The sequence below is a fragment of the Bufo gargarizans genome, chromosome 2, assembly GCF_014858855.1.
Source record: "Bufo gargarizans isolate SCDJY-AF-19 chromosome 2, ASM1485885v1, whole genome shotgun sequence".
In the NCBI taxonomy this organism is placed as follows: domain Eukaryota; kingdom Metazoa; phylum Chordata; class Amphibia; order Anura; family Bufonidae; genus Bufo; species Bufo gargarizans.
Genome location: NC_058081.1, coordinates 642,453,508 through 642,587,996, shown reverse-complemented (window position 1 = coordinate 642,587,996; position 134,489 = coordinate 642,453,508). Strand labels below are relative to the sequence as shown.

Sequence of the window (134,489 nt, the reverse complement as noted above, 5' to 3'; positions counted from 1 at the left end):
ATTATTGTAACGGATTTGTTTTTGCAGATCCATGACGGATCCGCAAAAAACGCTAGTGTGAAAGTAGCCTTACATGTATTTTATTGGGATTTTATGTGATAGACCACTTCAAGTATGTGTAAAGTGAAAAGAAAGTGATACATGGTTTTCAAAAATTTTAATAAAAGAAAAGCTGGAAAGTGTGTTGTGCATTTGTATTCGGCCCCCTGTACTCTGATACCTCTACATAAAACCCAGTGTGACAAACTGCCTTCAGAAGTCACCTGATTAGTAAATAGCGTTCACCTGTGTGGAATGTATTCTCAGTATAACTACAGCTGTTCTGTGAAGGCCTCAGAGGTTTGTTTAGAGAACATGATCAAACATCATCATGAAAATCAAGGAAAACACTGGACAGGTCAGGGATAAAGTTGTGGAGAAGTGTAAAGCAGGGTTAGGTTATAAAAAAAAAAATATCCCAAGCTCTGAACATCTCACGGAGCACTGTTCAATCCATCATCCGAAAATGGAAGGCACAACTGCACACCTACCAAGACATGGCAGTCCATCTAAACTGACAGCCCAGCCAAGAAGAGCACAAATTAGAGAAGCAGCCCAGAGGCCCATGGTCACTCTGGAGGAGCTGCATTTACAGCTCAGGTGGGGGAATGCTCCGATACGCTTCCTTGCCCTGCGCTAAATCACGCATGCCATACCCCCTACACAAACACACATAGGTCACAACCTGCAGCAGCACAGTATTATTTGTGCAGTGATTTGTCTACTTACCGCAACGTTATGAGCAGTCTTTCCACTGGTGCTATGCTGTCCCTCATGAATGTCTCCTGCCGTTGCAAATGGATGGACATCAATCCCAGGAGCTCATCAAAGCTGTTGTAAAAAAAAATTGTGAGGTTTAACTATACTGACAAAAAAAACTGCCATTATGGACACCACTACAATAAGTTTTGTATATGTAGTAACCTGTTTATGGACATCCGTGTGTAGGAAAAACATTTCTCCTCATTTGCACGAAGGCTTTCGTACATCGCCTAGAACTGTCCTCTTTGGTGTCGGTTCGCAATCACTGGATGGACCCAGAACCGTTGCCTGTTCAGTCTCCTTCTCCTCAAACGCATAATAAGCACTGCTGATCAGGGGTCAAGTCCTGGGAAAAAAAGTGTGGGAACTCACCCAAGATCCACTGCAACCCCCCCCCCCCCCCTCCCCTCCAAAAAAAAAAAAAAAGCACAGAAAATCTAGCACGCTGTAATTTGTGTAGCTGCGGACTGAGCCAAATGTACACATTGTGATCAAAACACAATATCATAGTGCCATCCTCTCCCCCTGTCCCCTAATGTGCCAGTATCAAGTTCCTCTCTCCTACCCCCTTCATGTGCCAGTATCATGGCGCCAATAGCCCGCCTCCCCCGTGGCAGTAAAGTAACAGTCCGGTATTTAAAAAAAAAAAAAAAAAACACTTTTAGAAAAGTTTGTCATGGGATTCGAACTCATGACCCCTACACATCAGAGGCAAGGCATATGCCCTCACAGCTATGAAAGCTGTCTAGCTAATAACTTAAAAAAAATATATATAAGACTTCTACTGTAGGTAACTTTGCCCACTGTGTATGGATGTAGCAGAGCTGGGTGTGTTGGGGCAGCTGTCATGTGTATGGTTGTACACTAGGTATCAGTACACTAGGTATCAGTAGGAGTCTTAAAAAAAAAAAACACTTTTAGAAAAGTTTGTTCTGGGATTCAAACTCATGACCTCTACACATCAGAGGCAAGGCATTTACCCCCACAGCCATAAAAGCTGTCTAGGTAGTTGCTTTAAAAAATAAATAAATAAGACTTCTACTTATACCTAGTGTACTGATACCTAGTGTACAACCATACACATGACAGCTGCCCCAACACACCCAGCTCTGCTACATCCATACACAGTGGGGAGCTGTCATGTGTATGGTTGTACACTAGGTATCAGTACACTAGGTATAAGTAGAAGTTTTTTTTAAGCAACTACCTAGACAGCATTCATGGCTGTGAGGGTAAATGCGTTGCCTCTGATGTGTAGAGGTCGTGAGTTCGAATCCCAGGGACAAACTTTTCTTAAAGACATTCTAAATGATCTCCTATGTGTCAGCTGCGAAGTGACTGAACATACTCGCAGCGTATTAGGCCGACAGAAGAAGTGAAGGAGATGATGTCAGTAGGGGGCGGGGCGCCATGAGAGGAGTCACAGACAGCAGCTGCACCGCACAGACAGCTGTGAAGCCGCTTAGCCTGCCCTGCACAGTGCGCTTCACCCCCTGATTTCAGCTGCGTTCTCCTGGCTTGAGGCTTGAAAGGGAACGGCGTTCCTGCCATGAAAAAAGTGCAGGAACGCCGTTCCCACGCGTTCCCCCTCCACTCGACCCCTGCTGCTGATACTATTGCTGCTGTTTGCCGTCTTTTGCGGAGATCCATGGTTATTACAGACTGTCTGTGAAGGTTCTCATTTATCCAGGTCATGGTATATATCTGTAAAGAATAAATCAAGGCAACTGGACGTACTGTAGATTTCTTGAAAACGTTTCACTCGTTCTTCCAACGAGCTTTCTCAATTCTGAGTGATTGTACAAAAATTCTGGGAATAAATATGTAACTGAATCCACATCTGGTAATTATACCCAGCATTGGGTCAAAGGTGTTGATTCCATTATCCTAATTGGAGTCAGTAGGTGATAAAGACTTCCCAGAAAAAGGTGTCAAGACAGCATTGTATGTGGCAGACAATAGATGTCTAACCCCTCCCCCCACCTCTATTTTGGCTCAGCATAAAGAAGAGCCAAAACCTCTGGTCAAGATTCAGCCGTGTACTTACATCTAAAAGGAACAGGTCACACCTTTGAAGACAGTCAAGTACGTGTTTTGGATAAGGAGGCCGATTGGTACAAACAAGGCGTGAAGGAGGCCATCTACGTAAAAAATGGAGAAGCCAAGCTTGAATAGAGGTGGGGGGGGGGGTTAGACATCTATTGTCTGCCACATACAATGCTGTCTTGACACCTTTTTCTGGGAAGTCTTTATCACCTACTGACTCCAATTAGGATACACCTTTGACCCAATGCTGGGTATAATTACCAGATGTGGATTCAGTTACATATTTATTCCCAGAATTTTTGTACAATCACTCAGAATTGAGAAAGCTCGTTGGAAGAATGAGTGAAACGTTTTCAAGAAATCTACAGTACGTCCAGTTGCCTTGATTTATTCTTTACAGTTATTACAGACTGTTCTACACTGTACTCTATACTGAAAACACACATGAAATAGCTCCGCAGGAAGTCTATTTCATTGGACACCTCAATTGTAGACAGTTTTTTATTGGATGCCTCTGTGGTCAATCACAAAACGCGCGTACTACGCGCGTTTCCAAAATACAAGAACGCCCCAAAATACGCCTCAAAAATGCCCGATAAGAACACCTGTAAAAAGCGCACACTGAATACACTCAGGTGTGAACCAAGCCTAAGGGAAAGATCTGCACCTGTTCTGTGTTTAGGTTTTGACTCACTGATGGAAATCACTGACCAAAACACTGACGTGTGAATGAAGCATTACTAAGAGGGGTGATGAAATAGGGAGTGGTAATTTGCATACATAATTGATGAATGCACATCCTAAACATAGATTTACATACATATAATGTGGCTCATTTTAAGGGAAATACAATGGGACAGATTTATTGATGACATCCCAAAGTTAGACAGGATAAAACTGAACTGCACAGTCAGAAACCGGATCAAATTTATTATGTTGGCTACCTGTGTGATAGAACTAGCGGAACTCGTTATAGACACTTTTCCTCACGCCACCTCATTGCTGGCTTACGTCATATCAGTGTTTTGTGCCAAAAATGTTGCACGCCATTATTAATCTGATGCTTTTTATGACTCCATGTCCCTTTTTCTAGACTATTTTAAAATTGTTGTGGAAGTGTCTTAAATACATTGAATGGAATTTATCATGCCTAGCACTTCAAAATCTAGCATCCAGTGTTGGACTGGGTGTCTATGGCCCACCAGTCAAATCTGAAAATCATTTGAGGGGTTATCACAATTGGTATAAAGGAAAACTGGCTAAGTTGCCCATAGAAACCAATCAGATTCTTCCTTTCATTTTCCAATGGAGCTCTGAAAAATGAAAGGTGGAATCTGATTGGTTGCTCGGGGCAACTAAGTCAGTTTTCCTTTACACCAGTTTTGATAAATCTACCCCAATAAGTTAAGGCTGTATTATACAGTCAGATCAGGCAGGCAATTGTCAGGAGGGAAGCGTTCCTTCCTGGCAATCGTCTGCTCGCTAGCGGAGGAGACCACTGCTATTACATTCAGATCTCCTCCATAGCATGGGCATGGGACACCTAAGCCAGTTTTCCTTTACACCAGTTTTGATAAATTTCCCCCATAGGCTGGTTGAGATTGTCTAAGCTGCCTATTATATGTAGTGCAGTCAGTCTACTGTGCCATGTGCCATTTATTTAATTGGTGAAGGGCCAGAGGCCTACTGGGGGACTCACCCATTCCTCTGTGGGCCAGGCTGACTTCAAAAAGTCCCAAAATAGGGCTTGACAACTTTTTGCGATTGTGCATTTCTACACCACTCAACTCATTTCTTTTTGCAAAATTGGTTGGGAAATTGTGTGTGTCTGTCAAGCTGAATTAAGACAGAATGATCAATCAACTGCAACTTTTTTTAAATGTTGCAAAAATGTTTGCTACCTATTAAAGGAAATATTAATTATTATTATTTGGGATTATTATTAATAGATCATATTAAAGGAAACCTGTCACCATGATTTTGCGCATAGAGCTGGGGACATGGGCTGCTAGATGGCCGCTAGCACATCCGCAGTACCCAGGTCGCATAGCTCTCTGCGCTTTTATTGTGTTAAAAAACAGTTTTGATTGATATGCAAATTACCTGATATGAGTCCTGTATCCAGAGATGAGTCAAGCGGAAAGGAGCCCAGCACCGCCCCGCGTCCTCCGAATCTCCTCCTTGCTGGCTGACGTCACAGAGCTGGAGCGCAGAAATCGTGTGATGCGCGAGCTAGCACATGCGCAGTGTCGGCATCATGTTCATTCCCTGTACTGGCATCAGCACAGGGAACGAACTACGCATGCGCTAGCTCGCGCATCGCGAGATTTCGGCGCTCCAGCTCTGTGACGTCAGCCAGCAAGGAGGAGATTCGGAGGACGCGGGGCGGTGCTGGGCTACAGGACTCATATCAGGTAATTTGCATATCAATCAAAACTGTTTTTTAACACAATAAAAGCGCAGAGAGCTATGGGACTTGGGTACTGCGGATGTGCTAGCGGCCGTCTAGCAGCCCATGTCCCCAGCTCTATGCGCAAAATCCTGGTGACAGGTTTCCTTTAACAAATAAGTGTAAATCATCTTTTGTCAATTCCTCCTATTTATTCTTTATTCTGCCTGTTGCTCTGTCTCCTGAGCTGCGTGCGCTGTATTACAGCGACAACAAAAGACTATATACCGTATTTTAATAATACAATATTTATTAAAGCAATAACACTTCTACAGTCAATTATTTATGCTATATATATATATATATCAATGGTTATATAAATATATATACATAGACGCACATGGCAATACACTAACAACACAACAATAAACCTAATTAGGGCTCATGCACACTAACGTATTTTCTTTCCATGTCCGTTCTGTTGTTTTTTTTTTGCTGACTGTATGCGGAACCATTCAGTTCCATGGGTCAGCAAAAAAAAAAAAACAGAAGTTACTCCATGTGCATTCCGTTTTCGTATGTATTTCCGCAAAAAAGTAGAACATGTCCTATTATTGTCCGCATTATGGACAAGGATAGTACTGTTCTATGAAGGGCCAGCTATTCCGTTCTGGGATATGGCAAGGTAGGGGTAAATTATATATTGCAGGGATTAGGTGTAGGCACTACAGGCAAAAGTATTGGTTATACCGCCACACTATGATGAGTGTGTAGTAGTATATAGTCACACCCAAATTAAAGCAGAATTATTTTGTGAACTGGGTATATTAAAACATAGCTTTTACTATATAATTTAAAATGTAATAGGTACCACTGGGTGAGAGACAACAAAAAACATTCAACTCCACTATTTCAAAATCACAGTAAGTGAAAAAATGGGTGGATCTTACAACGTCTTGTGGGTTCCAAAGCCTGTGGAGGGAGGTCCTAGTAGTGGGTTTTAACCGGAACCAAAGTGACCAAGGTGCCTGTGTCTGGTGGCAGTATTAACACTCCTAGTATACCCTATTATGGTCTTTCCTACCTATAAGAGGGCTAGGGGCTGTCCTGATCACCTGCCTAACAGACACAGAGCACCCGCCCCGACAGGGGTGACCCCATACGGAACCTTTCCCTCAGTATGGGCCTAGTACTACACTTAACCCTAATTACAAAGCCCTACATGCCATGTTTCAGTCTTGCTTGTCAGACATCATCAGGGGACTTCACAAGAGTATTTAGGATAACTAGAAACAAAGTTACAAACATACACTAAGTATAGGTCACATATAAACTACTGAGTGCCAGATGTTAATCAGCTAAATAGAAACTCAGATTGATTACTTACTGAAAGATGAAGATCGTTTAGCCTCGTACTTTCACTATGGATAGTGGGTGAGTCTTATCCATGCCATATCATGGGAAGTGTCCCATGTCAGCTTGTGTCTCACCTCAAACAGTGGTGATTTGAGTGAGCAACTAGTGATTGTTGCCCTCCTCCTTATATTACCCCACTGCCCAGTGGGTGTACGCCCCCCTGATTACCTGATTGACATCTCCCTGTCAACGCCCCATTGTCTATAGCAAAGTGTACGGTGGTGTAGCATTATATCACCACTCATGTGAGTAGGAATCTGTGTATTTGGTCTATCTGTCTGGATTTTTCCTTCCCTGGAATCCGGGCATGCCCACCTATCGATACGAGCATATGAAGCATGATGGATGGTTCAGACACATAACAAATAATAGTAAGTATTGACATTGTTCAGCTATGAATAGCTAAGAGAAGTACTATTGCAATATCCCCTTGGCTATGCTGGTTGCCACTATGTCAGGTGTCTTTGTATGTGTTCGGAGATCCTGCCAAATAAAATCCAATATGCGATTCAGCACTTATAAAACAGCAGGCAAGTTATTATTTGCAGCACTACCGGGCCGAGCGTATGTGAGCTTGTATGTTGCCATGCAACTGGTGACGCTCAGACGCAGGTCCGTACCTCACTTCGGGTTAGCCCGCACCATGTGATCCTAGCTTCCGGTCTGGTGGAACGCATGCGAGTGGCGTGCGTTCCACAGGCATCGACAGGCGCTCTGGCCGTTGCGGACAGGTGAGGCAGGTAATCAGGGGGGCGTACACCCACTGGGCAGTGGGGTAATATAAGGAGGAGGGCAACAATCACTAGTTGCTCACTCAAATCACCACTGTTTGAGGTGAGACACAAGCTGACATGGGACACTTCCCATGATATGGCATGGATAAGACTCACCCACTATCCATAGTGAAAGTACGAGGCTAAACGATCTTCATCTTTCAGTAAGTAATCAATCTGAGTTTCTATTTAGCTGATTAACATCTGGCACTCAGTCGTTTATATGTGACCTATACTTAGTGTATGTTTGTAACTTTGTTTCTAGTTATCCTGAATACTCTTGTGAAGTCCCCTGATGATGTCTGACAAGCAAGACTGAAACATGGCATGTAGGGCTTTGTAATTAGGGTTAAGTGTAGTACTAGGCCCATACTGAGGGAAAGGTTCCGTATGGGGTCGCCCCTGTCGGGGCGGGTGCTCTGTGTCTGTTAGGCAGGTGATCAGAACAGCCCCTAGCCCTCCTATAGGTAGGAAAGACCATAATAGGGTATACTAGGAGTGTTAATACTGCCACCAGACACAGGCACCTTGGTCACTTTGGTTCCGGTTAAAACCCACTACTAGGACCTCCCTCCACAGGCTTTGGAACCCACAAGACGTGGTAAGATCCACCCATTTTTTCACTTACTGTGATTTTGAAATAGTGGAGTTGAATTTTTTTTTGTTGTCTCTCACCCAGTGGTACCTATTACATTTTAAATTATATAGTAAAAGCTATGTTTTAATATACCCAGTTCACAAAATAATTCTGTAGGCACTACAGGGGTTAATAATTAGAATGTGTCGGCAGATAAGAACCATTTGGCCCATCTAGTCTGCCCAATATATCTGAATCCTATGAATAGCCCCGGCCCTATCTTATATGAAGGATGGCCTTATGCCTATCCCATGCATGCTTAAACTCCTTCACTGTATTTGCAGCTACCACTTCTGCAGGAAGGCTATTCCATGCATCCACTACCCTCTCAGTAAAGTAATACTTCCTTATATTACTTTTAAACCTTTGCCCCTCTAATTTAAAACTGTGTCCTCTTGTGGTAGTTTTTCTTCTTTTAAATATGCTCTCCTCCTTTACCGAGTTGATTCCCTTTATGTATTTAAAAGTTTCTATCATATCCCCTCGGTCTCTTCTTTCTTCCAAACTATACATATTAAGGTCTTTTATAATTGAGGGATTAGGGATAAGATTTCAGGGAATGCAGGGGTTAATGCTCGTTGGTCAAGGGGGGTATGGAAAGGGTTACTCAGCCATCCAGGGATTAATGCTTGTCTTCAGGGGTTAATGCTCGTTCCTTGGGCTTGGGCTTGTTCTCCAGGGGATAATTCCGCTTATGCTTGTTTTCCAGGGGATGATTCTTGCTTCTCAGTTGGGCTGCTGGGCTCAAGTGGTGAGCGCTCCACCCAGGGGCGTAGCTATAGGGGGTGCAGAGGTAGCAGTCGCTACCGGGCCCAGGAGCCTGAGGGGGCCCAAAGACCCTTGTGCTGCATAAGAAGACACACAAAGCACTGCCCATGAGCCTTTAGTTACGCCCCTGGCTCCACCTCTGGACTATTTAAATCCGGCGGCGCTTGCTCCCGAGCAGCCCGCGCTGCAGTAGTGCGAGCACGCCTGCAGGCATGTGCACGTGAGCTGGCGCTGTGATATGACCTCACAGCACCAGCCCGCTCATCCCGGCACTTCCAGGTAGAGGATCGCTTTGAATCCTCCTGCCTTTGAAGTGACCACGTATCTCTGGCGCTGTAATTACAGTGCCAGAGGTGCGTGGAATAGAAGGGCATGGGAGCCTTTTGTTCCCCTGTCCTTGTTATGCCAAACATCTCCAGTAGTGTTGGTCGAGCACCAAAGTGCATGGGTGCTCTACCGAGCACCCGAGCATAATGGAAGTCAATGGGAGAACCCAAGTATTAAACCAGGCACCCCCTGCTCTGAAGAGGGGAGGGTGTCTGGTTCATAGTAAAAGGTCAGAAATTGTTTAGTTTTTTTCAGCCTAATGATAGCTTGCTTCACTGATAGTGACAGCTCTTTGGATCTCATCTTGAGAGTTGACAGCAACAGATTCCAAATACAAATAGCACACTTGAAATGAACTCTGGACCTTTTATCTGCTCATTGTAATTGGGATAATGAGGGAATAACACACACCTGGCCATGGGACGGCTGAGAAGCCAATTGTCCCATTACTTTTGGTCCCTTAACAAGTGGGAGGCACATATGCAAACTGTTGTAATTCCTACACCGTTCACCTGATTTGGATGTAAATACCCTCAAATTAAAGCTGACAGTCTGCAGTTAAAGCACAGCTTGTTCGTTTCATTTCAAATCCATTGTCCTGGTGTATAGAGCCAACATTTTTAGAATTGTGTTGATGTCCCAATATTTATGGATCTGACTGTACCCTTTTTAGTGGTGGAAGGGCTGCATGGGAATGCATTGTATTCAATACACCATAAAAGCCACATTTAGAGTGCCTTTATGTTCAGCCGCTTTCCTCTGGTGGAGTAGAGAAGTCAGGGGTAATCCAGGTTTTATATATGTATAAACGGGCACTCAGGCCATAGGGAGTTGCATCAAATTTGTAAATTTAATAAACATATCACCATAAAACCTATAACATTAAAACATATTTATATGACTTCCGGTTTCGGCGCCGCCATGTGAGGACGCAGTGCACGGAGCTCCTGCATACCGCCGAACAACGCATTCATTTTGCAGCGCAGGGAACTGATTTTCAGCCCTAGGAGACGTCCGACTGGCACCGCTTTCCTGGATCGAGGAGCTGATGGAAATATATCTCCTCCGGAGCGGGCAGAAGGTTACAGGTGCGCAGCTAGCAGCCTCACAGAGCGCGGCAAAAATGGCGGACTCTCAGCCACTAATATTTCGGGAAGAGGGCTTACAGAGTACTCAGGGTGAGGGGTCCCCCCTGGGTGGCTCGGTCCCTTTGGACTATAAGCAGCTAGCCATTGAAGTGGCAATGCGGATAATGCCGGATATCCAGAAAACCCTGGAAACGACAATACTGGCCTCTTTTAACTCCCTGAGGGAAGAAGTCAATCAGACCAGCATGCAAGTGGGGGCCCTAGAGAAAGAGCTGCGTTCCTTGCAGCAGCAAGCAGGGGACACTGGATCTGTTTTAAAATCCCAACAGCAGTCCCTGGATTACCTGCGATTTAAAGTTGATGACCTTGAAAACAGGTCCCGCCGCAACAATCTGAGGTTGGTGGGTCTGCCTGAGTCCATAACACAACCGGACCTTTTGGATATATGTGAAAAGGACTTGCCGGAGGCCCTGGGCTTAAACTTTTTCTGTCGGGTGGAGCGGGCCCACAGGATTGGCCCGGATTGGGGCGCTACTAAGCTCTCTAATACGGAATCTCCCCGTGTTGGGGATGGACGGCCTCGCCAAGTTATTTTTAAATTGCTGGACTTTAATGATAAGGTGGCCCTACTTCGCAGTTTTCGTAGGAGAAGGCACCAGATAACCATCAGAGGTCACAAAATCTTATTAATTGAGGATTTCTCGGCTGAGGTGGCGAAAAAACGCAAGGCTTTCAGCCCAGTCTGCACTGCACTTTACCAAAGGGACATCAGGTTTCAACTTCTTTTTCGGCGATTCTAAAGATCCACAGAGCGCGTTGGCGGAACTATTACCTTTAGATCCCCTTCTGAGGCAGAGGAGGCCTTGGATGAAATTGTGCATTCAGAGCCGCTGGATGTTCCCTTATCCCCTCAGCGGCCCACTCTGAAGGACTCATTGGAACCTGCTGTTTGCCGAGGGAATGACTGTTCGCGCAATGGCCTAGATAGGCCCTCCAGGAGAGGACGTTGATACTCCTCAATTCAAATTTTGATCGGGACTCATTCCTGAGGGGTAGTATCTGTTAGTGCTGCTCATTTTTTCCAATTCAGGGATATGTGTTTTCTGCTCCATGCGCCATGTTAGGGCCTTCTATTGTTCAGTCGTACAGATTGCTATTGTTTAGGCTAGGTATGCAAGAGCTCTGCCATGGTGGAAAAAAGGAAACTCCATAACTAGATTCAGTGACGACTGATACCATCTAGTCGTATCCTGCCTAGCAGGTTATTATTTGCTGCCACACACCTAGGCAGTGTTATTTGGTTGTATTTATATTGGTTTTGTCTTTTGCTTTGTTGTTCTCTTTCCCTCCCTCATCTTTCGTTCCCTCCTCCCTTCTCCCTTGGCTTTCTCTGTCCGGGGATCCGTGCACACCAGAGCTGAAATGAAAATCATCTCATGGAATGTCAAGGGTTTACGCTCCCCACAGAAGCGGTCCAAAATTTTGCGCCACCTGAAGAGTCTTCAGCCTGACGTGGTTCTCCTGCAAGAGACGCACCTGGAAGATAAAGATTTCTTTCGTCTGAAAAAATTCTGGGTAGGTTCTGTGTACGGATCCTCGGCCAGAGAACGCAAAGCTGGAGTACTCACATTACTGCATAGAAATTTCTCAGGGAAAATGCTATCAGATCCTCATGACAGTGAGGGCAGGTGGCACAGGCTTTTAGTAGAGATTGGAGGGATATCTTATAGTATCCATAATGTGTATGCCCCAAATGACAATAACGCCCCCTTTTACGCTCTTCTGGAGAACAGACTGCATACAGATGAAGCTCACAATAGGATTGTGGGTGGTGATTTTAACTCAGTCGCATCTGTTTTGGAAGACTGGAAAAGGGATGAGGGGACGGGCAGAGCACAAAGACTCTCTGACAAGGTTATACCTCCCCTTCTAGCCTCTACAGGATTATATGATACCTGGCGCTCTCTACATCCTGATGACAGGGAATACACACATTTTTCACATGCACACAATGTATGGTCTCGTATTGACTACCTTTTCCTTCCCTTGCATATGTCATCTAGGGTGGTCTCCGCTGAAATTCATGATTGCTTATCTCTGACCACTCACCTATCTCCATTTCCCTGCAGGATACTTACCCTAGAGGAACTGATTTTCTGTGGCGCTTTCCTTCTTTCCTGGCCAAAGATGACAACTTTAAAGATACGCTACAAGGTTAGTGGTGGGAGTTTCAGGGTGACAATCCCCGGGGTGCATCATATGTTTCGAACCATTGGGAGACTGCTAAAGCGGTCCTGAGGGGTCGAATTCTCAGTTACGTCAGTAATTTGCACAAGGTGGTTGCAAAACAATATCAGGAGGCTAGCTCGGCCCTCAGGCAGGCATACACTCAATTCCTCAGGGTGGCTACCGCTCAGCACAAGGAGGCTTGGATTGCAGCTAGGAACACCTTTGAAGTATGGGTAGATAAAAGGGAGGAAATGTATAGCTCGGAATTCCAGACGGATCTGTTCAGATTTGGCAATAAGTCAGGCAAAATGTTGGCTAACCTAGCACGGGGTAGGAGAGCTCCTACAGTCATAACAGCTCTGAAAGGGGAGGGGGGAGTGGTCCAAGCTAATCCTAAATTGATGAATGATCTGCTGGGGACATGCTATGAGGGTCTCTACAGGGATACTCCAGAGGACCCTGAGAAGGGCGTGCGTTTTTTATCTGGTGTCAAACTGCCGTCCCTGACTGAGGAACAACTGCGATCTTTAAATGCGGAAATAACTGCTGAGGAAGTACTCCATATAATACGCTCCTTGCATAATGGAAAGGCGCCAGGCCCTGATGGATTCTCAGGGGAATTTTAAAAAGTGCTACAAGACAATCTTGCCCCCACGTTAACGGAATATTTCAATCACTTACTACACACAGGTAGCTTTCCTGCCCATGTGAATGTTGCCCACATTAAATTGATACTTAAACCTAATAAGGACCCACTAGATCCAGGCTCGTACCGCCTGATCTCACTCATTAACCAGGATCTAAAGATCTTGACTAAAATTTTGGCCGACAGACTGAGCCTACTAATGCCCGCCCTGGTAGGTCCCTCCCAAGTTGGTTTCATTAAAGGGAGGTCGGGGGTGGCCAATATCAGGAAGGTATTGGCGACTTTGGATTGGGTGCGGCGCCGCCCTCAGCCAGCCTCGACCCCTATTTTGCTGGCTTTGGATGCGGAAAAAGCTTTTGATTCATTGCGGTGGGACTGGCTGGGGGTGGTGCTCGATAAATTCAGGATTTTTGGAGATATTCGTACTTTTCTGAAGGGTCTCTATTCCAGCCCAGCGGCGCGCATTCATACGGGTGGTTTCTTGTCTCAGGTCTTTCCTCTTCAGAGAGGGACTAGACAGGGTTGTCCGCTTTCCCCCCTCCTCTTTGACCTAGCTATCAAGCCTCTAGCTAGATTTTTAGAGGACTCTGACTTAGGGCTCATGCACACGACAGTATTTTGCGTTCAGTATACTGGACGTTTTTTTAGCTCAGTATGCGGAACATATACTGAACCATTCATTTCAATGGTTCAGCAAAAAATACTGAAGTGTCTCAGTGTGCATTCCGTTGCAGTATTTCAGTATTTCCGTGCTGTGAAAAGATAGAACATGTCCTATTCTTGTCCGCAAATCACGGTGCTTGGCTCCATTCAAGTCAATGGGTCCGCAAAAAAAACGGAACACATACGGAAATGCATCCGTATGTCCTCCGTATCTATTCCGTTTTTGCTGAACCATCTATTGAAAATGTTATGCTCAGCCCAAATTTTTCTATGTAATTACTGTATACTGTATATGGCATACGGAAAAACGGAATGGAAAAACGGAACGGAAACGGAAACACAACGGAAACAAAAAACGGAACAACGGATCCGTAAAAAACGGACCGCAAAACACTGAAAAAGCAATACTGTCGTGTGCATGAGGCCTTATACTCAGGTATCACTATTGGTAAGAAAGAGGTCAAACTAGCCCTATATGCTGATGATCTTCTGATTTTCATGGGAACCCCTCAGCGACACTTAGGCCCCTTAATGGAGTTCCAGAGTTTTTTGGGGTCTTTCTCGGGTTATAAAATAAACTCGTCCAAAAGTGAGATTCTGGAGTTACATGCCACTAACCCACCGCAGTTTTGGCTGGACGTAGGTTTTTCTCTGTCTGTGGTTAAGAAATATGTCACTTACTTAGGGATTAAAATAGGGAAGCTCCCGGGGTCGCTGTACTCGCTAAATTACCCTCCCCTCATTGCGAAAATAATATCAGAACTACAGAAATGGCATTCCCTCCCCTTATCTCTATTAGGAAGGTGCCAGCTCATTAAAATGATGAGTTTTTCTAAGTTGCTCTACCCCCTCCAAACGCTTCCGATCCTACTGAAACATACTGATGTCACTGCCCTAACTAAAGCGTTTACCACGTTTCTGTGGTCGGGCAGGCGCCCTCATATCTCTCTTTCAAAGCTTATGTTGTGGAAACCAGAAGGAGGGGTGAAATTCCCAAATGTGCGGGGTTACAATTTAGCATGTCTTATGCGCCACATATCCGATTGGGTACACAATACCGATCTTTTCTCTAATAGGGAACTAGAACAAAACCTGGTAGCTCCTTGGAACTTGGTTTCGTGTCTTCACTCTAACCTGGCCGTGTTACCTGGGGATATTAAATCCTCGCTTTTATTGAGAGATACGATGGCAGCCTGGAAGGCGATTAGGAAGGCAATGGATTTGCCTGATGCAATCTCGAAATGGATGCGGCTATGGGGCCATCCGGAATCTCCGTCAGGAACTAGTTTGAGACCCCCGGAGCTGTGGGTATCTAGAGGCTTGACCAGGGCGGAGCATCTGATGCACCCGGGGGAAAAACGCTGGCTGACTCCAAAAGAATTGAAGGAGAGATTCACCCTACCGGATTCCCATTTCCTGCAAATAATGCAGATTTTGGGTTTCTGCTCATGTAGACTGCGTGATCTGTCAAGGGAGGCGACCTCCCTCCCTTCAATTCCTTTGATGAGATCCTTAGTTTCTCCCCCCAAACAGTTTCTCTCTCTAGGTTGTATAGGGCTCTTTCAAGCTACTTCACGAAAGCCAAAGTGTCCACTCTTTTTAGGAAGTGGGAGCATGTCACCTTGGATGATGAGATTGGTTTGAAGATCCTGGAAGGTTGGAGTAAGGTACGCCAGTGCGTGATAGGGGAGACTTGGCGTGAAACGTTTTTTAGAATGATGCATCGGGCAATCTATGGTTTTAACTTTCCAGTCTCGCCTCAGTTTCCGGACCGTATCACACATTGTCCAAATTGCAAATTGGCAGCTACGGATTTATGGCATGGCATATGGACCTGTACTGAGGTAGTAAAATTTTGGGCCGCGGTGATTGAGTATATCAAGACTACCTGGTTGGTGGAATTACCTGCGGAATCCCAGACCCTGATTTTCCATTATATACGTCAGATACCGATCATATTACACTCTGTTTTATTGGTAGCCAAAAGAGTCTTACTCCAAAGATGGCTCACAGATGCCATGCCAGACATTCCAGCGGTGATCTCTGAATTGAAAGTTCTATTGGGATTCGAGAGGATTGAAGCGTCTAGGCACAAAGAAGGTTCGGCTTCCAAATTCTTCAATAAATGGCGCACTTTTATTGCGGCGCACCTTAGCCCAACAGAGATTGGGGAATTGGTCAAACCCTTTCAGTATACCTCGTGGTATCTTAAAGCATCTCTGGGTAATACTTTGGGACCCCTGGCAGTATAGTTCTGCCTTCCCCCCCCCCCCCCCCCCATGTCTCTCTCCCTCCCATTTCTTTCCCTTTTTCTTCTTTTCTTTTCTACTTTTGTTTTCACTTACTTTCAGTTAAAATAGAAAATGCAGTCAGATTTGTAAGTACTGTACTCATGTTCCCTGTGATGCTGTATTTGACTCCCTGGCTTTCTTTGAAGGTCACGTGGGGAAAAGTATGTACAATGTATGATGTCTGGGTACATGACCTTTGTTTTGTTTTGTTTTAATGTTATATAGGTTTTATGGTGATATGTTTATTAAATTGACAAATTTGATGCAACTCCCTATGGCTTGAGTGCCCGTTTATACATATATATATCTTGCACTTGCTTATAGGGGTAAACATATACGTAAGCACCTGACTCCATTAGGATTGGAGGTGAGCCGCCTGTTCATTTTTTATACTCATTTTTTACACTCATTTTTTACGCAATCCAGGCTTTGTTCATTTTTATAAGAGTCAACCTGTCAGCATTTTCAGTTGACAGGCGGATGAGCTTATAAGTTATTATGCCCCCAACAGCTATAAATACCCGCTCTGACAAAACGCTGGCGGCAGGGCAGTCCAGCACCTCCAAGGCGTAGAGCGCCAGTTCGTGCCATGTCCACAGCTTGGACACCCAATAGTTGTAAGGCACACAGGGATCACTGAGGACGCTGACAAGGTCTGCTTTGTACTCCTTCGCCAAATTTTTCCCTCATTGTGACACTAGGCCGCACATCAGGTTGAGGGTGCTGACGGAGTGTCATAAAACAGGCCTTGGAGAGTGTTGCCCTGCCTCTGTTGGTACTGCTGTGTGTTCCTCTCGTCTCTCCTCCTCGGTTGGCCAAGGAACTACGTACTCTGCAGCCAGCGTTGTCAGCTGGAAATTTTTGGAGCAATTTTCCCATAAGGACCTTCTGGTATTGCACCATTTTGCTTGTCCTCTCCATCACAGCAATGAGAGATGAAAAGTTCTCTTTGTAGCGGGGGTCGAGAAGGGTGAACAACCAGTAATAGGTGTTGGCCAAAATTAATACAACGCAAGCGTCACGGGAAAGGCAGCCTAACATAAATTTAGCCATGTGTGCCAGAGTCCCAACAGACAAGACTTCGCTGTGCTCATCAGGAGGATGACTTTCAATCTCCTCATCCTCTTCCTCCTCTTCTACCCATCCACGCTGAACAGATGGAATACAACTTCCATGGGTACTACCCTCTGTAGTGGAGGCAACCGTCTCCTGCTCCTCCTCCTCTTCATTATCCAATTTGTGCTGAGAAGACGAACTGAGGGTGGTCTGGCTATCACCCTGTGTACATTTCCACCTCTTCCACATGCAAAGCGTCCACCTTAATTGTTTGGGAATCAGGGCACAAGATCTCCTCATGTCCCTATTCAAGCGGGCTTGGCGAGAGGCCCAAATTAAGGAATGGCAATGAAAACAGCTCCTCGGAATATCCGAGTGTGGGATCACTTGTTTGCCAAGACTCTCCATGGTGGGTGGAAAGGGTATCAGGGTGAGGATTCTGTTGACCAGACTCTTGGCTACTGAGACTGGACTTTGTGGAAGACAGGGTGGTGCTTAACTGACTGGAATTATCTGCTGCAATCCAACCAACCACCTGGTCACACTGGTCTGACTTTGAGAGTGGTGTCCTGTGCCGCCCTGCAAAGTAGGACATGAAGCTAGCTATCGTGGATGAGTGTGTTTCTTGTGCTCTGGCAGCAGGCACAATTTCACTGCACCCAGGGCCACGGCCTCTGCATGCACCATCAGCAGCACGGCCACTTTCCCGTCCCTTACTGTTCGCCTTGCACATACTAAATGGTGTATATGCTTGCAAGTATGTCTCACGTACAGTAGCACAGGCTTTGTAAGTTTTTGCGCAAATAAAGTACACAGAATGTCACAGATATTTTTAGGATGCGCACACGTTAAAAAGTAGGTATAACGCAAGTAATGTCGCTGTCACCACCGCCTAATAAAAAATTACACTGAATTAATGTCACTGATATTTAGGATGGGCAAGCGTTATACAGGAGATGTAGCGCAGGTAATGTCGCTGCCACCAGCAGCAAAAAAATTTGACTGAATGTCACTGATATTTCGGATACGCAAACGTTATACAGGAGATGTAGCGCAGGTAATGTAACTGTCTGCAGCGGACACCGTCTACAGAAAAAGTACAATGGATGTCACAGATATTTTTAGGCTGCGCACACGTTACACAGGAGATGTAGCGCAGATAATGTCGCTGTCTGCAGCGGCCAAACAATTGCAAGCTATTTAGCGCAGGTTGCGCTAAAAATATATATTACTGCCACACACAATAGTCCTTAAAAGGACTTTTGGGTCTATAACAAGTATAAAAACTAAAATATTGCTATTTCAATCCCTACACTATCTCTCCCTTCTGCTCTCCAGCTCTCCCTGACTAATACTGAGCCGAACGAGTGTCATCGGGTGCTATATAGCACCCGATTACGCGTTCCGGCCAGCCAATCACTGTAATGCCAGCAGCCAACTTGGCTACGGCATTACAGTGAATGGCAGTACTTACCTGCACGTTTATTTGCTGTGTAGCAGCCAACAAACGTGTGGGTAGGAGACTCGAGCATCACACTTGAGCACACGGGGTATTCGGCTGAACACTGCGATGTGCCGAGCATCGCGATGCTCAAGCCAAACTAGTGTTCGGCCGAGCATGCTTGCCCAACACTAAACTCCAGACATCTCTTTGATCCTCTGTCTTTTGATATGCCCGTAACTGGACACATTTGTTCATTTATCTGGGCGCCACATCTCTGCGCCTGCAGGAGGATTCAGCATCTGGATGGGAAGAATTCAGCACCCGTGACTAGGGGTTATTACGGGCGGCATATATATATACATATATATATATAAAAATATATACACAATATTACCGGGTCATATATGTATATGTATATGTATATATATATATATATATATATATATATATATATATATATATAGGACATAGTAGTATATATAGACATGTATATAATATAACATGCATGTATACATACTGTATCTATATATATATATACACCCAAGAACCTGGGTGCACATTATTATATACCCCCACTGGCTATTCAGAGGCATATACACATATACACTTTAAAGTACTAACAAATACATACAAGGCCGCCCATAACCTGTCCCCTCTCTACATCTCTGAGTTACTTTCCCGATACACCCCCACACGCACTCTCGGATCCTCACAAGACCTCCTTCTCTCCTCTCCGCTTATTGCCTCTTCCCACAATCGACTCCAAGATTTCTCCCGTGCATCCCCCATACTCTGGAACTCGCTACCCCAACATATCAGACTCTCACCTACAGTGGAATCCTTCAAAAGAAACCTAAAAACCCACCTCTTCAGACAAGCCTATAACCAATGACCCTGCTGCCTCTATACCGCCACGACCAACTTCACCCTCACCTACTGTGTCCTTCTCCCATACCATGTAGATTGTAAGCCCTCACGGGCAGGGCCCTCTCTCCTTCTGTACCAGTTTGCAACCCGTCTTGTTTATGATTAGTGCAATTGTCTGTATGTATACCTCTTCTCATATGTACAGCGCTATGGAATGAATGGCGCTTTAATAATAAATAATAATATAAATATATACACACACACATATATATATTGTGGGGATTCGCTCTGGTAGGCAGGGTAAGCGAACGCAGTACAGAGGCAAAAAACTGTTTGTAAAGCAAAACTTCAGTGTTTATTTACACATAAGGCAAAAACAAAACGACACTGCAGTCTTGGTGTTAGTTCACACAATGGAAAGTCCACAGAACAAAAAATCACCTTGTTGGCAGTTCTATCTCCAGCGGTCCACAGCAGGCTTTAGGGGGCCTGTTTCCCCAGCGTGCGGCTCTCAGCCCTCCAGCACGGCACAAAGCCTCAGATCCCAAAAACAGAGACTCAGCTGCTGAGCCCAGCTGCCTATTAAAGGACAGCCAGGTGCTGCCAAAACCCGGACTGGCACTTAAACTCCGGTCCGGTATTTGACCTTACCTGGCTGAAAACCAGCTCAGCTGCACATGTTGGGAGGAAAATACCTGCCTTCCCAGACAAAACCCCTCGCTGTGTCACATATCCCCCCACCTTTGTTCAACCCTAAGGGGGTGAACACACGCCAAACAGTGTACCCGGGACAGAGCATCCGCGTTTCCTTGTAACCAGCCTGCCCTGTGTTCACATTTCTGTCCTTGGCCTGGCTCATCCATTTGAGAGGGGAGTGGTCAGTCACCAGGCAGAACTTTCTCCCCAACAAATAATAGCGGCGAGACTCGAGTGCCCACTTGATGGCCAGGCACTCTCTCTCCACTATACTATGCCTGGTCTTGGCTGGGGTGAGCTTACTGCTGAGGAAGACAACAAGATGCTCCTCCCCGTTGACTTTCTGAGAAAGTACAGCACCGAGGCCTACTTCAGAGGCATCGGTTGATATTACGAACTCCTTATTGAAGTCGGGCGTCACCAAAACCGGTGACCCACACAGGACCAACTTCAACACAGAAAAAGCCTCTTCCGCCCGATCATCCCAGCAAACCATCCCTGATTTGTGTCCCTTCAAGAGTCCTGTCAATAGCGCGGCCACCGTAGCAACAGTGGGGAACAAACCTCATGTAATAGCCCACTATTCCCAGGAATGACTTTACTTGCCTAGTGGTGACAGGTCGGGGCCAATTCCGTATTGCCTCTATTATGTTTACTTGAGGTTTGATGACTCCACGCCCAATGACATACCCCAGGTACTTAGCCTCTTCTAACCCTATTGCACATTTTTTCGTGTTAGCAGTTAGTCCCGCCTTCCAAAGGGAGTCCACTACAGCCTGCACTTTGGGTAGGTGACTTTCCCAGTCGGAACTGTGGATGACAATATCATCCAGATAAGCCGAAGCGTACCAACGATGTGGACTAAGCACAATGTCCATAAGTCGCTGAAAAGTGGCAGGGGCGCCATGCAGACCAAAGGGTAACACCTTATAGTGATACAGCCCCTCAAGTGTGATGAAGACAGTTTTCTCTTTGGCAGCCTCCGTTAAGGGCACGTGCCAGTACCCTTTCTTGAGCTCCAAAACAGAAAAGTACCGCGCTTGTCCTAACTTCTCGACAAGCTCATCCACCCGTGGCATGGGATACGCGTCGAACTTATAAATATTGTTACGTTCACAAAAGTCGTTACAAAACCGCAACGTCCCGTCCGGCTTGGGTATCAATACCCAATACTTTTTGACTCCTCAGTGACGTCTAGCTGCAACATTAGCTGCACCTCCTCTGAGATGGCTTGTCGCCGAACTTCGGGTACTCGGTATGGTTTTAACCGGACTTTTGCATAAAGGCTCAGCGACAATGTCATGCTGGATTATGGAAGTGTGTCCAGGGAGGTCTGAGAACACATCTGTGTTCCAACTAGCGAACTCCCTGGCCTTCTGAGTCTGGTTAGAGATTAGGCTGTCAGCAATTTTTACTGTGGCAGCCGCCTCTCTTGCATCAGACAGAGGGGTCGGTACCTCTTCTCCTAGAAAACCCGGCCATGGGCTGTCTTCTGTACAGGTTTCCCTATCTTTCCATGGTTTGAGTAAATTCACATGGTAAACCTGCTCTGGCTTTCGCCTCTCTGGCTGGTGTACCTTGTAGTTTACTTTACATCTCCAATTTTCTCGAGTACCCCCTACTGTTATAATGCACACACAGTGCCCCCAGTATTTATATTGCCCCCTACTGCTATAATGCTCGCCTTGCGGTTATATCCCTCCATTTACTGTCCTCAGAAATTATAATTCCTCAGCCCCTCCACCATACAGTCCCATGTAAGTAACATTATTTCCCTTCTCCGCCATAGATTGCCATGTAAATACCATCACACCATCTCTCCAGCCCCCTCTAATATACAATCCCATGTAAATAACATCCCTCTCTATCTACAGCCCCCTCCAAAATACAGTCCCACGTAGATAACATCACCCCCTCCCCAGCCACTTTCAACATACAGTCCCATGTAAATAACATCACCCCTAAATATTCAGTCCCATGTAAATAACATCACTCCACCCCACTGTCCCACATAAATAACTTCAGCCCTAACATACAGTCCCAGTTAAATAACTACAACTCCCAACATTGCTCTGCCTCTCACACTAAGTAATCTACCCCTTCACTTACCTCTCCTAATGTAGCAGACCTCACCACAGCTTCTTCCCAGGACTTCTCTTCACTGCTGAGCTGTCCTGTCCTGCACTGTGTGATGGTGGGGAGTGGGGAAAACCCCCCACCGTACAATGCCAGAGATATAAGGTAGCAACTAAGCCTGTAACCTGGGATAAGGGAGCAGGTCACCTCCTAAAACATCCCTAAATCTGGCCCTAGTCTCCTATCTGTATGAGCCGACCCAGATGGTAGGAGGGCCCATACGCCGGAACCTTAGAACCCTGAAATACCTGCTTAACCCTGAGGTAAGGAGAAAGGGACAAGAGACCAACTGGTTCATCCACGACACGCATGAACCAGAGTCTCCCACAGGCCTAACAACAAAGGACAACACCAAGGAAATGACAGGTAAGTAACCAGTGGCCAGAGACAACTGAACCAACAACAACAGTAATTCTGGTCACTTACCTGCAACAGCTGCTGGAAGACACCAATGAAGAACACAGCTGAAGTAACCTGGAACCCAAAGCGCTGCCATCCAAACACCTTTCGGATGCAGTCCGAACTGACAAACTGGAGCCAGTATTCCAGCAACTGCACATCCTAGGAAAATGGTTCACCCCTCCAGGAAACCAACCCCCTTCCGGAGGGACAACACACACAGGGAAACGTCTTGCACTCATGCAGGGACAAACACCAACAACATCCCAGACATGTAACAACAAACAAGACGTACAACAAACTCTGAACATAAACCCACACCAAACATACAAGTGAAGTTGGGTAACATAGAAACTTAGAAACAAAGAATGTGTCGGCAGATAAGTACCATTTGGCCCATCTAGTCTGCCCAATATATTAAGTACTATGGATAGCCCCTGGCCCTATCTTATATGAAGGATGGCCTTATGCCTATCCCATGCATGCTTAAACTCCTCCACTGTATTTGCAGCTACCACTTCTGCAGGAAGGCTATTCCATGCATCCACTACTCTCTCAGTAAAGTAATACTTCCTGATATTACTTTTAAACCTTTGCCCCTCTAATTTAAAACTATGTCCTCTTACAGCAGTTTTTCTTCTTTTAAATATTCTCTCCTCTTTTACCTTGTCGATTCCCTTTATGTATTTAAAAGTTTCTATCATATCCCTCTGTCTTGTCTTTCTTCCAAGCTATACATGTTAAGGTCCTTTAATCTTTCCTGGTAACATAGAGGATACAAGGGAGACAAAGGAATGACATTGCTAAGAGACCTCGATGTCCAACAAGGTGGCCCTCAATGACTGGGCAGATGGAATAGCCACAGAATGGAGCATAGCTTCCAGCCCACAGCAAGGCTAGAGCACAACTCACCTCCAAGCTACAAGCAAAGGCTAAATAGCTAGAAGAGTCCACACCCTAATCTAGCAAAGTCAGGAAATGAACCCCACGCACACCACAGGGAGACACAACTTAACGGGGAAGTGCACGTGCAAACCACAAACTACACGTTGCCACAAGCAACGAGTCTGCACGGCAACCGCGTCACGGTCAAACACCAATATGACAGTGACACACTGGTCACATAATGGTGACATCATCGCAGGTTCTTTTCAGCTACTGCATTTAGAACTGATCACATGGACTGTGATGACATCACAGGACCTTCAGCTCTTGCAAGGCATTAGATTCAATTGTACTGCCGTCCTGAGGATGGCAATACAGTTGGATCTATCTGGCAGGCAGTAAATTCGGGGCCTAAGACAAAACATCAGGGGCCCAGGCCCCGAATGTTTTAACCTAGCAACGCCCCTGGTCGGCACCAGAAACAAAACCTGATCACCCAGGTTAAAGATCCGGACCCGAGCCTGACGATTATAGACCCGACTCTGGGCTCGCTGAGCTGACTCCATATGCCATGGTGTCTGCCATATAGCAGTTCGAAGGGAGAGAACCCAGTAGAGGCCCGGGGTACCTCTCGCACTGTGAACATGATGTAGGGCAGAAGGAGATCCCAGTCCTTCCTATCTTTAGACACTGCCTTTTTCAACATATTTTTTGATGTTTACCAGAGCGTTCTACCAGACCATCTGTTTGCGGATGGTAAACGGACGTCCGTAGTTGTTTTATGTGCAGCAACTTACAGAGTTCCCTCATCACCTTGAACATAAAAGGGGTCCCTTGGTCGGTCAGAACCTCTTTAGATAGTCCTACAAGCCCCCTGGATGAAGCAATTGGGCGAAATGCTCGTCGGAGAGTCATTGGAGGCTGCACCATCTTGCGGTCGGTACTATATACTTTGATGTTTTATCCACCTTGCACTTTGCACTTTTGCAGTCTTATTACTGCATTGGACATTGTTTAATGGACCTTAGTTCTATTGATGTACTTTTGGTTGGTTGTGCGGAGCTACAATTATAGTAAACATAGAAACATAGAATGTGTCGGCAGATAAGAACCATTTGGCCCATCTAGTCTGCCCAATATATCTGAATCCTATGAATAGTCCCTGGCCCTATCTTATATGAAGGATAGCCTTATGCCTATCCCATGCATGCTTAAACTCCTTCACTGTATTTGCAGCTACCACTTCTGCAGGAAGGCTATTTCATGCATCCACTACTCTCTCAGTAAAGTAATACTTCCTTATATTACTTTTAAACCTTTGCCCCTCTAATTTAAAACTGTGTCCTCTTGTGGTAGTTTTCCTTCTTTTAAATATGCTGTTTTGGTGCATGACCTTCCATGTGCTGCTGCTTAGGATCCACTTTTAACCGCATTGATGTTATTATATTATGTGATGTTTGCAATAAATAAAGAGTGTATATTTTCTACTATTTACTAATGCATGGTTACTCTTATGGTGTATTGTAGTCCTACTCGGGCAAGATTTACAAAACTCTTCCACCTCTCTGAATATGCTGGGCCATTAAAACCGCTGTAGAATCCGATCCTGAGTTTTCTGCAGCCCTAGGTGACCCCTGAGAACATGTTGGTGGGCTAGATCTAACACAATCTTGCGATAAGTCTTGGGGACCACCAACTGTTCAATAGGCTCACCCCGTAGTTGGTTTAGCCGATACAAGATATCCTGATGAACCACAAAACGGGGAAACACTGACTCTGCCCCAGGTTGTTGTCGTTTACCATCTACTAGTAACACATTTTCCCAGGCGCGGGATAGGGTTGGGTCCCGGCGTTGGGCGGTACCAAAATTATCTCCCGAGACATTTAGGTCTGCCAATTCAGTCCTCCATGTCTCCCACCTTCACACTTAGCGGGGTTGTCTCCCCCTCTTCCACCGAAGTGGTGGTCACCCCTACCGCTGATCCTTCAGTCTCAGGTTACCAGGGTTCTGCTCTCCCCCCTGAGCCAGGCCACTCATGGGTATCAGTCACTCTCATAGCAGTCCACAGTGCAGGGAAGCCCGGGAAGACTCTCCCTATTATAAGTTCGTAGTGTAGATTGGTGGCGACGGCCATCTAGTGGGTCTACCTGCCGGCAACCGCGGATAGAGACACCATAGCGGTGGGGTAGTCTTTTAAGTCTCCATGAATACACATTACCCCGACTTTTCGGCCAGTATACTCAGTATACCGTACCAGTGTAGCCCTTACCAGGGACACCAGATTCCCTGAGTCCAGCAACGCCATCGCCAGTGTTTCCTACTTCCACCTGGCACAAGTGGTTGTTGTCTTTAGTCTCTGGGGTACCTGGGGTTCCTGGCATATAATGAGTGGCGGTAGCCATAGTTAGTTTCCATGGGCTCACCCCGACGGGGACAGTCAGCCCTTACGTAGCCAGCAGACTTTCGGAGCCGTGTCCGTAGGGGCTACATCCCGGGCGGGTTTTGTTGGCGCAAGTTGCCGAGTCTGGGATGGAGATTTCCGGGGTTTGACTTCCCCCTCCCAAAAGAACCCCCCTGTAGATTCCTGGTAGCCTGATAGCGTTCCACCAGGTCCACCATCTCAAGGGCATTACCAGGAGACACCTGCCCGATCCAGTGCTGGAGAGGGTATGGCAAAGTCCTCCAAAATACATAAGCCGACAGACGGTCCAGCATAGCAGTGGAACTCAGCACGTCAGGCTACAGCCATTTTTGCAACAGGTGTAATAGTTCATAATACTGAGGTCTCACAGGTTTAGCCGGGTTAAACTCCCACTGATGCACCCGCTGGGCCCGGACCAACACATTCACCCCCAGTCTTGCCAGAATCTCACCCTTTACTGTTGGGTAATTGGCCACTTGATCGTCTGGTAAGTCGAAATACTCCTGCTGGGATGCCAGGAACGGAGCGACGACCTCAGCCCATTGAACTCGGGGTAGCTTCTCCCTAACGGCCACCTTTTCGAACACCGCCAGATAGGTTTCATCTTGGAGATCGCTGCACGAACCGCTTTCCAGGCATCGTGGTCGCTCTGGGATGCTCCTGCCGCCTGTAAAGCCAACACATGTTGTAACAGAAGCTGGTTTGTTTCTTGCTGCTGCCTATCAGCCTCCCACTGCTGCAGGTTAGCCTGCATGAGGGCTTTCACGACCGCTTCCATTTTGTCAAGGGATACGGGTTGTAACCTTGCTGGTTTGATGTAAGACATACAACCGTGCTCGGAAAAAACTAAAATATTTCAGGCTTCACGCCAGCCTCACTGTGCTACCCACATCCTCCACCAATTGTGGGGATTCGCTCTAGTAGGCAGGGTAAGCGGACGCAGTACAGAGGTAAAAAACTGTTTGTAAATCAAAGCATCAGTGTTTATTCACACATAAGGCAAAAACAAAACGACACTTTGCAGTATTGGTGTTAGCTCACACAATGGAAAGGGTAAGGACATATTTTGATAGATCCATTCCTGTAAAGGGCACCCTAAAAGCTTATTGCATGTTGTGGGATTCCCAGATGATTATCACTAGGGAATCCAGTTATTGTCACAGGTTAAGGGGAAGGGAAAACACCAAATACACACCACAACGAATAGACAACAATCTAGGCCTCAAATGCTAAGGAAGAGGGATAGTGACCTCCTAGTAATCCCTAGGCCTTTCCCTAACAACAGAAAGCGACGTACTAAGACAGTTGTCAAGGCAGAAATCGTACTTGCCAATCGATAGTAGGGTTATGTTTGGTTAACCATGTTAAACCTAACACAAGAGAAGCAGGCAAACCCTCCAGCACAAAACATGAAATGGATTCAATATGAGAATCTCCCACCTTAAGGCGAATGTCCTGCACCATTTGAGACAGACACTTTTGAGAGAGAGGGGCGGAATCAATCACAAACACAGAAATATTTTTGTCTAATGCGCTTGTTGTCAAACCATGCATACGGACAAACTGGCCATCCACTAAGTTAACCCCTGCCCCACTGTCAATAAATACGTCCATTTTCACATTTTTGGAATCTAGCGCCACCATGGCAGGCAGGAGAAATTGGGTACTACCGGTAAAAGACAAAAGTACATTCTCAACTTCCCCATCCACACTACCCACATTAGGACATTTTTTCCCTTTTTACCTTGATGTTTAACATAAGGACATACGTTAACAAAATGTCCTACTTGACCACAGAAAAAGCAAAGTCTTTTCTTAACCCTAAAGTTTTTATCACCTGGTCCAGATGTGACCTGACCCAATTGCATTGGCTTATCACCAGACACGAGCTCGAGTGTCTCTTTACCCAGAGTGTCAGAAGAGACTGCTTACCTGTATGATAATGTATGATAATATGTCCCGAGCGAGAGGAACTTTAGATCTCTCCCTCAGGCATCTATCAATACGCACCGCCAGAGACATGGCTGCCTCAAATGACTCTGGATTTGCGTGAAATACCAAGGCGTCCTTCAGGTTCTCAGACAGTCCTTGACAAAATTGACTATGGAGAGCTGGGTTTTTCCACTCCGTATCAGTTGCCCACCTCCTAAATTCAGAGCAATAGGACTCAGCTGAACGCTCTCCCAGCCGCAAGCATCGCAACTTAGATTCGGCCAGGTAAATCCGATCGGGATCATCGTAGATAAGTCCCAGAGCTCTGAAAAATGTATCTACCGACCAGAGGGATTGTGAACCAGTCGGCAAAGAGAAAGCCCAACACTGAGCGTCACCTTTCAGCAACAAAATAATAATCCCCACTCTCTGACTCTTGTCCCCAGAAGAGATAGGACCTATCCGGGAGAGCAACCTTCGGTTTAGGGCAGACGCGGGCTGGGGTGGTGAACAAGCGCCGCCGGATTTAATTGGTCCGGAGGCGGAGCGCTCATTAAATGAACCCAGGAGCCCCACTGAGAAGCAAGAATCATCCCCTGGAAAACGAGCATAAGCAGAATTATCCCCTGAAAAACAAGCCCAAGCGATAATCATCACCTAGGAACAAGTATTAACCCCTGGAGACAAGCATTATCCCCTATAGATGAGCATTAACCCCTGGATGGCTGAGTAACCCTTTCCCTACCCCCCTAGACCAACGAGCAATAACCCCTGCATTCCCTGAAATATTTTCCCTAATCCCTGAAATATTAACCCCTGCAGTGACTACCCCTAATCCCTGCAATATATAATTTACCCCTACCTTGCCATTTCCCTGTATTACCCTATCCCACCAACGCAGTATCCCTTTTCTTATATCCCATTACCCGATCCCTGCATTTACCCCTGCCGTGCCTTTACATCTCACCCCTACATTGCCTCCATACCCCTGTATCGCCCTGTTCTACCCTGTAGGGACAGCTTAGAGTTAGGTTTGGGAGGGTGCTGCTGGTACGTGTGTGTGTGTGTGTGTGTGTAAGTGTATATTTAGATAGATTTTGAGGTGGAATTATAGTTGGGATTGTATAGTGTTAGTGTAATTAGGTTTATTATTGTGCTGTTAGTGTATTGCCGAGTGCGTCTCTCTATATATATATATATATATATAAAACAATTGATATAAATATATATAGATATAGCAGAAATAATTGACTGTAGACGTGTTATTGTTTTAATAAAAATTGTATTTTTAAAATACGGTATATAGTCTTTTATAGTTGCTGTAATACAGCGCACGCAGCTCGGGAAAAGGTAGAGCAACAGGCAGAATAAAGAATAAAAAAGTGGAGTCAACCATAGCTGTTTCCGACTATTTATTAATATTTATTATTAATATTAATCCCAAATATTAATGATTAATATTTCCTTTTACACTACCACTCCATACGCATGCACTCTGGTCTCAGCCAAGCATGCATGTGTCCTGAATGGGGACAAAGCCACTGCCTGAGGTGTATTTCCCAAAGAAGTCAATCAAAGAATAGCATTTTTAAGAAATTCCTAACAGAAAATAACTCATGGACTTCTATTTTCTGAAGATTTTGCTATGTTTTATGAAATTACATGATGTATGACTCCCTTCATCTGTACAGAATTAGTTTACGCACTGGCCTGTATAGAGGGGAATTCCATACGGGTACCACATTCTCCATTTAAAGCCTGTTTGTGATCATCTGGCAGTGTAATACACTCATTCATTGGGAAATCCAGATTTTTAACCATGCCGGGGGCAGATTGTGCTGGGTAATCACGATCTGCTGCTGGCAAACAACTGGACAGCATGGGGACGCGAGCGATGGCATGATGATCGCTACTCCCCATGATGTGCAGGAGATCGCTGCATATAGTAACACCAGTCTCCTCCGCTAGCAAACAGGCCATTGCTGGGAAGGAACGCTACGCCTGCCTGATCTGGCTGTCTGATACAGCCTTAACTTTTGGGGGTAGATTTATCAAAGCTAGTGTAAAGGAAAACTGGCTTAGTTGCCCATAGCAACCAATCAGATTCCACCTTTCATTTATCACAGCTCCTTTGGAAAATGAAAGTTGGAATCTGATTGGTTGCTATGGGCAACTAAGCCACTTCTACTTGACACCAGTTTTGATAAATCTTTCCCTAAAGTAGGCTGAGCTCCATATAGTTCAGAGGTCTCCAACTGGTGTCTTTCCAGCAAGTGTTACAGAAAACGAAACCTTTCGACTGGGTTCACACATGACTAGCGATGAACGAACTTGTGTTTTCAAATTCGGCCTACAGGTTCGAGTTATCTAAGAATTAGATACGTTATGGATTCATAACAGAATTCTATAACGGCATGTACCACGGAAACCTATAGGAGGCATTCCGTATTGCATTCTGTCATAATAGGAGTCTATGGCCAGCATAGACCTCTATTATGACGAAATGCCTCTTATAGGCTTCCGTGGTACATGCCGTCATAAAATTCCATTATGGTCCATGGTAACGGAATCCATAATGGGATTCTCCGATAACTCGAACCTGTACGCTGAACTTGAAAACACAAGTTCGCTCATCACTACACTTGATGGAAAATCCAGCCGAAATATTTGTTTTTTACTGCATTTCCGCAGCAATAACCGCACGTTGAGAAGGGAGAAATCCGCTGACTTGCTGCGGTTTTTATTACACGGCACAAAAAGTAGACCAAATTTCGATATGCACAAGGCATATTATGCTGCCCCGTTGTATTTTACATCATTTATTTCTCTTTTATGTTACACTGTATGAGGTGACATTTTTGGGTTTTCCAGTAAAGCCCAACATTCAGTATCAGCCTTAATTAAAGGGGCAGTCTGATGATATCACATTACAGCTGGTTCATAGGTATTCCTTTTATTGCTCAATGCATCTTCATGAAGGAAGTTCAACTGTGTCTCAACTGGTTACTACCATAAAGTCAAATTAACCCCTGAAGAGCCATGAAAGATACGCAAAATTCCCTACAGACAGCCACTGAGGTTGGGTTGGCTCAGAGTAAATGAGATAGGCTTTAGGACCTGGGAAGAGAAGGTCCTTCCCAGTTCCTGAAAGTGGGGGCGGGAGGGTGTGTGCAGCTCATTGTACCTTCCTAGTCTATCCTGCGCTCACAGGAGCTCCAGACTGGACTTATTTTCATGGGATCCTTGAAAGTTTAGGATTAGCCTACAAGAAGAGGAGCCCCTCAGGATACAGTGATCTAGATGTGACCTGGAGGAGGTGAGTGCAAGGCTGATCTCTCAGGAGACCGTCCACACCTGGCCACAGGTGATCAGCAGAACATTGACTCTTCAGACATATCCTTGTAGTCCATGACTTCTACCTTGCATCATGGAGTCAGCAGGAGAGGGACACAGCAAGGAGTTTTATTGTATCAAAAAGTCAATAACTTTTAAAAGAGTTCTCCTTAAAGTGTCTTAAAGGGCCATACACAGAATGTTTGCAGACTCTGCCTACTTCTAATAGTGTGGTCAGATTGATTTGTCATGCCTGTGATCCAATGTGTTTCATTGACTTGCCCGGTGTATAGTAATAGGAATCACGTGTATAGTTCTTGAATTTGTGAACCTGGCGCTGGTCACGTATGGATATACTGCCGATCTTATGTCTGTGAGCTGGCATTCAATCACCTAAGGCCTTCTGTAAACCTGGGCTGGGCGGGTTTTATTTACTGATATTAGTTCTGATAGCGTCTCTATACGCGCACGTTTTTGTCTGGCGTTTTACTGGTAAAATAAAAAATGCCAGAACGGTATGCATTTATTGTTGCGTCTTTTGTGGGAGGATTTTCTGCCTACTTTGCACCCATGCTCATGCACGCGACTGTATGTATATTGCGGGCCACAAAACACAGATCCACAAAAAATACGGATGACGTTTATGTGCATTCTGTATTTTGCGGAATAGAACAGCTGGCCCCTAATAGACCAGTCCTATCCTTGCCTGTAATGCGGACAATATTAGGACATTGTTCTATAGAATTGCAGAACGCACGTACGGAATGCACAAGGGTTAATTTCCGCTTTTTTTGCGGCCCCGTTGATATGAATGGTTCCGCATTTGGGCTGCAAAAAAAACATAAACGGAACGGACGTGGAAACAAAATACGTTCGTGTGCATAAGCCCTGTCTGCACCAAAAATCTGTCTAAAAAGTGGCGCAAGTTGGCACATCTAGGGGTTTTTTTTTACACTTTTTCCCAACATACCTGATGAGGGGGCGGGGCCTATGATTATGCTGTTTTGTGCCACAATTCTGGCCTAAAATTCTGTCTGAAAGTAAGCCAATCGATAGCTGGTATAGAGTCAGATGTCTGATCCAGCCTGAGCCCCTGTGTTAAATCTGCTGCAGGTCTATGCTTACACCATCTTAGTGTATTTTTGCGGTCCACAAATCGCACATACTGGCTGTGTTCGTTCCGCATTGTGCAAAACGGAACGTCCTGGCATCTATACAACAGTCCTAGCCATGTCCTTTTTAAAATGGACGAGTATAGAACTTGTTCTGTTTTTCCGTGGGTCCCGCTGAACGGACATACGGATGGGGACAGCACATGGTGTACTGTCCGTCTCTTTTGCGGCCCCATTGAATTGAATGGATCCACCTCCGACCCGCAAAAAATGCAGATCGGATATGAATATATACGGTTGTGTTCATGAGTAGTGATGAGCGAACTTCTGTTTTAAGTTCGGCGTCTAAAGTTCGGCTTCCGGTTAGCGGAGAATACCGATCTGGATCCGGATATGGATTCCGACTTACGTTGTGGTCCGTGGTAGCGGAATCAATAATCGGCCATTATTGATTCCGCTACCACGGACCACAACGGAAGTCGGAATCCATATCCGGATCCAGATCGGGATTCTCCGCTAACCGGAAGCCGAACTTTAGACGCCGAACTTAAAACAGAAGTTCGCTCATCACTATTCATGAGCCCTTTAGGATTAGTACATCTGGGCCAGTGTGTCTTACCACAAGGTGATGTAAAAATGCCTGAAAAAATGTCAAGAGCTCCAGCATGATGTTTTTTTTAAACGGAACAAGCAAGGCTACTTTCACACTGGTGTTTTGGCTTTCCGTTTGTAAGATCTGTTCAGGGCTCTCACAACGGTCCAAAACGGATCAGTTTTGCCCTAATGCATTGTGAATGGATAAGGATCCGCTCAGAATGCATCAGTTTGCCTCCGTTCAGTCCCCATTCCACTCTGGAGGCAGACACCAAAACGCTGACTATGCGGAGTACACAGTACACACAATGCAAGTCAATGGGGACGGATCCGTTTTCACTGACACAATAGAAAACGGATCCGTCCACCATTGACTTTCAATGGTGTTCAAGACGGATCAGTTCTGGTAATGTTAAAGATAATACAAACGGATCCATGCAGCTGAATGGATGCATGCGGTTGTATTATCTGTGCAGATCCATGACGGAACCGCACCAAACGCGAGTGTGAAAGTAGCCGAAACAAAAAAGCCACCAAATAAAAAAAAAAGTGTTTTCTGTGTTTTATATTTCCCATAGACCTTCAGCTAACATCTGCAGGTAGAGTTTTTACTGAAACCACAAAAGTGCAAAAATCTAAGGCCTCTTTTACACGGGCGAGTTTTCAGCGCGGGTGCAATGTGTGAGGTGAACGCATTGCACCCGCACTGATTCCGGACCTATTCATTTCTATGGGGCTGTGCACATGAACCGTGATTTTCACGCAACGCACAAATCGCAGCATGCTCTATATTGTGCATTTTTCACGCAACGCAGGCCCCATAGAAGTGAATGGGGCTGCGTGAAAATCGCAAGCAAGGGCGGATGCGGTGCGATTTTTTTTTTTTTTTTTTTTACGCATGGTTGCTAGCAGATGATCGGGATGGGGACCCGATCATTATTATTTTCCCTTATATATGCCGTTATTCTTAATACAGAATGCTTAGTAAAATAGGGCTGGAGGGGTTAAGAAATAAATAAACTCGCCTCATTCACTTGTTCGCGCTGGCCGGCTTCTCTTCTTTCTTTCTTCTTTGATGACCTGGGAGGAAAAGGACCTTTGGTGATGTCACTGCGCTCATCACATGGTCCATCACCAAAGGTCCTTTTCCTCCCAGGTCATCAAGGAAGAAGAGGTGAGTTTTTATTTATATATTTTAACCCCTATATCCCTAATTTACTATGCATTCTGTATTAAGAATGCTATTATTTTCCCATAAAACGCGCATTTTCCTGCGACGTATCCGCATCCTACCCGGCCCTCACACGCCACGCCCGTGTGAAAAAGGGCCCAAGAGTGAACCCTCCCTTGGATCTCATGCGAACAGCCGTAAGTGTTTTGCGGTCCTCAAATTGGGGATCTGCATAAGGATCCATTCATTTCAATGGGTCTGCAAAAAAAAAATGAAATTGCTCCTTGTGCATTCTGTTTCCGTATTTCCGTTCTGCAAAAAAATAGAGCTTGTCCTTTTATGGTCCACATTGCGGACAAGGATAGAACTATTCGATTAGGGGCCAGCTGTTCCGTTCCACAAAATACGGAATGCACACAGACATCATCCGTATTTTTTGCGGATCTGTTTTTCGCGGACAGCAAAATAATGTGGTCATGTGCCCTAACGCAGATCCCAGCTGTAAACATGTCCGCAAAACGGACAAGAATAGGGCATTCTTTTGCTGCGGTGGATGTGGACAGCACACGGGTCAATGAGGCCTTATGAGCTGTTTTGGCAGTGACTGAGAACCTTCCGTTTTGTTTGCCTCCATAGATTTAATGTCATATTTATTCAAATGACAATGTATAATTTTCCATCTGCAAAAAAAAATGGATCCGTTAAAAACTGATAGCACACGGATGGCTTTCCTGTGCATTCTGTTTTTTTTTGTTTTTTTTTTCCTCACTCCCATCAATAAAATGAATCTTATGGTTGCAAAACTGGAACTGGGATCACTATACAATTCTGTACTGATCCGAATTCAGTTCAGTAGAACAGTGCGGCATCCATTTGTAGAATCTCGTACATTTTGCCAAGTTCACAAGGGGTTAACTATTTTCAGCTAGTCTATTGTAAGTGTGGCACTGGTAGATCCTGCACCAGTTTGAGGCTTATACATGTGCAGCATAATTACTGCAGCCTCAAATATCTGTGCAGGAAGTTCCCAGAACTGGAGATAAGGGAGATACAAGGTATTCATAGGGGGCAGGGATTCTTCGGAACGTGTAGGTCCTACACTACAGTCAGCCAAGTGAAGTAAAAATATTCGAGTACATAAACCTGCTCAGCAAATGGCAAGAACCTTTTGGGTTTAGCGCCCCTTTAAGAGGGCTTGCACACCCTGGTATACTCATAGTATTCAGCTCTGGAGAATGTGGGTTTATTAACTGCCCGATGTCACGTCAGCGTAATGAATGCCAGGCTTTGTAGGGGGTATCGTGCAGGCCTGTTTGACTTTTCTTTTTTTGTTGTAAACTTTATGAAACAGTTTTGGGGCCAAACCCAGCATTTTGAGGGGAGGGGGTCGTGTTGCAACACTAACCACTTCCCACAAAATCCTCCAGGGTTTTGAATGTGAAGTATGCCGGAGCAAAGTGAACAGAAGTCCAAAGACATATGTTCAGGAAATGTTACAGGAAGACATGAGGCCTACAGTAATGTAGGTCTTCATGGCCCTTGTGTTCTCTAGAGATCCATGCACACCATATACTTGCCTCCCAGCCATCTCAGATTCAGCAGAACAGTCCCAAATTTCCCAGGATAGCTGCCGTATGTCCCCACTTCAACTTTATCTGTATCTTCAGGACACAGATACAGTTGTAAGCCGTGTACTGGGGTGGGCTCCCCAGGATACAGTGAAGTCACGAACGAGGAAAGCAACCCCAACACCAGCTTTTGCCCAAAAATAATTTTACTTAAAGGGAACCTGTCACCGGGATTTTGTGTATAGAGCTGGGGACATGGGTTGCTAGATGGCCGCTAGCACATCCGCAATACCCAGTCCCCATAGCTCTGTGTGCTTTTATTGTGTAAAAAAAAAAAAAAGATTTGATACATATGCAAAAGTCTTTATTTTAAGAGAACGGCGGCAGGCAGGGAGTTGGGCTACTTTCACACTTGCGGCAGGACGGATCCGACAGGCTGTTCACCATGTCTGATCCGTCCTGCGGCTATTTCGCTGTGCCCGCGGACCGCCGCTCGGTCCCCATTGACTATAATGGGGACGGGGCGGAGCTCCGGTGCAGCACGGCGGTGCACGGAGAAAGCCCGCCGGACTAAAATTACTGCATGTCAGGCTTTTTAGTCCGGCGGCATTCTCCGTGCACCGCCGTGCTGTGCCGGAGCTCCGCCCCCATCCCTATTATAGTCAATGGGGACGGAGCGGCGGTCCGCGGGCACAGCGAAATAGCCGCAGGACGGATCCGACATGGTGAACAGCCTGTCTGATCCGTCCTGCCGCAAGTGTGAAAGTAGCCTTATAAAGCACACTGTTATGTACTGCTGACATCAGCACATCACTAATGTCAGTCAGCTACAGAATGTTATTTCTCATGACAGAAACCAGAATGTTCAGACAATGAGAGCTGTTTCCCCATTTCACACAGTGATGAAGCAAGGAACAGTTAGGACTCATTAAAGGGGTTGTCCCTTGACTAATGTAAAAAATGAAGATGACATCATACAGTACATGACAAGCTGGAATCAGCCCTGTGCCTCACATGGATCCAGAGATCTCCCCATTCTTTGCTCTGCTAGATTTATCATCTCCTCATCTGCAGTACTACACATGTATTACTCTAGATCAGTGATGGCGAACCTTTTACAGACCGAGTGCCCAAACTGTAACCCAAAACCCACTTATTTATCGCAAAGTGCCAACACAGCAATTTAATCTTAGCACTACAGTGCAATATAGTATATCTTCCATGTACTGTACCTTTTTTATTTTAAGTAATTGTAGGGCTTGTCTAAGATTTTTAATTATTTCACACAACCGCTTTAAAGACCAGTAGGCACTTTGTGAGGTCATGTATTGTCCCATAGAAGCATCCTCCATCATGGCATGTGTGACGGCTGGACAGCGGTCCCTTTTAGGATGTTTGTCGTGATGCCAGTTGCAATGAAGCAACAAGGGCACAAGGCCCTTTTAGTGATATAGTAGATGGTACCCATATGTAGGAATGCCAGAGTGGTGTAGGGTAGCCTAAAAGTCCCTTAATGTTGGTGCACATGTCACGGTGCTCCTACCTGGATAGACTGGAACCCCAGGCGTTGTCGTCCAAAGCAGAGCAAAGGGGGTAGTTGATAAAGGGGATGAGAAATAAATTGAGTCCAGACCTTGTATATAGGTGAACAGCAGCTTTACTTTGCATAAACTTTTCTCCAAAACAATTTATAGGCTTTGTCTTGGTTCCAGCAAGCTCCTCAATGCTTGTCAGGCAAACTCCTCAATGCTACATCAGTCGCTCTCTGACTCTGCTCTGCTGACAGGGTAATTGTAGAATTTAGCTATAGGCTGTACTTTGCTCTGTAATCTGGTCTGTCTCTAGATTTTTCCAGGGAACACTTTACTCCTGGCATCAGAGGCTCTTTGCTGTGGCCTCCAGATCCAGCTGGTCCAGACAGGGCTAGTCCAGCAGGGACAGGCTCCTGCTTCCTCCCCTAGCAGGGGGTAAACTCAACTCACTTCTAACTAGAACTGGTCCCCACCCTTCCTGCGGCAAGTGGCACACACTCACTACACCACAGAGGGGGGAGCTAGAATGGAATGAAGGTTCCACTCTAGGTACCTGTAGCTCTGCTATTTATGCTGCCACCTGTTGGTGAACCAGGCACATTACACTTGAACAGTTAGTTACAAAATAGAAAATAGGAATACACATTTTGCAAGACCTGTAAATTAATACATAGGATGACACATCGCTACTGCCATTGTTTATCCTCATACAGAGTGATAGTTTCTGGGCAGCAGGGTGCTGCTTAGACAGCACAATTTGCTGCCCACAAATGATCATTTAGGTGTCTGCATAAACAAGTGTTTCACAGCATCATAATGATTTATGATGTGTGTGCTGCAAGCCCAGGAGGAGCAGTGCAGAGGATGGGAGTGGTAGTGGCTCTGGCTGCAATAGCAATTCACATAAATCACAGTGGCAATCCTCACTGATGCTCCCTAGGGCCAGGGCAAAGGCCAGGGTGGCACACTTTCTTCCCTTGGCGCACGACCTGATATTGGGGCTTCTACCTGATGGTAGTTGGCGTGCCCTTGGTGTTATGAATTTGGTACGGGTGCAAGGCGGGAGATGTAGGTGATGTGGCCGGCGAATGCTGGAGTCAGTGACCGGACCAGATATAGAAAATAGAAAAGTCTCTCTTTACTAAAGTGCAGAATGGAAGTTGTAGTGCAAATCTCCCATAGCAATGTATGTATATGAGCAATGATGGGGGTATAGTACTCCTCTATTTTTCCAAAGTCTATCCATGCAGAATATAAGGTTCTTGTGAAACTTGTCTGTAATTCCCAGCTGAGGGGTACAGGTTTAAGATGGAGTGGGCCAGGACCAAAGGGATAGTGTGGACGGGTGTATTGGCAGTGTCCCTCTCACTGCAGTAAAGTCTTGGTCAGCCTTATCTACATGTACCTAAAAACTTGTTCCTCTGGTGGGCCCAAAGCATGCAGGTTCAACACTGGTCTACAGTCCATCTTTTCCATCAGAAGAACAGAAAAAAAAAAAAAAAACATATCCTGTATTTTTAAGGGTTAGGGTTTTCCAAGATTTTAATGCTGATGACAGGATGGTCATGAGTATCTAATCGATGGAGGTCCAACACCCGAACCCCCTGCTGATCAGCTGTTTAGAAGGCATCAGTGCCTAGTGGAAGCAGGATTTTCAGAAGAGGACTGTCACGTGACTGGGTTCCTGGATGGCCGATCCATACACGTTTGAGATGGGAAGTATATTCTGAACTTTCTTCCAAGGGAGAGTTATGTTATTCCGGTGGGTTTGTGGGACCTGTTGGCGCACCAAAGTTCACCTTGCTGCTTCTGTAAAATGCTGCAGATTTGAATCACACAGATCCACAGCTGTAAATCCATAGCATATGGGCATCATGGTGGTTCGGTGGTTAGCGCTGAGGTCCTGGGTTTGAATCTGACCAAGTAAAACATCTGCATGGAGTTTGTATGTTCTCCCCATGTTTGTGTGGGTTTCCTCAGGTTACTCCCACGCTCCAAAGACATACTGATAGGGAACCTAGATTATGAGCCCCACTGCGGACAGTGTGATGCTAATGTCTGTAAAGTGCTGCGGAATAGAACACTATATAGGGGGATAAATTAAATATACACCTACGTACCCTTACTGACCTGGCTGCACATTTTGCCCATTGAAATGCAAAGGGTACAGTCTGTGGTCTCTTCTAAAGCAACGATTTCCTCTAAATGTGAACTTCAATGCCATTACGTTGGAGTTCCACTTTACAGAGCTTCTAGCCCTCCCCAACTTGACATCTGGCGTTCATATTTTGTACCGATGGGGTGAAGCGCAATGAACTTGCACAGAGTCCAGTTCACACAGATGGATTTCGCCAATTAACTATGTCAGCTATTCAGTTACTGGGAGCACATAATACAAACAGCCCGTCCATTCATTCTGCTCCAGCAATCTAGACAAATAAGTGCAGATGAGGCCTCCGAAAGTTTCCACTCGGTGTTAACAATATTGCCTTATTTGTGATTAAACAGAGAGACATCTGTTACTAAATACTGTACCAATGTATGTGCCATAGTGATGGCTGGTCTTGCTTTGGGGGGTATGTGTGGGGCTTGTTTCATCTGCTACATGGGGTCATTTATAACAAAAGCAACTACAGTAAATTGTCTGGAACAGCTGTGGTGAAGTGGATCTTAGGCCCTGTTCACACAACATTTGCCAAAAGTACAACCCATCGACTTCCACTGTGTGAAAAAAAAAAACAATGCAATGCTGTGTGCGTAAGTAATATGTATGGACATGCACACCATATTCCTTTGGACCTCCGATCAGACCTTCAGCAGACCCCCAAGCTCGATCAGCCTCAGATTGGACCCCAATAAACTTGCCTTGCTTGCTCCAGACGGTGTGCCACTTGCTGCTCCCTGGTCTTCTCCCGGCCCGCACGGTGACCTGTCTTATAGTTCGTTATGCACTGTATTACGGCAACTACTCGGTGCCGATCGGAGGACAGAACAAGCTCCCACTGTATAACAGCACAGCTATTGACCATGGTTAATGAGGGGTTAAGCTGCCAGGACTGTTACTTTTGATCCTGGCAATGAGAGCAGTTTGCCAGCTGTATCAAGTGATGGCATGGGCCCCGCTCTTAAGTCTGTAATGTACTATTATAGAACTAAGCGGTAAGCAGGAAGGGGTTAAGTAAACTGTGATTACATTTATACAGAATTATCCTATATAAAATTTACTTATTCGAGGGTAGTTGAAATTCCAACCATCACCCGTCTTGAGGTTTTTTTCTACCATCTCCAGATAATTATGTGTATATTCTAGTGTAGATAATAGAGCAGCTTCCATAGCAACCAATTAGTTTCATCTTTCCAATACAGCTTAGGCAATGAGGACAAATTGGGTTGCCATGGGCAACGTTTTCAAAATTTTATTTGTCTAAACCAGGGGTAGGCAACCTCCGGCACTCTGTTGTGAAACTACAATTCCCAGCATGCTCCATTCATTTCTATGTGAGTTCTTAGAAGAGCAGAGTAAGTATGCATGCTGGAAGTTGTAGTTTCACAACAGCTGGAGTGCCGGAGGTTGCCTACCCCTGGTCTAAACAATAGTTTTATAAATGCAGCCCAAGGGTCTTTCCTTAAAGGGTTGTGCCGTGAGGACAACTTTATCCCCTACCCACAGGATGGGGTAATAGCATCTGATTGGCAGGGGTCTGACTGCTGTGGCCTGTGCGACCACGAATACAAGGACCTGTTCTCCTTCATTTGAATGGAGAGGCAGTCATACTAGCGCGCTATCTCCGGCATTCCTGTAGAGTGTCAGACACATATTTATGTCTGCCGCTCTTTTCAAACGGGGAGCATGGACCCTCCTGATCAACAGGGGCTCCAGTGTATGGATCCCACTAATGTGACGCTTACCTGCAATCCTCTAAGGATAAACTGTCTTCATGGGACAATCCTGATAAAGGGGTTGTACAGTATTAGAAAGACATGACTAGTTGCTGCCAAAAACAGTGTTTTTCTAATCGTGGACTACATTAAAGGGAATGAGGGGTTACCAAGTCTCCTCTCTGTAGTGTACACGTAAGTCCACCACTCTGTTCCCTTCTGTAGGGCTGATGCCATGGAGTGGTGGAGAACATGTGCACTACCACTCCCTTCAGAGAGGCTACCCTTGTTCTCGGATAACGCAGGCCCACTACTGGAATTCTTTATTTTTCAACCATACTGTGAATTTTTCTGGGATGACCCTTTTTTTAAGTTGCCTTTTGAGGTTTTATTTGACTTGAGACTGCCCTAGACATGCTCTTATGGTGGTTTTAAGACTGGGAGAAAAAAAAAAAACCTGCATAAAATCTAAGAGGAAGTAACTGAGAACAAGTTGAAGTGTTGAAGGAAGAGCTTGTGACATTGTGATGCACTAAACAGACTGTGGCTTCTGTTACTGGAGTGATGTAGGAGACTTAAAATTGTTATGGAGATCTATCATTTCAGGAAGTCTCCATTTTAAAGAGAAGGTCGCAGCTTGTCAGGCTCATAAAGGAGGGTCATGAGTCGGGGATCTCGCCATGATGGCCATGTGTCCTAAGAGAGTATATGGATAGGGTTTGTCATGATGGGATGTTTTCAGCTTCATTTTTAACATTGTGAAGGTCATTGGCTTCTGTCTACATTATTTCCCAGTTGTCTATACAGGCATATATAGACTATATGGAGTAAAGTATTGGGACACCCCTCTTAATTATTGAACGGGTGTTTATTCCATCCCATTGCCACAGGTGTATAAACTCCAGACCCGAGCCATGCATTCTACCTTTACAGACATTTGTGAAAGATTAGTTTATTTTAAAGAACTCGCGGAATTCCAGCGTAGTCCTGTAATAGCATTTCACCATTGTAACAAGTCACTTTGGGAAATATGTTAGGCCCTGTTCACACAACATTTGCCAAATGTACAACCCATCGACTTCCACTGTGTATGGACATACACACCATATTTCTTTGGACCAGTCATACTAGCGCGCTATCTCCGGCATTCCTGTAGAGTTCCCTCCTAGATATTCCACCATCAGCTGTGAGTTGTTGTTTTTATCGGAACCACAGCAACTTAGCCATGCAGTGGAGACCACTTAGGCTGGGTTCACACCTGAGCGTTTTACAGCGCGTTCCTACGCGCTGTAAAACGCTCAACAAGGAGAAACCAATGATTCCCTATGGGAATGGTTCACACCTGGGCGTTTTACAGCGCGTACGATTGCGCTGTAAAACGCCCGACCCCCAAGAAGTACATGAGCTTCTTTGGGGCGTCTTATCGCGCGTTCCCGCACATAGATTTTCGGGAACGCGCGACAATGGGCGTTCGCTTGTCTCTGTATGTACGGGAGTTTGCAATCGCGCATACAGAGCGCTCCTTTCAGAACGCTCAGGTGTGAACCCAGGGTTAAAGTTACAGATCACCAAGTACTGAGGTGCATAGTACATAAGTCACCACCCTCTGCTGACCTAGTAACTGCAGAATTCAAACCTCATCTGACATTATCATCAGCACAAAAACTGCTCTATGCCCAGGGCTTCATAGTAACATAGTACATAAGGCCGAAAAAAGACATCTGTCCATCCAGTTCGGCCTGTTATCCTGCAAGTTGATCCAGAGGCAGACAAAAAAAAAAAAAAAAACATGTGAGGTAGAAGCCAATTTTCCCCACTTAAGAGGAAAAAAATTCCTTCCCGACTCCAATCAGGCAATCAGAATAACTCCCTGGATCAACGACCCCTCTCTAGTAGCTATAGCCTGTAATATTACACTCCAGAAATACATCCAGGCCCCTCTTGAATTCCTTTATTGTACTCACCATCACCACCTCCTCAGGCAGAGAGTTCCATAGTCTCACTGCTCTTACCATAAAGAATCCTCTTTCCTCCAGACGCAGAGGATGTCCCCTCGTCACAGTCCTGGAGATAAATAGATGATGGGAGAAATCTCTGTACTGACCCCTGATATATTTATACATAGTAATTAGATCTCCCCTCAGTCGTCTTTTTTTCTAAAGTGAATAACCCTAATTTTGATAATCTTTCAGGGTACTGTAGTCCCCCCTCCATTCCAGTTATTACTTTAGTTGCCCTCCTCTGGACCCTCTCCAGCTCTGCTATGTCTGCCTTGTTCACAGGAGCCCAGAACTGTACACAGTACTCCATGTGTGGTCTGACAAGTGATTTGTAAAGTGGTAGGACTATGTTCTCATCATGGGCATCTATGCCCCTTTTGATGCAACCCATTATCTTATTGGCCTTGGCAGCAGCCGTCTGACACTGGTTTCTACAGCTTAGTTTGCTGTTCACAAAAATTTGTAGGTCCTTTTCCATGTCAGTGTTACCCAGTGTATTACCATTTAGTATGTACGGATGACTTGCGTTATTCCTTCCCATGTGCATAGCCTTACATTTGTCAGTGTTAAACCTCATCTTCCTCCAATCTATCCAGATACCTCTGTAGCAGTATACTGTCCTCTGTAGTGTGTGTGTGTGTATGTATGTGTATATATTTAGTATACTGTCCTCTTCCATGTTAGTTACTTTACACAGTTTAGGGTCATCTGCAAAAATTGATATTTTACTGTGCAAGCCTTCTACAACATCATTTAATAAATATATTGAAGAGAATAGGGCCCAATACTGACCCCTGAGGTACCCCACTAGTGACAGTGACCCAATCTGAGTGTGTACCGTTAATAACAACCCTGTTTTCTATCATTGAGCCAGTTACTTACCCACTTAGACGTTTTCTCCCAGTCCAAGCATTCTCATTTTATATTCTAACCCAGGCATTCTCAAACTGCGGCCCTCCAGCGGTTGCAAAACTACAACTCCCAGCATGCCTGAACAGCCTACAGCAGGGCATTGTGGGAGGTGTAGTTTTACAACAGCTGGAGGGCCGCAGTTTGAGGATGCCTGTTCTAACCTTTTATGCGGTACAGTGTCAAATGCTTTGGAGAAGTCCAGATATACGACATCCATTGATTCACCGCTGTCAAGTCTAGGCCCCCACCCATAGATTTTCATTTTTTTGCAGCTGAATATCAGCTGGACTTCATCTTGAAACTGGATTCCATCTAGATGAGAAGAAAAAATGTACATGTATATAAAAACGAAAATCATAAAAACCATATAGTACATTCTCATGCCCCTTTCCCTAAAAAAAATCGCATGAATTTGCATTAAAACCGTATATATTTTTTTTAGGCTGATGTTATATGGTTTACTATGTATATTCAGACATAAAAAAAAAACACATTAATATGATCATCTATATCCATTTTGGAACAATTTTTTGGGGGGCTTTTAAATTTTTTTTTATTTGTTTTAATATACTGTATATTTTATGAATTTCTATGGTTGGTTATACAGGGAGTGCAGAATTATTAGGCAAGTTGTATTTTTGAGGATTAATTTTATTATTGAACAACAACCATGTTCTCAATAGAGATGAGCGAACCTCTGTTTTAAGTTCGGCGTCTAAAGTTCGGGTTTGGATTAGCGGAGAATCCCGATCTGGAACCGGATATGGATTCCGACTTCCGTTGTGGTCCGTGGTAGCGGAATCAATAATGGCCGATTATTGATTCCGCTACCACGGACCACAACGGAAGTCGGAATCCATATCCGGTTCCAGATCGGGATTCTCCGCTAATCCAAACCCGAACTTTAGACGCCGAACTTAAAACAGAGGTTCGCTCATCTCTAGTTCTCAATGAACCCAAAAAACTCATTAATATCAAAGCTGAATATTTTTGGAAGTAGTTTTTAGTTTGTTTTTAGTTTTAGCTATTTTAGGGGGATATCTGTGTGTGCAGGTGACTATTACTGTGCATAATTATTAGGCAACTTAACAAAAAACAAATATATACCCATTTCAATTATTTATTTTTACCAGTGAAACCAATATAACATCTCAACATTCACAAATATACATTTCTGACATTCAAAAACAAAACAAAAACAAATCAGTGACCAATATAGCCACCTTTCTTTGCAAGGACACTCAAAAGCCTGCCATCCATGGATTCTGTCAGTGTTTTGATCTGTTCACCATCAACATTGCGTGCAGCAGCAACCACAGCCTCCCAGACACTGTTCAGAGAGGTGGACTGTTTTCCCTTCTTGTAAATCTCACATTTGATGATGGACCACAGGTTCTCAATGGGGTTCAGATCAGGTGAACAAGGAGGCCATGTCATTAGATTTTCTTCTTTTATACCCTTTCTTGCCAGCCACGTTGTGGAGTACTTGGACGCGTGTGATGGAGCATTGTCCTGCATGAAAATCATGTTTTTTTTACCTTGCAGACTTCTTCCTGTACCACTGCTTGAAGAAGGTGTCTTCCAGAAACTGGCAGTAGGACTGGGAGTTGAGCTTGACTCCATCCTCAACCCAAAAAGGCCCCACAAGCTCATCTTTGATGATACCAGCCCAAACCAGTACTCCACCTCCACCTTGCTGGCGTCTGAGTCGGACTGGAGCTCTCTGCCCTTTACCAATCCAGCCATCTGGCCCATCAAGACTCACTCTCATTTCATCAGTCCATAAAACCTTAGAAAAATCAGTCTTGAGATATTTCTTGGCCCAGTCTTGATGTTTCAGCTTGTGTGTCTTGTTCAGTGGTGGTCGTCTTTCAGCCTTTCTTACCTTGGCCATGTCTCTGAGTATTGTACACCTTGTGCTTTTGGGCACTCCAGTGATGTTGCAGCTCTGAAATATGGCCAAACTGGTGGCAAGTGGCATCTTGGCAGCTGCACGCTTGACTTTTCTCAGTTCATGGGCAGTTATTTTGCGCCTTGGTTTTTCCACACGCTTCTTGCGACCCTGTTGACTATTTTGAATGAAACGCTTGATTGTTCGATGATCACGCTTCAGAAGCTTTGCAATTTTAAAAGCTTTAAAATGCAAGATATCTCACTATTTTTGACTTTTCTGAGCCTGTCAAGTCCTTCTTTTGACCCATTTTGCCAAAGGAAAGGAAGTTGCCTAATAATTATGCACACCTGATATAGGGTGTTGATGTCATTAGACCACACCCCTTCTCATTACAGAGATGCACATCACCTAATATGCTTAATTGGTAGTAGGCTTTCGAGCCTATACAGCTTGGAGTAAGACAACATGCATAAAGAGGATGATGTGGTCAAAATACTCATTTGCCTAATAATTCTGCACGTAGTGTATATATGTAGATGTAAAAAACATTAAGACCTTGGAGCACATCCACTTTGGCATTTTTATGTGTTGTTTATAGGAAAAATGTGTGCATCATTCTACTATTTTCAGGCAAATAATCCCTATACACCTTCTATGGAAATGTAAAAACCGTTTAGAGCAAAAATCGGAATTAATTCATCCCAAGTTTTATTATGACCCTAATATCGCCCATGAACCCACAGGGTGTTTAAAGCCGCTACAGATGACATGGGGGCTTGACCACTGGGGAAGGAACAGTGAATGTTCCGAAACACGTTTGGTATTTATTTGCCCCCTATGTATGGACACTGTAAGATGGACTGTTATCCATAATCAAGCTTAAATAACATGGAGCGCTCCAGGATTGTTCTCATCTGAAGCTGAAAGACGGATTGCTGGCTTCTACACGCCACGTGGAACGCTAATTGTGCCTCCTACAAACGCACAAGTTCATGAGCTTGCCCAAGACCACGTGAGACGCCACGGCAGGCACTAGACCTCTATTCCCTTACCCTGGGTTCACACCTGAGCGTTCTGAAAGGAGCGCTCTGTATGCGCGATTGTACCGGCGTTTACAATCGCGCATACAGAGACAGGCGAACACACATTGTCGCGCGTTCCCGAATATCTATGTACGGGAACGTGCGACAAAACGCCCCAAAAAAGCTCAAGAACTTATTTGAGCGTCGGGCGTTTTACAGCGCGATCGTACACGCTGTAAAACGCCCAGGTGAGAACCATTCCCATGGGGAAGCATTGGTTTCTCCTTGTTGAGCGTTTTACAGCGCGTAGGAACGCGCTGTAAAACGCTCAGGTGTGAACTTGGGGTTAGGGTCCATTCACACGTCCGTATGTGTTTTGCGGATCCACGAAACGTTGGCAATGTGCGTTCTGCATTTTGCAGACCGCACATCACCGACACTCTCACCCTAAGTTCACACCTGGGCGTTTTACAGCGTGTTCCTACGCGCTGTAAAACGCTCAACAAGGAGAAACCAATGCTTCCTTATGGGAATGGTTCTCACCTGGGCGTTTTACAGCACGTACGATCGCGCTGTAAAACGCCCGACGCTCAAACAAGTTCTTGATCTTTTTTTGGGGCGTTTTGTCGCGCGTTCCCGTACATAGATATTCGGGAACGCGCGACAATGTGTGTTCGCCTGTCTCTGTATGCGCGATTTGTAAACGCCGGTACAATCGCGCATACAGGGCGCTCCTTTCAGAACGCTCAGGTGTGAACCCAGGGTCATAGAAAATGCCTTTTCTTGTCCGCAAGAATAGGACCTGTTCTATTTTAGTGTAGATCCGCAAATGTGGATGTGGACAGCACATTCCGGCCCCATTAAAAATGAATAGATCTGCACCTGTTCCACAAAATTGCGGAACGGATGCGGACCCATTTTGTGGACGTGTTTAAAAGCCCCTTAAACAATAAAACCGTGAATCGGGATATCTATTTGACTCGTGTACATATTACGGGAAAGTAATCAACACGGCTACTGCAGTCTTTTGCATTGGTCATTAACCCTTGAATGGGCACCTATATGAAACCCCACATGTGGGAATGTCCCACAATATGTAACAAGTGACTTTTATGCCTTCAGTGAATATAATCAACATGTAACAAATACTTGTTCAGTAGAAGGACACATTGCAGTCCACTCGGTGTTGACTTAAAGGGACAAAACCCATATGTACAGCTACAGCAGAATTATTGGACATCAAGCAATACAAATAAAATACAACAGGTGGCATTAATCAATATAAAATCGCGGCAACAACTTGATGTGAGAGAGGCCGCTTACAGCTATATAAAAGGGAGATATCTGAGATATGAGTTGCTATTTTGTGTAAAAATACACCTTGAATATAGAGTGAATTGGATGGACTTTCGGATACCTTTCCCAATTCATTGATTATTATTTATCTATTTATGTTTTTATTAGTCATTGTGGATTTGCTCAATATTTTTACTTTTTTACTTTATTTTTCATATTTTATATCATATATGAATTATGTACTCGGCCTATTAATAAACTGTTTCTCAGAGTGATTCTGTAAGTGGAGTGCTGATCTCTTCCATTTTACTTTCAGGCAACTTACCCCCTCATAGAAGCTGATTAAATTAGTTTAATATGACCGATCCCTCATGAAGCCATGCTGATATGGTGTTACTTGCTTATTTTAATTGAGATTAGGGCTGCAGCTAACGATTATTTGAATAATTGATTAGTTGTCCATAATTTCATCGATTAATCGGGAAAAAACACCAAAATGACAAAAAAAGGGGTTTATATGATTTTACTTGAAAAATTATGTTCAAAGGCCATATTAAAACAAATTGTGAATGGGGGTTCAGTGGATGGCACGGTTATGGAGGGGTTCAGTGGATGGCACGGATATGGAGGGGGGGGGAGATCTGTGGATCTGGTTTAGTAGTAGATTTTCTGTGGACTCTGGTATATCAGGGGGTTTATAATAAACTCCTATTAGTAATTTATTATTGTTTTTGCCTCGCATGTATTTCTACCCACAGTGACTCCACATGTTCATGTCCCTCACTTATATCTTCTTGGAGTGTGGGCTTTAGACCGGACTTTACATAAAGGCAGACCCCTCCCCCTCTCCGGTTTTGGCAATACTTTCTAAACAGACTGTAACCTTGTACATTAACTGCCCAGTAATAGCTATCATCCATCCATGTCTCAGTTATTCCCACTATGTCATAGTCCTCCTTAGGCATATGTCATGGCATGGGTTTTCATGGCCAAGCAGCTGCATGCAAGCCTTAATCGCGAAGCACAATGCCAAGCGTTAGATCATGTGGCATAAATCATGCTGCTACAGGACTCTGGAGAACTGGAAACATGTTCTGTGGAGTGATGAATCACACTTCTCTCTCTGGCGAGTCTGGGTTTGGTGAATGCCAGGAGAATGTTACCTGCCTGATGTCATTGTACCAACTGTAAAATTTGGTGGAGGAGGGGAACGCTATGGGGTTGTTTTTTCAAGGGTTGGTCTAGTACACTTAGTTCCAGTGAAGCGAAGTCTCAATGCTTCAGCATACAAGTACTTTTGGCAACTATATGGTTCCAACTTTGTGGGAACAATTTGGGAAAGGGTCCTCTTTGTTCCAGCATGGCTGTGCCTAAAGCAAGGTCCATAAAGGCATGTGTGGGTGAATTTTGTAAGAACTCACCTCAACCCCATAAAACACCATAGGGATGAACTGGAATGCAGATTATGAACCAGGCCCTTATACTCCAACATCAATGTTTGGCCTTGCAAATGTTTTTCTGGATGAATGGCCAGAAATCCCCCAGACAAATGCCAAAATCTTGTAAAAGCTTCTGTAGATGTAATATGTACTTTTGCACATATAGTATACGGTGGTAAAAATTGAAATGATATTGGATAAATTTTATACCAGTAGTCAAATAGTGCCTTCATTACACTAAAATGAAAGCTCTAGTGCATGGCTGGACAATCCTAGCAACCAATGCATCTAAACAAAAACCTCTTGGATCATTTTCTCTTCATGTGTTTGAAAATTTTTGGCTTCCAAATTCTTCTGGCTGGTTTCTAAGGTCTACAGTATTTTTTTACATCCTTTAGTGATGCAATTAAACCAAAAGGAAAGGTCATAATGAATCATCAGCATGCAGCTATAAGGCCCAACCTACAAGGTTATTTCTGTCAAAATGCCCGAAGCATTCATCATTGATTTCATTAAGTATGATTGACATGTGACTGCCACCGCCACCCAGCAATTGTTGCAGCTCTGTGCAGTCCTATAGACTTGTGGTCAGATAACCTTTGATTTTGAACAATTCTTTTTTTGTCAGGGTTTATTCAGATGTCGGTGGCTGATGAGTCCGTCCTCTCTTTACTTCAGCTGTCTTCTCATGAACTCCATTTCTACAGAGGTTCAGCTGAAGATCTTATCAGCTGTATCCAGGGTCATCTTTAATATTGATTGGACCCTGGGCAAGAATTTCCTTGGGCCCCCTGGATCCCGCCTTCACACCCTAGCATGCAATCACACCGTCCACCACAACACACACACACGGCAGGGTTTACATTTAAAAAATCTTGCAGAGACATGCTATAGACACCAGGCACAAAAGTATCAAATAAAATGGCTGTATCATTCTAAAAATTAAAAAAAAAAGCACGACTTCTGAAATTATATAATATATATATATATATATATATATATATATTCTATTCAGATTACTTTTTTTTTTGTGTGCAGAAGATAGTACTGTACTACTAACACCTCCATCCACCCCTACATACAGGGTAATACAGCGCACATACCTCTTACATCCAGTGACGGCTCTTTGATGTAGATGTTCTTTCCTCATCTTCTCCTCCTTTCAGACCAGACCACCATTTTTCAGCCATTTCTCGCCTCTGCAGTTTGACAAACAAAATCTTAGTTTACTACTTTTTCATCATCCTACCACCCCCAATACTGTGCCGCTGTGCTTCCCAATACTATACTGCAGAAACAGATAAACCTCCTGATAATAGTAGTACCATGCAGATAGTGCCCTTCAATAAATAATTGACACACTGCCCTAAAATAACTGCGCCCAGAAAATAGTGCCCCCGACACTAATAGTGTAAACATAAGTCCCCCAAAAATAATTGTGGTAAGCTGATACTGTGCCAAGGTGCCCCCACAGTAATAGTGCTCCCACAAGTCCCACCAATAGGAATAATTCTCTGCTAGAGCACACATGGTAGTAATAGTGCTTCTACAGTGCCCCCAACATATCCCCACTGTGTCCCAGAAGTAATAATGCTCCCATAGTGCCCATACTAGTAATCCTGTTCCCCATAGACCCCCAGTAGTAATAAAGCCCATCATAATGCCCCCCAGTAGTAATAATTCTCCTTATAATGTGCCAATGCAAAAAATACCACCTTTTAATGCCCCCAGTTGAGCTAATGTCCCCATAGTGCCCCCATAATGTGCTAGTATAAAATACCACTATATAATGCCCCCATGGTGCTCCTCTTCTCCTTCTTCCTAGTGCCTTCCATAATGTACCAGTATAAAATGCCCCATATATAGTGCCCCAGTAGATGCCCTCAGTGTCCCCCATAATTTGCAAGTAAAAAAAAAAAAAACCTTCTTAGTGACCCCCATAGATGAGCCCATAGTATTCCTCTCTCCCCTTCCCCTTCCCCATAGTACCCACCATAATGTGCCCTAGTATAAAATGCCCCTATACAGAGCCCCCCCCCCATAAAAAATACCCCTTCTTTGTGGCCTCAGTAGGTGCCCCCATAGTTTCCCCAAGACTCCTCTCCCTCCCCTGCCCCTCCACAGCACTTTCATCCGTTTCGCTGTTCTGAGGACGGTGATACAGATGACTATGGAGATCAGCGCTTCCACAATGGAAGCGCTCATCTCCCTGTGCCCTGCCGCCACCCCCCACATCACCAGTGGCCAGTGGGGCTCAAGAGGCCTCCAAGGAGCAACTGGGGCCCGGAGCAGCTGCCCCTTTTGCCCTGCATTAAAGACAGCCCTGGCTGTATCCAGGATCATAATCCCTAACGAGCAGAGATGAGGCAGTTCTGTGTGATTAGGACAGGTTTTGTGTGTACTAATAGGACGTAAAAATTTGTATTTTTTTTATTTCTCCTAATGATTGCTCCTTAGACAAAACAAGCCATTTTAACTGAAAATAAATATTTTAAGTATTTTCAATAATTCTCTTAATCACTGGAGTACCCCCTTTTTAACCACTTTCTGACCAATGATGTAATGGTACGTCATAGCGGGAGGTGACTTCCTGCAATTTGACGTACGGTTAAGTCATGCTGACAGGGTGGGCACTGCGCCGGTGCCCTCCCGATCAGTGGGGGGGGGGGGCCCTGGCAGTCACCGATGGCCGGGCCCCTGCTGTATCTAGCTGCATCTCTGTAAAAGCTGATGCCTGTGGATTAACCCTTTCTATGCCGCAGATCTCCATCGGGTCCCCATGCTGAAGGAAAAAAAACACACCCATTAGGCTTCGCCGTGTCCGTAACGACCACATAATCTATCCCTTCAGATAAACACCTTAAAAGTGGTACCTTGGAACCGAAACCAAGCTCAGTAAAAAAACATTATTTTTATTTTATTTATTTTTTACAATAATAATTCACGAGAATAAGCGAAGTAATAACTTCGGCTCATCAGAGCAAATACATTCTAATATTCTACGGAGCTCCCGCTCCGTATAGTATTACAACAAAGTTTTATGCAAGTCAACTTTGGATGAAGCATCCAAAGTCCATTCGCTCATCCCTAGTTGCCTTGCCTCACAAAAAGTGTAATATAGGGTGATCAAAAATCATGCATGCATCATTAATTATATTTGAAATGTAGATTGTGTTCTCACCTCATGTGATATGAAGTAATATTACGTGTGAAACATTCAATTTTCTGTATGTTATATTGAAATTTCTTTGAAAATTCTAATAAAAATTATTTTGTTCCCCAAAAAAATAAAAAATCATATGTACCCCAAAATAGTATCAATAAAAACTGTCACCTTATCCCATAGTTTCCAAAATGGGTCACTTTAGTCACAAATAGGTCACTTTTACTTCAAATAGGACATGGTGTCTAAAAATCAGTCCAGCGAAATCTGCCTTCCAAAAACCATGCGGCGCTCCTTTCCTTCTGCGCTCTGCCATGTGCCCGTACAGCAGTTTACCACCACATGTGGGGTGTTTCTGTAAACTGCAGAATCGGGGTAACAGATTTATTTGGCTGTTATCCCTTGCTGTGTTACAGAAAAAAAAATGATTTTAAAATGGAAAATCATTTAGAAATGTCCTTCGTTTTCCTTTTTCAATAAAATGACATTTACAAAATAATACCAACATAAAGTAGACATATGGGGAATGCTAAGTAATAAATATTTTATAAGGTATCACTTTGTTTGAAAAGCAGAGACATTGATATTTTGAAAATTGCTAATTTTTCTAAATTTGGTTTTTTTTCATAAATAAAGGTGAAATATATTGACTCAAATTTACCACTGTTAGGAAGTACAATCTCAGAATGGCTTGGATAAGTAAAGGTTATTATCACATAAAGTGACACGTCAGATTTGCCAAAAATGGCCTGGACAGGAAAGTGAAAACTGACCCGGGGTGGAAAGGGTTAAAGCTTTTGGCTTTGGAATATCTAACAGGATTGATTGACTGTATATACAGAATTGAGGAGTCATTGCTGACACTAGGTGCCCCCGCTGAGCTGAAGTGCTGACCGCAGGCCCCACATTATGGTGAAAGGTCAGTCATATTGGAAAACATACTGTAAATGTGCATTTAATTATATGGTTCAACTTAACCGGCCTATTACTAATTCATTTCAATAGAGCCGCAAAAATGCGGGCCATTCCGAGGACCCCCAACAAAAAATTGAACACTTCCTATTCTTGGCCATTTTGCAGGTAAGAATAGGCATTTCTAACAGAAGGCGGGGTGTGCTGATCTGCAAAATGCGGGATGCACAGCTGGTATCTGTGTTTTGTGGATTTGTGTTGTGTGAATGCCTCGTAGGTGCACTACTGTATGTCCCTGTATACTCAAGTGCTGCAGCCCTGGTCTTCTCCCTATCTTCCCAGTGTGTTTTAGTGCTGGGAAGATGCTGTAGGGCAGGGATCAGCAACCTCTGGCACTCCAGCTATTCTGAAACTACCATTTCCAGAATCCTCTATTCACTTCTATGGGAGTTACAAAAACAGCCGAGTAAGTGTGCATACTGGGAGTTGTAGTTTGTCTGCAGCTGGAGTGCCGCAGTTTGCAGATCCCTGCTGTAGGCAGAGGATTCGGCTGCAGCGCTTGGCATTGGTGGTAAGTATACATAGACATGATACACTTCCTGTTGGTGCTAAGTTCTGCAGCCCAGTCCTCTCCCTAATTGTAGGCCTGTATGTCCCTTTATACTCACTGCCAGAGCTAAGTGCTGCCCTGGTCTTCTCCTTATCTTCCCAGTGTGTTTAGTGCTAGGAAGATGGGCAGAGGATGAGGCTGCAGTAGTCGGTGCTGGCAGTAAGGCAGGCAGGCCAACTTTAAAAAAAAAGAAAGAGGGACATTATGTGTGGTGCGCACCGTGGCAGATTTTTATTTTTTTTTCCCAGCACTAGGCCATGCCTCTAACCCCACCCAGTCCTATAAATGCCCCCATTTATGCCACCACACAGTAGTTATGCCAGTATTGTGCTCCATCATGGTAGCAATGCCCAGATATGTCCCCCCTTGCAGTAGCAATGCCCAGGATTGTGACCCCTTTCACCTCGTTCCCCAGCAGCAAAATACATGGAGCTGCCGGCCGGCCCTGCCCAGACCAGCAGTGTGGAGCGCCGACAGGGGGGATGAATGATGGAGCAGGGAGCTGGCGGACAGCTCTCTGCTTCATCATTACAAGCAGCTGTCTCTGCATCCGGTGGAAGCAGATACCGCTGCTGGAGCGCGGGCCATACCTCCCCTGTACCGGGACCGCAGGACAGCCACTGAAATCCGGGAGTGTCCCACCAGGTCCGGAACGGTTGGGACGTATGGCCTAAATAGTTACGGGACATGTAAGGAAAAGAGGCAAGCTGAAAACCCTCTGCATGCTCCACAGCCATCTTCAGCACTCGGAAGAACTCTGAAGACAGACTCTCCTTAATAACACTCGGTTATAGCTTTACTAAGGAGGCTCTTTACACCCTGTTTTCTAGTAAAAAAAAAAAGAAGCTCATGTCCCTCATCAAGTATATTACAAAAATGTTTAATATTCCTGTGCCTAAACTAGTTAAAATAAACAGACCGTTGCACTCTAAAGCATGTCTTTTGTGTCTAATTGGACAACTTGTTCTCTTCCTGATTGTCCATGTAGGGGGCAGTTATTTCCTATTTGATGCATGAAGAATTGGGAAACTTTGAATATAGTACAAAATTATCTAAAACTTAACTGATATAGTCACAAATGGTTGTCGGACACAGTGAGATGATGGCTGTGTAGTATACACCCATTTATGACGCTCGATCCCTATTGTTCTAATTGGACAGTTGAAGACGGACCACTTCCATTTTGAGCACTTTCAGACGAGCTTGTCCAGTGTGGGAGTGTGATTTCCCATTGTGGACACTGCTGCTTTAACATTATAATGATTTATAATGCTGTGTCTCTGTCCGACCTTGGATATACTGAATTATACTGACAGCATTATAGCGGTACAATTCAGCATATGCAAGGTCGGTCAGAGACACACAGCATTATAAATCATTATAATGTGAAAGGAGCAGTGTCCATAATGGGAAATCGCACTCCCACACAGAGCGAGTTTTCTGCACCGTACACGTTCATCTGAAAGATTGACCACAATCTCTTTATATTTAAATGACTGATCTTTAGTCGGGTCAGTACAATGAACCTTATTTTTGGCTGGTAGCCATGTAGCCTTGCGTAACCAGTTTACTCACCTCTTTCTGTCCTTGAAACGTGAAATCTTTTCACTGGTTAGTAATAACCAATGGTATAGTCTTGTATTATCTCAGTCTGAGTCAACGATTCCTGACAAGTTGAGCAAATCAATAAAACTGACCAAACAGAGATTATGTAACCTCTTCTATTGGAAATCATAGGTTAATGTTTCATGTTCACCAGTGAAACAATGACTTGAAAATAGATAAGAGGACTGTACTGAATGTACAATATCAGATCTGCAGGGGTCCAACACCCGGCACCACCGCAGATCGGCTGTATGAGGAGACCATGCGCGCAGTGTGCATGTCCCCCCTCCCCTCTCTCTTCCTGCTCTCAGTTGTATGTCTATGGGACAGCAGCAGCGGACAGGAAGGGAGACGGCACATGCGCACTGTGCGCGCGGTCTCCTCATACAGCTGATCCGCAGGGCTACCGGGAGTCTGACCCCCGCCGATCTGATATTGATGATCTATCCTGAGGATAGGTCATTAATAAAAGCCTGGACAACCCCTATAATGTAATGGGGAAAGAGAGATGCTCCGGCCAATGCAGATCATGCGGTCATGTTATTGTAAGTAACATAGGGGGAGCTTTATCATCCCACAGTGCCATGGATTTGGTGTTAAAAACTGGCCTTTTTACAAAGCCCTCACCCGTTTCTGACGAGAGCAGGGCATAGATGAGCCCACCGGCCCTGACACATTTATCATCATTTATGCCAGAAAGTGGAGTAAATGATGACTGAAATCTATGCCAGCTACGAACTGTAGTAGATTTCTGGCTGGTGCACGGAGGAGGCACCTCATCATACGTTTAATACCTCCTTTGGGAGTGCATGGCTTATCGGTACTGGCGTAGCACATGCTGGTCCTGATAAATCGGGTCCATGTATTTTGGTTTACAGTCTAACAAACTTGCGTCCATCCAATTCAGTCTGGACGGATGTGGTAGATGAGAATTCTCCTAATTTTGAAGAAAGAAAGATTCCTTCCCCACTGCAAATCTGGTAACTGAAATAACTCCCTGCATCAATGATACTTCTCCAGAAATCTAGTAACTATAACCTGTAATAATATTACACTCCAGAAATACATCCAGGCCCCTCTTGAACTCGTTTTGTGAATTCACCACCTCCTCAGGCAAAGAGCTCCATAGTCTCACTGCTCTTACAGGAAAGAATCCTCTTCTACCTTGGTTTATAAACCTTCTTTCCTCTACTTGTACATGATGTCCCCCTCGTCACAGTCAGTAGGCTCCCTCTAGTGGTGGCGGCAAGTAGCTTTAAAGGAGTTATCAGAGACTAGAAATGCCGCCCCCCCCCCCCATATAGGGAGGGGGGGTGCAGCCAATGGCAGGCGGTGACTGGGTCCAGCCTCCCTAGCATCGCGGATGACGCTAGGGAGGTTCGCCCCCGTCACCGCCTTCAATTTGCTGCCCCACCCCTTCCTGACACCGGATGTTTTCATCCGCGCACGGGGAGGAGCAGCAGGGAGCAATGTGGAGAGCAAGGTAAGTTAAATCAGTGTGAGGGGCCCGGGCATATGGGGTGGCATTTCCAGTCTCGGATAACCCCTTTAAATTTAATAATTTTAAAGGCTATAGACACCTTTTTGGAGCATTTTTTTATTATTACACTCAACTTTTTTATCTAAAATTTTATTTTATATTTATTTATTTTTATCTCTGAATTCCTTAAATTTCTGCAAATGAAAATCAGTTCTATCTGAAGGAGGCTTTGAGAAATCCATGTGCTTCCTGCCAAAACAACCCCATTCAAATGAAATTTTCTGCAACAAAATCTGCCATGTGTGAAGACACCCTTAGGCTAGGTTCTCACCTGAGCGTTTTACAGCGCGTACGATCGCGCTGTAAAACGTCCTAAGCCCCAAGTAGTACAGGAGCTTCTTTGGGGCGCATTGTCGCTCGTTCCCGCACATAGACCAAGCGGGATCGCACAACAATGGGCGTTTTCTTGTTTCCTCGGCACCTATGTAAACGCCCGATTTAAGCACGCTTGTAAACAGCGCTCATCGGGTACGCTTATGTGTGAACCCGGCCTTAGTGAATGTTTGAGCTGTCAGAATTTCAGAAATAAAGGCAACAGATCGCCTTCATAGCCGCTCCCTGATGGATTGATCAAGTAGGAGAAGCAACTATCTGCAGATGCACTGAAATTGAAAGCTGTAGAGCAAAAAAACTGTTAAAAATGTTTGTTTAATAAATGCCAATTAAAAAAAATAATAATAATTTAGTAGAAATTGTTTTAATAATTTCCCAAGGGTGTCCATAGCCTTTAACTCTGTGCAGCAAATCTGGAGCTCTTTTTCGGAGACCGAGCTTATTGAGCGTTTTGTGCAGTGGTGACAAAGTGACATTCCAGTCCCTGAGCGGTGAATGTATTTATTGGCCCATGCTTCTCGGCAGCCTAGTTAATAAGGGCGGCACAGAACCTAACTTGTATCTAAGCACAGGTCTGGTGCACAGTATAGTAGCTGATATACAGGGATTAGAAATCATATTGATCATTCTGTGAAAATCGCCCTCTCCATTACTCACACATAGCATTTATGTGAGCTGGGCTAATACTCAAATGCAGGGGCTGACTGGCAACTTTTGGCCCAGGGGGCAAGTAACACCCAGAGGCCCACTGAGCCCCCCCCCCCCCACTTTCGTCAGCCATGTAAATGAGAACACAGTAAAACAAAATAAACTAGGCATGCTCCGATATATCGGCCGCCGAAACACATCAGCCGAAAATTGCATTTTTGGTATAATGCCGAAAGTGTCATTTTCTGGCTGATACAGTGTTGCATCCGTGTATTCTCTCTTCTCCCCGCTGGGCGCTGCTCTGTGTCCCTCCCCATGACACTTGATGACTTTTGCAGGAGAAACTGTATATTGTGTGGCACAGTGTAGGCTATATGTGTATAACATAAACATATTTCATTTGAAAACTTACAGTTACTTGACCCTTGGGGATCTCGGACGCCACTTCCACGCTTTGGCCGGGGGCTCGGCGGAGCTGATGTTGTGTTTTATCCTAATGAGAAAGATTTCATAATAAGGATTTGGAGAAGGGGCAGAGGGGTCACAGAGCAGGGAGAGGCTGTGGCTGCTACTAGGGGGTCATACCATGGGGGAGTAATAAAGCCCACTATAATGCCCCACCCCCCCAGTAGAAATAATTCTCCTTATAATAGACAGTGCACAAAATACCCCCTTGTAATATCCCCAGTTGAGCTAATGTCCCCATAGTGCCCCCTATAATGTGCCAGTAGCCACATAGGGCCCCCCTCTAATGTGCCAGTCGCCATAGGCCCCCCCATATATTGTGCCAGTAGCCATAGGCCCCCCTATATTGTGCCAGTAGCCCATAGGCCCCCCTATATTGTGCCAGTAGCCCATAGGCCCCACTATATTGTGCCAGTAGCCCATAGGCCCCCTATAATCTGCCAGTAGCCCATAGGCCCCCCTATAATCTGCCAGTAGCCACATAGGGCCCCCCTATAATGTGCCAGTAGCCACATAGGGCCCCCCTATAATGTGCCAGTAGCCACATAGGGCCCCCCTATAATGTGCCAGTAGCCACATAGGGCCCCCCTATAATGTGCCAGTAGCCACATAGGGCCCCCCTATAATGTGCCAGTAGCCACATAGGGCCCCCCTATAATGTGCCAGTAGCCACATAGGGCCCCCCTATAATGTGCCAGTAGCCACATAGGGCCCCCCTATAATGTGCCAGTAGCCACATAGGGCCCCCCTATAATGTGCCAGTAGCCACATAGGGCCCCCCTATAATGTGCCAGTAGCCACATAGGGCCCCCCTATAATGTGCCAGTAGCCACATAGGGCCCCCCTATAATGTGCCAGTAGCCACATAGGGCCCCCCTATAATGTGCCAGTAGCCACATAGGGCCCCCCTATAATGTTCCAGTAGCCACATAGGGCCCCCCTCTAATGTGCCAGTCGCCATAGGCCCCCCCATATATTGTGCCAGTCGCCATAGCCCCCCCTATAATGTGCCAGTAGCCCATAGGCCCCCCTATATTGTGCCAGTAGCCCAAAGGCCCCCTATAATCTGCCAGTAGCCCATAGGCCCCCCTATAATCTGCCAGTAGCCCATAGGCCCCCTATAATCTGCCAGTAGCCCATAGGCCCCCCTATAATCTGCCAGTAGCCATAGGCCCCCCTATAATCTGCCAGTAGCCACATAGGGCCCCCCTATAATGTGCCACTAGCCACATAGGGCCCCCCTATAATGTGCCACTAGCCACATAGGGCCCCCCTATAATGTGCCACTAGCCACATAGGGCCCCCCTATAATGTGCCACTAGCCACATAGGGCCCCCCTATAATGTGCCAGTAGCCACATAGGGCCCCCCTATAATGTGCCTGTAGCCATATGCCCCCCCATAATGTGCCAGTAGCCATAGGCCCCCCCTATAATGTGCCAGTCGCCATAGGCCCCCCATATTGTGCCCCCGTGCCCCCCACCCCCCTCATAAAGTGCCAGCCCAGTAGACTACTGGGCTGGCACTTTATGAGGGGGGGGCAGGGGGCACAATCTGGCTAGTGGTGGCTACTCCTGGCACATTATAGGGGGCCCCCCCTAATCTGGCTACTACTGGCAGTAGTAGCCAGATTAGGGGGGGGGCCCCCTATAATGTGCCAGGAGTAGCCACCACTAGCCAGATTGTGCCCCCTGCCCCCCACCCCCCTCAAAGTGCCAGCCCAGTAGTAGCCAGATAGGGACAGAAATAAAGAAAAAAAAAAAAGTCAGTCAGACATACTTACCTCCCTGCTTCTCTGGACTCCCGCCTCCAGCCAGCACAGAGATGCAATCACTATCACTTTACGGCAGCGGCTCAGTTAGGCCGCAGGACCGGCGCAGGTGGCGCGATGACGTCATCGCGCCGATGACGTCATCGCGCCGCCTGCGCCGCTCCGGCGCACTGCTCCCCTGCTCCCCGTCTCGTCCCTGGCATAAAGCGGCTGTTTATTCCGGCCCGGCCGGGACAGCAAGCCAGGGAGGCCCGGGGGGCAATTGCCCCCCTGCCCCCCGGCCCAGTCCGCCCCTGCTCAAATGACTCCAGCGGTTAAAGGGAATGTCGGGTTCAGAGCTGAACCTGGAAATATCCCCTTCTCCCCCACTGACATGTCACGCTCCGATGTTCTCTCTTGCCGTGCACTAAATCGCGCAGGGCAAGGGCTTTTTCTGGAGTGCTAGGCGGAGACTTCCGTCTAGCAGTGAGCCGGTGATGTCGCCGGCACTAATGGGCAGGCTTTAGCGCTGAAAAACGGCTAGGGCAGGGCTAAAACCCGCCCATCAGTGGAGGTGACGTAAGCCTCCACCTAGCAGTGTAAAAATGTAAACAAAAAAGCCCTTGCTCTGCAATAACCGCGTAGGGCAAGGGAACGCATCGGAGCATGAAATGTCAGCGGGGAAGAAGGGGATATGTCTGGGTTCAGCTCGAAAGTAACTAGAAATTACGGTCTGATGTACAAAAAGTCTCCGTAGTGCCACGGATTTCTAGAGAAATGAAACTTGTGATGAGACTTGATGTGGACAGTCAAGCTTGACATCTCCAGCCATATGTCACCACTCTGTTCTTGTCCTTAGGTGGCAGTAGTATAGATACCTGTTCTGTTGTTGGCTGACTGGCGTTGAAACGTGACAACCTTCTGTTTTAAGAGCCAGAAATGTGCAGAGCAGTTGTCGTTTTCCCATAAAGTTCTCCTCCTTGCAGTTTATACACAGCAGCCGTGAACACCTAAGGCTACTTTCACACTGGCGTTTTGACTTTCCGTTTGTGAGATCCGTTCAGGGCTGTCGCAAGTGGTCCAAAAGGGATGCATTCTGAATGGATAAGGATGCTTCAGTTTGGCTCCGTTCCGCCTCCATTCCGCTTTGGAGGCGGACACCAAAACGCTGCTTGGGGTCCGTCTGACGAAACTGAACCAAACAGATCCATCCTGCTGCACAATGTAAGTCAATGGGGACGGATCCGTTTTCACTGACGCAATAGAAAACTGATCCGTCCTCCATTGACTTTCAATGGTGTTCAGGACGGATCTGTTTTGGCAATTTTAAAGATAATACAAACTGATCCGTTCTTGCGGTTGTATTCTCTGAACGGATGCGTCTGTGCAGATCCATGACTGATCTGCACCAAACGCGAGTGTGAAAGTAGCCTAAAACTTTACTGTAGCAGGGTTTTTGTCTTTTTATTTCTTACTTTTGAAGGGATTGTGTAAGATAACAAAATCATGGCTGCTTTCTTAAGGAAACAGTGTAAATAAGGTTAAGTTTCATGTTCTGGACCATTCTAGAAGACATTAGCCATCCTTTTCTAATCTCTTGAAGCTCTATCAACTAAAAAATGGCAGCTTTGTTCCAAAAACAGCACCACTCCTGTTCACGGGTTGAGTGTGGCATTGCAGAGGAACTGAGACTACCAATAGACAGCTGTAGCACTGTTTCTGGAAGAAAGCAGTCATCGGTGGTGTACCTTCAATGGAGGCGGGTCACATAACTGCTATGGAGCCCAGGGGGAGGTGGGAGCCAGCACTGAACTCCTTCTGTTCCCAACATCAAAACACTCTGTTTTCATGCAGCTTCCATTATGGGGGGCTCGAGGCAAATAGGTTGCAGATTCCATTGCAGTCTATAGTAACTGTATACATTCTTAGAAACTTAGTTCCCCCTAGTGGTGGCTCTAGGCATTAGTTTTTTTTTTTTAATAAACTGAAGGAAGCCAGACATAGAGCTGTATGGTATTAATGACTGTCTTATTTATGAAGCTTCTGTGGAATAAAGTGGGTGAGGTAGAGAATGACTTTGATTTTATTGCAATTTTTTTATTTTATTTTTTTATTGAAAAATGTTTTCCACTTAGTAAAATAAAAACTTGTAAATTTATTAGATTTGGGAAGTTGCACTTTGCATTCCATGTTGCATAGGAGTGTTTGACACGTGCATACTAGTGGGACAGGGGCTTGTATTGCTATGGGGCCCTTTAAGATCTGTGTACGGCCTTGACAGTCATGTTTTTCTAACCTTGGACAACCCTTTTAATAACAATTGTCTGGAATTACAGTATAGACAAAAGAAAAGGGCTCATACTGCAGTATCCCACAGAAGGACGCTCTGCTTTAGGAACGATGCCACTCTACCCGAACGATCATTGTGGTGTGATGTGACCAATCGGATGTGCGCTCAGTCCAGTACTAGGAAATGACACTGTTCTGAGAAGGATCTTCCTTTCAGTTTGTTCCATGTATATACAATGCACACAGTGGGTCTAATGTACAGTCATGGCCAAAAGTTTTGAGAATTACATAAATATTGGAAATTGGAAAAGTTGCTGCTTAAGACATGTTCTACACCGTAGGACATGTTGACTAATCTCTCAATTTTAAAATCAGTTTGAGGGATTAGCGAGACCGCAGAGTGCACCTGTATTTGTTGTTGTTTTGTTATATTGTTATATTGATTATTACATCCGCACTTGTTACCCTGTGTGAGATGTCTATTATGGTACTTGTGGTTCGCCGTGGGCATCCTCCACCGTATGCATTTTGCTGGGGATCGCCATTAGCAACGGGCCACAAGTGCAGGATTTGCTCCCCTATATATATATGCACGACTGCATGTGGGTTTGAGCACCTCCTGCTAATGCCACCTTGTCTTTTTTGGTTTGTATAAGTTTTTATAATAGCAATTTGCATATACTCCAGAATGTTATGAAGAGTGATCAGATGAATTGCTTACTTTTGGAAGATGGCCTGGTGTCAAGAAGGACAGCAAAGAAGCCACTTCTCTCCAAAAAAACCCATCAGGAACAGATTGATCTTCTGCAGATAATATGGTGAATGAACTGCTGAGGACTGGGGCAAAGTCATATTCTCTGATGAAGCCTCTTTCCGATTGTTTGGGGCATCAGGAAAAAGGCTTGTCCGGAGAAGAAAAGGTGAGCGCTACCATCAGTCCTGTGTCATGCCAACAGTAAAGCATCCTGAGACCATTCATGTGGGGGGTTGCTTCTCATCACAATTTTGCCCAAAAACACAGCCATGAATAAAGAATGGTACCAAAACACCCTCCAACAGCAACTTCTTCCAACAACAGTTTGGTGAAGAACAATGCATTTTCCAGCACGATGGAGCACCGTGCCATAGGGCAAAAGTGATAACTAAGTGGCTCGGGGACCAAAATGTTGACATTTTGGGTCCATGGCCTGGAAACTCCCCAGATCTTAATCCCATTGAGAACTTGTGGTCAATCCTCAAGAGGCGGGTGGACAAACAAAAACCCACTAATTCTGACAAACTCCATGAAGTGATTATGAAAGAATGGGTTGCTATCAGTCAGGAATTGGCCCAGAAGTTGATTGAGAGCATGCCCAGTCGAATAGCAGAGGTCCTGAAAAAGAAGGGCCAACACTGCAAATACTGACTCTTTGCATAAATGTCATGTAATTGCCGATAAAAAACTTTGAAACGTATGAAGTGCGTGTAATTATATTTCACTACATCACAGAAACAACTGAAACAAAGATCTAAAAGCAGTTTCGCAGCAAACTTTGTGAAAACTAATATTTGTGTCATTCTCAAAACTTTTGGCCACGACTGTACAGTTGTGTGACTGTATTCTTTCTGGACAAATATTTTTCTGTTCCCGATACATTGTTTTATTTTGGTAACAAAGTTGGCGTTTGTGTTTACACAACAGAAACAGGTTTATTGTTTTTGTACATATGTGTGCTTAACCCCTTCAACCCCGGGCCTGTTTTCACCCTCCTGCCCAGAGCATTTTTTTGCAAATCTGACAGGTATCACTTTATGTGGTAATAACATTAAAACGCTTTTACTTATACAGGCCATTCTGAGATTGTTTTCTCGTCACATATCGTACTTCATGACAGTGGTAAAAATGAGTTTAAAAAAAATCCTTTTTATTCATAAAAAATGCCAAATTTACAAAATGCAAAATTTACCAAAAAAAATTTAAACATTTCCAAATTTCAATTTCTCTACTTTTAGAATAGATAGTAATACCTCCCAAAATAGTAATTACTTTACATTCCCCATATGTCTACTTCATGTTTGGATGATTTTGAAAATGACCTTTTATTTTTGGGAAACGTTAGAAGGCTAAGGAGTTTGGAAGCAAATCTTCTAATTTTTGGGAAAACCTAGCTTTATTTTTTAGGGTCTTATTCTCATTTTTTGCGGGATGAGGTGACTGTCTGATTGGTACTATTTTGGGGGGCATACGCCTTTTTGATCACTTGCTGTTGCAATTTTAGTGATGTAATGTGACAAAAATAGTTTTTTTTTTTTTTTTTTTTTTTTACGGTGTTCACCTGAGGGGTTAGGGCATGTGCTATTTTTATAGAACTGGTTGTTACGGCCGTGGCGATACCTAGTGTGTATGTGTGTGTGTATATATTTACTTATGTATTTCACTTTAGCACAATAATAGCAGTTTTGAAACAAAGGATGTTTTAGTGTCTCCATTTTCTGAGAGCTATTTCTTTTTTTTTTTTTGTTTTTTTTTTTTTGTTTATTTGGGCGATTGTCTTAGTGGCTCATACTTTGCGGAATGAGGTAACTGTGTTTTATTGATACCATTTTGTGGGACATGCGCCTTGTTGATCTCTTGGTGTTGCGCTTTTTGTGATGTAAGTTGAAAAAAATGGCTCTTTTTTTACAGTATTTTATGCTGTTTATTGGAGAGGGTGGATCATGTGATATATTTATAGAGCCGGTCATTACGGACGCGGTGATGCCTAATATGTGTGAGTTTTGTTTGTTTTTGCTTATTTTTCAGTTGTTTTTTTTTAAATAAAATAATGGGGCTTGAGGCTGGATCTCCTCGGCACCCGTAGAAGGCAGTTCCCGATGAGGTGCAAGGCATTGGGCAGCCTCTGCACTGCATCGGGGACTTGATGCGATCACTCACCCGACACAAACCCCTTCTATGTCACGGACCGTGGCATAGGAGGGGTTAATCCACCGTCATCTGCTTTTACAGCCATGCCGGCGGATACAGCAGGGGTCCGGCTACCATGGACTGCCGGGCCCCTGCAGTGATCGCGCGCGCACCTCTCCGGTGCATGCGCGATCACCATGACGTACTATTACGTCAAATTGCGGGAACGCAGTGGTTCCCATAACGTAGTAGTACATCAAAGGTCGGGAAAGGGTTAAAGGGAATGTGTCATCTGAAAATGACCTATTATTTAAATAACATTTTTATGTTTGACATATATTTTTGATATTTTTAATTTCCCATGTCAATCTCTATAACAAAAACCATAAAATCCTGAAGTTTTCACACTAGCCACGAAGCCTAATAATAGGCCCCACTTCTTGGTCTTTACAGATCACTTTATTATAGTTATATATAATTCTAAACCTGTCTATAATGATGAGGAGATATCACCTCTGTGTACAGATAAGTAGGGTTCACCAGTCACAGTAGGTGATTGTCACAGCTTATCTATTCTTTCCTTGTACAGTGACCTCGATGTAGAAAACTTTCCCATAGAAGTCAGAGAGGTGCCCTCCTGACCATTGTGTCTATGGCCCATTCGGCTGCCGTAAAGCAATTTATTTTTATTTATTTTTAATTTTTTTTATACTTTGTAAATGCTGTTAAGAACAGCTCAGGGAAGATGGCTGTCCCTATAATCATGTTTAGGAAACAGAATAAAAAAGAATCTGTAATTAGAAAATCAGTTTAGAAAAAAAAATGTTACTATCTGGTATTTAACTGGCAGATTAAATTTTGGGTGACACACTTCCTTTAAAGGATAAATGCTGAACAATGTGGTTCATTGGTATATCTATATTATTAAAGGGGTTGTCTCACTTCAGCAAATGGCATTAATCCTGTAGAGAAAGTTAATACAAGGCACTTGCTAATGTATTGTGATTGCCTATTTTGCTTCCTTTGCTGACTGGATTCATTTTTCCATCGCATTATACACTGCTAGTTTCCATGGTTATGACCACCCTTTAATCCATCAGCTGTGGTCGTGCTTGCACACTGTAGGAAAAAGCACCAGCCTCTCTGGTGGCCGGGACCACAGGAGTGCACATAGGCTAGTGGTTTTTCCTATAGTGTGCAAGCACGGCCACCACTGATGATTGGAGGACAGTCATAACCATGGAAACGAGAAGTGTATAATGTGATGGAAAAATGAATGAAACCAGTAAAGGAAGCAATATGGATAATAACAATACATTAGTAAGTGGCTTGTATAAACTTCCTTTAAATAATAAATGCTATTTGCAGAAGTGAAACAACCCATTTAATGCTGGGTCTCCATGGGGCAGCCTCAACCTTGCCAATGGCATGAAGAATTTTAAGATCAACCAGAATATTTCTGCGATCATTGGCCACCGTATGTGGGCAGGGTTATGGTGACTGCCCAATGGAGATCCAGTCTAAAACCGACCAGTGAAACTCCTTATTCTTTAAATATAAAGTTGACACCAAAATAAATTATTAAAATGAGTTCCTTATTTTGTGTTGGTTGTTTTATAGATGGATAGATAGTTTGTCAATGGGCCTAATATGGCGATGGTTTCAATTAGCGTGGGTTTTATTATATATATATATATATATATATATATATATATATATATATATATATATATATATATATATATATATATATATATATATATATATATATATATATATATTCTCTGTATTACATTTTTTACTTTTTTTTTATTTATTTTTTTACTTTTTTAGTTTGCACTTTTACTTTGTAAATAGGGCATCCAAAGGAGCCCCAGTTACCTCCTGTGAGGGCATTGTACATGTGCAGTGCTGATCTGGGTGGGCTAAGACACAGCAGCTTTGCTCTGTCTTCTTCCTCTATTCAGTGCTCAGCTGTATGAGGAGGCTCTCAGCCCTTTGAACCCCTTGCGCAGCTTACCAAGCACAGCGCTGTCCATGGGATAGTAGCTATGGTTGGTATTGCAGCTCAGTCCCATTCTCTTGAAAAGGACTGAGCTGCAACTAGGCCATGTAAGTGGCGAGCATCACTAGCTAGGAACAAGCCTTGGCACTCGCCAGAGTGCCGCAGTCTCATCAAACAGCTGATATGTGAAGGTGCCAGGAGATGGACCCCACCAATCTGATATTGATGACCTATCCTGAGGATAAGACATTAATATCAAATCCCAGAAAACCCCTTTAAGGCTGTGATGAAACTTAATTTATACAGTATAAAACTAGGGATGAGCGAATTGACTTATGATGAAACATCCGAAGTCCATTTGCATAATACTTTGTTTGAATACTGTACGGAACGAGCGTTCCGTACAGTATTAGAATGTATTGTCTCCTATGAGCCGAAGTTATTACTTTGTGAAGTCTCGCGAGACTTTGCATAATAACTTCAGAAATCAATTTCTACTGTAAAAAAAAAAAAAAAAATTTCACGAACTCTGGTTCGGTTCCAAGTGGTACCTTGAAATCGAGCCTGAGTTCGGTACGTGTTTTTTTTTTTAAAGTAGAAATTGGTTTATGAAGTTATTATGCAAAGTCTCAACTTCGGCTCATAGGAGCCAATACATTCTAATACTGTACCGTGCGCTCCTGCTCCGTACAGTATTCAAAGTATTATGCGAATCGATTTAGGATGTTTCATCCGAAGTCTATTCGCTCATCCCTATATAAAACCCTTTGAACCTCAAAATGGTGCTCACTTATTGTGAAGCGTGATCCGAAACTGTAGGAAATGTGCAGTGAGATGGAGCTCAGCCCTCGGAGGATTTGTTGGCCCCTTCAAGAAATGTGAACTGTTGACCCCATATCCTCTTGCTTTGTGGGATGTCGAGGAAAGGCCAGACAGGTCATTGTGTCAGCACCTTCATTCTGAAGGGACTCGTCATTGTCTGAGCCTCAGTGAGTTTCTTTCTTAGATGTTGCTTCCTCTGGGCAGTGGTGCATAGAGGAGTAAAAGGCATTTGGCTGCATTCCCTACAATGTTTGCAGTAGAAATGTTCTGTATAACCTCTAAACGATTTTAGAGAGCATTCGAAAATTGTACAACTCAGAAGTGGAAGCATGAAGTGCCATTTATGTGCTGCTTCCAAAATCAACATTGTGTCACTGCACTTGTGTCTGGCACCATAATGTTCTGCTGAAGTTGGCTCATAACGGGTATTCTGTAGAGCGAGCCGGTCATCAGACTAGTGCACTTCTAACAGTTTAAGGCCCCAATAATGGTTGTTGGAATTCGGTAGCCTGATCTGGAGCTCCCCGTATCCGGCATTGTCTGATACAACATGTACCGCCAGATCCCCACTGACTATAATGGGATATGGTGGATAACCTCCCACTTTCCAGCATATATGCCAGGAATCTGATGGACAAAAAACATTTTCATGCTGCATTTTTTGTCTGTCCGAATCAGGGTTGCCAACCATACAGAATTTTCTGGACAGTTCGTATAAATAGTATTTTTCCTGTGTTCGTGAAAATAAAATAGATTTTTTTTTTTGTGTTTTTGTTTTTGTTTTTTTTGTTTTTTGTTGAGACTGGTGGTACTGGACTAGATTTATTTTGGTGGTAATATCATAATTTTAAAGCTCTCAGTAAATGCTGGTAATGAGTTCTTATCAGTATATTGAGCTATAGACATGGATTATTTATCATCTTTATCATTTATTATGGTTTTCCAATTTGTCCATAAAAAATGTTGGCTGTCCGCAATATTGGGATATTGTCCAGAAAAAAAGAAAAATTCTGGTTGGGAATCCTGGGCAGAATCCCGGCATTTGGATCTCCACCAGATCCCAATATAGTCAATGGGGATCTGGCAGTACGCGGTTATATCCAGCAATGCCAGATACGATGAGCTCCAAACTCTAGTATGAATGGGGTCTTAGATGCTCATGGCTTTAAAGTGATGTTTTTTTAATTTTAGGTAAAAAAAATCTAAATCTTTATATAAGTCAGAGCTTTAGTTTTCTAATATAAAGCTCCAAATACCCCTGCATAGAGTTTAATTCATAAAATTCTTGCTGCCTACAGCCACGACTAGGGGAGTTAAAGGGGCTCCTGCTATTGATGACCTATCCTGAGTATTGATCACTCATTTTCGGAACTAGCACTGTGAATGGAACAGGAAACAAAGTTCCGTTCATAGTGTAGTGGTCATGCTCGGTTACTGCAGTCCAGCTCCTATTTACTTCAATGGGAGATGAGCTGCAGTAACCCAGCACGGCCACTACACTTTGAACGGCGCTGTGCGTCCTGTTCCATTTACAGTGCTTTTTCCAGCCGTGGGCGTAGGGAGTGTTGGGGCCCCACCGATCGGACATTAATGACCTATCCTGAAGAATGGTTATCAATGTCGGGAGCCTGGAAACCCATTTAAGGAGCTTACTGCAAACTCATGTATTATTGAGTTTAATGACAGATGTTCCTCCAGTTTATTTTTTTTAAAATATAAAATCGGAGGGTCGCTTAAAGGGATCCTTCAACTTTGTATTTGTTTTAATAGAACATCCGTCAGGTTTGTGAATAATTTACTATAACCCGCTGGGTGTGGCTCGTTACTTGCAGATCTCATGCCAGTGAGATAGACATGTGCCCCTTTCTCCACAATGACTGAAAGCACTGTGGAGGTTTAATATAGTGCCAAATAGGCATATCACATTGTATGCTATATACCCGTGATGTCTAACCTCCAGCTGAGGTGAAACTACGACTCCCAGCATGCTCCATTCATTTCTGTGGAGCTCTTAGAACATCTTGGGAGTTGTAGTTTTACCACAGCTGGAGCGCCGGAGGTTAGCCATCACAGCTCTATACAATTGCCCCATAAGCACAGTTTTTCCGTTCTTTTAAATGTGTATAGATGCCAGCAGTTCTGGTATTTTATTCATGAACCAGGATGAGCAGACACAAATGTTTTGGCAGTAAGAAAAATTCTAGTTCACATGACTGCCCAGTATGCAGTGCTACATCTGTACCTATAATTGGGTCTTCTTGAATAGCTTTTTAATATTCCTTTTTTTTTTTTCTGTTCACAGTTTTCTACAATGCATCTGAACAGCGGGCAGAAATCTTTACACTCAGCCTATGCGCAGGAGATGTAATTTAAAGACTTGGTACAGCCATTTACACCTGTGGTTGGAGAAATCGGTGACCATGGCGCATTCAAAATCGAATGGATCCCATTACGCCCTTACCGCCGTTGGAGTGGGCTTACTGGTGCTTGGCGTGGTGATGGCAGTATGGAACCTTGTCCCAGGTTTTGGAAGCAATGACAAACCTGTCCCACCCCAGGGTAACGCCAGCACACCAGAGAATAATGGGGAGGTTAATCTGAAGAGTAAGACCTTCTCGGTGGCCTACGTGCTGGTGGGATCTGGCATTGCTCTGCTTTTATTAGCCATCTGCTTAAGCATACGCAGCAAACGCAAGCGACGTTTGAGTATGGATGGCGTGCAGGCTGTCCAGCAAGAAGCAAACCCTCCATCCATGGGTGAAAAGTAAGTAGATGATTATTTATGATGGGAAAGGGTGGAGCTGATCTGAGAAGGCTAGAGCTTGTAGTTCCAGGCAAGACCTGGAGCGCTAAATGTTGTAGACAACTGATCTCCATCAAGAGTGAGACCAGGGCCAGATCTAGGTGCGTTCCTTCACCCATGGTGCATTGGTTGCCTCATATGGCCTGAAACCTAAGGCTTTTGACCACCATGAATCTTGTTTGTTGTATAGCACTGATGGATTACTTACCTGCTGTTACTTGTATCAGTGTTATCTGGCCAACATATGGAAAAGTTGGGCTCTGGTGACATTGCATCAGAGGTTTGCACTGGATGTATGTGCCACCATGTATCTCTGATATAACCTAGGCCGGTGGCCTATGTTGTCCAGATTCCCATTGTAACTGCTTTTTTTGTTTTGTGTTTTTGTTTTTTTGTTACTGTATGTAAGGAATAGAGTAATTGACTGACCTGTTTCAGATAGCTTAGGCTACTTTCACACTTGCATAAAATAAAGAATACAGCGGCTCACTGCTATTTCGTATGGATAGGTGCTCACCCTCAGGTCTTACCCTCAAGACCAAAAATTGATATACCGTAAATAAATAGATGAGGGGGCACACTCAGAAGGAAAACACTATTTGATGATGTAAATTTGATTTAATAAAAATAATGTAAAAACAAACCCCTAAAATACACATAAAACATATACATCAAAATATCTGAATATGAAATATGCAGCAACCAAATGCATAAAAATATAGCAAAAAACACAAGTGTCCCACTTAAATTTGCAGATATAAATGTGGCGATCACTGCTGTATATCTAACACACAATTTGATAGTGAGGCAATCCAATTGGAAATTGATGGCGACAGCACTGTGGCCCCTTTAAATGATGTTAGAAAGCCCGCACTATGCTGCAGCTATAGTGCCGTGGCTTTGAACAATGTTCCAATTGGGAATGGAATGTAGGTGCCTTTTTCCTTAATTATCAGGATTCTGTGTCCTTAGATATATGCATCCACTTAGGCTGCTAGTAGTGGCTCGGATTAAAGATCAAAGTCCGATACTTCGTTTATACAGAGATGCGTGTATACCCTCCAGGTTACTTACTAATTCTTGCCGCTGTGACTTCTTATCCTTACCCCTTCTTGCTGCGAGACTGCAGCGCTGGTATCCCAGGTGGCCGTACACGGCCGGCTGTGGCGTCCCACGTGACCTGGTGTCCGCTTGTGTTCGGGTGTCCGCTTGTGAGCTCCGTTTTGAAGGGGCTCACAAGCGGCCCCGAACGCATTCGTACTGCCCTAATGCATTCTGAGTGGACGCGGATCCGCTCAGAATGCATCAGTCTGGCAGCGTTCAGCCTCCGCTCCGCTCAGCAGGCGGACACCTGAACGCTGCTTGCTGCTGTGCGGAGGCGTGCGGATCCGTCCAGACTTACAATGTAAGTCAATGGGGACGGATCCGTTTGAAGATGACACACTATGCCTCAATCTTCAAACGGATCCGTCCCCCATTGACTTTACATTGAAAGTCTGGACGGATCCGTCTGAGGCTACTTTCACACTTAGACATTTTTTAACAATATAATGCAGACGGATCTGTACTGAACGGAGCCACCGTCTGCATTATATGAGCGGATCCGTCTGAACGCAAGTAGCCTAAAAACTTGTTTGTGCGTCAATGGGTCCCTATATGCGGGGAAAGTTATGCAGGCATGCAATGAACAGGTACTGCAGACACAGTACGTACATAGCCTAATTTGGCCGCTATACTGTATGCGTTTTATAATTTGGCACTTTTTAGGGCGCGTTCATCATATAAAGGTTACTAGCAGAATGTATTGCACAGGGCATCATCCAACATCAGGTCGGCTCATAGTGAGACTCTTCATTTGCGGTCCGAATTTCAGATTAATTTGCTCTGGCCAGCGTGATGGTGATGACATCATCACATTCTCTAATGGTCGATAAATGTTTACCAGTCTTTCTCCCTTAAAGGCCCCATTCACATTCACCACTTGTGCAATTTAAAAAAGAAATAAAAAATAACCTTTTATTATATTCATTTTAAATAAACACAGTGGATTAGTATCTCTTATTTTGCGTATCTTGTATTTTTCTCTGTGTTGTATATTTTCAAAGCCAGATCTTTACTGTATATTTATGGTACTGATAGTTGGTTATGGGTATATAATACCGATGGTTGTGTTAACTCACACACACCTCCGTTACAATAGTATCAAATGGCTGCCATGCGCTGAGAGCTGTCGTCTATTGGCAACATTCTTGTTGCTAAAATAATAAATAGTTTCCATATTCCATTTACTTTATTACTACCTCTCTCAGTAGTAATTACCATTCACATATTCTTTCTGACTTCTTTGTAATACTTCCCTTCCCAACTATCCTCCCTCCTCTTATTCCAATCTATTTCTCCTTATAAGTGCTGGGGAACGCCTGCAGGCCCCCCCAGCTTGTCACCAACACTAAAGTATTTTGTATTTAACCACTTCAGCCCCGCTAGCTGAAACCCCCTTCATGACCAGAGCACTTTTTACACTTCGGCACTACACTACTTTCACAGTTTATCGCTCGGTCATGCAACTTACCACCCAAATGAATTTTACCTCCTTTTCTTCTCACTAATAGAGCTTTCATTGGGTGGTATTTTATTGCTGCTGACATTTTTACTTTTTTTGTTATTAATCAAAATATAACGATTTTTTTGCAAAAAAATGACATTTTTCACTTTCAGCTGTAAAATTTTGCAAAAAAAACGACATCCATATATAAATTTTTCGCTAAATTTATAGTTCTACATGTCTTTGATAAAAAAAAATGTTTGGGCAAAAAAAATAAAAAATGGTTTGGGTAAAAGTTATAGCGTTTACAAACTATGGTACAAAAATGTGAATTTCCGCTTTTTGAAGCAGCTCTGACTTTCTGAGCACCTGTCATGTTTCCTGAGGTTCTACAATGCCCAAACAGTAGAAAACCCCCACAAATGACCCCATTTCGGAAAGTAGACACCCTAAGGTATTCGCTGATGGGCATAGTGAGTTCATAGAACTTTTTATTTTTTGTCACAAGTTAGCGGAAAATGATGATGATTTTTTATTTTTATTTTTTTCTTACAAAGTCTCATATTCCACTAACTTGCGACAAAAAATAAAAAATTCTAGGAACTCGCCATGCCCCTCACGGAATACCTTGGGGTGTCTTCTTTCCAAAATGGGGTCACTTGTGGCGTAGTTATACTGCCCTGGCAATTTAGGGGCCCATATGTGTGAGAAGTAGTTTGCAATCAAAATGTGTAAAAAATGACCGGTGAAATCCGAAAGGTGCACTTTGGAATATGTGCCCCTTTGCCCACCTAGGCTGCAAAAAAGTGTGACACATCTGGTATCGCCGTACTCAGGAGAAGTTGGGGAATGTGTTTTTGGGGTGTCATTTTACATATACCCATGCTGGGTGAGAGAAATATCTTGGCAAAAGACAACTTTTCCAATTTTTTTATACAAAGTTGGCATTTGACCAAGATATTTCTCTCACCCAGCATGGGTATATGTAAAATGACACCCCAAAACACATTCCCCAACTTCTCCTGAGTACGGCGATACCAGATGTGTCACACTTTTTTGCAGCCAAGGTGGGCAAAGGGGCACATATTCCAAAGTGCACCTTTCGGATTTCGCAGGCCATTTTTTACACATTTTAATTGCAAAGTTCTTCTCACACATTTGGGCCCCTAAATTGCCAGGGCAGTATAACTACGCCACAAGTGACCCCATTTTGGAAAGAAGACACCCCAAGGTATTCCGTAAGGGGCATGGCGAGTTCCTAGAATTTTTTATTTTTTGTCGCAAGTTATTGGAATATGAGACTTTGTAAGGAAAAAAGAAAAAAAAAGAAAAATCATCATTTTCCGCTAACTTGTGACAAAAAAAAAAAAATTCTAGGAACTCGCCGTGCCCCTCACGGAATACCTTGGGGTGTCTTCTTTCCAAAATGGGGTCACTTGTGGCGTAGTTATACTGCCCTGGCAATTTAGGGGCCCAAATGTGTGAGAAGTACTTTGCAATCAAAATGTGTAAAAAATGGCCTGCGAAATCCGAAAGGTGCACTTTGGAATATGCGCCCCTTTGCCCACCTTGGCTGCAAAAAAGTGTCACACATCTGGTATCGCCGTACTCAGGAGAAGTTGGGGAATGTGTTTTGGGGAGTCATTTCACATATAACCATGCTGGGTGAGAGAAATATCTTGGCAAAAGATAACTTTCCCCATTTTTTTTATACAAAGTTGGCATTTGACCAAGATATTTCTCTCACCCAGCATGGGTATATGTAAAATGACACCCCAAAACACATTCCCCAGCTTCTCCTGAGTACGGCGATACCAGATGTGTGACACTTTTTTGCAGCCTAGATGCGCAAAGGTGCCCAAACTCCTTTTAGGAGGGCATTTTTAGACATTTGGATCCCAGACTTCTCACACTTTCGGGCCCCTAAAAAGCCAGGGCAGTATAAATACCCCACATGTGACCCCACTTTGGAAAGAAGACACCCCAAGGTATTCAATGAGGGGCCTGGCGAGTTCATAGAAATTTTTTTTTTTTTGCATAAGTTAGCGGAAATTGTTTTTTTTTTGGTTTTTTTTTCTCACAAAGTCTCCCTTTCCGCTAACTTAGGACAAAAATTTCAATCTTTCATGGACTCAATATGCCCCTCACGGAATACCTTGGGGTGTCTTCTTTCCGAAATGGGGTCACATGTGGGGTATTTATACTGCCCTGGCTTTTTAGGGGCCCTAAAGCGTGAGAAGAAGTCTGGAATATAAATGTCTAAAAATGTTTACGCATTTGGATTCTGAGGGGTATGGTGAGTTCATGTGAGATTTTATTTTTTGACACAAGTTAGTGGAATATGAGACTTTGTAAGAAAAAACAAAAACAAACAAAAAATTTCCGCTAACTTGGGCCAAAAAAATGTCTGAATGGAGCCTTACAGGGGGGGGGGGGGGGGGGGGGGGTGATCAATGACAGGGGGGTGATCACCCATATAGACTCCCTGATCACCCCCCTGTCATTGATCACCCCCCTGGTAAGGTTCCATTCAGACGTCCGTATGATTTTTACGGATCCATGGATCGGATCCGCAAAACACATGCGGACGTCTGAATGGAGCCTTACAGGGGGGTGATCAATGACAGGGGGGTGATCAATGACAGGGGGTGATCAGGGAGTGTATATGGGTGATCACCCCTCTGTCATTGATCACCCCCTGTAAGGCTCCATTCAGACGTCCGCATGATTTTTACGGATCCATGGATACATGGATCGTATCCGCAAAACACATGCAGATGTCTGAATGGAGCCTTACAGGGGGGTGATCAATGACAGGGGGTGATCTGGGAGTGTATATGGGTGATCACCCCTCTGTCATTGATCACCCCCTGTAAGGCTCCATTCAGACGTCCGCATGATTTTTACGGATCCATGGATCGGATCCGCAAAACACATGCGGACGTCTGAATGGAGCCTTACAGGGGGGTGATCAATGACAGGGGGTGATCAGGGAGTGTATATGGGTGATCACCCCCTGTCATTGATCACCCCCTGTAAGGCTCCATTCAGACGTCCGCATGATTTTTACGGATCCATGGATACATGGATCCGATCCGCAAAACACATGCAGATGTCTGAATGGAGCCTTACAGGGGGGTGATCAATGACAGGGGGTGATCAGGGAGTGTATATGGGTGATCACCCGCCTGTCATTGATCACCCCCCTGTAAGGCTCCATTCAGACGTCCGCATGATTTTTACGGATCCATGGATACCAAAACACATGCGGACGTCTGAATGGAGCCCTACAGGGGGGTGATCAATGACAGGGGGGTGATCAGGGAGTGTATATGGGTGATCACCCGCCTGTCATTGATCACCCCCCTGTAAGGCTCCATTCAGACGTCCACATGTGTTTTGCGGATCCGATCCATGTATCCGTGGATCCGTAAAAATCATACGGGGGGTGATCAATGACAGGGGGGTGATCAATGACAGGGGGGTGATCAATGACAGGGGGGTGATCAGGGAGTTTATATGGGGTGATCAGGGGTTCATAAAGGGTTAATAAGTGACGGGGGGGGTGTAGTGTAGTGTTTGGTGCGACTTTACTGACCTACCTGTGTCCTCTGGTGGTCGATCCTAACAAAAGGGACCACCAGAGGACCAGGTAGGAGGTATATTAGACGCTGTTATCAAAACAGCATCTAATATACCTGTTAGGAGTTAAAAAATTCGGATCTCCAGCCTGCCAGCGAGCGATCGCCGCTGGCATGCTGGAGATCCACTCGCTTACCTTCCGTTCCTGTTAGCGCGCGCGCCTGTGTGCGCGCGTTCACAGGAAATCTCGGCTCTCGCGGGAGGACGCGTATATGCGTCCACCCAGAAGAGCAGGGCCGCCGGCAGGACGCAATCCTGCGTACGGCGGTCCTGTAGTGGTTAAAATCACAAACAAAGCTCCACCGACATGGTTCACCACGAATGTGGCGTCTTCAGGGGTTAGGAGCTTGTAAACACAAGCGCCGGGTTAAAAAGATCTTTATAGGGGTAAAGCGTTCTCCTCTCCCCGTCTCTCTCATTCACAGCTCTGTGTCCAGATCGACATTACCTATCATCTAATAGGAAGCAAGACATAGTCTCTAAACCTATAGGGTGTACCTTTTTTCATCTGACCTCGCGATAGGGTGGGCCAATACAATGCTCAAGTCAGCACCTGAGTGTGAAACTTAAAGGGGTATTCCCATCTTGCTAAATCAGCCTGAGCTGCAGTTACAGCAGAATTCACTTCCTGGTTTCCTGCTGCTAAGGCTGGGCGGGCTTAGGCAGCTAGAGTGAAGACCGGCCACACCCCCTTATGACATCACACTGAGAACTCAGTCCTTGCGTGCTAATTCATGTGAAGAGTATGACTCATCAGTCTGGCAGCCTGCAGTGTCTGTGAGGCCCCTCCCCCTGCTAGGGAATCATCAGAGAGCTGTGATTAGTGAGCTCAGTGTACAGTAAGGCTCCATTCACACGTCCACAATGTGTTTTGCGGATACACGGAGCCACGGATCCGCAAAACACGGAAAGCGGCAATGTGCATTCCGCATTTTGCGAACCGCACATTGCCGGCACTAATAGAATATGCCTGTTCTTGTCCGCAATTGCGGACAAGAATAGGACATGTTCTATTTTTTTGCGGAAACGGAAGCACGGATGGGGAATTGCGGATCCGCAAATGTGGATGCGGACAGCACATTCCAGCCCCATTGAAAATGAATGGGTCTGCACCCGTTCCGCAAAATTGCGGAACTGATGCGGATCCATTTTGCGGACGTGTGAATGGACCCTTACACGTGGCTGTTCTGCACAGTTTTACACACACAATCTGTCTGATCTTTTACAAACCTATTCTGTGCATCAAAAACTATAATTCCATATTATACATTAGCTCAAAAGCTTGTCCAACCCCCACCCACCAGCACTGATGCAGATTTGTTTCCATTACAGCTGTACTCTAGTTGTATATAAACCTTACACTATTTTTATAGATGCATATACAGCTCACCTACATGTGTCTTCTCCAATCCCCTAACATCACTTTGGCTGATTGGCTTCCTATACAGCCCTGCTACATCTTTATTCTACTCCCCCACTAGCACGGTGTCTGAAAATCCTCATATACAGCTCTGCTACATCTGTTTTTCTCTTCAACAAGCATTGTCAGAACAGCCGCATATTCAGCTCTGCTACATCAGTTTCTCTCTTCCACCAGCATTGATGCTGACCGCCACATATACAGCTCTGCTACATCTGTCTATTCCCTTCCCTACTAGAACTATGGCTGAAAAGCAGCATATTCAGCTCTGCTACATTAATCAGCCCCCAAGGTGCCTCTATCAGCCGCCCATTGTTGGTGGAATTGGTGGTGCACGTAGAAATAATACTTGCCCACCGCTTATGTCCTCCGACGCTGTCCGCACTGTCTCTTCCCTGCACGAACTGTTCGGGCGGCCGCGCATGTGCAGAACTATATTAGCCGCGGATCAAAAGAATATAGATCCGCGCATGCGCAGCCGGCCGTGCGCGTTCAGTGTCAGTGAGGAGGCCGGCCAGAGCATCACAAGATAACGATGCGCAAGCGCGGCCCATGGATACGAGCAGTGGCCGTATCTATGGGCAGCCAAAATAAACAATGAATATTGATTATTATAATTGAAAAAGAACAGTGCGATATTTTTTATCACATATATTTAGAAAATATTTCATTGGGGGATAAATAATTTAGTTAAATATGATTAACAAGATGGGAATCCCCCGTGTTGTTGTTTTTTTTTTTTTTTTTGTTTTTTTTTGCGTTCCCTATACGGAGCTATTCATTTCAATGGATCCGCAAACAAAAAACGGAAGGCACTCCAAATGCCTTCCGTTTCCATTTTTCCATTGTGTTCAAAGATAGAACATGTCCTATTATTGTCCACATAACAGACAAGGATAGTACTGTTCTACCAGGGGCCAGCTGTTCCGTTGGAATGCACACAGACGTCCTCCGTATTTTTTGCATACCACAAAATATTATAAAAGCCATATGATCATGTGCAAAAGGTCTTAGAAGAAATGAAGCACTCTCCTCCTTCTCGCCACATTGGACTTCTCCGCTCTCTACCCTTTTCCCCCTACTGCGCATGTTTTTAAACGTAGTTTTATTTTGCTCCAAGCAGCCATCTCTTATCCCATATACGTCCATTCCATTAGATTAGATGAGAGGGGGAATAAGGGGCTTATATTATGATGTCTATTATGGAATAAATTCTTCTTTTTATTTTTATTTTTTAAGAATAATTCTATTTTTATTATTGATCTAAATATTCTGGCATATGCATCTATTAATAAGGGAAACTTAAATATTAAATAGAAAAAATATACATATAGGATTCAAAGCAATTAGGCAGAAGATGTACAATAGTTGATATAGCACAATTTTGCCCTAACTACCTTTATATACTACAGTTATTGGACTTTAGGGTACTTTCACACTAGCGTTATTTTCCAGTATTGAAATCCAGTAAAGGGTCTCAATACCGGAAAACGCATCAATTTTGTCCCAGTGCATTCTGAATGGAAAGCAATCCATTCAGTGTGCATGAGGATGTCTTCCATTTCGTCCCTTGTACGGCATTTGACCGGACAAAATCCCGGAACACTACTGCACTTGCCGGATCCGACATAAATTTCCATTGAAATGTATTAATGCTGGATCCGGTACCAAGTGTTCCAGAAACTGAACTGCCTGCCGGATTCTTCCAACACTCGTGTGAAAGTACCCTTATCCGATCCTATGAATTTTGCAGACTGCAAAACTCATACGATCGTGTGCATGTAGCCTAACTATATTATTGTTGATCAATTATTTTTTAATCGCTCCCATAATTTTTTACCTTCATGTTATATACTGTCCAGATATTTTCTAGATTCTTCCCTTTATTTTATCTTAATCATTACCTCAATTATATACTGATCCATCAGCAGATGCATTTATTGTATTTTCATTCATCATTAAATGTCCATAGTATTTTTTATATATTTTATACTAATCATGTTCGTCACCCTATCCAATTTTTTCATGTTTAATAAATTGCCTCCTTGTTTAAATAATTTTTAAATGATCAGGTAACAATATTTAGAAAATAGAAAATACTGGGCACTCTCACTAGCTGTGAAACCACATCGTTTAATGAGATAATGTTTAAAATAACAGTATATTAAAATGGATACAATATCTAACGAACTATAGTAGCAGTATATTAAAATGGATACAATATCTAACTATAGTAGCAGTATATTAAAACAGTGTTTCCCAACCAGTGTGCCTCCAGCTGTTGCAAAACTACAACTCCCAGCATGCCTGGACAGTCTTTGGTTGTGCAGGCATGCTGGGAGTTGTAGTTTTGCAACAGCTGGAGGCACACTGGTTGGGAAACACTGTATTAAAATATGGATACAATATCTAACTATAACACTCTGTATGCCGATATATTATATAAAATGCATACAACACTTAAAATGACACATAAATCATACAGTGGAAAATCCGGAATTTTGACTTTAAAAGCAGTATAATACCGCCAGATGGTTGAGTTGTAGGTGTCCTAAAATGTTCACAAAGTCTGTGGAAAAGTGCAGCAGTGCAATCTCTTTGAGATATGCGATCCTAATGTTAAAACCTCTTGCTATCAGAGGATATCAGTTGGTGATTTAGTTACAGTGATGGGTATGCGGCGTCCCGCTGTACTCACTGTTTGATTCAAGTTAAGTTGCTTTTCTTTAGTTGCTTTATCTTGCTGGTGTTCCGGTACACTGGATGTCTGTGTCTGGTCCTCACTCGTGCTTTTCTTGTTCCTCACGATCCCTTGTGACTGCCGCTCCGTAGATGTAAGAGCCGGTACTGGTGCAAAAAGATCCCCTGACGGACGTCAGTTTTACTTGCGGTGATACCTCCAGTGCCCACGTATATCCCAGGACGCGCATCTACAGAGGACTTGGACATAGAAGCACGAGATACCAAACACACGTGCAAACAAAGTCCAAGCACGGAGTGCCGGCTCTTACATCTACGGAGCGGCAGTCACAAGGGATCGTGAGGAACAAGAAAAGCACGAGTGAGGACCAGACACAGACATCCAGTGTACCGGAACACCAGCAAGATAAAGCAACTAAAGAAAAGCAACTTAACTTGAATCAAACAGTGAGTACAGCGGGACGCCGCATACCCATCACTGTAACTAAATCACCAACTGATATCCTCTGATAGCAAGAGGTTTTAACATTAGGATCGCATATCTCAAAGAGATTGCACTGCTGCACTTTTCCACAGACTTTGTGAACATTTTAGGACACCTACAACCCAACCATCTGGCGGTATTATACTGCTTTTAAAGTCAAAACTCCGGATTTTCCACTGTATGATTTATGTGTCATTTTAGGTGTTGTATGCATTTTATATAATATATCGGCATACAGTGTTATAGTTAGATATTGTATCCATATTTTAATATACTGTTACTATAGTTAGATATTGTATCCATTTTAATATACTGTTATTTTAAACATCATCTCATTAAACGATGTGGTTTCACAGCTAGTGAGAGTGCCCAGTATTTTCTATTTTCTATTTATTATATCTTGAGAGGAAAGGTGATTCCTCTTGTACTGTGAGCACCTCCACCAGAGATTTTGTCAGCCCTGTGCGCCACATATTACCTATATACAGACGTGGACAAAATTGTTGGTACCCTTTGGTCAATGAAAGAAAAAGTCACAATGGTCACAGAAATAACTTTAATCTGACAAAAGTAATAATAAATTAAAATTCTATAAATGTTAACCAATGAAAGTCAGACATTGTTTTTCAACCATGCTTCAACAGAATTATGTAAAAAAATAAACTCATGAAACAGGCATGGACAAAAATGATGGTACCCCTAACTTAATATTTTGTTGCGCAACCTTTTGAGGCAATCACTGCAATCAAACGCTTCCTGTAACTGTCAATGAGACATCTGCACCTCTCAGCAGGTATTTTGGCCCACTCCTCATGAGCAAACTGCTCCAGTTGTGTCCGGTTTGAAGGGTGCCTTTTCCAGACTGCATGTTTCAGCTCCTTCCAAAGATGCTCAATAGGATTGAGGTCAGGGCTCATAGAAGGCCACTTTAGAATAGTCCAATTTTTTCCTCTTAGCCATTCTTGGGTGTTTTTAGCGGTGTGTTTTGGGTCATTGTCCTGTTGCAAGACCCATGACCTGCGACTGAGACCAAGCTTTCTGACACTGGCTAGTACATTTCTCTCTAGAATTCCTTGATAGTCTTGAGATTTCATTGTACCCTGCACAGATTCAAGACACCCTGTGCCAGACGCAGCAAAGCAGCCCCAGAACATAACAGAGCCTCCTCCATGTTTCACAGTAGGGACAGTGTTCTTTTCTTGATATGCTTCATTTTTTCGTCTGTGAACATACAGCTGATGTGCCTTGGCAAAAACTTCGATTTTTGTCTCATCTGTCCACAGGACATTCTCCCAGAAGCTTTGTGGCTTGTCAACATGTAGTTTGGCATATTCCAGTCTTGCTTTTTTATGATTCGTTTTCAACAATGGTGTCCTCCTTGGTCGTCTCCCATGTAGTCCACTTTGGCTCAAACAACGACGGATGGTGCGATCTGACACTGATGTTCCTTGAGCATGAAGTTCACCTTGAATCTCTTTAGAAGTCTTTCTAGGCTCTTTTGTTACCATTCGGATTATCCGTCTCTTAGATTTGTCATCAATTTTCCTCCTGCGGCCACGTCCAGGGAGGTTGGCTACAGTCCCATGGATCTTAAACTTATGAATAATATGTGCAACTGTACTCACAGGAACATCTAGTTGCTTGGAGATGGTCTTATAGCCTTTACCTTTAACATGCTTGTCTATAATTTTCTTTCTGATCTCTTGAGACAGCTCTTTCCTTTGCTTCCTCTGGTCCATGTCGAGTGTGGTACACACCATATCACCAAACAACACAGTGATTACCTGGAGCCATATATATAGGCCCAATGGCTGATTACAAGGTTGTAGACACCTGTGATGCTAATTAGTGGACACACCTTGAATTAACATGTCCCTTTGGTCACATTATGTTCTGTGTTTTCTAGGGGTACCATCATTTTTGTCCATGCCTGTTTCATGAGTTTATTTTTTTACATAATTCTGTTGAAGCATGGTTGAAAAACAATGTCTGACTTTCATTGGTTAACATTTATAGAATTTTAATTTATTATTACTTTTGTCAGATTAAAGTTATTTCTGTGACCATTGTGACTTTTTCTTTCATTGACCAAAGGGTACCAACAATTTTGTCCACGTCTGTAGGTAACAATATTTGGCTTTTTTTTTTTTTATTGTTAAATTTTTAAAAAGTTATAGTTTTTCAATCATATATATCTTCCTAATCATTTTATATGGAGACTGAGAAAGAAAAGCCCTCATTGAGGCCTGTGGGGCTCATTGTATTAAGCATATATATCCACATCGCCTCATCTTGCAATTTTTTTGGTCCAGATTCTCCCCCCCCTTGGTCCCATTTTTCCTTTTTCAATCCCCCAGAATTTTAGGCTCTTTGGATTATTACCATGAAAATATTTACATGTCGCGCAATTGACATGTCCTTATTTGTTTTAATGGCACTCAAATGACCAGATATACATCAGCTTAATTCCTGTGTGGTTTTACCCACGTGCACATTGCAGCATAGATTACCCCTTGGGTCTTACAGGTTATGAGATTTTATCTCTTATTTCTAGCCATCTCTAGGGTTTGTAAAGAACTGTGCTCTCAAAAATAAATTTACAAAAGGAGCAATCTCCACATGGTGCTGATCCCCTAGGGCCCTCTTTATATTTTTGGGTAGATAATTTCTGATCTTGATAGTGACTATGAACAAGATAATCTTTTATATTAGATCCTCTCCGATAGGTTATACTCTGTTATGAGCTGAGGACGGGTTTTAAATCCCTATCTGTAAAATATGCCATTGTCTTTTCACCGAGCACAGGAGGAAAGAGGACAACAACTAGGCCTGGAAACTAGGGTAAAGGTGAAGGTCACCTCCTAGAACAACCCTAATAAAAGTGCTGACTATCGGTATGAACTGACCTCGATGGTAGGAAAGTTCATGCACATGAACCTAAAGCCCTAACGCACCCTGTAGGGCCCTAGTATAGTGATGGGACTTGAGACAACCTGGGACTTGAGACAACCTATTCCTCCACCAGAAGGATGAACAGGAGTCTCCCTCAGGCCTAGATACAAAAGACAGGGAAATACAACAAACAAAATACAAATAGGGAAGACGACACTTAACTTCACGTGGAGCAAAGGCAGAGCCAGGAGCTCAACCAAGATCCAACAACCAGCTTGCCCAGAGTCCAGAAACTGAAGCTATAAACCGCACCCCCAGAATGGGTAAGCAGTAATAAATGGGGGAAGTTAAATGACCAAACCAACAACGCCTGCAAGAGGTGTGGTCATTACCAAAACAACACAGACTCAAATGATCCACAAGGAACCATTCAGATATAAAAGAGGGTAAATTCTTGGTAGTTACAACAGAAAAAGATGTATTAAGATAATTGTCAATGCAATAATCACCCCAATCCAGAATCTACCTAGCTTGCCAATCGATAGTTGGATTGTGCTTGCTAAGCCATGGCAAACCCAGAACTACCGGCACAGGGAGATCTTCCAACACAAAACACAAGATAAATTCTTGAGGAAAGTTACCCATTTGTAATCTGATAATATGCACCACTTGAGATAAACACTTCTGAGCAAGAGGTGCAGAATCAATAGCGAATACGGGAATGTTTTTTTTTTAATATACTTGGTGACAACCCGTGCATACAGACAAACTGAGCATCAATCGGGTTCACCCCTGCCCCACTGTCGATAAACACCTCAATCTCCCACAGTCTTGGACTTTAGATCCACCTTGGCAGTCAGGAGAAATCGGGTACTACCAGTAAAAGACAAATGCACATTTTCTGATTTCTCATCTCACTCCACCAAGAGTCGAATGAGAATTAAATGTCTTTTTTTTTTTCTCTCTTTTTGCCGTTGCATGTCTGGACATGCATTGGTAAAATGTCTCCTTTTTCCGCAGAAAAAACACTCCCTTCCTATTACCAGTGGATCCAGGGATAGCTCCCCTTAACTCCATGGGTTCGTCTCCCGACCCAAACCCAGTAGTAGCTTCACCCAAAGTGTCAGAGGAAGACGATACGTTATGTAATAAAACGTCCTGAGAGAGTGGGCCCTTTGATCACTCTCACTCACTCACACTACAGAAAGCCGGATCCTTCCACTTAGTATCCGTAGCCCACCTCCTAAACTCGGAGCAATAGATATCCACAGAAATCTCTCTCTGACGCAGGCTGCGTAACTTGGTCTCGGCCAGGGAGGTCCGATCCGGGTCATCATAGATGAGACCTAAAGCTCTGAAAAATTCATCCACTGATCGGAGGGACTGTGATCCGGTCGGCAGAGTAAAAGCCCAAGACTGTGTGTCCTCTTTAAGCAACAAAATAATCACACCCACCCTCTGAGTCTCATCCCGATGAGTGTGGATGTAGCTTAAAATACAACTTGCACGCTTCCCTGAAAAAAATTAAATTATCACTCCCACCCACCTCCAGAGACAGCCCCTGCAGCTGTCCGGCCAGTGCAGCAATAGCATCCATGGCTTAACTTATGCAGACAAACAAAATGACGGTTATTCGGCGGTTTATAATGTCAAGGATGCGGTGTGAGTGGGAAACTCCACACTGAGCACAGGAGGAAAGTTCGCAGGAGCTAGGCCTAGAAACTAGGGTAAAGAAGGTCCTGAATACCTATCAGTATGAACTGACCTCGATGGTAGGAAAGTTCATACACAGGAACCTAGAGTCCTAACACACCCTGTAGTGCCCTGGTATAGTGACAGGACTTGAGACAACCTATTCCTCCACCAGAAGGATGAACAGGAGTTTCCCTCAAGCCTAGATACAAAAGACAGGGAAATACAACAAACAAAATACAAATAGGGAAGACGACACTTAACTTCACGTGGAGCAAAAAACACAGACCCAAATGATCCACAAGGAACCATTCAGATTAACCCACGTGTTGCCAGTCTCTCTGATTACCTAGCACCTGTCACGGGAGCGTTTGTGACAAGTATTGATTTTTTATTATTTTTTTGTGTATCATCATATGTTCCTATACATCTAATCATTTCTGATTTTTACATTTTTTTTTTTCTCTATCTTTGTATCTAAAAGATCTTCTAGGTGTTTTTTTTTGTTTTTTTTTTTATCCTCTCATTATGAAAGTCTTTTTTTTAAGAGAGCGTATGGGATAGCCAGGTTCTTGGAATTGCCAAAATAGCTCTTCACTTTCAGAGATAAAGGAATTTTTCAGCCGAACAATTCCTCCACGTTCTGAGATATTGTCCCATTGGTATCCCTCTTTTTAATGGAGGGGGATGCCAAATTGTCCAGTGTAGGTAACTATTTGTTGCCATTGATTTCCTATAGATGTCTGTACTCAGACCACCATCTTCCAATATTTAAAAAAAAAAATCAAATCAAGGAAACAGATCTCTTCCTCCTGTATATATCTCATACCAATATTGTTGTCATTTAATTTGTCAACAAATTCTTAATTTTTTTTTTTTTTTTTACTGCCCTCCCATACAACGAGAATGTCATCTATATACCTATCGCAATACGTAATGTGGCAGGTATATAGAGACATCTCATCCGTGAATACTAAGTGATTCTCCCACCAACCTAAAAAAAGATTTGCGTATGTCTGTGCACATGCTGTCCCGATTCCGGTCCCTTTTAATTTTGTTTATAGAACCACTCCTGAAAAGTGAAAAAGATTTTAAAACCAGTCCTCAGCTCATATCAGAGTATAACCTATCGGTGAGAATCTAATCTAAAAGACTATATTGTTCATAGTCACTATCAGGAACAGAAATGATCTACCCAAAAATATAAAGAGGGCCCTAGGGGATCTGCACCATGTGGAGATTGCTCCTTTTTGTAAATTTATTCTGAGAGCACAGTTCTTTACAAACCCTAGTGATGGCTAGAAATACAAAATAAAATATCTCATAACCTGTAAGACCCCAGGGGTAATCTATGCTGCAATGTGCCCAAAATTGTACGTGGGTAAAACCACACAGGAATTAAGGCAACGTATATCTGGTCATCTGAATGCCATTGCAACAAACAAGGACACGTCAATTGCGCGATATGTAAAATATTTTCATGGTAATAATCCAAAGAGCCTAAAATTCTGGGGGATTGAAAAAGGAAAAATGGGACCATGGGGGGAAATCTGGACAAAAAATAATTGCAAAATGAGGCGAGGTGGATATATAGGCTCAAAACAATGAGCCCTACAGGCCTCAATGATTAGGGAATATATATATATATATATATATATATATATATATATATATATATATATATATATATATATATATATATATAAAAAATAAATACACCGCAGCACGTCCATAAGGTGAAAATGTGGGATCCTTTATTCACCCAAGCAGCGACGTTTCGGTCCGCTTGCTGGGACCATTTTCAAGCTTGAAAATGGTCCCAGCAAGCGGACCGAAACGTCGCTGCTTGGGTGAATAAAGGATCCCACATTTTCACCTTATGGACGTGCTGCGGTGTATTTATTTTTCTGGCTATTGGACACTGTGGTATAGTGTCGATACCGCTGGCACCCTACATCTGCCATAAGGAGTCTTTCTTATATATATATATATATATATATATATATATATATATATATATATATATATATATATATATATATATATATATATATATATATATATATATATATATATATATATATATTTATTATGCTCTCTGCTGACAGTTGATTCATTTTTCGACCTTCCCCTTTTTTTCTTTAACCAGAAATTTTTGTTGTGGCCGACCCCTCTGTCTCCTTCTGGGTCTATTAGTCCTCTCCTGGCTGCTCTCATTTACTGCTTTTTTTTTTACTCAATACTTTATTGAATTTTCTGATATTGTTCTTTAATAAAGCATTATTTGAACAATTACTTTGTTTTACAGTCTGCTATTGCAGACTTTTTATGATCTCCTGTTCAATAAACTTTGTGTTTACAAGCTCCTAACCCCTGAAGACGCCAAATTCATAGTGAAACATGTCGGGGGAGCTTTGTTATTTTAAATACAAAAAATTTTAGTGTTGGTGACAAGCTAGGGGGTCAGCATGCAGGCATTCCCCAGCACTTATAAGGAGAAATGGATCGGAATAAGGGGAGGGAAATATTACAAAGAAGTCAGCCCTAAATGAGAGTATATGTGAATGGTAATTAATACTGAGAGAGGTAGTGATAACAAACTATTTATTATATTGGCAACAAGAATGTTGCTAATAATAGGCGACAGCTCTCAGCGCATGGCAGCCATTTGATACTATTGTAACGGAGGTGTGTGTGACACAACCATCGGTATTATATACCCATAACCAACTATCAGTACCGTAAATATACAGTAAAGATCTGGAAATAAGTGAGAAAAAACATCACACTAATAGTTTTTGGTTGTTTAACATCACCACAGGCTTTGAAAATGTATAACATGGAGAAAAATACAAGATACGCAATATGAGATACTAATCCACTCTGTGTTTATTTTAAAGGGATTCTGTCACCTCCCCTCAGCCAAAAAACGATTTAAAAGCAGCCATGCAGCACAGCTTACCTGGATTAGGCTGTGCTCTTTTATCTTGAAATCCGTCCAGCAGTTACTTCAAAAAACGACTTTGATCAATAAGGAAATGCGTCCTGAAGGTGCCCAGAGGGGCGTTTTTTTCTTCTTAGTGAGCCCAGTACCGCCCCTCTTTCAGTGCCCAGCCTGCCTTCCTTGTACTTTCTAACCGCCGCCCCCAGCCTGCCACAGCCTCCCCTCCCTCTCCTCCCCCTCCCTCACGCCGAACGAAGTCTCGCACAGGCGCAATACCCACTGAGGGCTGCGCCTGTGCGATCATCGGACGTCCCTGCTGACTGAGGGAAGAGCGAGCATCGGACGTCACTGGGCTCGGCGCATGCCCAGTGACGAGGATGAAGCTGCCGCCCTCAGTCTCCTGATGATCGCACAGGCGCAGCCCTCAGTGGGTACTGCGCCTGTGCGAGACTTCGTTCGGCGTGAGGGAGGGGGAGGAGAGGGAGGGGAGGCTGTGGCAGGCTGGAGGCGGCGGTTAGAAAGTACAAGGAAGGCGGGCTGGGCACTGAAAGAGGGGCGGTACTGGGCTCACTAGGAAGAAAAAAACGCCCCTCTGGGCACCTTCAGGACGCATTTCCTCATTGATCAAAGTCGTTTTTTGAAGTAACTGCTGGACGGATTTCAAGATAAAAGAGCACAGCCTAATCCAGGTAAGCTGTGCTGCATGGCTGCTTTTAAATCGTTTTTTGGCTGAGGGGAGGTGACAGAATCCCTTTAAATGAATATAATAAAGGTTCTTTTAAAAAAATAAAAATAAAAAGTGAATAGTTTAGGCCTAAAACAGAAATTATTTAACTATTGGCTATTGATTGTGTTCATTTTCAAATAATATTCTGGGCCAATAAGGGTAAATTTTTCCTGAAACGATGTAGAAATCACAGTGTACTCGGCGGCAGAAACCGCCACAGATTTTTCCGTTTGAATGCCGCAGACCTACCAGCAGTTAAGCCCCCATTGAACCGAGCTAAAACCATGAATGGACACCCACCACTGCTTTACAGTGTCATCTGTCCAGACACAGTGCCAAGAAAGGTCATCTACCTTTCTTGTTGTGGATTTAAACCGCTGGCGCCTTGACCTCCTATTGAAAACAGTGGGAGGGATATTCTGCATGGCCGTTAGCAGCTTTTTGGTGTGGAATCCACAGAAGATGCTGTGTGAACGGCCCTTAGTGAAAAATAACTACATAGAAGATCCTTGGGCCAGAGTGCAATACCAGGCTTGACCCCAGAAGAGTGCTGCTGTTTCTGAGCTGTTGCAATTTTCTTAAAATATGGGCAATTTTTGGAACCAAGGAATTGGAGAAATCACTGCCACTTCATGAGTTCATTTCATCCCTGGTATTTTCTGCATGTTCTGATTCTGCAGATAAAAGCACGTCCTTTGTAATCTTACCTTATGTCTGGCATTATCCAAGTAGTGGCTGCATGTGGAGACTTGTGAGGAAACCAGTAATACCACATTGCAAAAGAACATACACCTTTCTAAAGACACATAGGAATGTCAGGTCAGATGTGCAACTGTTGCGATACCCTTGGCCTCTATACAATTGCATTACAAATCAAGTTGGCTTGTTGTTGGCTTTCGAGTGAAATTTATGGAAAGTTTATGGAAGTTCACGCTACAGTGATATTATATTATGATGATAGGGCACTTAAGTAGAAGCATACAATGATTATTTCCTCATCTCAAGCAATTTATTGAAACAAAAGCCAACACCAGTGGTGGCTATACCCCCACAAAAAATGTCAAGGTCTCAAAAATGGCCTTGAGCATCAATTATAGCTTGACAACGAGGTCTCATGCTGTTGACAAGTTGACTTATTGTCTGCTGAGACATGGCATCCCACTCTTCAATGGCGGTCCTCAGGTCATTGAGGTTCTAGGGTACAGAGGTACTCAGCTGATCCCATAGGTTTTCAATGAGATTTGGGTCCGGAGAAAGTGCAGGCCACTCCACTTGATGTACGCCAGTTTCCAGCAGCCGTTCCCTAATGATGCGACCTCGATGAGCTGGCACATTGTCATCCATGAAGACGAAATTAGGCCTGTGTTGTTCATGCAGAGGCACAATGACTGGATTATTGATGTTATTCAAGTAGTATGGCTTGTCACTGTACCATTCACAAAGTGTAGGGCAGTTCTGTATTGACTAGACACGCCTGTCCACACTATAACACCACCACCACCAAAGGCTTGTCTGGTGACAACATTGGCTGATGCATAGCGCTCTACTTGATGTCAAACATCGTTGACGGCCATCATTTCTGCTCAGCGTGAATCGATTTTCATCAGTGAACAGCAGTGAGGCCCACTGGTCCCTCGTCCAGCGTAGATGCTTCCTGGCCCATGCAAGACTATGACGCCTGTGCCTGGTGGTGTGGCCAGGTACCCTTTGAGGTCATCTAGCACACAGACCATGCTGATGTAAACTGTTTTGAATGCCTCTCACTTCCTTTAAATGTGGAGTTGTGTGGCATTCATCATCCGGTTCTGCAGGGCATTGTTCACAATGAAGTGGTTCAGTGTGGGATGTGGCCAAAGAATGCCCACTTCTATGGCTTTCTGTGACTCTTACAGTCTGTCTGTGTGTTTGGTCTCGGTCTGTCGGTCTAAGCTCAGGGGCCACTTCCGTCTGAGAACATCCTGCTTGAAGCTTCACAATGGCGAGGTACTGTTGATCAATGGTCGGTGTTGTCTTGGACAAATGCCATCAGTTTGTATACGTTTTGACGGATCCGGCAATGGAACTGCCTGCCGGAATCCTCTGCCGCAAGTGTGAAAGTACCCTTACTAAGTCGAGTTGCATTGTTATGACCACCAGCTAATATCCAGAGTAGCCACCGTGTGCAGCATGGACATGTGCTATAGACCTGGCTGAGAGTGACTCAATAAGTTCTGGTAGGTTGTTACAGGTATGTAGAGCCATACTGACTGCAGGGCATCCCACAACTGGTGGGGGAGGATCCATAGAGTTAACATGACAATCAAGCTGTTCCCACAGATGCTGAATTGTATTTCATGTGTGGGGAACTAGGGGGCCAGGGTAGTACTTGATAATAGTAGTACCATGCAGATAGTGCCCTTCAATAATGGCAGTGCCCTAAAAAAACTGCGCCCAGCAAATAGCGCCCCGGACACTAAGGCCCCTTTCACACTGGTGAGGAGAATGCAGCGTGGGTGCAATGCATGAGGTGAATCCGGACCCATTCATTTATATGGGGCTGTGCACATGAGCAGTGATTTTCACGCATCATTTGTGAAAATCGTTGCAGGTTCTATATTCTGCATTTTTCACGCAACGCAGGCCCCATAGAAATGAATGGGTCTGCGTGAGCTTCGGCAAGCAAGTGCGGATGCAGTGCGATTTTTCACGCATGGTTGCTAGGAGATGATGGATGAAAGCAACTCCGGACCCCATTAAAGTGTATTCCCTGTAATTTATTTCCCTTATAACATGGTTATAAGGGAAAATAGCACTCTTAATACAGAATGCTTAGTAAAATGTAGATTGAGGGGTTAAAAAAAATAAAAATGAACTTACCTGTTCCAATTGATCGCGCAGCCGGCATACTCTTCTTGCTTCTTCTTTCAGGACCTGCAAAAGGACCTTTTGGTGACGTAATCGCGCTCACCACGTGGTGAGTACGGTGATGTCAGCGCAGGTCCTGCTTAATGAAGATATTACGCGCGATTACGTCACCAAAGGTCCTTTTGCAGGTCCTGAAAGAAGAAGCAAGAAAAGGATGCCGGCTGCACGATCAATTGGAACAGGCAAGTTTAATTTTTTTTAACACCTCAATCTATATTTTAGTAATCATTCTGTATTTAGAATGCTATTCTTTTCCGTTATAACTATGTTATAAGGGAAAATATTAAAATCTACAGAGTGACGAACTTCAGTGAAGAAGTTCGGGTCTGGGTACCACAGTCAGTTTTTTATCACGCGCGTGCAAAACGCATTGCACCCACGCGATAAAAACTGAACATCTGAACGCAATCTCATTCAAAACTGACTGCAATTGCGTACCTACTTGCACTATTTTCACTGATCGCAGATGCAACGCATCCTGACACGCTCATCTGCAACGGACGCGGACATGGATGACATACCAGTTGTGCATCAGTGTTTGTTTTTTTTTGTTTTTAAACTGACCCATTGACTTGAATGGGACCTCCGCTAAACTGTGAAAAATGACGGAACGGACGCGGATGCACACAATGGTCGTGTGCATGAGGCCTTGTAATGTGCAAATGCAAAAAATACCCCCTTTTAATGCCCCCAGTTGAGCTAAAGTCCCCATAGTGCCCCCATAATGTGCCAGTATAAAATACCTCTATATAGTGCCCCCTATAATGTACCAGTATAAAATGCCCCATATATAGTGCCTCAGTAGATGCCCTCAGTGTCCCCCATAATTTGCAAGTATAAAATACCCCTTCTTTGTGGCCTCAGTAGAAGCCCCCAGTGTTCCTCTCCCCCATTCCCCCATATAAAATGCCCCTTCTTTGTGGCCTCAGTAGATGCCCCTAATAATGTGCCAGTAAGAAGTGCCACCAATGTGCTAGTAAGTGCACCGATAGATGCCCCCACAGTGCCACCCAATAATGTGCCAGTAAGATGTGCCCCCATAAATGCCCCCCAATTATGTGCCAGTAACAAGTACCCCCATAGATGCATCCCAATCATGTGCCAGTAAGTAGCACCATATAAATAAAAAACACTTGCACTTACCTCAATCAGACTGGCAGCAATGTGATGCAGGCCTCTTCCGGCCTGTGTCCCGCACTGTACGGCTCAGGCAGCGCGATGAAGTCATTGCGCTGCCTGTAATGGCCTCTGGCTGCAGGCCTAGTGCCTGCAGCCAATCAGAAGAACTGTGAAGGGAGACGCCTCTCCCTCCCCTGCCCCGCTGCAGCACATCTATCTGTATCGCTGTCCTGAGGATGGCGATACAGATGACTATGGAGATAAGAGCTTCCATTGTGGAAGCGCTCATGGGATTATAGATCATATTTAAACCTTATCTGATCAACTTAAACCTACTAACCTTAATTAAAATAAAATAAAAACCGCATATGGACACATGATAATGAATTATGAATAAAATCAGGCCACGCCCAACTTTATTTTAAAAAAAATAGCTTAAACATTAACCATATAATTTAAATTAACTTAACCACTGAATTAGACCAGCCATAAACTCCTCCTAAATACCACCTGCATCATCTCGTCCGCTCACCACTTGTTGTGAGCGACCTTACACCTCCTTCTAATAAAGTGACCGTGACAAACAAATTAAAGGGCGGGCGGGGCAGCAGCAGATCCTAATATGCGGCTTGGCTGACAGCCTAATGCTGGCAGCCACCGTAAATATGTATCTTTCTCCAAACACCACCCCACACCCTACCCTCCAATGCTTTAACTGTTGCTGGGCCCCTTAAACTTTATCGCCCCAGCAACAATCTTACTATAGGATATCCCCTTAGCCAATCCCCAGTTATCTGCCTCAACCCAGCAACCAGGCTATTTTTTTAGTCAACTTGACCACAACTTTTTGGCGGGAGAATTCGACTACCTCGGGGATAATCATAATCCCATGAGGATCCCTCCATATGTAATTTCGGGATCCTAACATGGGATTATAGATTATATTTAAACCTTATCTGATTAAATTAAACTGGCTAACCTTAATCAAAATTAAATTAAAAACCACACATGGACACATGATAATTATGAATAAAATTAGGCCACGGACAACTTTTTTAAAGAATAGCTCAAACATTAACCATATATCTTAAATTAACTTAACCACTGAATTCGACCAGCCATAAGCTCGGCCTAAATACCTGCATCATCTCGTCTGCTCACCACTTGCTGTGAGTGACCTTACCCACCGGACCATGCCACCTACACAGGAGGCATGGGCCTCACCAACAGCTAACTCGATCATAGCTTGCAAGTCCAAATTAAAGATATCCAAACCAATATCCGAAAGATGTATTTTATCTGAAAAATAAAGGCCGGGCACACCTCCTTCCAAGTCCATGTGTGTAAAAGAATATCCCCACACTAGCAGCATAAAACTAGCCATAATTCTATTTATCTAAATCCTAATTTTATCTAAATACTTAAAATTTGCATAAGATAACCATAAAAAATGAGGAACCATTTCAGAGAAAACCAGAGGGGAGTCAGGAAACAACCACGGTTCTAACCGCTTTATACCAAAGGCTAAATCAATAGTGCCTACCTTGCCCACATCATTGCCGCCCGCATGAAAAATAATAACATCCGGATACAATGAACACATTTCTAAAAGTACATCCATCACTCCGTCCCATCGAAGTCCCCTAACCCCGTTCCAATAAATACGAACTTCATCTTTTGAGCATGAAAGGTTATCACCGTATGATCTTGCTAGTGTTCTTCTGTGGGCCCAGTGCACAAAGGAATGGCCGGTGATCCATACAGTGATTCCTCTGAAAACTATCGAAAAAATTCATAGCATTAGACAACCTGAAGAGAGGGGCGAATAGAAAGCTTAATGCGATTAGAAGACCATCTTTCAATTCTTTTAATCAGCGATTCACTCAGACCAGACAGTGCAGCCGTAGTTGCCCCCCCCCCCCCCCGATCCTGAATGAGTGTGACGTAAAATAAAATTCCTGCAAGCCCTATTCTTGCAAGCATTTGAACAAAACTGGTCTGAACTGATATTGTGTTACTGGGGAAGAATCTGCATGAATGCCTACAATGCCAATAACGGGATAGCATACTTACCGGGCAGATGTCACCTGACTGGATTCTGCCCACACGGACCCACGAACCCCTACCTGAACGATCCGTCTTAGAGTTTTGGAGTAAAAACTAAACATGGTTACGATGCACGTGTACATTTTCCAAGGCCAGACCAGCACCAGAGCCACTGTTCTTCGGAAGGAGCTCGCTGATCCAGAAAGCACCAAAAAACATGCTTGTAAAAACCACTAAAAAAGCAAAGCCTCATAAGCATCAAAGCAAACTGCAGACGTCACATGACATAGAGATAACAAACAGGGAGAAATAGGGCACCTACTATCAGGATAATAATTTCCTGCCTTATAACCATTCAAGATTTGCTTAAAAAAGAAATAATCCAAAAATGCAGGAACACCCAAAACCCTAAGAAAATTTTTTAAACCCCAGACAGAACCCTCACAACCGTCGAATGCGCAAATTGCTCCCAAAAAAGCGACATACAGAAGGATAAAGCCTAAAAATTAATCTCCTACAAAAGGGGACCAACCCCTAAACTTCGCAAAACTGCACCACTTACCCCGTGAACGAACATAATCCAACCAAGTAGCCGGAGCCACCGAAGACTGCAAGTATGACATCTTTAAGACCAAATCAGATTCCACAGATATAGAGGGCACAATTCCCTCTCCCTCTTCCCGCTTGCCAACGTGTGAAAAGTCTGAAACTGAAAACGAGAGAGCGGGTCATCAATAGAATTATCCACACCCGGAATATGCCTAGCTTTAACCCAAATATCTAATTTCAAACAAAGAAGAACTAAATGAAGTAACAATTTAGCAACTAACAGACACTTGGACGACAAACAATTAATCGCAAACCAAAAACCCTTTATTATCAGTATGCAACAAAAATCCTTTTATTCGAGAAAAACCTACCCCATAAAACCAAAGACACCACAACAGGGAACAATTCCAGTAAAACAATATTCTTTGTTACTCCATGTGCAACCCAAGATAGATGCCATTTTGACGCACACCAATGACCCTTCCAATTTGCTCCAAAGCCACAGGAACCAGCCGTATCCGTAAACTACTCCAAAGCAGGAGCCAAGACAAATTCTTCCTGCCAATAAGAACAACCATTATATTGCTGAAAAAATTCTAACCAGATGGACAAATTCTCCTTAACTTCCCTGCACAGACGCACATGAAAAACTGGATTATGCAGACCCAAAACTCTAGCCACCAACTGCCGACAGAAAACACGACCCATTGGCATAACCCTAGAAGCAAATGCTAAAAGATCCAACAAGGACTGGATCTCCTTCACTGCTGCTTTTCTTTTACTTAACAACATTCCTATAGCAGAGCATATCTTGGCTACCTTCTGAACCGGGAGACTAAACTCGCCCTTCACAGAGTCGATAACAATTCCCAAATACTCTAAACAATTAACCGGAAAAACAGTCTTATCTACCGCTAAAGGGACACCAAACTCTGAACAGATGAGAAAAAAAGGAATTCAAAAGATCTGAACAAACCAAAGAGTCAGCCGGACCCATAAATAAAAAATCATCCAAATAATGCGTTACAGATCCCCGCATGTTCCTTACTGCGATCACCCATTCTAGAAAAGAAGAAAAAACTTCTAAATAAAAACAAGATAACAAACATCCCATTGGTAAACCCTTATCAAAATAAAAAGAACCCTGAAAATGAAAACCAAGTGAACTAAAAGCAGAAGGGTGTATCGGCAATGAGCGAACAGCCGACTGAATGTACGCCTTCGCCATTAAAGCCCCCTTCCCATAGCTACGCACCAGATCTACTGCCGAATCCAATGTAGCATATTTAACGGAGCACAATACCCTAACAATCTCCTCATTCAACGATTCCCATAGGGAAAAGATAAATGATGAATTAGGCAATAAGCATTAGGCTCCTTTTTTGGTACGACACCTAGCGTAGAGATTCAGAAGTTAACAAAAGGAGGGCATGGGAAAGGACCAGTGATCCGATCCAATGCCAACGCCTTCTCCAACCTGGACTGCACCACCAGTGGCAGTTCTGCTGCCGAGGATTAGTTATTTACCCATTTATAAACTTCACCAGAAAAGGATGGAAGGCAAAAGCAGACCGAAAAACCATCAACAAGCAGATCCGCCATCCTGCGTCTTCGATACTGTTCTAGCCAAGGACGCATGATATCCAGTTTTACCGGCGTCCATGTTTTTTGCAATAAATTCCCTGGTAGAAGGTTGAGGTGAGGAAATTTGCTTTCTTAAAACACACCATAGGGTGGCTCCCCCCACAAAATGCACATTCGTGGAGATATTTACAGGAGGAAGGCCAACGACACTGCTGCTTATTAAACGCAAAGCAGGTGCCTTTCCATAACATAGACTGCTGGCCTGCTGGAGGAGGCTGCTGCTTAGGAGCAGAACAGGATGAACGCTGCGGTACCAATAAGTTAAGCCAAAAACCCACATACTTTGTGCCCCATCACATACTAGGGTAAACCGCTAGCCTCTGCCTAACACCCTCATCATGGGTAAACCAACCAATTCCTCCAAAATTCCTCCTATCCTCTACCAATTTAACTACAAACTCCTTAAATGTAGGCAACAGATAGATATAGATATATCTATATCTATCTATATCTATTTATTTATTTATTTATTTATTTATTTATTTTATCGACAAATTCATTTCTCCATTTCTTTCATAGACATTGACAAATGAAAACCCAGAGGGGGATATGTCGCAGGGAAGCGCCTCTTTATAGCACGCCCAGTGGTGTATCTTGGTTTTGTGCTGCCCTAGGCAAGACTAAACTCGGGCACCCCCTAATATAAATTTGACCCATGCCTTCCTGTCAAGGCCAAACCCCTTCCTCTGTAAACCCCACCCCTCACTATGTGCATCCACAAACCCCCCCTAGACAGTGGCATCCACAGGTCCCCCTCCCCTAGACGGTGGCATCCACAGGTCCCCCTCCCCTAGACGGTGGCATCCACAGGTCCCCCTCCCCTAGACGGTGGCATCCACAGGTCCCCCTCCCCTAGACGGTGGCATCCACAGGTCCCCCTCCCCTAGACGGTGGCATCCACAGGTCCCCCTCCCCTAGACGGTGGCATCCACAGGTCCCCCTCCCCTAGACGGTGGCATCCACAGGTCCCCCTCCCCTAGACGGTGGCATCCACAGGTCCCCCTCCCCTAGACGGTGGCATCCACAGGTCCCCCTCCCCTAGACGGTGGCATCCACAGGTCCCCCTCCCCTAGACGGTGGCATCCACAGGTCCCCCTCCCCTAGACGGTGGCATCCACAGGTCCCCCTCCCCTAGACGGTGGCATCCACAGGTCCCCCTCCCCTAGACGGTGGCATCCACAGGTCCCCCTCCCCTAGACGGTGGCATCCACAGGTCCCCCTCCCCTAGACGGTGGCATCCACAGGTCCCCCTCCCCTAGACGGTGGCATCCACAGGTCCCCCTCCCCTAGACGGTGGCATCCACAGGTCCCCCTCCCCTAGACGGTGGCATCCACAGGTCCCCCTCCCCTAGACGGTGGCATCCACAGGTCCCCCTCCCCTAGACGGTGGCATCCACAGGTCCCCCTCCCCTAGACGGTGGCATCCACAGGTCCCCCTCCCCTAGACGGTGGCATCCACAGGTCCCCCTCCCCTAGACGGTGGCATCCACAGGTCCCCCTCCCCTAGACGGTGGCATCCACAGGTCCCCCTCCCCTAGACGGTGGCATCCACAGGTCCCCTCCCCTAGACGGTGGCATCCACAGGTCCCCCTCCCCTAGACGGTGGCATCCACAGGTCCCCCCTCCCCTAGACGGTGGCATCCACAGGTCCCCCTCCCCTAGACGGTGGCATCCACAGGTCCCCTCCCCTAGACGGTGGCATCCACAGGTCCCCCTCCCCTAGAGCGGTGGCATCCACAGGTCCCCCTCCCCTAGACGGTGGCATCCACAGGTCCCCCTCCCCTAGGACGGTGGCATCCACAGGTCCCCCTCCCCTAGACGGTGGCATCCACAGGTCCCCCTCCCCTAGACGGTGGCATCCACAGGTCCCCCTCCCCTAGACGGTGGCATCCACAGGTCCCCCTCCCCTAGACGGTGGCATCCACAGGTCCCCCTCCCCTAGACGGTGGCATCCACAGGTCCCCCTCCCCTAGACGGTGGCATCCACAGGTCCCCCTCCCCTAGACGGTGGCATCCACAGGTCCCCCTCCCCTAGACGGTGGCATCCACAGGTCCCCCTCCCCTAGACGGTGGCATCCACAGGTCCCCCTCCCCTAGACGGTGGCATCCACAGGTCCCCCTCCCCTAGACGGTGGCATCCACAGGTCCCCCTCCCCTAGACGGTGGCATCCACAGGTCCCCCTCCCCTAGACGGTGGCATCCACAGGTCCCCCTCCCCTAGACGGTGGCATCCACAGGTCCCCCTCCCCTAGACGGTGGCATCCACAGGTCCCCCTCCCCTAGACGGTGGCATCCACAGGTCCCCCTCCCTAGACGTGGCATCCACAGGTCCCCCTCCCCTAGACGGTGGCATCCACAGGTCCCCCTCCCCTAGACGGTGGCATCCACAGGTCCCCCTCCCCTAGACGGTGGCATCCACAGGTCCCCCTCCCCTAGACGGTGGCATCCACAGGTCCCCCTCCCCTAGACGGTGGCATCCACAGGTCCCCCTCCCCTAGACGGTGGCATCCACAGGTCCCCCTCCCCTAGACGGTGGCATCCACAGGTCCCCCTTCCCCTAGACGGTGGCATCCACAGGTCCCCCTCCCCTAGACGGTGGCATCCACAGGTCCCCCTCCCCTAGACGGTGGCATCCACAGGTCCCCCTCCCCTAGACGGTGGCATCCACAGGTCCCCCTCCCCTAGACGGTGGCATCCACAGGTCCCCCTCCCCTAGACGGTGGCATCCACAGGTCCCCCTCCCCTAGACGGTGGCATCCACAGGTCCCCCTCCCCTAGACGGTGGCATCCACAGGTCCCCCTCCCCTAGACGGTGGCATCCACAGGTCCCCCTCCCCTAGACGGTGGCATCCACAGGTCCCCCTCCCCTAGACGGTGGCATCCACAGGTCCCCCTCCCCTAGACGGTGGCATCCACAGGTCCCCCTCCCCTAGACGGTGGCATCCACAGGTCCCCCTCCCCTAGACGGTGGCATCCACAGGTCCCCCTCCCCTAGACGGTGGCATCCACAGGTCCCCCTCCCCTAGACGGTGGCATCCACAGGTCCCCCTCCCCTAGACGGTGGCATCCACAGGTCCCCCTCCCCTAGACGGTGGCATCCACAGGTCCCCCTCCCCTAGACGGTGGCATCCACAGGTCCCCCTCCCCTAGACGGTGGCATCCACAGGTCCCCCTCCCCTAGACGGTGGCATCCACAGGTCCCCCTCCCCTAGACGGTGGCATCCACAGGTCCCCCTCCCCTAGACGGTGGCATCCACAGGTCCCCCTCCCCTAGACGGTGGCATCCACAGGTCCCCCTCCCCTAGACGGTGGCATCCACAGGTCCCCCTCCCCTAGACGGTGGCATCCACAGGTCCCCCTCCCCTAGACGGTGGCATCCACAGGTCCCCCTCCCCTAGACGGTGGCATCCACAGGTCCCCCTCCCCTAGACGGTGGCATCCACAGGTCCCCCTCCCCTAGACGGTGGCATCCACAGGTCCCCTCCCCTAGACGGTGGCATCCACAGGTCCCCCTCCCCTAGACGGTGGCATCCACAGGTCCCCCTCCCCTAGACGGTGGCATCCCACAGGTCCCCCCTCCCCTAGACGGTGGCATCCACAGGTCCCCCTCCCCTAGACGGTGGCATCCACAGGTCCCCCTCCCCTAGACGGTGGCATCCACAGGTCCCCCTCCCCTAGACGGTGGCATCCACAGGTCCCCCTCCCCTAGACGGTGGCATCCACAGGTCCCCCTCCCCTAGACGGTGGCATCCACAGGTCCCCCTCCCCTAGACGGTGGCATCCACAGGTCCCCCTCCCTAGACTGTGGCATCCACAGGTCCCCCTCCCCTAGACGGTGGCATCCACAGGTCCCCCTCCCCTAGACGGTGGCATCCACAGGTCCCCCTCCCCTAGACGGTGGCATCCACAGGTCCCCCTCCCCTAGACGGTGGCATCCACAGGTCCCCCTCCCCTAGACGGTGGCATCCACAGGTCCCCCTCCCCTAGACGGTGGCATCCACAGGTCCCCCTCCCCTAGACGGTGGCATCCACAGTCCCCCTCCCCTAGACGGTGGCATCCACAGGTCCCCTCCCCTAGCGGGGCATCCACAGGTCCCCCTCCCCTAGACGGTGGCATCCACAGGTCCCCCTCCCCTAGACGGTGGCATCCACAGGTCCCCCTCCCCTAGACGGTGGCATCCACAGGTCCCCCTCCCCTAGACGGTGGCATCCACAGGTCCCCCTCCCCTAGACGGTGGCATCCACAGGTCCCCCTCCCCTAGACGGTGGCATCCACAGGTCCCCCTCCCCTAGACGGTGGCATCCACAGGTCCCCTCCCCTAGACGGTGGCATCCACAGGTCCCCTCCCCTAGACGGTGGCATCCACAGGTCCCCCTCCCTAGACGGTGGCATCCACAGGTCCCCCTCCCCTAGACGGTGGCATCCACAGGTCCCCTCCCCTAGACGTGGCATCCACAGGTCCCCCTCCCCTAGACGGTGGCATCCACAGGTCCCCCTCCCCTAGACGGTGGCATCCACAGGTCCCCCTCCCCTAGACGGTGGCATCCACAGGTCCCCCTCCCCTAGACGGTGGCATCCACAGGTCCCCCTCCCCCTAGACGGTGGCATCCACAGGTCCCCCTCCCCTAGACGGTGGCATCCACAGGTCCCCCTCCCCTAGACGGTGGCATCCACAGGTCCCCCTCCCCTAGACGGTGGCATCCACAGGTCCCCCTCCCCTAGACGGTGGCATCCACAGGTCCCCCTCCCCTAGACGGTGGCATCCACAGGTCCCCCTCCCCTAGACGGTGGCATCCACAGGTCCCCCTCCCCTAGACGGTGGCATCCACAGGTCCCCCTCCCCTAGACGGTGGCATCCACAGGTCCCCCTCCCCTAGACGGTGGCATCCACAGGTCCCCCTCCCCTAGACGGTGGCATCCACAGGTCCCCCTCCCCTAGACGGTGGCATCCACAGGTCCCCCTCCCCTAGACGGTGGCATCCACAGGTCCCCCTCCCCTAGACGGTGGCATCCACAGGTCCCCCTCCCCTAGACGGTGGCATCCACAGGTCCCCCTCCCCTAGACGGTGGCATCCACAGGTCCCCCTCCCCTAGACGGTGGCATCCACAGGTCCCCCTCCCCTAGACGGTGGCATCCACAGGTCCCCCTCCCCTAGACGGTGGCATCCACAGGTCCCCCTCCCCTAGACGGTGGCAATCCACAGGTCCCCCTCCCCTAGACGGTGGCATCCACAGGTCCCCCTCCCCTAGACGGTGGCATCCACAGGTCCCCCTCCCCTAGACGGTGGCATCCACAGGTCCCCCTCCCCTAGACGGTGGCATCCACAGGTCCCCCCTCCCTAGACGGTGGCATCCACAGGTCCCCCTCCCCTAGACGGTGGCATCCACAGGTCCCCCTCCCCTAGACGGTGGCATCCACAGGTCCCCCTCCCCTAGACGGTGGCATCCACAGGTCCCCCTCCCCTAGACGGTGGCATCCACAGGTCCCCCTCCCCTAGACGGTGGCATCCACAGGTCCCCCTCCCCTAGACGGTGGCATCCACAGGTCCCCCTCCCCTAGACGGTGGCATCCACAGGTCCCCCTCCCCTAGACGGTGGCATCCACAGGTCCCCCTCCCCTAGACGGTGGCATCCACAGGTCCCCCTCCCCTAGACGGTGGCATCCACAGGTCCCCCTCCCCTAGACGGTGGCATCCACAGGTCCCCCTCCCCTAGACGGTGGCATCCACAGGTCCCCCTCCCCTAGACGGTGGCATCCACAGGTCCCCCTCCCCTAGACGGTGGCATCCACAGGTCCCCCTCCCCTAGACGGTGGCATCCACAGGTCCCCCTCCCCTAGACGGTGGCATCCACAGGTCCCCCTCCCCTAGACGGTGGCATCCACAGGTCCCCCTCCCCTAGACGGTGGCATCCACAGGTCCCCCTCCCCTAGACGGTGGCATCCACATGTCCCCCTCCCCTAGACGGTGGCATCCACAGGTCCCCCTCCCCTAGACGGTGGCATCCACAGGTCCCCCTCCCCTAGACGGTGGCATCCACAGGTCCCCCTCCCGACGCTCACAGGAGTACATTTATAAACTGTAATTAGTAACTTTAATCATCGCTGATCTCTTTACTTGGATACCTTACTCTCAGCTCCGGTAACAGCAGGCAGTGCGGGCGGCGCTCACTTAGTGGGAGGAGCAGGCGCGTGACGTCAGTGAGTGAGCGCCACCCACACTGCCTGCTGTTACCGGAGCTAAGAGTAAGGTATCCAAGTAAAGAGATCAGCGATGATTAAAGTTACTGATTACAGTTTATAAATGTGCTCCTGTGAGCGGCGTGGCCCTGTATATTCTAACCCCCAGGCAAGCGTCCCCGTCACCATGGGAACGCCTGGGGGTTAGAGTATACCAGTGGATCGGATCTGACAAGGGGCAAACAAGGCATTTTGCCGCCCCATTGGCAAGTGCCGCCCTAGGCAAATGCCTTGTTTGCCTCTGGGTAGACACACCCCTGAGCACGCCTCTGCCACCCCTCTTTTCTTAGTGACCAGCGGAAGAGAATCCTCACTATCAGAGTCCTGGCCCTCGCGACGGCTGCCAAGCGTCAAACATCCCCCGGCATAGCAGCCGGACCAGCTGGCGGAGACAAAGGGGGAACTAAACTTTGCAAGGAGGACAAAACAGAAGACGGGGATGCTAGCACAGGGGCCAGACTATTATGACGCTGCCCCAGGCCGCTCCCCCGGAGGAAATGAGATGGATGGGGACAGGGGTACATCTTCTAGGCACGCACCGTCCCGCTGCTCAACGCCAGAGCGGAGATGCTGAGTCGGGTGCTGCACTGGGACCAGAACGCTGCTACCACCAGCCTTTGTTCTTCAAACAATGGTTGCAGGAGAAAATACAAATATTTAGAGGGGGCTCACCTGTATAATCAAAAATGGTATGGGTGCTACTACAGAGAGGATTCACCCGATCCTCTAAAAATATTGGAAAACAAGGGGAAAAGTAGTAGGGCACACCACTATTCGGTTCCACACAGATAATTAATACAAACAATATTTATTAGTAATATACACTATTAAATAAACATACTTAAAATACACAAGCTAAAATTTATAAAAATGTTAAATACAATAGTATCAATGCTGTATTTTGACCAAAGTTTGTTGTATGGTAAAAGAGTGTCTTTCCAAACGGGTTATTTAACCCAATCAATACCCCAATAGGTAAGGTCGCAATAGTGAAGGTGAACTTAATATTTGGATACAATTTTTGAATAGTCACTTGTATCTGTGCGACTTAATAGTCGTAACACTTGTATTATCGCTACAATGTTGTTGCCTGATATTAGGAATAAGCCGGAGCTGTTTTACTCACAGTTCTATATGAAGTGATGCCGGCTTTTGTTGCATCACTGGTGGCGTCCCACGTGTGATGAAATTATTTACAGGCAGCGATACGGTATGTGGAGATTTGATTCCAACTAAGTTCAGTGTGGGTTCGGGATCCTCGGTGATTATGTACAGCTGTACTGTATTGGGAGTCGATCGGCAATATATTCCTTCTGCGTCTTTAGTGGATATCTCGTAGGGATAAACTTTACCAGAAGAGTCGACTTTCCAGGGAGACAGATATCCGGCTGGTCTTTGCTTTTATAAGCCAAAATTCACCGATCCCTCGCGTCTTTCTTTCTTTTTAAGCGCTTATTAATCCTCCGGTATTGTGCTTCATTTCATGGGGTAGTTACCATACGCGTTTCGGAGTGACTACGACTCCTTCTTCAGTGGCTGAGTTACCCCTAGAAATGACTGGTTTTTATACACCTGCACAGGTGTGGTCCAGATTGATTAACTATGCATAGGAAGTGACGTGCTTTTTCCTTCCTATGTCGGAAGGGCAAATATATCGCCCACAAACTCATTACTTCTAAGTTAAAAAAGAATTAAACAAATAGCTAGGTATATCACTTTAAACCAAAAAGACCATATATAATAAGATAGGTCATATGGATTTCTAAAACAAAATAGAACGAACAAACAAAAACTGCAATCTCATTATAATAGATATATTCAGTTTTCTCATATATATATATATATATATATATATATATATATATATATATATATATATATATATATATATATATATATATATATATATATTCATAAAGAGTCCTTTGACTATATATTAGCAATGGATATGTATAGCCAAAGATTGGATAATTACAATAACACATGGCTCTCTATGCGATAGTCTTGCGGTTTTTGTATAATGCGGTTCCACTGCGTTAAAAGCACGTCACTTCCTATGCATAGTTAATCAATCTGGACCACACCTGTGCAGGTGTATAAAAACCAGTCATTTCTAGGGGTAACTTAGCCACCGAAGAAGGAGTCGTAGTCACTCCGAAACGCGTATGGTAACTACCCCATGAAATGAAGCACAATACCGGAGGATTAATAAGCGCTTAAAAAGAAAGAGACGCGAGGGATCGGTGAATTTTGGCTTATAAAAGCAAAGACCAGCCGGATATCTGTCTCCCTGGAAAGTCGACTCTTCTGGTAAAGTTTATCCCTACGAGATATCCACTAAAGACGCAGAAGGAATATATTGCCGATCGACTCCCAGTACAGTACGGCTGTACATAATCACCGAGGATCCCGAACCCACACTGAACTTAGTTGGAATCAAATCTCCACATACCGTATCGCTGCCTGTAAATAATTTCATCACACGTGGGACGCCACCAGTGATGCAACAAAAGCCGGCATCACTTCATATAGAACTGTGTAAAACAGCTCCGGCTTATTCCTAATAACAGGCAACAACATTGTAGCGATAATACAAGTGTTACGACTATTAAGTCGCACAGATACAAGTGACTATTCAAAAATTGTATCCAAATATTAAGTTCACCTTCACTATTGCGACCTTACCTATTGGGGTATTGATTGGGTTAAATAACCCGTTTGGAAAGACACTCTTTTACCATACAACAAACTTTGGTCAAAATACAGCATTGATACTATTGTATTTAACATTTTTATTAATTTTAGTTTGTGTATTTTAAGTATGTTTATTTAATAGTGTATATTGCTAATATTGTTTTTGTATTAATTATCTGTGTGGAACCGAATAGTGGTGTGCCCTACTACTTTTCCCAATGGTTGCAGGAGGTTTGCTCCCTGATGTTTCTCACCTCATACGCTAACCTCCACTTGACTCATCAGAGAAGACAACCCTTTACCAATCAGTGCAGTGACCGTCCGTGTGCTTTGGAGCCCCATACACAGTTGGGGTCACTGAACAGTTGTTTTAGACTAGGCTTTAGTGAATCGACCTTTGGATCATAGATCTGAAATCAATTGGTTCAAATACTTACATTTTAATGCTGTTTCCGTACAGCATTAAAATGTATAGGCTCCGTGGAGCCAAATTTGCTTTGCCAAAAGTCACATGAGACTCCAGTTAATTCCTAATGTATTCCTATCTGCGTATTCTAACAAACTATTTAAAACAGCAATCCGAACTGGGCTTTGGTTCCGAGATACCAGCCAGTACCAAAGCCCAGTTCGGATTGCTTTTTTTAAGTTTTTCAATACGCAGATATGCATACAATAGGAGTTGTCTGGTGCGACTTTGTGCGAAACGAATTTGTCTAAATGGAGCAAATACATTTTAGTGTTGTACGTATTTGAACAAATAGACTTTAGATCTATGATCCGAAGGTCGATTAGCTCAAGCCAATTTTAGACACATCTGGTAGCCTTTTATTTAATTTTGGCAGTGAGCTGCTCCACTGTAGTGTCAGTTCGCCCTTGTGCACTTTCGTAGCAGACATTCACCTTTTACATCAGTGGCACGTGGTGCTCCGCAGTTTTCACATTCCTTATTCACAATGGTGCCATCTGTCCGCATGATACTTTCACCACAGCAGCACAAGAACAGTTCGCAAACTGCGCAGTGTCAGAAATAAGAATACTGCCACCCTTGGCCCAAAAGTCAATAATCGCCTTCTTTACAACTGATAAATCGCCTCTTTAGGGTACTTTCACACGAGCGTTAGAAGAATCCGGCAGGCAGTTCCGTATGCAAACAGATATCATTTGTTTACGGATGCGGATCCGTCTGACAAATGCATTGCAATACCGGATCCGTCTCTCCGGTGTCATCCAGAAAAATAGATCCAGTATTTCTCTTTTTCACAGATATTTTAAAGGTCTGCGCATCCGTTTTTCCGGAACACTTGGTACCGTATCCGGCATTAATACATTTCAATGGAAATTAATGCCGGGTCCGGCAAGTGTTCCAGAATTTTGGCCGGAGAAAATACTGCAGCATGCTGCGGTATTTTCTCTGGCCAAATACTGTAAAAAGGGACTGAACTCAAGACATCCTCATGCATACTGAACGGATTGCTTTCCATTCAGAATGAATTGGGACAAAAAGTAAGCGTTTTTTTTCCCGGTATTGAGGCCTTATGACTGAACTCAATACCGGAAAGTAGATTCACACTGAAGGCATCAAAACTATGAATTAACACATGTGGAATTATATGCATAACAAAAAAGTGTGAAACAACTGAAAATATGTCATATTCTAGGTTCTTCAAAGTAGACACCTTTTGCTTTGATTACTGCTTTGCACACTCTTGGCATTCTCTTGATGAGCTTCAATGGGTAGTCACCTGAAATGGTCTTCCAACAGTCTTGACTGAGTTCCCAGAGATGCTTAGCACTTGTTGGCCCTTTTTGCCTTCACTCTGCGGTCCAGCTCACCCCAAACCATCTCGATTGGGTTCAGATCCGGTGACTGTGGAGGCCAGGTCATCTGGCGCAGCACCCCATCACTCTCCTTCATGGTCAAATAGCCTTACACAGCCTGGAGGTGTATTTGGGGTCATTGTCCTGTTGAAAAATAAATGATGGTCCAACCAGATGGAATAGTATGCCGCTGCAAGATGCTGTGGTAGCCATGCTGGTTCAGTATGCCTTCAATTTTGAATAAATCCCCAACAGTGTCACCAGCAAAGCACCCCCACACCATCACACCTCCTCCTCCATGCTTCACGGTGGGAACCAGGCATGTAGAGTCCATCCGTTCACCTTTTCTGGTTGCACAAAGACACGGTGGTTGGAACCACGGATCTCAAATTTGGACTCATCAGACCAAAGCACAGATTTCCACTGGTCTAATGTCCATCCCTTGTGTTCTTTAGCCCAAACAAGTCTCTTCTGCTTGTTGCCTGTCCTTAGCAGTGGTTTCCTAGCAGATATTCTACCATGAAGGCCTGATTCACACAGTCTTCTCTTAACAGTTGTTCTAGAGATGTCTGCTGCTAGAACTCTGTGTGGTATTGAACTGGTCTCTAATCTGAGCTGCGGTTAACCTGCGATTTCTGAGGCTGGTGACTCGGATGAACTTATCCTCCGCAGCAAGGGTGACTCTTAGTCTTCCTTTCCTGGGGCGGTCCGCATGTGAGCCAGTTTCTTTGTAGCGCTTGATGGTTTTTGTGACTGCACTTGGGGGCACTTTCAAAGTTTTCCCAATTTTTCGGACTAACTGACCTTCATTTCTTAAAGTAATGATGGCCACTCGCTTTTCTTTACTTAGCTGCTTTTTTCTTGCCATAATACAAATTCTAACAGTCTAGGACTATCAGCTGTGTATCCAACTGACTTCTCCACAACACAACTGATGGTCCCAACCCCATTTATAAGGCAAGAAATCCCACTTTAATTAAACCTGACAGGGCACACCTGTGAAGTGAAAACTATTTCAGGTGACTACCTCTTGAAGCTCATCAAGAGAATGCCAAGAGTGTGCAAAGCAGTAATCAAAGCAAAAGGTGGCTACTTTGAAGAACCTAGAATATGACATATTTTCAGTTGTTTCACACTTTTTTTGTTATGTATATAATTCCACATGTGTTAATTCATAGTTTTGATGCCTTCAGGGTGAATCTAGTCATGAAAATAAAGAAAACTCTTTGAATGAGAAGGTGTGTCCAAACTTTTTGGTCTGTATTGTGTATGTATGTATGTGTGTATATATATATATATGTGTGTGTGTGTGTGTGTGTGTATGTGTATATATATATATATATATATATATATTATATTATATTATATTCCTGTGTGTATATGTGTGTGGGTGTAATAAATATAAATCTCTAAATCTCTCACTTTTATACCCCACTTATTTTAGGTGTAGCGCTCTTTTAAGAACGTATGGCATAATGGCAGCCCTACCATTATAGCTATTTCAATGTCATTGGGTAAAGGAGAGGGAAGATAACCAAACATGATTTAAAACAGATCTTCAGCTCTAAAACCTATTGAAGGCGCAGCCTCACGTACACACTGGGAAGAGAGCGGAGACTAGCGGCGGCAGATCCCATTAACATGGTGCTGATCGCCCATTTAATTTGTATCCTGACACTTATCTTTAGTATTTCTTAATAAATAGAGATGGTTTTATCTCTCCTGGAGAGAGAGCTGATGTCTCGCTGAGCTGTGCTTGAGATTGAGCAAAATAACTACAGCATATAATGACCCAGAGACCCATTGATTTTTCTGCTATTGTGATGAAGTTTCTCGTGGACAGGAATGCAGCTTTCTCCCTCCCTGAGTAGAGAAAAGAAATGTTCAGTGAGTCAGGCTCCTAGAGCGAAATGGCATATTAGGTGCACAAATCGATAACGCTGCCCCCTGCTGGGTGATGCAGGAACTCTACATAAACCAGGGTTTCATGAGGTTGTTGCACTGTACAGTACAATTTCAGTAAATGCGGGTAATTAACCCTTTTCCTTATTCTGACTGTAAAGTAGCAGAAACAATAATTTAAAGAGTCAAAAAGTCCATAGTGAGAGTTTCAGAAAGGAAATGGGAGGATGTTCCTTTTAGAAAGGGTTAAGAGTCCATGGAGAAAAAAAAAGGTCTCTGATTACACCAAGCCTGGCAATATTATATATATTTCTTTTTTTTTTCTCTTTTTTTTTTTGTCTTTTATGGGATTTTTCATTTTTATTTTTTTTCTTATCAGTTCTGATGTTGTTGTCATGGAGAGGAATATTGAAAAGTCTACATACACGGCAAAAATGCCAGGGCAAAAAAAAGCTTATTCAAAATGTTACAACTAAAATGCCACTAGAAATGCTTGTACAAAAACAAAAAAGTAGCATGTGAGGAAACCCTAAGGGCTATCCAATACAGCATTTAAAGGAATGGAGACTGATTCTGAATATGTTCAAAGTTTTAAAGTTGTCACCTATCCACAGGATCGAGAATAGCCCTCCAATCAGTGGGGGTCCCATCAGCTGGACATCACCTCTGCAGCTCCATTCATCTCAAAGGGAGTGCCGGAGAAAGCAGAGCTCTGTACTGGGCTGTCTCCACCAGTCTGATATACAACGTTCTTGTGATTGGTGGTGGTACCAGTGGTCAGACCCCACAAATCAGATGGTCATCCCCTATCCTAACTTTTTAGAATTTGGCAATACCCCCTTTAATTATCAGACAGTCCTAGAAAACTTGTTTATAACGGTAGATGAAGTCTAGAAAGATATCCCAAATGTAATGTACATTTTGGATATGTGGAAATATATAACAGGATTTCGGGAGTTTTGAATGTTCCATTAAAAGATATGGACAAGTTTTAGATATATTATTATATTTTTATGGATTTGCATGTACAGTATTTTGGGAGGAAAACTTTTTTTCTTTTTTGTAATATTTTTTTTTGTTAACGTTGCACAGTTTGGCTTCTGCAGCTTGCGTGTATTATCTTTTAGTGTCAGTGTTGTCAGAGAAGCCTTGTGTCTGATTGGTCTCCTCGGGAATGCTCATCAGTTATGGTCAACTTCGACTTAACAGGACTGCTCAGCAGAATGATGGTTATTTAGGCCACAAGCTGAATGTTGTAACTTCCTGTTTATATATATATATTTATATATATATATATATATATATATATATATAATTTTTATTTATTTTTTTACAACCCCTCCCAAAAAGAGGTAGGAAAAATAAGTTAATACATTATTAAATATTAATTAATACATTATACCTATCCAATAATGGTGGCATTGAAAAATTCAACACGTCCCACAAAATACAAGCCCGCATACAGTAACATCAACAGAAAGTTAAAGTTATGACTTCTGTCCGGCATCTGTCCTCAGATTTGTACCTATGACACTGGCTGACCTGTTACATGAGCACTTGGCAGCTGAAGGCATCTGTGTTGGCCCCATGTTCATATGTGCCGCATGGCTGAGAAAAATGATGTTTTACTATATGCAAATGAGCCCCTAGGAGCAACAGGGGCGTTACCATTACACCTAGAGACTCTGCTCTCTCTGCAACTGCTACGCCCTCTCTTGATTCATAGGGCTCAGCCGTGAAAACATGATCACGCCAGGCCCTGACTTCTCCTAAGGCCGAATGCACACGATTCCTGCTGAGGGCAGGAGCGCACGGTGTCATTGGTTGCTATGACGCCGTGCGCTTCCTGCTGCCGCCGCAGTACATTAGTTAACTGGTATAGATCATACCAGTGTATTACTGTATTGGGCGGCAGCAGGGAGCGCACGGCGTCATAGCAACTAATGACACCGTGCGCTCCTGCCCTCAGCAGGAATCCAGCCCGTTGTTCCACAGACCGCTCACGGCCTTGTGCATTCGGCCTAAAGTCAATCAAAATGGAGAGGGTGCATCAGATGCAGAGAGAACAGAGCCTCTAGGTGTAACAGTAAGGCCCCCATTGCTCCTAAAGGCTCATTTGCATATATTAAAACATCATTATTCTCAGCACTGTGAGCACATATGAACATGGGACCAACACAGATGCCTTCAGCTGCCAAGTGCACATACAGCAGGTCAGTCAGTGTCATAGGTACAAATCTGCTGACAGATGCCCTTTAATTTTTATATGTTTAGGAGTCCGGTGGGCGGTGTGATCTGTGATTGACAGCTGTGATTAAAATGAATGTTACAAGTCTCTTCAAATAAAACCATACATCGATCTGCTCCGCTCCTCCTGCTGGCTGCGGAGTGGACTTGCATATTCAATATGACTGGTTCAATTTAAGGCCCAAAATATGTCAGTCCTGAAGGGGTTAAAGCCTACTTAATAAATTGGTGGTAATGCAGTGGTACTGCCATCACACAGGACCGTACCCTACGAGAGTCGGCGCCTCGCAAAGTCCTGATGCAGGGGGACAGGTTAAAAGGTAGGCATCGATTGAGGTATGTGATGGTCTGGAAATATTTACAGCGTTCTGCCTGCCTCTGGGCACTGCCAGCTTGTGGCTAAACGTCGTGAGGAACGTATCGAGAGAAGCTCGGAGAGCTCAGAAAATGTCTCTGTAAACTCTGTTAATAGGCTGTATGTAAATGAGCTCAGGAATCTATTTACTCCAGCGGGCTTGTGAGAAGTGGAATTAATGTTGGCACGCCCGACGCATTGTCTCCTCGCTGCGGGGAAAGACGTGGTGTCAGTTTATCTGTAGAGCTCCCGGGATACACGTCTATCGGAGCCGCTCAGACGCAGCTACTACCTTTTACCGGTGGCTGTGGTCAAGATTTAGGAGTCTGAAAAAGAAATGCTGAATGACTGGAGGATGAGGTTAAATGGCGCTTGTTGCAGTCCGTTACCATAGAGACACATAGGTCTGTATAGGTGCCGTGTACACGCAAGATGGATTTTATTTAAAATTATTAGCAAAGTTGCCTCGTTCCAGGGGTGGACTGGGAACTTAAAGTGACGCTGGAAAAAACTAAGTGGTCCCATGATGTAAGCGGGTTTAAATTGACAGAAGAAAGCAAAAAACACTGCCCCAGAATATGCCCCACTGTGGTGGCCAGCGCCACGCTCTGTCTGCCAACTCCAGTTGCCTCAGGATGGCAATACAGTTGAAGTCAGGAGGGCACCTCTAGCTGCCAACCAGGTACATAGATACTTGACCCTCCCAGCTCTTGGACTTATTACTTCTTGCAGGCCATGAGGAGGGCTCAGGCGGCCTCCCGGTCATCCGCTCACTGGGAAATTTCCCTGTAGGGTCTACGACCAGTCCGCCCCTGCCTCGTTGACAGGTTTTCCTCTCTGCTCTGCTTGTAGTCATTGAATGGAAACCTACATAGTTTCTTTCCGGAGCATGCAAATCCTTCCTGATCATGTGATGACAAAGGTGTACGACCTGTTACACCACTTAGAAAGTGCTCTGATACACTGTAACGAGCTGTGCAGCTCTCTGTCCGCAAGACCCAGATAGGTTTATATCCTCTGGAAGGGGACATATATAATGAAGCCCCCACCCCCTCCTTTTCTATGACTGCAATCAGAAATTGTTAAAATTGTTCGGAATTGACACACACACAGTGTAAAATTGCAGAATATTAAATGTTATTATCTACTGGAACGAGGCAACCCCTTCAGCTACAACAACTAACAGTCTTCATTTCTGCAATAAGGCCAACAGGGTGCATCAAAAAAACATTCAACTGTTGCGCCATCTGCCCGGCGCCCACTTTTGAGGTAGTGAGGTGATGCCCCGTGGGGTTGCACCCTTCGCACGGTCCTATAAACTGTCCTGCTGCTTCAATAAAACCTTAGTTTGGTGCATTACTGGCTGTAGGGGGTGCATGGGGGAGGTGGGGGGGGGGGCTGTTCTGTAGTTATAGGGGATTCAGAGGCAGCCCATTTGTTTAAAAACAAAAACAAAAAACACTAGTATAATAAGTGCGACATGGGACGGTGGGGGTTTTGTTACCGATTTAGCATTACAGCGAAGTTACACTTCTGGCTGATTGGCTAAAAGGGCTGTTGGAAGGTTCTGTTTGCAGTAACAGATTGAACAGTAGGGGGTAAATATTAAGCTATGGACACCTTTTTGGGGGCAGTTTTTTATTTTTTATTATTGCGTTGTGCTTGTTTTGGGCTAAAAACCTTTTTTTATTTGGTCTTTTTATAATGTTCTCGGCAGTTTTTCTTCTACAGCTTTCACTTTCAGTGCATTCATACTCTGAATCCGTCAGAGACCTGCTCTGTTGTCTGGATCTGTAGCCCCTTATCTCTAAACTTCTAATAACTCATAAACACTCATTGGAACTAATTCTTTATCAAACTGATAAGAATTTCGCTAGGAGTGTTTATGAGCTGTTAGGAAAGTACAGACTGAGGGCTACGGATTCAGACGACAGAGCAGTTTTCTGACAGATTCAGTGTGAAGTAAAACTGTTAAAAACTTTTAATAAAGATCAACTAAAAAAAATAGTTTTAGCCCAAAATGAGTACAACGCAGTAAAAAAAAAACTGCCTTTACTATTTCCGCCACATCGTGCAATCTGCTACAGGGAACAGAACCTTCCAACAGCCCTTTTGGCTAACTATCGAGTAGAATGCAATAATAAAGAATGGCATCCATAGCCTTTAAAGGGTATACTCGCCTTAACAACTTTTTTTCTTTTTTTCTTTCCAGTGCATCTAAAATGAAAAAAATGGTGTAACTATGCAATAGGTCTTTATTAAACATTCCTTTAGTTTTAGGTCTACAGCATTCTGCATACCTATGCATCTCCATAGTAACAGACCACAAACAAACCCTGCAAAATCTTATCCTGCAGTTTATAGTTTCATCCATTTGTTCCCAGCTTTATGCCGGCAGTCAGTGGGTGACCTAGAGGTAGCAGACTGCTGGAAGAAAGTATAGATGCAGGGTGGGTCAGGCAAAATTTTAGGACCGCTTTAATCAAAAATGATTGAAAAATTGCATAATCATTTTAGATGCATTGGCACAATAAAAATTTGGTTGCGAAGGTGGACACGTTTTTTAAATGTGTCATAAGAAAATAATTCATTGTTTAAATAAAGTTCATTTTTATTTTTTTTCTAATGAAAGGCAGCATCTGAAAATAGACAGGGTCAGGAGTCACAGTTAGGCGATTTTCACAGATCACCTCCTCCCTCCCTGCACAATGACCTCTGCATAGGTCACAGAGCATGCCCACAACACTCTCCCAAAGTCAATGGGGAGATTTTTGTAGTCAGTACCAGATATGATACTTTTTATTCATGTATACACATGAGACAACGTATTCTGAAACGGTACAATTTAGGTCGAACACTTGAGATGTTACTGCAGATTTTTTGAGAGGATGAGATTTATCAAAATTGGTGTAAAGGAAAACGGACTTGCTTGCCAAATTAGATTCCACCTTTCATTTTCCAATGGAGCTCTTAAGAATGAAAGGTGGAATCTGATTTGGTTATGAGCAACTAAGCCACTCTTCCCTTTACACCAGTTTTAAATCTCCTCAGTTGATAAAATTGGCTTAAACGAAGCCAGCTAGCCAGGCCCAGTTTTACACTGAGTGATGGAAAAAGGCAAAATGTTGTAAATTTGGATCAATAGACTGTTTATGTAGGTCATGTCGTTGCTGTAAAGCATAGCTCTAAATTATATTAGCAGGCAAGAAGGCTGCCCCCATAATAATGTTCAAAAAGAGCAAAAAATCTGAAAAAAAAAGATTAGAATTTTTTTTTTAGTAGTGTGTTATTTGGTAAAATAAGTGATAAATTCCCATGGACAGCCCAAGTAAAGTCCATGTTGGAAATCAAAAGATTAACACAGACGCTCATAGATCACCCCAAACAAAATTGGCAAAAAGAGGTGGTTTACAAAATCCTTTGTTCATTACCAAGCCTAGTTATATACGGTATTTATTTTTTAAGGAGTTGGCCAAGGTATATAAAAACTAAGGCAACCCCTGCAAATGCCCTAAAATAACAAATGAATGGCTACTCCCCTGTTTTCTTTGCTGTTTCTGCAAGCGCTGTGCTCCAGTCCTCCTGGTACTGACATCATCTTTGCTGTAGCAGTGATATTCCGTGCAGAAGTTCCTGCATTACTGGCCTTAGCCTCTGCACATCGCATTTGCAGGGGTTGCCTAAATTTTGATATAACTTGGACCAGGGCCAATTATAACTCTTCTGCTGACGGAGACAAAAATTTAAATTGGCGCCCCCCCTTCCATTAAAAAATATTATAAAAGCCAAGTAGCCACAGAACTCTGAGACTGTCCTGCCAGATTTGGTGCAGTTCAAGTACAGATCATGTAGTTGGTGATGTCACCTGCAGTCCTGTGTAACAGTACAGATAACACTAGTGCTGATAATGTGGTAGTGTTACATGCAGTCCTATGTAAAACCACACTAGTGCAGATCATGTGGTAGTGTTACCTGCAATCCAATGTAAAGCCACATATTACACTAGTGCTGATAATGTGGTAGTGTTAGCTGCAGCCCTATGGAAAAACGCTCATAATACTAGTGTAGATCATGTGGTAGTATTACCTACGTCCTTAGTGTGCCTCTCCCATGGGACTCCATGCTGGCGACGCTGCCTCCTCTTCCTTCTTTTTCTTGCCTCGCACAGAACATCCTGATGCAGCTGCGTCAAGACATAGGAACACTGTGGGCATGGTGATGGTGACGCGCACACAGAGGGACCGACACATGCACAGGGACAGTAGTAATGCCCTCTCTGTGCCCCATAATGTTTATGCCCCCTCACAGTAGTTATGCCTTCTTTGTGCCCCCTTCACGGTAGCAATGCCCCCTGTGCCCCCTTCACGGTAGCAATGCCCCCTGTGCCCCCTTCACGGTAGCAATGCCCCCTGTGCCCCCTTCACGGTAGCAATGCCCCCTGTGCCCCCCTTATGGGAATTGGATAAGCTAACTTGATGGTTGAATTTTGCTGCTAACAAAATACCATCAGATGGGATGAGTGTGAAAATCTTAGTAGTAGGAGTAGTAGAAGCAGCGCTATTATAGCTCCAATGATATAAGGGGTGAAGTAAGTTGTAAATCTAGTGCTGGTTATAGCTGCAAATGAGGTAGGTCCACCCCTGGCTCATCAGCCATTGCCCACTTGCCTAGAGGATATAATGAATTTGTCTTTTAATGATTCCTCTCTGATTTCTGTTTAGTCATGAAGACGTGGACGCCCCGCGATACTCTGCTCCCAGCTATGAGGAAGTGATGAGGATCGGGTACAGCGCCTCAGAGGCAACAGAGACTGACCCCCATGAGAGGATGAGCATTACCCTCCCCTCCTATGAATCCCTGACTGAACTGGACGAGTCCACCCCCACTAGGCCCAACGCGTCTTCAGCGAAACAAGAGCAACCACAGAGGACAAATTCTCGCTCCAAAGAGAAAAAGCCTCTGAACGTCAGAAGAATCAAGTCTGACAAACTTCACCTGAAAGAATTCAGACTGAACCTGTCGGGTCAGAGTAAGACGGCGGAAATCGCCAAGATTGAGCCTATTACCCCACCCCCACAATATGAAGATAAGCAAATTGGTTCTGATCGGCCCGTATAGGAACCACTGTTGCTGTGAAATAATTGTACATGTTTTCTTTTTTGTTTGTTTTTTGTTTTTCTACTATTGTGTTACATACAAGTAATTTTAATTCCCTTCTCTGTCTGAATATATTCCACACATTTTGTAAATTACAGGGTTGTCATTGCTGTGGGTTTAATAAATTTTCTGTACTAGATTTGTTGTAATGTTATCAGTCCATCCATTGCAGGTCTTGTATTTGCTCATTAGGAATGGAGGATAATGTTCATTGATGCCTGGGATTCCTGGTTTTTCACTGAAGGGTCTCCAGAAATGTTTAGTGAATTAAAGGGCATCTGTCAGCAGATTTGTACCTATGAAACTGGCTCATATGTTGGCAGCTGAAGGCATCTGTGTTGGTCCCATGTTCATATGTGCCTGCATTGGTGAGGAAAATGATGTTTTAATATATGCAAATGAGCCTCTAGGAGCAACGGGGGCGTTACCATTGCTCTATCTAACTGCCACACCTTCTCCACTTTGACAGGGCCAGCCAGTGAAAACATCATCACACCTGGCCCTGTTAATCAAAGCGTGGCAGTTGGGGAGAGCAGAGCCTCTCTGAGCAAGGGCAACGCCTCCATTGCTTCTATGGAAGCTTACAGAAGTACAGTATGTGCCCTACACCTATTATCAGATGACCATGGCATCCTTTTTTGGTTTCAGATCCTTTCTATGGTTCAAAAGAGGCGTGAAAGAAGCTATTTGGAGAAACTGAACTTGAACAGAGGTGGAGGGCTGCGACCTCTATTCTCTGCCACTTACAATGCAGCTCTAACACCTCTCCAGAGGCAGTTTAATTTCACCTAATAGCTTCAGTCATGCAAATTGCGATCAACATATTTCCGCCGTGAAGTCCTTGACAGTGTGGCGATTGTGATAAACAGATTATGCTGACTGAAGTATGAGTCACCAGTATTTAATGTTGGAGATTTCCTGTACAAGTCCTTCTAATTGAGAGAGCCATCAGAGGAATAGCAGAATGACTTCAGTGTCTCGTATATAAACTCCTAGTGGTTGCTTGCAGTTATTGAATGGGAATTGTCACTGATTACTTCCAGAAATCGAGCGATGAACACATAGGTGTATGTCTTTTATCCACTGCATCTAAACATTGAAGGTGCCCGTTCATTGACTACAAGCTGAGATCTTGAAAGGAAGGAATGGATATGCACAATATATTAGGCAATTGCACAATTTGCACAAGTTTCAATGAAAGATATTATTTGGGTTACACTGTTAAAGGCGACACTCACCACTGTTTTTCTAAATACTTGTATTCACCAAGTTCTAACAATTTGGAAGCATCGTTTCTTAGAACTCTGTCTAGTGACATTCCTCTATCATTCCTCCTAGAAATATATGAATAAATTGACAACTGGGCATTACCATTCATCTTGTCAGGACGTCCCTACAATCTGACTCTCCGCATTGATTGGACTGTGTGAGAGTGTGTAGGGACACGTCTCCACTTGGTAATGCCCAATTGCCAATTTATTAATAAATCTCTAACAGGAATAACAGTGAAACAGCACATTACAGAGTTATGACGAAAGATTCTCAAGAATTGTTATTACAAGTATTTGACATGTCAGGAGAAGTGACTGGCCTTCTTTAAACCAATTTTTTTTTTTTCAAAAAAATTCAGGCAAGACAAGTGGAATATAGGGTACTATCTACCTGCAGTATGAAGTGTCAGTCTCCTGCATGTTTTATAGGCTCCCACTAGAGGGTGCTGGTGCTCTAGGTGATTATACAGTATACTACTGACGGTAAACAGTGATTTTGACCATTTTAACTCAATCGCTCCTAACAAAATACAGGCCTGGAAGTATAATGTACAGTTTTATATACACGTACAGTGTATGCAGACTCCAGATCTTCTACTGGTCTAGTCAACAGAAGTATCTACAAGGCCTGATTCAGACATCTCTATTAAGAATCGTCCATGTTGCGGAACATTTTTTAACACGGCAGTGAGGGCTCTGTCTACGTAGGACATGGACCAAAGTGGCGCATTTCTTGAGCTTCAAAGTGCGCAGACCCTGAGTTAGGCCTCATGCACACGACCGTTGTGTGCATCCGTGGCCGTTGTGCCGTTTTCCGTTTTTTTTTCGCGGACCCATTGACTTTTAATGGGTCCGTTGAAAAATCGGAAAATGCACAGTTTTGCAGCCGAGACCGTGATCCGTGTATCCTGTCCGTCAAAAAAATATGACCTGTCCTATTTTTTTGACGGACAACGGTTCACGTACCCATTCAAGTCAATGGGTCCGTGAAAGAACACGGATGCACACAAGATTGGCATCCGTGTCCGTGATCCGTGGCCGTACGTTACTTTCATACAGACGGATCCGAAGATCCGTCTGCATAAAAGCTTTTTCAGAGCTGAGTTTTCACTTCGTGAAAACTCAGATCCGACAGTATATTCTAACACAGAGGTGTTCCCATAGTGATGGGGACGCTTCTAGTTAGAATATACTAAAAGAACTGTGTACATGACTGCCTCCTGCTGCCTGGCAGCACCCGATCTCTTACAGGGGGCTGTGATCCGTACAATTAACCCCTCAGGTGCTGCACCTGAAGGGGTTAATTGTGCGTATCATAGCCCCCTGTAAGGGATCCGGGGCTACCAAGCAGCAGGGGGCAGACCCCCCTCCCTCCCCAGTTTAATTTTCATTGGTGGCCAGTGCGGCCCCCCTCCCTCCCTCTATTGTATTAATACGTTGGTGGCACAGTGTGCGGCCTCCCCCGGCCCCCCCTCCCTCCCTCTATTGTAATAAGAACATTGGTGGCCAGTGTGCGGGCCCCCCCTGGTCCCCCTCCCTCCCTCTATTGTAATAAGAATATTGGTGGCCAATGTGCGACCTCCCCTCTCTTCCCTCCCCTCCCCCCCCCCCCCCCCCCGATCATTGGTGGCAGCGGAGTTCCGATCGGAGTCCCAGTTTAATCGCTGGGGCTCCGATCGGTAACCATGGCAACCAGGACGCTACTGCAGTCCTGGTTGCCTTGGTTACTTAGCAATAGTAGAAGCATCATACTTACCTGCTGGCTGCTGCGATGTCTGTGTCCGGCCGGGAGCTCCTCCTACTGGTAAGTGACAGTTCATTTAGCAATGCGCCGCACAGACCTGTCACTTACCAGTAGGAGGAGCTCCCGGCCGGACACAGACATCGCAGCAGCCAGCAGGTAAGTATGATGCTTCTACTATTGCTAAGTAACCATGGCAACCAGGGCTGCAGTAGCGTCCTGGTTGCCATGGTTACCGATCGGAGCCCCAGCGATTAAACTGGGACTCCGATCGGAACTCCGCTGCCACCAATGATCGGGGGGGGGGGGAGAGGGGAGGCCGCACACTGCCACCAATGTTCTTATTACAATAGAGGGAGGCAGGGGGGGCCGGGGGAGGCCGCACACTGGCCACCAATGTTCTTATTACAATAGAGGGAGGGAGGGGGGCCGGGGGAGGCCGCACACTGGCCGCCAATGTTATTAATACAATAGAGGGAGGGAGGGGGGGCCGCACTGGCCACAAATGATATTCAAACTGGGGAGGGGGGGGTCTGCCCCCTGCTGCCTGGCAGCCCTGATCTCTTACAGGGGGCTATGATACGCACAATTAACCCCTTCAGGTGCGGCACCTGAGGGGTTAATTGTGCTGATCACGTCCCCCTGTAAGAGATCGGGTGCTGCCAGACAGCAGGGGGCAGTCAAGTACACAGTTTGTAGTATATTCTAACTAGAAGCGTCCCCATCACCATGGGAATGCCTCTGTGTTAGAATATACTGTCGGATATGAGTTTTCACGATGTAACTCATATCCGACAGTATATTCTAACAGAGGCGTTCCCATGGTGATGGGGACGCTTCAAGTTAAAATATACCATCGGATTGGAGAAAACTCAGATCCGATGGTATAAAAGGGACTCCAGACTTTACATTGAAAGTCAATGGGGGACGGATCTGTTTGCAATTGCACCATATTGTGTCAACGTCAAACGGATCCGTCCCCATTGACTTGCATTGTAATTCATGACGGATCCGCTTGGCTCTGTGGATCCTCCAAAAATCAAGGAAAACCCACGGACGAAAAAACGGTCACGGACCTACGGACCCCGTTTTTGCGGACCGTGAAAAAAACTGTTGTGTGCATGAGGCCTTAATGGCACCATTTAATTCTGTGAGTCCGCGTGCAGTCGTTGTACACACACAGCATATGGACGTCAATTAGACCCAAGTCAACAACCCCTTTCCATATGCCAGATTAGAGACATCATACATGGCGACCCACCACTTGGAAACTCCTTCATGAGCCTTGGTGGATGGCTACCAACAAGCAGCTTAGAATGGTCACCTGTATGTAATACTTCCTTTCCCCTGTAGTGGCCGATGCAAGGAAAATGAGCAAATTACAGCAGTTTGCAACTCTACACTCAGAAGACCTTTGGCCTTTTTAGTGTCCCCCTTCTTGGGTTAGTGAGAATGTTCTTTGGTGCTAGGAAAGATCTATCCGTTTTTACGGTGTTCATTTCCTGGGATATAAACCAGACATTTCATATCATATGTCTATGGCCTGCTTAAAGGGTTCCTCTAACCATAACCCACACAACCCACTACTACCCAAAATCAGATTAAAATGTAGGATTAAGTGGCATTCTAAGCACATTGGAGGAGTCGGTAAAATGCTGTAGAAATTATGCATAGTTGGTAATGCTAATTATCACTTAATATTCATGGTGATTTGGTACTGTGCAGAGTTAGAGGTGGTGACATTAGGCAGGAAAATATGCCTAAATGTTATTCTATTTAATCAAAATTTCTTTACTGGGATCAGTGCTCCAAATCCCCAGCTTCCATTCCTATAGAATTGTATCATGCAACTCCAATGGAGCTGCCACTAGGGGGTGCTCGCTGCATAGGAAATCATACACCTCCCATAGAACTTCATGATGGATGCACTGACAGTGAGCTCACCTTAGTGGTTTAATAGCGGCTAAGGAAAATACGTATATATTTCTGCAGTTTTTTTTATGTTTGTTTACAGTTTTGGTTTCATTTTATAACTTCCACTTGTAAACTCTTCATTTTCACTTCAGAAGAAAAGCGCATATATTACCCAATGTACACTGGAAGTAAGGACCTGGGGTCATTCAATCAATGGACGAGGTTCACTTAAGGGGTTTCCCGAGATTTCTCTTTTAAACTGATTACCTCTGGATAGGTCATCAGTATCTGATCTGTGGGGGTCTGACACCCAGGACCCCTACCAATCAGCTGTTTTGAGAAGGCACCAGCGCTCGCAGTACAACTCTGTACATTGGCTATGCTTCATTCACATCAATGCAACTGAGCTGCACCTAGACCATGGGACCATACCCCTCGCATGTCCCTGCTCCCACCATATACCGCACTCCTCTTTGTCTAGTGACCAGATGATTGGGAGCCACATAGAATGACATCACAGGCCACATATGGCCCCCAGACAGCCAGTTATGTACCCCTTCTTTAAAGTTATACTTTAATAAAAGAACCTTGAATGCATGAGGTCCATTGTGCTTCCACAGACCCAATTTGCAACTCAATTAAATAATACAGGTCACTAATGACAACCTTTCTTTTTGGATCTCTCCAATGATTTCTTTATCCCCAGAGCGGTGACTGTGACGAGGGGACATCCTCTGCGTCTGGAGGAAAGAAGGTTTGTACACAAACATAGAAGAGGATTCTTTACGGTAAGAGCAGTGAGACTATGGAGCTCTCTGCCTGAGGAGGTGGAGATGGTGAGTACAATAAAGGAATTCAAGAGGGGCCTGGGTGTATTTCTGGAGTGTAATAATATTACAGACTATAGCTACTAGAGAGGGGTCGTTGATCCTGGGAGTTATTCTGATTGGAGTCGGGAAGGAATTATTCCCCTTAGGCCTCATGCACACGAGCATATGTATTTTGCAGTCCACAAAAAAATACAGATCACATCCGTGTGCATTCCGTATTTTGAGGAACGGAACATGCGGACAATAATAGGACGTGTTCTATTTTTTTTTTTTTTGGTGCAATGCAATGCACACTAAGAAGCTTCCTTTTTTTTTTTTTTTGTGGACCCATTGAACAGAATAATTCCGCATACGGTCCGCAAAAGTAACCCCGAAAGGACACTGAAAGAAAAAATGTTTGTGTGCATGAGCCCTTATGCCCTGATGGTTATGTTGCTTCTTATTTGACAATAGAGAAAAGTGGTGAAAAATGTTCCAGCAGTCTTTTACAGAGGAGTACATGGTGTTAGGATGCCTAATAGCTTGCACAGTAAATATACTATGCTGCAGGCTTTAGAGACCTGGACAGCCAGCTGTAAACATATGGTTGCTAGTCCTTAATTCTACATTGGTCCAAACTATGCAGAGCACACATTTCTCCATCTCTATAGCAGGGCCTCTAACTGTACTGTAATGTTATACACTGCTAGGTAATGTCATACAGTATGAGACGGGCATGGCGAGAGTTAACTATCCGAGCTCAGCACTCTCTGGACCTTGAGGTGGGCTGGACCCTCCCCCTAGCTCCAGAAGATTCCAGTCAGTAGTTGTAGAGAGTGAGTCTCCATATGCTCCCTTCCCATACGCCCCAGCTCCATGTCCTAGAGCCTCAGTTGCCTCCATTACCTCTAGGAGATGCAAGCAAGTAAGAACTAAAAAAAGGAATATTTGTATGGCTACAGCGAGGTAACCCAGCTTAAGGCGATCCAGACCCTGCTTCTGCAGAGGGATAAAAAGTTGACACCCTATGCACCCCAGAAGAGTGAACACTACAGCCACAGTTGTCAGAACACAGCTGTTAGGCAAAGATCGCTATAGCAGATATACAGCTGCTACCCTTACTAGAAACTTTTGAAGCGAAGTGGTGGAGCTGGCTCACACACCGAGCTCTAGAGAGGGCTGGAACAACTAAGCATGCAGTACATAACATTGACATTACAAATATTTATATAACAAACCAAACTTTGCAGTTACCACTAAGTCTGGGGTACTACATACCCCTTTGCTAAAAGGCAAGCCGTCCCCAGGTTGTGTTTGCACTCCCAGGTAGAAGTCAGCACATGTCCAAAGATGCATACCTCAGCTGGCTTCCTCCCAATGTACATTTCAAAGACCTAAGATAAAAACTAACTACCAGGGGGCAAAACTTAACTGCCTCTGGACCGCCTAACGCAGGATTGCGGTCCGGAGGCGGCTGTCTCAGGGCAGAGTCACGCATCTACGCGTCATATCGCGAGACTTCCTGTGAACGCGCGCACACAGGAACTGCAGGTAAGCGAGTGGATCTACAGCCTGCCAGCGGCAATTGTTCGCTGGCAGGCTGTAGATGCGATTTTTATATATTTTTTTTAACCCCTAACAGGTATATTAGACGCTGTTTTGATAACTGCGTCTAATATACCTGCTACCTAGTCCTCTGGTGGTCCCTTTTGCTTGGATCGACCACCAGAGGACACAGGCAGCTCTGTAATAAATAGCACCAAGCACCACACTACACTACACCCCCCCTGTCACTTATTAACCCCTGATCACCCCATATAGACTCCCTGATCACCCCCCTGTAAGGCTCCATTCAGACGTCCGTATGTGTTTTACAGATCCACGGATCCATGGATCAGATCTGCAAAACGCATACGGACGTCTGAATGGAGCCTTACAGGGGGGTGATCACCCCATATAGACTCCCTGATCACCCCCTGTCATTGATCACCCCCCTGTAAGGCTCCATTCAGACGTCCGTATGTGTTTTGCGGATCTACGGATTGGATCCGCAAAACACATATGGACGTCTGAATGGAGCCTTACAGGGGGGTGATCAGGGAGTCTATATGGGGTGATCACCCCCCTGTAAGGCTCCATTTAGACATTTTTTTGGCACAAGTTAGTGGAAAGTCTCATATTCCACTAACTTGTGTCAAAAAATAAAATCTCACATGAACTCACCATACCCCTCACGGAATCCAAATGCATAACATTTTTTAGACATTTATATTCCAGACTTCTTCTCACGCTTTAGGGCCCCCCTAAAATGCCAGGGCAGTATAAATACCCCACATGTGACCCCATTTCGGAAAGAAGACACCCCAAGGTATTCGCTGAGGGGCATATTGAGTCCATGAAAGATTTAACTTTTTGTCCCAAGTTAGCGGAAAAGGAGACTTTGTGAGAAAAAATAAAAAAATTTCCGCTAACTTGTGCCCAAAAAAAAAATCTTCTATGAATTCTCCTTCCCCCTCATTGAATACCTTGGGGTGTCTTTTTTCCAAAATAGGGTCACATGTGGGGTATTTATACTGCCCTGGCATTTTAGGGGCCCTAAAGCGTGTGAAGAAGTCTGGGATCCAAATGTCTAAAAATGCCCTCCTAAAAGGAATTTGGGCCCCTTTGCGCATCTAGGCTGCAAAAAAGTGTCACACATGTGGTATCGCCGTACTCAGGAGAAGTAGGGCAATGTGTATTGGGGTGTCATTTTACATATACCCATGCTGGGTGAGATAAATATCTCTCTATAATGACAACTTTGTATAAAAAAAATGGGAAAAGTTGACTTTTAGAGAGATATTTCTCTCACCCAGCATGGGTATATGTAAAAATACACCCCAAAACACATTGCCCTACTTCTTCCGAGTACGGCGATACCACATGTGTGACACATTTTTGCAGCCTAGGTGGGCAAAGGGGCCCACATTCCAAAGAGCACCTTTAGGATTTCACAGGGCATTTTTAACACACATTTTGATTTCAAACTACTTCTCACGCATTAGGGCCCCTAAAATGCCAGGGCAGTATAACTACCCCACAAGTGACCCCATTTTGGAAAGAAGACACCCCAAGGTATTTCGTGATGGGCATAGTGAGTTCATGGAAGTTTTTATTTTTTGTCACAAGTTAGTGGAATATGAGACTTTGTAAGAAAAAAAAAAAAAAAACATTTTCCGCTAACTTGTGACAAACAATAAAAAGTTTTATGAACTCACTATGCCCATCAGTGAATACCTTGGGGTGTCTACTTTCCGAAATGGGGTTATTTGTGGGCTTTTTCTACTGTCTGGGCATTGTAGAACCTCAGGAAACATGACAGGTGCTCAGAAAGTCAGAGCTGCTTCAAAAAGCGGAAATTCACATTCATAGTTTGTAAACGCTATAACTTTTACCCAAACCATTTTGAGAAAAAATCTATGTAGAAATGTATATATATATATTTTTTTTTTTATTACAACTGAAAGTGAAAAATTTAATTTTTTTGCAAAAATTTGGGTAAATTTTGATTAATAACCAAAAAAGTTAAAATGTCAGCAGCATTGAAATACCACCAAATGAAAGCTCTATTAGTGAGAAGAAAAGGAGGTAAAATTCATTTGGGTGGTAAGTTGCATGTCCGAGCAATAAACCGTGGAAGTAGTGTAGTGCAGAAGTGTAAAAAGTGGTCTGGTCATTAAGGGTGTTTAAGCTAGGGGAGCTGAGGTGGTTAAAGAAACTAACCAGTGCATAATGACCTACAGTTCCAGCGATGATGGCATAGGACTTTGTGTCCTTATAGAAGAGGATAATCTATGGGTGCGAACACACGTTTCAGAAAAGCAGCAGATTATTGCTGTTCCCTAAGCAAGTCTGTTAGCATGTGAAAATCTGCAGCACTTCTGCAACATGTTCACATCCCATGTGTCAGTGGAAATTATGAGTAATGAGTGCAGCACTCACACGTGGTACTGGTAAGAGCATGACCATCTGTGGCATAAATGGTATTCAATGGTAATTTAGTATGACAACTAGGTAAATTGCAATGAACTGCCTAAACTAACATACTGCGGGTTGTAGCACCTAACCTGGAGTAGGTGACTGCTGACCAGGCAGAATAGAATCTATAAAACAAGTCTCAAAGGGTCAGGCAGGAGCAGCGACTGAATACAGTCATCTAGTCAGGGCCAGTAGCATAGGTGCAGATCTGGTCAGGAGCGGTATATCAGAACAGGGATTATAGGTCAAAGAACAGGAACACAAGCCGGGGTCAGATACACGGATAAATAGAATTTCTCCCTCTTATTAGAACTTTCCTTATAAACATCAGGAAGGGAGCACAGCATGGAGAAGCAGTGAACAGACAGCATGTATAGAAGTTAACAGGGATACTATGTCTGCTGGGAGAAGTAGTGCGCTGGCATTACATAAATATATCTGTCTTAGATAAATTAATTTTACAAATCCATTTTTAGGATACACATTCTGCCTAATTCGTTTGCATTGGATGCCTAGAAATAGTAAATTTAAAAGGTGTTTTCCCGTTTATACAAGTGTGCGGCATACTATGGAGTCACTCTACCATAGGCTTCTTTGGTAGAGCAATCTATCCCATAGAAGTCTATTGAAGAGCGGCTGCAGTACACAGCCACGCCACAGCATCGTAGATGGGGTCTAGTCTAAAAATACTACAAGGTTGACCACATTTCAACGGTATGTCCTGCAGAAGCTCGGGTTGGTTTTTAAATATTTGTTAGAAGAAACAAACGCCGAGTTCATAAAGTGTATCATAGATGGATATATGTGCTGCTAATATGTCAGAGGAATCCCGGCCTAACCTCCCATAAAACAATGAAACAGGAAAAGGTCCTTCTGGAGTCCAGGATCTAGTCACTTCTATGTAATCTGGCTGTATCCTATCACTCAGAGGGACCTCTCCTACATGACTCCTTCTCAGTATATAATAAATGGAAAAGGTCCTCCTGGAGTCCAGGAAATAGTCATTCCTATATGAGCCGGCTAAATCTCATCACTCAGAGAGACCTCTCCTACATGACACCTTCTCAGTATACACTACGTGCAGAATTATTAGGCAAATGAGTATTTTGACCACATCATCCTCTTTATGCATGTTGTCTTACTCCAAGCTGTATAGGCTCGAAAGCCTACTACCAATTAAGCATATTAGGTGATGTGCATCTCTGTAATGAGAAGGGGTGTGGTCTAATGACATCAACACCCTATATCAGGTGTGCATAATTATTAGGCAACTTCCTTTCCTTTGGCAAAATGGGTCAAAAGAAGGACTTGACAGGCTCAGAAAAGTCAACAATAGAGAGATCTTGCAGAGGGATGCAGCACTCTTAAAATTGCAAAGCTTCTGAAGCGTGATCATCGAACAATCAAGCGTTTCATTCAAAATAGTCAACAGGGTCGAAAGAAGCGTGTGGAAAAACCAAGGCGCAAAATAACTGCCCATGAACTGAGAAAAGTCAAGCGTGCAGCTGCCAAGATGCCACTTGCCACCAGTTTGGCCATATTTCAGAGCTGCACCATCACTGGAGTGCCCAAAAGCACAAGGTGTGCAATACTCAGAGACATGGCCAAGGTAAGAAAGGCTGAAAGACGACCACCACTGAACAAGACACACAAGCTGAAACGTCAAGACTGGGCCAAGAAATATCTCAAGACTGATTTTTCTAAGGTTTTATGGACTGATGAAATGAGAGTGAGTCTTGATGGGCCAGATGGCTGGATTGGTAAAGGGCAGAGAGCTCCAGTCCGACTCAGACGCCAGCGAGGTGGAGTACTGGTTTGGGCTGGTATCATCAAAGATGAGCTTGTGGGGCCTTTTTGGGTTGAGGATGGAGTCAAGCTCAACTCCCAGTCCTACTGCCAGTTTCTGGAAGACACCTTCTTTAAGCAGTGGTACAGGAAGAAGTCTGCAAGGTAAGAAAAACATGATTTTCATGCAGGACAATGCTCCATCACACGCGTCCAAGTACTCCACAACGTGGCTGGCAAGAAAGGGTATAAAAGAAGAAAATCTAATGACGTGGCCTCCTTGTTCACCTGATCTGAACCCCATTGAGAACCTGTGGTCCATCATCAAATGTGAGATTTACAAGGAGGGAAAACAGTACACCTCTCTGAACAGTGTCTGGGAGGCTGTGGTTGCTGCTGCACGCAATGTTGATGGTGAACAGATCAAAACACTGACAGAATCCATGGATGGCAGGCTTTTGAGTGTCCTTGCAAAGAAAGGTGGCTATATTGGTCACTGATTTGTTTTTGTTTTGGTTTTGAATGTCAGAAATGTATATTTGTGAATGTTGAGATGTTATATTGGTTTCACTGGTAAAAATAAATAATTGAAATGGGTATATATTTGTTTTTTGTTAAGTTGCCTAATAATTATGTACAGTAATAGTCACCTGCACACACAGATATCCCCCTAAAAAAAGCTAAAACTAAAAACAAACTAAAAACTACTTTCAAAAATATTCAGCTTTGATATTAATGAGTTTTTTGGGTTCATTGAGAACATGGTTGTTGTTCAATAATAAAATTAATCCTCAAAAATACAACTTGCTTAATAATTCTGCACTCCCTGTATAATGGATGGAGATGGTCCTTCTGGAGTCCAGGAAATAGTCATTCCTATATGAGCCAGCTAAATCCCATGACTCAGAGGGACCTCTCCTACATGTCACCTTCTCAGTATGTAATAGATAGAAAAGGTCCTCCTGGAGTCTGGGACATAGTCATTTCTATATGAGCCGGCTAAATCCCATGACTCAGAGGGACCTCTTCTACATGACACCTTCTCAGTATGTGATAGAAGTAATGTACACTGGAATATGGGAAATAACTGTAAAGACTTTATTATCCACCGTTCACCTGTCTTACTTTAGTCAATGCTACAAAGTGAAACAAATACAAATAATAATAATAATAATGTCACCAAAGCTTTACCAGAATGGTTCTTGTGGAGAGAATGGGATTTAGCTAATTCACTGTGTTGCTAAATACTATGATAGATCAGGTCCAGGACAATAGGAGAATAAATGGTCACTGAAGATTATAGGAAATAGACGGCTGCTATAGAGCTGGCCATTCTCCATTATTAGTGAGGACCAGGTCCTTCTGAGTCATGGGAAATAGCCAATTCACTGTGACATGGCTAAATACTGCATCTATGCAGGACCTTGCCACTAGGGGGCCAAAAGGTCCTTACCAGTTATGGGAAATAGACAGCTGCTGCAGAGCCGGCTAAATCCCATGACTGGGGAGGACCAGGTCCCTCCCAGTCATGGGATTTAGTCACAACCCTTGTGAAAGTGAAAAATTGGGGTCTGCTAGTAATTTTTCATTTTTACAAATGTGTGCTTTGAAATCCTTTCTCTAGTATTTCTGCCTTCTGTGAGACTTCTGATTCCTGAAAAGTACCCTTTCCGCAACATAAAATGTTCGTACGGGCGTGCTATTTCCGAAATGGGGTCACTTCTTGTTTTTATTTTTATTTCTGGGAACCTCAGGAATTTATCGCAGCTAAAATCCATGTCTGTTTATTCAGGCCTGCAAAAAACAGTTTTTGCACTTTGCCTCTAGAGACCTGCTGTGCGCCAGTACAGCAGGCTACAAGCACATATGGGGTGTTTGCAAAAAGGGGAGAAAATGGGGAACATATACTGGGGTAATTTTTTTGCTTTAACAGCTTGTAAAAAAATTGGGGTCTGCTAGTAATTATTTTTTTATCCCAAATGTGTGCTTTAAAATCCTTTCACAAATGTTTCTGTCTTCTGTGAGACACCTGTTTGCTGAAAAGTACCCTTTCTACCACTTAAAATGTTCGTACGGGGGTGTTGTTTCCGAAATGGGGTCACTTGTTGGGGTTTTTCATTTCTGGGGACCTCAGGAATTTATTTGCAACATGGCAGCTAAAATCCATGTCTGTTTATTCAGGCCTGCAAAACACATATTTAGCTGTTTGACTCTAGTGCCCTGCCATGCTCCCATACATTTTTTTTTAGCACATATGGGGTGTTAGCGTATTCGGGGGAAATGGGGAACAAAATGTGGGGTGCATTTTGTCCTGTTACCCCTTGTGAAAGTGAAAAATATGGGTGTAAAGCAACTTTTCTGGAAAAAATTATTATTCATTTTCACAGCCAAGCGTTTCCTAAGGGCTTATGCACACAAACTTTTTTTGCGTTTAGTATACTGGCCTTTTTTGTTTGTTCAGTATGCGTTACTTATACTGAACCATTCATTTCAATGGGTTAGCAAAAAAAATTAAGTGTCTCTGTGTGCATTCCGTTTCTGTATTTCTGTTCCGTTCAAATCACGTTCCGTGGCTCCATTCAAGTCAATGGGTCCGCAAAAAAAATGGAACACATACGGAATGTACTCCGTATGTCTTCTGTATCTCTTCCGTTTTTTTGCAGAACCATCTATTGGAAATTTATGCCAAGCCCAATTTTTTCTATGTAATTACTGTAAACTGTATATGCCATACGGAAAAACAGAACGGAATCGGAAACACTACTGAAACGAAAAACGGATCCGTTAAAAATGGCCCGCAAAAAACTTAAAAGCCATACGGTTGTGTGCATTAGCCCTAATTCTGTGAAACGCTCGATTGATCAAAGTGCTCACTACACACCTTGAAATATTCCTTGAGGGGTGTAGTTTCCAGAATGGGGTCACTTTTTGGGGGTTTCCACTCTAAGGCCTTCACATGCGACATAGGCCCCAATTACCATTTCAGCGAAATCCTCTCTCCTAACGCCATATGGTGCTCCTTTCACTCTGAAGCCTGCTGTGCACCCATTCATCATTTTTTGAGCACATATGGGGTGTTGGTGTATTTCGGGGGAAATGGGGAACAAAATGTGGGGTGCATTTTGTCCTGTGACCACTTGTGAAAGTGAAATATGTGGGTGTAAAGCAACTTTTTTTCCTTTTTAAAAAATGTTAATTTTTCATTTTCACAGCTAAGCGTTTCTTAACCTGTTGGGGACATAGGGCATACAGGTACGCCCTGATGTCCTGGTACTTACCTGTACCTGTACTTCCTGTGTAGTTCCGATCACCACCGTGAGCAGGCACCCTGGGACAATGCACCAGGGGGGTCCTGTGATCCCCCCCGTGTCGGCGATCGCAGCAAACCCTTGTCAATTCAGACCTGCGGTTTGCTGAGTTTCCGGGTTATTCGGGTCTCTGGGGACCCGATAACCTGGAACAGGATGGTGATCGGTGGTGTGATAATACACCACCAATCACCATCCTGCGATCCTGAGAGGTGATGGTGACATCACCTCTCAGGATCGGCTCTCAATGGCTGCAGGGGCGGGCAGTTCAAATTAGTGCAGCGGTCCTCTCCTCCTCCTTTTCTGTCTGGGAGCTGAGGAGAGAGGAGCAAACTGCACGATCTCCAGAGCAAGCACCCCCATCTGTGCCCCAGCACCCCTTTCTGACCCTGCACAGTAAAAGGTATTTAGGGAAAGGTAAGGGACAGGTTA

The 134,489-nt window shown here is 44.8% G+C and overlaps 1 protein-coding gene across 1 annotated transcript; it reads left to right on the top strand.

Moving 5' to 3' along the window:
- Positions 1–31,081: 31,081 nt before the first annotated feature.
- Positions 31,082–119,360, top strand: TMEM51 (transmembrane protein 51). Its single transcript, XM_044278393.1, has 3 exons — positions 31,082–31,228; positions 70,992–71,453; positions 118,777–119,360. Exons 2-3 carry the CDS (start codon positions 71,041–71,043, stop codon positions 119,171–119,173), a joined length of 810 nt encoding a protein of 269 aa, XP_044134328.1. The 5' UTR covers positions 31,082–31,228; positions 70,992–71,040; the 3' UTR covers positions 119,174–119,360.
- The last annotated feature ends 15,129 nt before the right edge of the window (positions 119,361–134,489 follow it).

Bases quoted from the DNA above. Each gene is read 5' to 3' on its own strand.
- TMEM51 (XM_044278393.1), top strand. From the start codon at position 71,041: ATGCGCAGGAGATGTAATTTAAAGACTTGGTACAGCCATTTACACCTG. The intron at 71,454-118,776 runs GTAAGTAGATGA...ATTTCTGTTTAG, and splicing joins CCTCCATCCATGGGTGAAAA to TCATGAAGACGTGGACGCCC.